The 144179-nt window shown below is 41.0% G+C and overlaps 5 protein-coding genes across 8 annotated transcripts in view; 1 reads left to right on the forward strand and 4 right to left on the reverse strand.

Moving 5' to 3' along the window:
- LOC124152831 overlaps nucleotides 1–8096 on the reverse strand; it is an 8657-nt gene extending 561 nt beyond the window's left edge. Inside the window, exons 1-2 of the mRNA XM_046525878.2 lie at nucleotides 8059–8096; nucleotides 1–1233 (exon numbers count right to left, since the gene is read on the reverse strand). The exon at nucleotides 1–1233 is cut by the window's left edge and continues 561 nt beyond it. Of these exons, the coding sequence (XP_046381834.2) occupies nucleotides 1–1212 (1212 nt within the window). The 5' untranslated portion in view covers nucleotides 1213–1233; nucleotides 8059–8096. The remainder of the gene's footprint in view (nucleotides 1234–8058) is intronic.
- A 3330-nt stretch (nucleotides 8097–11426) lies between these two features.
- On the reverse strand, nucleotides 11427–37425 carry LOC124152807 (carbohydrate sulfotransferase 15-like). The gene is made up of 7 exons (XM_046525853.2): nucleotides 37106–37425; nucleotides 25932–26205; nucleotides 16782–16886; nucleotides 15536–15692; nucleotides 14553–14724; nucleotides 12190–12337; nucleotides 11427–11614 (listed from the first exon to the last, which is right to left on the reverse strand). The coding sequence occupies exons 1-7, from the start codon at nucleotides 37409–37411 to the stop codon at nucleotides 11427–11429; spliced, it is 1350 nt and encodes a 449-aa protein (XP_046381809.2). The 5' UTR covers nucleotides 37412–37425.
- Nucleotides 37426–45315: 7890 nt separating this feature from the next.
- LOC124152815 lies at nucleotides 45316–66457 on the reverse strand. Its single transcript, XM_046525860.2, has 6 exons — nucleotides 65854–66457; nucleotides 59728–59892; nucleotides 53028–53168; nucleotides 50672–50834; nucleotides 47909–47984; nucleotides 45316–45891 (listed from the first exon to the last, which is right to left on the reverse strand). Exons 1-6 carry the CDS (start codon nucleotides 66076–66078, stop codon nucleotides 45510–45512), a joined length of 1152 nt encoding a protein of 383 aa, XP_046381816.2. The 5' UTR covers nucleotides 66079–66457; the 3' UTR covers nucleotides 45316–45509.
- Nucleotides 66458–68119: 1662 nt separating this feature from the next.
- LOC124152832 (cyclin-A1-4-like) lies at nucleotides 68120–78657 on the forward strand. 3 transcript variants are annotated; one of them, XM_046525879.2, is made up of 10 exons: nucleotides 68120–68182; nucleotides 69543–69754; nucleotides 70128–70293; nucleotides 71249–71338; nucleotides 72095–72237; nucleotides 73062–73163; nucleotides 74085–74240; nucleotides 75824–75982; nucleotides 76947–77189; nucleotides 78280–78657. In XM_046525879.2, the coding sequence occupies exons 2-10, from the start codon at nucleotides 69545–69547 to the stop codon at nucleotides 78346–78348; spliced, it is 1338 nt and encodes a 445-aa protein (XP_046381835.1). In that variant the 5' UTR covers nucleotides 68120–68182; nucleotides 69543–69544; the 3' UTR covers nucleotides 78349–78657. The 3 variants fall into 3 exon arrangements, with proteins under 3 accessions (XP_046381835.1, XP_046381836.1, XP_046381837.1); XM_046525880.2 differs by having other exon boundaries at nucleotides 69543–69745; XM_046525881.2 differs by lacking the exon at nucleotides 73062–73163.
- A 1717-nt stretch (nucleotides 78658–80374) lies between these two features.
- Nucleotides 80375–104045, reverse strand: LOC124152833 (mitochondrial amidoxime-reducing component 1-like). Of its 2 annotated transcripts, none has more exons than XM_046525883.2 (7): nucleotides 103783–104045; nucleotides 98917–99099; nucleotides 88303–88474; nucleotides 87086–87226; nucleotides 85986–86050; nucleotides 84625–84699; nucleotides 80375–81793 (listed from the first exon to the last, which is right to left on the reverse strand). In XM_046525883.2, the coding sequence occupies exons 1-7, from the start codon at nucleotides 104010–104012 to the stop codon at nucleotides 81682–81684; spliced, it is 978 nt and encodes a 325-aa protein (XP_046381839.1). In that variant the 5' UTR covers nucleotides 104013–104045; the 3' UTR covers nucleotides 80375–81681. The 2 variants fall into 2 exon arrangements, with proteins under 2 accessions (XP_046381839.1, XP_046381838.1); XM_046525882.2 differs by having other exon boundaries at nucleotides 88303–88477.
- Between the last annotated feature and the right edge of the window lie 40134 nt (nucleotides 104046–144179).

Below are 144179 nucleotides of genomic sequence, written 5' to 3' on the forward strand. Positions count from 1 at the left end.
TTCAGGCTGCCACTCATATTTATCGATGAAATACTGCGCCAACTGTTTTTGTCTGCCACTCATTCGCTTAGTGTCTTGTAAATCAGTTCTTTTATCTCTTTGTCTATTTATTTCATCTTGATGTGGGATTGTGACGTCATTAGCAATGACGCCGACAGGCAACATCTCCCATTCGGGATCGTCAAACTTCAAATCTTCCGTCACGTCAAATGGCCGTAACGTTTGAGCAAACACCCCATGAGCCTCCAAGTCATTGGTTTTATCCGACAGTTCCGTCAGTTCTCCGAGAAGGAGTTCTGCGTCTGCAGTATCAAACTGCTCCCACTCTATAATCCACATCCTTAAAACATCGGGTTTCCGCGCAACGTCTTCAGGTAACGGAAACGGAAGTCCATTGGGGTCATCAAGCCGTTGCCACTGCTCCTTTGGGTCAATATCTCTGTACGACGCCAACCATCTCTTCGCCTGTTCCAGTAACTCTTGCTCGTAAGGAGATATGTCCTCTGCTTCACTCAACCCCTGATCGAGGCCCACAATATCTTTCCTGACGTCACACCAATACTCCGACAGCTGTACCTCTTCAACCCTCCCTAGCACATAGGGTGCCAATGCATGATGTATTTCCACCTTACCGAATCCAACACTCTGCATCAGCAGAGGAGCATTTTTCCTCCACATGTCCTTGTCCCAAAAGTCCAGGTATAGAGAAGGGTAGTGCTCCATCTTCCTTTGAATAATCATATTGAGGAAGGTGGTATTGTTCCTGACCCTGCTGCAATCGTAGACCCTCTTTCCAAACACCGCCCATTCCATCCAGCCTATATCTCTATTGTGATGGCTGATCAGTCTGCGTGAATACGGCTGAAGTCTACGGAACTTTTCCAGCTCTTTCTCCTCGTCGTCTCTGACTGTCGTCTGCTCACGAGCAGCTCCATACGGCACTGGTTGAATCTGGTGTTGACCGCTGTGAAGTACATTTTGATTGTGGACGCTGTGGGTTTGCGTGTCTGGGGGTACAATCTGTTGAGGGTTGGTTGTTTGGGTATCTTGGTAAACCGTCTGTTGAAGGTTGTGAGAGTGTTGTCGCATTCCATTCTGTTGTTGATCCTTGGTCATGTGACTCGAAGCCGCGTGGTCATTGTAGCCATTGTAGTTGTTGATGTGTGTTGTCCGAGTGGCCACGGTGGCGGCTGTGCTTCCGCTACACCCCATCACGTCGGCGACCTGGACTACCTGTAAACAAACAATATTGTATCGTATCTATTATGTTCACAGAAACATCATTCACAGATTTGTATTTGTATGTCAGTAGTACTATTGTGAATTTATTTGTAATAATTGTCAGTGGCAGTCAATGATTGAAGGCAGCAATCAAACATTTACTTTTGTAAAAGGTTGTGAGTGGCGGGTGCTACCAGTAAAGAAGACCGCCTCCGTGGTCTAGTGGTAGAGCGTCCGCCCGGAGAGCAGAAGGTCCGGGGCTCGATCCCCGGCCGCGTCATACCAAAAGACGTTAAAAGATGGTACTTGTTGTTACCCTGTCTGGCGCTCGGCATAAAGGGGCTAAAACAAGGACTGGTCGGCTCGGAGTCAGTATACTGTGTCTGGGTGGGGTATTCATGTTAAACTGCGGCATGGTATCTCAGTGAGCTAGCACTATAAATAGGCATCAGTCCGAACTAGTTCAAGCACACACACGTACATGCACGTCGCTATATAAGTGCAATAATCTTTGACGCGACGTTAAACCCAATTCTACCTCACCTCACCTCACCTCACCTCACCTCACCTCACCTCACCTCACCTCACCTCACCTCACCTCAACAGTAAAGAACTGATGTCATTGAACCGACAGTCATCACTATTTTGCCTTTTACGGAATTTGTTTCTGCGTGTAATCGCGTTTACGTCGGATTTTTTGACGTTTTGAGTTATAACAACGTCTGTCAGTAGTTGCGCCTGGAGCAGGCACCCAGTGGTTGACAGCATGAACCACTATGTAGGTGCACAATGACACACAATCAACAAGGTCCTAAATCGGCCCTCAAGACAAGGTCGTCAGGAGATGGACAGGTTAGAAACAAGGAAGTGATTCAGATATCCGTGAGATGAGTTATTGATGTAACGAATCTCCACTGAAGTTGACTTGGAACTTAAATATCACTGCGGTATCACTCGTTTTGTCAAGTCAGGTGATAGGGTCCCCTTGTCTCGTAGTACCAGTCGTTCCGTTGCTCTAAGCTGCTGCGGGGGGGGGGGGGGGGGGGGGGGGGGGGGGGGCACGGGCAGCCCAGGCGTCTAAGGCGCCGCGATTCGCTGTGCAGAGTTGCGTCCCTTGGACACGCCAGATTGTGATTGTGGGTTCACCGAAGTGGTAAACATCTGAGACCTGCATCACTCTGGGCTTTCCTCCCACATTAAGCTGACACGCCGTGATATAACTGGAATACTGTTACAAGCGGCGTTAAGCCCAACTCACTCACTCACTCACTGAGCTGCTGCGTCGTGTCAGTCATATGGCTGTGCAATATAACTGGTATACCGGCATATTGCAATACGACCATCAGCAATTCACATATTGCAATACAACCCTTGCGTATCAATATTTACTTGACGCAGCCACAGAAGAACTAATATATATTTATATTAATATCTACTATCTGGAGGCATTTGGATGGACTGGTTTCCTATCTAAACCATGTTAACAGCACACGCTTCAAGCTGTTCACATTAACGTTCCATATTGATGACGTAATAGGTTGTCTCGTTTATCCATACACATCTCGCAATCTGAAGTCTTGATTATTGAAAGAAGCAGTACCCCCTGAACAGAACAAATATATATAGTTTGGGCCCCAATACGATTGGCAACATGTATCGCAATACAGTTCTCAATATTGCGACACAGTTCATTGCGATTTATGTGCCAATACCTCAACTCTAGTCAGTCATGACATTCTACTGCATACCCAAGCAGGAGGCACTGGTGGGTCAGTCGTATGAACCACCGCTATTCTCTGTCAGAGTTGTGTCCCTTAGGCTTGGTTTCAGATCCCAGGATCGTTCTGCTGATGCTCCTATGTTGTGAGCACCCAACCCGGCACGTGCTTGTGATTTTCATTAAACTTTCAATCATTAAAGTGTTAAACGTTTAAGACCGTCATCATTTTAGGCTTTTCTCCCACATCAAGCCGACAGCCGTGATACAACTGATAAACTGTTCAATACCACAGTAAACATGTATGTGTTAGTTTATTTCAAGCCCTACACTGAAAGACTGCAACATCTGTTTCGTGCGTTGGGTTCTATTGTGAATGGTTTAGCTGATCGCCCACGTATTAACCGGGGTGACTACCACACTACTTGTCGCGAGCAGTAAGAACGTTGGATCCGTTGGTTGACTGCGTGACGACGTACCCGACGACGTGGGACGTACAATGTCAACCACTTGTTATATGGCCATGGCTGGACTATTTACAGGCTGCCACAACATAGCAGTTATGCGTCCCTTGTTTATTTGTTGTTTAACGCCCAAATCAGCAATATTCCAGCTATATGACGGCAGTCTGTAAATAATCGAGTCTGGATCAGACAATCCAGTGATTGATATGATGAGCATCAATATCCGCAATTGGGATACGATGACATGCATCAACCAAGTCAGCGAGCCTGACCACCCGATCCCTTTAGTCGCCTCTTACGACATCCATCGTCGCCTTTTACGGCAAGCATGGGTTGCTGAGGACCTATTCTACCCCGAATCGTCACGAATAGCAGTTATGCACAGACAATTATACATGTAATATTGTTTGAAACATATAGTTAAGGTCTTTCTGTCCTTTCTATAGTAGACAGACGCTGGGAGACAAACAAAAACACAAAGACAAACGTACAGAGCACAGCCTATGAAAACCGGTGAGGTTGAGCTCATGGCAAATACATACACAAACTGCTTGTCACCAACGGTATTAAAATCAGATCTGCAATTACCCATTAAGTTTACATATACCTAACACTGGTGCATACATTCCTTAGTCCAGGCCGAAACGTAATTCCTTATCTTTAAGGACCAATTCAGACTCGCGCATATGTTCGATTTCTATTCAAGGCTGACATATGCCAGCTTATTTATTGATTTCCTGCCAATACTACAGTACACATTCGTCGGCTGAGAGATAATGTCTGTTAAAATGCTATGTAAATAAGCGACAAAACACAATATATAATCATAAGAAAGCACTTGGCTTTGGGTGTGTTTGGATTGTAACACCGTTGTGAACATTATTCCGGTTAAATCACGACGTTACAGCTGTATGTGGAAGGAAAGTCCGACGTAACATTAGACGTTATTAAAACACATCTGTGACGTCATTCTATTGTTTGAACGCTCCGTTATTTTTCAGGAATGGCGAGTTGTTTGTCAACTATGCCTTATCTGGAACCAACGTTTGAATTAATTTCCACTTGGAATGGACGGAACTACTTTTTCCATTTATTGACAAGTGAATAATTTCATTTTTTCGAAAACATGTGTCGCCAGTGGGGTTCGTTTTATTGGAGAACGTGTAATTGTCAACCTCGGCTACGGCAGCACATGAAGGCACTGTGTGAAATTAACTATTAAATAATTTCATAATTTTGCATAATGCATAAAAGATCAAAATAATATGTCTATATTTGTGTTGAAGCAGGTTACCTATAATAATGTTCATATTTACAGCAATTAGATAAACCTTTGACGAGAAAAAACAAATCAGGATATATAGATAGTTAGATAGTTAGATAGATAGATAGATAGATAGATAGATAGATAGATAGATGTCATGAGCATGTGTTTAAGAGTCACTATTGAAATAGTGACGATACCAGGTGTTCACGACAGGTGAGCGTGTCCTGTCCCACCGATGCCACCCGTCACAAATACATGCAGTGGCAAGTCAATTGTTCACATGTAAAAACACGGGAACATCTGGCACAAGTCGAAACATCGGACCTCTTTTCGGTCATTAGCGCGTCCATGTCCACCATTAAGCTTTCTCAAAGCTTGACTGAAGCATTGAATGTTGTTGCATGATCAACTGACACATGAACAGTTTGCTTGAGGGTTCACACAGAGACACCCGCGTAGAAGCACTGAGTTACAGTGTCAGCACAGGTGGAGCAGGATACGCCACCTGGTGTCGACTGAACAAGATACGCCACCTAGTGTCAACTGAACAAGATACGCCACCTGGTGTCGACTGAACAAGATACACCACCTAGTGTCAACTGAACAGGATACGCCACCTGGTGTCAACTGAACAGGATACGCCACCTGGTGTCAACTGAACAGGATACGCCACCTGGTGTCAACTGAACAGGATACGCCACCTGGTGTCTCTTTTTCCCGCCTTAGATTACCTAAATCAACATAAATTATTATAGTATTTTGTGATACAATAATTTACTTTACAGATGAAGTGTTAGGAAAATATATTCCAAAATGTTCATTTTTCTATATGATCATATGAGATATACTAGAATTTATTTCCTCCATGGCGGCCATATTGGATCTTTTTGGGTGGCCCCCATATCTGAAAATATTTGGAATGTCATTACCTACAACGGTGCCAAGTTTTATGCTTTTATCATAAAGTGCACAATTGACCCTATATCTGTCACGTAATGGCTCCACTTTCTCGGCGACATGCCAACGTAATAACCTGACGTTTTGCGCTGTATATCTACAACAGCAGTTATCTCCCCTTGTAACACAAGTAAAGCACTTGGCTTGATGACATTACTAACGGCTAACGATCATTACTATTCAGGTTATACAAAAGTGACTACAATCATTAAGAAAAGATAATTCTAGACAATGATAAATGCCACAGTCAATGTAGTACATTGTTTGAGTAGTTCATTGCATGTGTATTTGGTCTGTCGAGGCCGTTGGTATATTACTGACAGCCAGTTGAACGTGATAGGGCTCAAAATGGACACAGAAATGGAAAAGAACGAGTACCGAGCAGTTACGTTTAAGGCTGGAAGAACAAGCGTCAGATAGACGTATTACCATTGCTGAACTTGAGGAAGACGTAGGTCTGAGCCATGGATCCATTGAAACTATTATTCATAAACACTTTCAGATGAATAAGATATCTGCTCGTTGGTTACCAAAGTTTCCAAATTCTGAACTTCTCAACTGACATTGCCAGGGAACATTTAGGGCTAGTTCCGGAGGATTTCGTCGAACTCAAAAAGAGATTAGTAACGGGTGATGAACCATGGGTCAACCACTATGATCCCGGAATCCATGGAATGGCACCATTCCCATTTTTCGGCACCAAAGAAATTCAAGATCAGTGAAGAAAGTCATGGCCACTGTATACTGGGATACAAAGGGTGTGATCCTCGTTGATTACTTAGAAAGTCAAAAGACGAAAACCAGTGCCAACTGTGCTGATTCGCTTCATCGCCTGAGAGATTATATGGAAGAAAAGAGGCGAGGAATGCTGACCGCTGGAGTTCTACTACTTCGTGACCATGCCTCTTCTCACACTTCTCGACTTGCAAAGGCTGTTGTGCGACAATGTAGGTTCGAAGAGCTTCCTTACCCCCCATACTCGGCAGACCTGGCACCAAGTAATTTCCATGTGTTTCCTAAACTGAAAAAATACCTTCGCAGAAAGCGCTATGACGACGACAATGACCTCAAAGCTTCTTTCTGACTGGAATTGAAAAGTTTCACTATTTATATGAGAAGTGTATTGAAAAGCAGGGAGTTTGTGTACACTCTGTACACAGTGGTTGTATCGTTAGTATTAGTAGTTGTAGCATAAGTAACAGTTGTAGTAGTCGCAGTAGTAGTAGCAGTTGTAGTAGTTGTAGTAGTAGTAGTAGCTGTAGCAGTAGCTGTAGTAGGAGTAGTCGTAGAACATGTCGTAGTCGTAAAATGCGTAAAAGAAGTAGTAGTAGTAATAGTCGTAGCAGTAGTAGTAGTAGTCGCATGGTAGTAGTAGAAGTAATTGTGTTATTATCATTATGATTATAACAATGGTAGTAGTAATGGTAGGTAGTAATAGTAGTAGTGGTAGTAGTAGAAGTAGTAGTAGTAGTAGTAGTAGTAGTAGTAGTAGTAGTAGTAGTAGTAGTAGTAGTAGTAGTAGTAGTTGTAGTGGGTGAATGAGTGAGTTTGATTTTACGCCGCTTTTAGCAATATTCCAGCAATATCACGGCGGGGGGCACCAGAAATGGGCTTCACACATTGTCCCCATGTCGGGAATCGAACCCGGGTCTTCGGGTGACGAGCGACCACTTTAACCACTAGGCTTCCCGACCGCCCCAGCAGCAGCAGCAGTAGTAGTAATAGTAGTAATAATAATAGTGGTAGTCCTACTAGTAGCATCAGCAGCAGTAGTTGTATTAGTCGTTTTCATAGTAGTGGTAGTAGTAGTAGTGGTGGTGGTGGTGGTGGTGGTAGTAGTAATGGTAGTAGTAGTAGCAGTGGCAGCAGTAGTAGTATTAGTCATAGTCATAGTAGTAGTAGTTGTTTGGTAGTGGTAGTAGTGGAAGTAGTAGTAGTAGTAGTAGTAGTAGTAGTAGTAGTAGTAGTAGTAGTAGTAGTGGTGGTGGTGGTAGTAGTAGTAGTAGTAGTAGTGGTAGTAGTAGTAGTAGTAGTAGTAGTAGTAGTAGTAGTAGTAGTAGTAGTAGTGGTAGTGGTAGTAGTAGTAGTAGTGGTAGTAGTGGTAGTAGTAGTAGTAGTAGTAGTAGTAGTAGTAGTAGTAGTAGTAGTAGAGGTGACGAGAAAACACTTTGCAGCTCAATTTCAAGTTGTGGTAAGTGATATACATCACGTCGTATTCGCCACGTAAAGAGCCTGCGACTTATGATAGTTCAACTGCCATACGACCGCATATGAAATAAAGATATAAACATAAATAATGTATACCTACATGACTTGATATTGATTTGGTTTTGAAGGAATACGTCCAGAATCCACCACAGCAACATATGTCCATTTACACCTGTATGTCCAGCACGTCAGCACAGAATAAGCCGTACCTGTAATCTACTCACCTGTGTTCCGGTACAGCTGTTCGGTGCGTGTGGCCACCTTGAATGGTTATAGATCAATACACGTATCGATCTTTGTACGTAAGCTAAATAGTTGACAATTACCGTCAGTGTATTAATAGAGGGAATCTTTGTTATGGCTACTAGCATTGCCATAGCTTAGCCTGTTGATATCGTTCCTTAGCAAGAACTTATAACTTATCAAGCCGTATTTACACTACACGATTTAGCAGATTATCGGATAAAATCTTGTCATTTGATATCTTAGTATGGCTTAACTAAACATGTGTAAAATATCTGGATATACCTTAAGACAAATTTACACAAACCGATTTATCGTTTCATATTGGAGGTATGTTTCCACTGTCCAATTTGTCGCGTCTGTGGCATGTCCTTGCATGCGTGGTTTTACTCTCGCCTACGTGGTTTTACTCTAAAATGCGTGGTTTCATTCTCACATAAATTGTTTCATTCTCACTTACTTGGTTTCACGCTACCATATACGCGGTTTCACGTTACCTTAAAACTGGTTTCACTCTCATATACGTGGTTTCACTCTCATATTCGTGGTTTCACTCTCATATACGTGGTTTCACTCCCATATGCCTGGTATCACTCTCATATGCCTGGTTTCACGCTAGCATATGCCTGGTTTCACTCTCATATACGTGGTTTCACTCTCATATACCTGGTTTCACTCTCATATACCTGGTTTCACTCTCATTTACCTGGTTTCACGCTATCATATGCCTAGGTTCACTCTCATATACATGGTTTCACTCTCATATACGTGATTTCACTCCCATATGCCTGGTATCACTCTCATATACCTGGTTTCACTCTCATATACGTGGTTTCACTCTCATATACCTGGTTTCACTCTCATTTACCTGGTTTCACTCTCATATACCTGGTTTCACTCTCATATACCTGGTTTCACGCTATCATATGCCTAGGTTCACTCTCATATACATGGTTACACTCTCATATACATGGTTTCACTCTCATATATGTGGTTTCACTCTCATCATGTACATGGTTTCACGTCATCATATACATGGTTTCACTCTCATATACCTGGTTTCACACTAATATACATGGTTTCACGCTACCATATACATGGTTTCACGCTATCATATACGTGGTTTCACTCTCATATACCTGGTTTCACTCTCATTTACCTGGTTTCACGCTATCATATGCCTAGGTTCACTCTCATATACATGGTTTCACTCTCATATACGTGGTTTCACTCTCATATACGTGATTTCACTCCCATATGCCTGGTATCACTCTCATAAACCTGGTTTCACTCTCATATACGTGGTTTCACTCTCATATACCTGGTTTCACTCTCATTTACCTGGTTTCACTCTCATATACCTGGTTTCACTCTCATATACCTGGTTTCACGCTATCATATGCCTAGGTTCACTCTCATATACATGGTTACACTCTCATATACTTGGTTTCACTCTCATATATGTGGTTTCACTCTCATCATGTACATGGTTTCACGTCATCATATACATGGTTTCACTCTCATATACCTGGTTTCACACTAATATACATGGTTTCACGCTACCATATACATGGTTTCACGCTATCATATACGTGGTTTCACTCTCATATACCCGGTTTCACTCTCATATACCTGGTTTCACTCTCATATACCTGGTTTCACGCTATCATATACCTGGTTTCACTCTCATACAACTGGTTTCACGCTATCATATACCTAGGTTCACTCTCATATACATGGTTTCACTCTCATATATGTGGTTTCACTCTCATATACATGGTTTCACGTTATCACAAACCTGGTTTCACTCAGTCAAGTCCCGTTAATCCGACATCGATGGTTGCATATGATTATGTCGGATTAACGTGTATGTCGGATAAACGAAATTAAGTAGTATCAACGTTCGTGATCGAAAATCGGACAACTACACGATAGATATAAGGATTCAAACACGTAATACAAAATATAAAATAAATGTTCATAATGTTATGTTACATTGTTGGCGGAATATGTTTTCTAATCATGCAACCTCTAAGGTTTAACAAAAAAATAACTGTTAAGGACTTTATGACTTATTCAAAATACTTTAAACAGCATAGTTGGGAATGGAAGTCGCAACTTTGAAACTGGTACCCAAAGCTTAAGAAAGCTGCTTTCTAAGTGGCTAACGTTGACTTCCTGTTTGTCATTTCATTGGTAGGTCATAGTTCGCGAAAGGTTGTTCTGACGTGACCTGTAATGGGATGTCCTCATCGAGAACGAGAACTTGTATCTGATTTTAATAAGTTTAAGGTAATCTAAGCATGTGATTTATCCTGTTTTCTTTCTATTAAAAGCATTAATTGTTTATTGTTAAGCAAGTTTAATATTGTTGTTGTAATATGCAGCTACTCGCCAATTCGTCTCGCATCAAAACACGGGCTGTGTACTCACGGACAGATGACCACGGAGTACGCTGACCACTGTGTCGGATTAACGAGACTGATTAATGAGTGATTTCGGTAATTCGTTGCAAATTAGGTGTGTCGGAGTCGGAGTGCGAGACTGTCGGATTAACGGGTCTAAATAGCACTGATTTAATCGGTTCCCATCATTAGCGTCGGATAAGGCCGATTGTCGGATTAACGAGTGTCGGATTAATGGGACTTGACTGGTTTCACTCTCATATACTCGGTACCCCTTGAAATTAACGCACACACTCGATCCCTTACGTCTGGTCAGAAATAGTGTGCAGAGACCCTATATGCTTGATACACAATAAATACACCTCTGACATTGACTATTTAACCACTGACCGATATCTGTAACACTGTGTAGAAATGATATCCTAATGTGTTGTATCTGTGCGCATCATCCATAGATCCCTTCTGATTCCTTCGACCGCCTCCGTGGTCTAACGGTAGAGCGTCCGCCCGGAGAGCGGAAGGTCCGGGGTTCGATCCCCGACCGCGTCATACCAAAAGACGTTAAAAGATGGTACTTGTTGTTACCCTGTCTGGCGCTCGGCATTAAGGGGCTAAAACAAGGACTGGTCGGCTCGGAGTCAGTATACTGAGTCTGAGTGGGGTATTCATGTTAAACTGCGGCATGGTATCTCAGTGAGCTAGCACTATAAATCGGCATTAGTCCGGACTAGTACAAGCAGCCACACAAACACACACACGTACGTGCACGTCGCTATATAAGTGCAATAATCTTGGACGCGACGTTAAACCCCATTTCACCTCACCTCACCTCTGATTCCATCACAGGTGAAGGTCCATTGACGTGACCCCTGGTAGTACAAATACTGGTCTGTTGCCATGACCATGTACAAATAAATACATATACTTTATTCCAAACTTTATTTTCAAACTGTCCAGGTGAACACATCGTTGTCTAAGAGCGTAGCTAATTGTGCATTGAAGGGCTTGAAGAATTTATCCAGCAAAGTCTTTGTTTCCGGCAACATGTCACCTAGTTTTTGCCCAGAGAGTGGTCTCTGATTTTGGATTTTATGTTCAGCAATTCTTTGCATCTCTTGGTCCGATAGTAAATCTGAAAAAAACAAGACCGAATTTTGTTAAGGCTTGGTACCATATAATTATATTCTTAGAACTACCTCATTGGAATACCCTACATGGAACATAACAATAGCATTCAGCAAATGAGATGGGTTGTGTTTTAAAAGTTTATTAGGCGTGTACGTATTGGTGTAGATTGCACAAAGAGTTGGGATAGCATCGCATTAAATAGGTATTGTGTTCACGGCGAATGAAGTTAATGCATCGAGAGACAAAAGTCGTAGGTAAAATATATTACCATTTCGATGAAGTGAGTATGGTTTTAACTCAGCAACATCACGGCGGGGACGCCAGATTTGGGCTTCTGTACCCATGTGGGAAATCGAACCCGGGGCTTCGGCGTGAAGAGCGAACGCTTTCACCACTGGGCTACCCCGCCGCCAAACCACGACGGTGAAACTCTCACACTATCCGCTTTTGTGAACGGAAAAGCATACACTTGTTACTTCTGGCTTGCCACTGACCATACATGAAGCAGGAAAACATTTGCGAAATTCGCATCAATGGTGTACGAGCGTACCAAAAGCATAAACACAACTGAATACTTGCCCACTTCAAGGAAATTGTAAACGCCAGCGAGAGTGTCTGGCATATGTTTGATGTAGTGTTCAAAATGGACAACATATATCTGTTCTCGAGGGAAGACCTTCATCCAGTCTTGTAAGTGGATGTGGTAAATGCTTGAACGTAGGCCGATCTGTAATAAACATATGTCTGTCAATGTCCACTTGTTCACGTATTTTTTACGAACAATTGTATTTATAGTTGACACGATGAGGTGATAACGACGATGAAACGTAAGGCAATGTAAATAAAAGCGACAAATCTCTTTTCATAATCATAAGAAATCTCTGATAAAAGAAGAGTCCATCGTACGATTCTGACTATTTCATAAGCATGTGTCAAGGAATCATTATCAAAAAGTGATGATATCAGGTGTTCGTAAAATGATGAGCGCACTTTCTGCACTGGAGCACCTGCACAAACACATGCAAAGGCAAGTCAAGTTTTCAACTTAACAAACAATTTTCTCTGGTCGCACTGCGCGTTACCACCCTGTAGAGAGCAGACACATGATAGATCTAGTTTTATACCTTACAAATATTTCACCGAAATAAGTATTTGTAAGGTATAAAAATATACGGACATACTAAACGTTCATGAGCATCCCTCGAATTTTGGACCCATGAAGACCCGGGTTACAATAGCTCTTCAGCAACCCATGCTTGTCATAAGAGGCCACTAACGGTATCGGGTGGTCAGGCTCGCTGACTTGGTTGATGTATGTCATTGTATCCTAATTGCGTGGATCGATGCTCATGATGTCAATCACTGGATTGTCTGGTCCAGATTCGATTATTTACAGACCGCCGTCTTATAGCTGGAATATAGCTGAGTGCAGCGTCAAACAACAAACCAAACCAAACCAAAACCTCGAACTTCGGTCTCGTGGTGTGCAATACAAGCAAAAAAACACTTTCCATATTCATAAGAAATCTCTACTACATGTACAAAGCGTGTCTGTTGTAAGAACATACTCGATGGTACCTAGAATTCGTGAACTGTGGCCACCAAAGGCTGGAGCCACTGGACCACTACCCGACATAAAGTGAAAGCTGACAACTGGAAATTGTCTTGTGCATAGATTTTGTCACTCTGAAGCTAGATGCAACATCTGAACATATAATCAACAGATAAGGCGGTTTCACTGGTCTCGTTTGGTTCTAGTTAATCAAGGTGAGTAAATAAGTGAAAGGGAATTTACTATTTGACCAGTACTGAATATCAGATCATCCAAATATCTGAACCTTAAGTTAAACTAGTTGACCAAATTCCATGTTTGACTTTGTCAATCCGGGATGAAATTCCGATTCATATGCATCAAGAAACAGATCAACAAGAAGGGGAGCACAATTGGTGCCCATGGGGATGTCTACTTCTTGCCTAAATCAGTGAGGAAGTCTAGCATTTCACATATTGTTTTCTCAGTAAACATCAGATGACATTTGCTTTCCTTTAGTGTCAGGTTGCCCTGAACCTCTCAAGATAGACATGTAACTATATCTGTGGTCACTACGTTTAGTGACAATTTAGTGATCAAGGAATTACGTTTTTGTCTTGTTGGATAGCGAGACTTTACAACCCGATACTGGTCGGTGAGGTTCGGTGAGGTGAGGTGAGGTGAGGTGAGGTGAGGTGAGGTGAGGTGAAATTGGGTTTAACGTCGCGTCCAAGATTATTGCACTTATATAGCGACGTGCATGCACGTGTATGTGTGTGTGTGGCTGCTTGTACTAGTCCGGACTGATGCCGATTTATAGTGCTAGCTCACTGAGATACCATGCCGCAGTTTAACATGAATACCCCACTCAGACACAGTATACTGACTCCGAGCCGACCAGTCCTTGTTTTAGCCCCTTAATGCCGAGCGCCAGACAGGGTAACAACAAGTACAATCTTTTAACGTCTTTTTGTATGACGCGGCCCGGGATCGAACCCCGGACCTTCCGCTCTCCGGGCGGACGCTCTACCACAAGACCACGGAGGCGGTCACTGGTCGGTGAGTCTTCTTCACCAAATACCTGCCTTAAGTTTAATGCACCCGTGAAGATCTGGGTTAGAATTGATCTTCAGCAACCCATGCTTGTGGGGCGACTTACGGGATCGGGTGGTCAGGCTTGTTGACTTGGTAGATGCATGTCATCGTATCCCTATCGTTTAGATCGATGTCCATGATGTCAATCACTGGATTGTCTGGTCCAGACTTGATTATTTACATAGCGCCATCATAAAGCGGGAATATTGCTGAGTGTGTCGTTAAACAACAAACGAACCTAAAGTCAAACGTTTACAAGACAGGTTTGTGTGTGCGTGTGTGTGTGTGTGCATGTATTCAAATCGTCAAGCTTTACCGCTGTGATGAGGTAATTCTCCTCTGTTGAGTTCATCACACAGGAACGGAGAGATGAGCGAGAAATGCAGTTTTGAAACTCGGTAATTTCGTTGACCACTAGACCATGAAAATGTTCCTTGGAAACGTTGTACTTCAAAATTCGAGCCTTCATAATGTAGTAGGAAAACGACCTGCAACAAATACAATAATAATGATGATGATGAGGAGGAGGAGGAGGAGGAGGAGGAGGAGTAAGTGTGTGAGTGAGTAGGGTTTAACGTCGCTTTTAACATTATTCCCGTTATATCATGACGTGTCAGCTTAATGTGGGAGGAAAGCCCGAAGTGATGCAGGTCTCAGACGTTTACCACTTCGGTGAAACCCACGAGCACGGGTATGGTGCTGACAAACCTAGAAACGTAATAGGGGTGAACCAGGATTCGAACCCACAATCATAGGTTTCTGGCGTGTCCGGGGGACGCAACTCCTCACGGCGAATCGCAGCGCCTTAAACGACTGGGCCACCCGTGCCCCCGAAAGAGGAGGAGATGATGATGATGATGATGATGATGATGATGATGATGATGATGATATGCCACATCACCATCTTATACGACCGGGTACCCATTCATTGCTGGGTCACCTGCCTTAGGCGGTACCACAGGTATCCGGGGTAGAATAGGTCTTCAGCAACCCATACTTGCCGTAAAAGGACTATGCTTGTCGTAAGAGGCGACTAACGGGATCGGGTGGTCAGACTCGCTGACTTGGTTGATACATGTCATCGATCCTAATTGCGTGGATCGATGCTCATGATGTCAATCACTGGATTGTCTGGTCCAGACTCGATTATTTTACAGACCGCCGTCATGTAGCTGGAATATTGCTGAGTGCGGCGTTAAACAACAAACCAACCAATCTTTGCTTGGTGATGACCCTACTCACGGCTTTAGTGAATATGAAAATACAAAATTTGGTTTATGGCTGCGTCTTCACTCATACCGGGACGCAGGGTTCCTTAATGACACAAGTATCTTCGCTTTCGGGTTCATCTGATACACAATGTTGGCATTGGTGATACACGGCTCTTCACATCCCTCGTTGCCAGGCAACATATTCCACCAGGTGTTTCCGGACATGGTAGTGGTAGACCCATCCCCTACAAGAACCACGGTAAGATACATTGCAACCAACGCCTGCCAACGTACAACAAACATGTATAATGCATATGTCACTTTGTGGAATGCTGTTTCAAATAAGGAAGAAGACAGAATTAGTCTGTGTAGACAACATAGATCATTCCCCCATGGCGGCCATATTGAATTTGGCGGCCATATTGGATTTTTTAGGTGGTCCTTTATCTGAAAATATATTGAAGGTCATTACCTACAATTGTGCGAAGTTTCATTCTTTTATCACAAAACTCACAATGGACCCTCCACTAAAAAGGTGTATGTGACTGAAGGTTAAATCACGAATAACATGCTTAGTTTAGATCTAGTTTGTTTACACTGGCATGTTTAGATGTGGTGTGGCCCAATCAGAATAGCAAATTGCCATGAAACACATCCATATTACTGTTTCCTAATTGGCTGATAATAGGGTGGGCGGGGCTTGTATTGCATTATTGCGCTGAATAATGTCACTAATTTCGAATCGTTGTCAACAGTATGTTGTGCTTATGACAATTTATGAATTTTATATTGTTGACTTAGATAGTTTTAGAATGAATTCAATGTACTTTGTTCCCTTTTTGGAGTTATAAACGTAAAAATAGTGTGCACTCTGGTTTATGCGTATACACCTCCATTTTATAAGGGATGGTCGGGTAGCCTAGTGGTTAAAGCGTTCGCTCGTCACGCTGAAGGCCCGGCTTCGATTCCCGACATGGGTACAATGTGTGAATTTCTGATGTCCCCCGCCGTGATATTGCTTGAATATTGCTAAAAGCGACGTAAAACCATACTCACTCACTCCCTTTTATACCTCAACTCCTTAATACAACATATGGATTCCGCGAACTTTTAACTTAGATACCAGACGAAAAAAGATGGTTAGGCGATGTTTCTGAATAATAATGACAATATGATTAAATATTACACTATATTAATACATTTAAATATGAACTATATGTGGCTGGTTATGGAAAATGGTTTTCTACAGGAGTATGTTACCTATCTACTCGCATGGCTGATGGGGGAAGTTATCCAGACCTGACTGTGGCACCATCAGCAATGTAACTACCTACCTGTGATTAGTGCGCTGACGCTGCTTGCTAAATAGTTTTCCTTTATTCTGTTAGAGGAGGTTTGAAGAAAGTCTAGGTATGTCTCAATCGATGAACAACCTTTTTCTGAAATATGAAACTGCATGTAGGATGAAGTGTAGGGCGACCTACATCTCTGTGAGTGGTTAAGAATTTAACGTCGCATTGGCAATATTTCAGACATTTTCCAACGTACAGCAAAATACATATCAGTTAATAGCATGTAGATCAAAATGCTGAAACAAACATCACATTTGTAGAATAAAACAAACCACACAGATAAACATAAATATTACAGACAACAAGATGCACGACAATTAAAGTATTTTAATTCTACACACATTCACAATTAACAATACAGATATGATGAGTTAACCCGAAAAACGAGCTCTGATGTCAATATGTTTTTCTCGTGCCCTCAAAAAAAGCTATTGACATGATAACAAAATCTATATTTGTATATGGGGGTTACCCCAACTGACTTGTTTTTTTACAAAAAGGGGACTGGCCTATCAGACAGCTAGATCTTTTAACGAGTAATGACGAATGTGAACCAAATATTACGGTCTGTATTTAGTGTAGAAATTAGTTGACGGCTATCTCACTATTAAATAGATACAAATACCACATACTTCAGTTCCCTTCTCATCGAATCGCACCGGTGAAAGTCACAGTGTTACTTTAATCAAGGGGTAGAGTATTCAAGTGTTGGGTAATTCCGGAGAACATTCCTGTAGTTCCACGCTTTGCCATACCGATTAAATGAAAATACGATAGACACCTTATACTTCTTTGATGGTGGGTACTTTCCATTTATTTCCAATTATCTGAAGCTTGTAACTCGTATTTTCGGGGCATTCTCTGACCACCATCAGACGTTTTTTTAATTGTGGTAGTGTTTTTGGCATTTTTTTATATATAAAACAACTTTTTTAAACAACCATTTCATATCATACCAATTATAAGTGTGTTGTAATGTTTAGCTTTCATTGTTCATGTGAGAGAGTACCGGAGTGAATTGTTCATGTGGTATGAGAGAGTACCGGAGTGAATTGTTCATGTTGTGCGAGAGAGTACCGGAGTGAATTGCTCATGTGGTGTAAGAGAGTACAAAGAGTGAATTGTTCATGTGGTGTGAGAGAGTACAAAGAGTGAATTGTTCATGTGGTGTGAGAGAGTACCGGAGTGAAATGTTCATGTGGTGTGAGAGAGTACCGGAGTGAATTGCTCATGTGGTGTAAGAGAGTACAAAGAGTGAATTGTTCATGTGGTGTGAGAGAGTACAAAGAGTGAATTGTTCATGTGGTGTGAGAGCATACAAAGAGTGAATTGTTCATGTGGTGTGAGAGAGTACCGGAGTGAAATGTTCATGTGGTGTGAGAGAGTACAAAGAGTGAATTGTTCATGTGGTGTAAGAGAGTACAAAGAGTGAAATGTTCATGTGGTGTAAGAGAGTACAAAGAGTGAATTGTTCATGTTGTGTGAGAGAGTACCGGAGTGCATTGTTCATGTGGTGTAAGAGAGTACAAAGAGTGAATTGTTCATGTGGTGTGAGAGAGTACCAGAGTGCATTGTTCATGTGGTGTAAGAGAGTACAAAGAGTGAATTGTTCATGTTGTGTGAGAGAGTACCGGAGTGCATTGTTCATGTGGTGTAAGAGAGTACAAAGAGTGAATTGTTCATGTGGTGTGAGAGAGTACCGGAGTGCATTGTTCATGTGGTGTAAGAGAGTACAAAGGGTGAATTGTTCATGTTGTGTGAGAGAGTACCGGAGTGCATTGTTCATGTGGTGTAAGAGAGTACAAAGAGTGAATTGTTCATGTGGTGTGAGAGAGTACCGGAGTGCATTGTTCATGTGGTGTGAGAGAGTACAAAGAGTGAATTGTTCATGTGGTGTGAGAGCATACAAAGAGTGAATTGTTCATGTGGTGTGAGAGAGTACCGGAGTGCATTGTTCATGTGGTGTAAGAGAGTACAAAGAGTGAATTGTTCATGTTGTGTGAGAGAGTACCGGAGTGCATTGTTCATGTGGTGTGAGAGAGTACCGGAGTGAAATGTTCATGTGGTGTGAGAGAGTACCGGAGTGCATTGTTCATGTGGTGTAAGAGAGTACAAAGAGTGCATTGTTCACGTAGTGTGAGAGAGTACAAAGAGTGAATTGTTCATGTTGTGTGAGAGAGTACAAAGAGTGAATTGTTCATGTTGTGTGAGAGAGTACCGGAGTGAATTGTTCATGTTGTGTGAGAGAGTACAAAGAGTGAATTATTCATGTTGTGTGAGAGAGTACAAAGAGTGCATTGTTCACGTAGTGTGAGAGAGTACAAAGAGTGAATTGTTCATGTTGTGTGAGAGAGTACCGGAGTGAATTGTTCATGTGGTGTGAGAGAGTAAAACGAGTGAATTGTTCTTGCTGTGTGAGAGCATACAAAAAGTGAATTGTTCATGTTGTGTGAGAGAGTACCGGAGTGAATTGTTCATGTGGTGTGAGAGAGCATACAAAGAGTGCATTGTTCATGTTGTGTGAGAGAGTACAAAGAGTGAATTGTTCATGTGGTGTGAGAGAGTAAAACGAGTGAATTGTTCTTGCTGTGTGAGAGCATACAAAGAGTGAATTGTTCATGTTGTGTGAGAGAGTACCGGAGTGAATTGTGCATGTGGTGTAAGAGAGTACCGGAGTGAATTGCTCATGTGGTGTAAGAGCGAACAAGGAGTGAATTGTTCATGTTGTGTGAGAGAGTACCGGAGTGAATTGTTCATGTGGTGTAAGAGAGTACAAAGAGTGAATTGTTCATGTGGTGTAAGAGAGTACAAAGAGTGAATTGTTCATGTGGTGTAAGAGAGTACAAAGAGTGAATTGTTCATGTGGTGTGAGAGAGTACCGGAGTGAATTGTTCATGTTGTGTGAGAGAGTACAAAGAGTGAACTATTCATGTTGTATGAGAGAGAACCGGAGTGAATTGTTCATGTTGTGTGAGAGAGTACAAAGAGTGAATTATTCATGTTGTGTGAGAGAGTACAAAGAGTGCATTGTTCACGTAGTGTGAGAGAGTACAAAGAGTGAATTGTTCATGTTGTGTGAGGGAGTACCGGAGTGAATTGTTCATGTGGTGTGAGAGAGTACAAAGAGTGCATTGTTCATGTTGTGTGAGAGAGTACAAAGAGTGAATTGTTCATGTGGTGTGAGAGAGTAAAACGAGTGAATTGTTCTTGCTGTGTGAGAGCATACAAAGAGTGAATTGTTCATGTTGTGTGAGAGAGTACCGGAGTGAATTGTTCATGTGGTGTGAGAGAGTACAAAGAGTGAATTGTTCATGTTGTGTGAGAGAGTACCGGAGTGAATTGTTCATGTTGTGTGAGAGAGTACAAAGAGTGAATTATTCATGTTGTGTGAGAGAGTACAAAGAGTGCATTGTTCACGTAGTGTGAGAGAGTACAAAGAGTGAATTGTTCATGTTGTGTGAGAGAGTACCGGAGTGAATTGTTCATGTGGTGTGAGAGAGTAAAACGAGTGAATTGTTCTTGCTGTGTGAGAGCATACAAAAAGTGAATTGTTCATGTTGTGTGAGAGAGTACCGGAGTGAATTGTTCATGTGGTGTGAGAGAGCATACAAAGAGTGCATTGTTCATGTTGTGTGAGAGAGTACAAAGAGTGAATTGTTCATGTGGTGTGAGAGAGTAAAACGAGTGAATTGTTCTTGCTGTGTGAGAGCATACAAAGAGTGAATTGTTCATGTTGTGTGAGAGAGTACCGGAGTGAATTGTGCATGTGGTGTAAGAGAGTACCGGAGTGAATTGCTCATGTGGTGTAAGAGCGAACAAGGAGTGAATTGTTCATGTTGTGTGAGAGAGTACCGGAGTGAATTGTTCATGTGGTGTAAGAGAGTACAAAGAGTGAATTGTTCATGTGGTGTAAGAGAGTACAAAGAGTGAATTGTTCATGTGGTGTAAGAGAGTACAAAGAGTGAATTGTTCATGTGGTGTGAGAGAGTACCGGAGTGAATTGTTCATGTTGTGTGAGAGAGTACAAAGAGTGAACTATTCATGTTGTATGAGAGAGAACCGGAGTGAATTGTTCATGTTGTGTGAGAGAGTACAAAGAGTGAATTATTCATGTTGTGTGAGAGAGTACAAAGAGTGCATTGTTCACGTAGTGTGAGAGAGTACAAAGAGTGAATTGTTCATGTTGTGTGAGGGAGTACCGGAGTGAATTGTTCATGTGGTGTGAGAGAGTACAAAGAGTGCATTGTTCATGTTGTGTGAGAGAGTACAAAGAGTGAATTGTTCATGTGGTGTGAGAGAGTAAAACGAGTGAATTGTTCTTGCTGTGTGAGAGCATACAAAGAGTGAATTGTTCATGTTGTGTGAGAGAGTACCGGAGTGAATTGTTCATGTGGTGTAAGAGAGTACAAAGAGTGAATTGTTCATGTGGTGTAAGAGAGTACAAAGAGTGAATTGTTCATGTGGTGTGAGAGAGTACCGGAGTGAATTGTTCATGTGGTGTGAGAGAGTAAAACGAGTGAATTGTTCATGCTGTGTGAGAGCATACAAAGAGTGAATTGTTCATGTTGTGTGAGAGAGTTCAAAGAACGTATTGTTCATGTGGTAGGAGAGAATACAAAGAGTGCACTGTTCATGTGGTAGGAGAGAGTACTATTGGCCTATTGTTTATGTTGTATAAGAGAATACATTGTTCATGTGGTTTGAGAGAGAACAACGGGTATATGAGAGAGTACAAAGAGCGTATTGTACATGTGGTACGAGCGAATACAACGAGCCTATTGTTTATGTGGTATGAGAGAGTACAAAGATCCTGTTGCACAGGTGGTGTGCGAGAGACAGAGATCCTGTGGTACATGTGGAATGGAATGAGAGGATATCGAGATTATATTGTACACGCGTTGTGCGAGAGTACAAAGAGGTTGTTGTACATGTGTTGTTGTGCGTTGTGAGAGAGAACAAAGAGGTTGTTGTACATGTGTTGGTGTGCGTTGTGAGAGAGTACAAAGAGGTCGTTGTACGTGTGTTGGTGTGCGTTGTGAGAGAGTACAAAGAGGTTGTTGTACATGTGTTGGTGTGCGTTGTAATCGAGTACAAAAAGGTTGTTGTACATGTCTTGGTGTGTGCGTGTTGCTGTGCATGTGGTATTTTAAATCTCCTGGCTCCTAACCCTTACCTCACAGATGTCATTAAGAGAGAGTACAAAGAGGTTGTTGTACATGTGTTGGTGTGCGTTGTGAGAGAGAACAAAGAGGTTGTTGTACATGTGTTGGTGTGCGTTGTGAGAGAGTACAAAGAGGTTGTTGTACATGTGTTGGTGTGCGTTGTGAGAGAGTACAAAGAGGTTGTTGTACATGTGTTGGTGTGCGTTGTGAGAGAGAACAAAGAGGTTGTTGTACATGTGTTGGTGTGCGTTGTGAGAGAGAACAAAGAGGATGTTGTACATGTGTTGGTGTGCGTTGTGAGAGAGTACAAAGAGGTTGTTGTGCATGTGTTGGTGTGCGTTGTGAGAGAGTACGAAGAGGTTGTTGTGCATGTGTTGGTGTGCGTTGTGCGAGAGAACAAAGAGGATGTTGTACATGTGTTGGTGTGCGTTGTGAGAGAGAACAAAGAGGTTGTTGTACATGTGTTGGTGTGCGTTGTGAGAGAGTACAAAGAGGTTGTTGTACATGTGTTGGTGTGCGTTGTGAGAGAGTACAAAGAGGTTGTGTTACATGTGTTGGTGTGCGTTGTGAGAGAGTACAAAGAGGTCGTTGTACGTGTGTTGGTGTGCGTTGTGAGAGAGTACAAAGAGGTTGTTGTACATGTGTTGGTGTGCGTTGTAATCGAGTACAAAAAGGTTGTTGTACATGTCTTGGTGTGTGCGTGTTGCTGTGCATGTGGTATTTTAAATCTCCTGGCTCCTAACCCTTACCTCACAGAGGACATTAAGATCTCCCCACTACTGCTTGTTCTTCCTCTCGTTCACAATCTTGTTTTTCAAGCCGATCGCAAATATAACCCGGGAGTCATCGCTCAAGTAGTAACGTTTCTTGTCCCTTCACCATTCCCTTGAAGGCGGTGGGGTAGTAAGCGGTTAGAGCGTTCTCTCGTCACGCCGAAGACCCGGGTTCGATTCCCCACATGGGTACAATGTGTGAAGCCCGTTTCTGGTGTCCCTCGCCGTGAAATTGCTGGAATATTGCTAAAAGCGGCGTGAAACTATACTCACTCACTCATCATTTCCCTGAAGTAAACCATAAACGTAGTTACAATCAATAAAGAACATGTTATCCATAAAACCCATGTCCTCATGTTTTTCCAACTTTTATGAAACTTCAGTGATCCTATTGTTCTAGTTATGTACGGGAATATTATAATATCCCCGCGATTTTCGAAATATAATGTCCGGTGATACTGTAACATATGAATGTCTTTTGCTAGATATGTTTTCATATAATCCACTTATTTGCATGTAAAAAAATTCTTGGTGTAAAACCCAACACATCTAGCGCAATGGTTTATGGAGAATGTGGTAGGTTTTCTCTATTTATATATTCACAGTTGAAATTCATGAAGTACTGGCTGAAACTCCTTAAAATGAATTTATAGAGATACCCTTAGAAATGTTACAATACGATGATGTAAAACGTCACGAATGGAAAGACTAATTGGGTAACTGATGTGAAAAAAAAGTTATTCAATAGTGGTTTTGGAAATGTTTGGTATGATTAATTTATACAATCTGAAAGTGTATTTACCAATTCTTTCCTACAGAGGCTAAAAGATATTTATCTGCAATCGTTGTCATTTTCGTTGACATCGCATAAATTTGTATATTTAAGAAAGTTGAAAACTCATATATACACTAAACAATATCTGTTTTGTGCAAATATAAAGAAATACCGCAATTCACTGGCAAGATTTCGATGTTCATTCCATGATTTATGCATCGAGAGTGGGAGATACACAAATACTCCAAGGTCAGAACGATTATGTAAAATGTGTGCTAGCCAGGATATAGAGGATGAATATCACTTTGTACTTGTATGTCCATTGTACTCCACTGTGAGAAAAAATATATATATTCTACCACTTTAATGATCCAAATATTGTGAAATATCGCGATTGTTATACAGTCTAGATAAATTAATAATACAAAATGTAGCCATGTATATATTCCACGTACTGTTATACAGAACCAAATTTGTAAATAATAGTAAAAATTGTGTGACAACATCTCTGTCACATGTACTATAGTCCTGGGGCCTCTTAAGTGCTTGAATAAAGATTGATTGATTGAATTTGAACACAAAGTACGTTCGGAAATGTGCGGAATGATGCAAAATTAAATGACAAATGTTTTCTAAAGCAATCTTTGCATCTGCAGCCCAGTGTTTGAACCGATAGGCTACAGAGGCGCTGATAAAATGGCAATGCTTTAATGAATCTCTCGTTCATTTACATGTACATGATGACCGCCTCCGTGGTCTAGTGGTAGTGCGTCCGCCCGGAGAGCGGAAGGTCCCGGGTTCCATCCTCGTCTGCGTCATTCCAAAAGACGTTATAAGATGGTATTTTGTTACCCTGTCTGGCGCTCGGCATTAAGGGGCTTGAAACAAGGACTGGTCGGCTCGGAGTCAGTATACTGTGTCTGAGTGGGGTATTTATGTTAAACTGCGGCATAGTATTTCAGTGTGCTGGCACTATAAATCGGCATAAGTCCGGACTAGTACAAGCAGCCACACACACACGTGCCTGCATGTCGCTATATCAGTGCAATAATCTTTGACGCGACGTTAAATACCATTTCACCTCACATGTAAATGTACGTCAGAGGGGGATATTTTACCCTGTTTCCTAAGGCTCATGGAAAGTATGTTTGAAACGTATTTTTTTTTATAAAATTTCTTTTCGGTTTATAAGTTAAATAAAACATTTTATTCCCATTGGGTTTGGGTTTTAATATCATGAAAAAAAGTTGTTTTTTTTTATCCTACACCTAAATGCCCATCAAAGACAACTGAGCTTGCCACAAATACTTTCTGTGAATATAAAGAAAGACCTTCTTTGATAATAAACTGACGTCAAAATGAAACTTCAAAATTTAAAAACGCAATTTCAAAAAAATACAAATACAAGTTCAAATTAGTCGCCGCAAAACACATCGTCCACACACACCATGCTTAATGTAGAAAGTGATACATATCCACGTAACGGTTTTATTGCAGAAAATGCGAAAAAGTGAAACACGTTCCGCTTGGGCAGCCGAAACTACGCGTTCAATAGGAGTACATACATATATTCGATTCCCTACATGGTTACAATGCATGATGTCAACACTTAATGTTGGGATTCGATGACATGCTTCAACCAAGTAAGCGAGCCTCACCATCCGATCCTCTTACGACAGCCATAGTCATAGCATTGGTTGCCGAAGAACTATTCTACCCCGGATAAAAACGGCGTAAAACCAAACACTTTGTTGGAACGCATCCCACATAATTATCGTTGGACACTATCCACATGACGAAAAGCAATTTACTTAACATATTTTTCTTGAATGTGTTGTCTATTGAGGTCATTCTTCCCTATTTTGTTGTGTACTGCTCATGCCATTTTTATATCGATCTTATATATTCAGGGGGCAGTGGTTCACGCCGAAGACCCGGTTTCGATTCCCTACATGGGTACAATGTGTGAATCCCATTCCTGGTGCCCCTCGCCATAATATTGCTGGAAAATTGCTAAAGGCGGCGTTAAACTATATTCACTCACTCAGTATATATTCAGCAGTTGATAGAACAGATGTTTGCTCATAAAATATGTACCAAATACCTTGACTGCAAGCGGGAGCACCGGTGGCCCAGTCGTCTAAAGAGCCGCGATTCGCTGTGCAGAGTTGCGTCCCTTGGGCAATCCAGAAACCTATGATTGTGGGTTCGAATCCCGGTTCGCCACGATTATGTTTCTAGGTTTGTCAGCACCATACCCGTGCTCGTGGGTTTCACCAAAGTGGTAAACGTCTTAGACCTGCACTACTTCGGCCTTCCTCCAACATTAAGCTGACACGCCGTGATATAACTGGAATAATGTTAACAGCGGCGTTTAACCGTAGTCACACTCACTCACTCACTCAGTCGACTGAATACTCACGGAATCGTAGAGGAAAAACCCAAAATGGTTCCTTTGTCATGGGTGACAGTATACTAGGATGCTGGGTGATTCTTGTAAATAGGTCTGTGGTTCCACATTTTGCTTGACCAATGAGATAGAAATACGGCAAACACCTCAGAACTGGCCCATTCTCTTGGGTACCAGGCAGTTTCAATGCCTTGTTCATGAGTCTCAACTTGTCACAAGTAGTTTCGCCGGGGTGATTTTCCCACCAGCATGGATTCCTCATTGTTTGGAGTGTCTCTGGTATTATCTGAAATGAATTATTTTGAAAAATATCAGCATCAAAAGTGAGGAGCTTGAATGGGGACAGTGGTGCTGCAGTTTAGGGAGGATGAAGATGATGATTAAAGAAACGGGTGGTTATAGAAGACGCTGGTGTTTAAAGACAACGGCGGTGTTTGGAGATGACAGTGATGTTAACAGAGGAGGGCGTTGTTCAGAGATGACAACGATGTCATCAGAAGACGGTGGTGTTTAAAGACAACGGTGGTGTTTGTAGAGGACAGTGATGTTAACAGAAGAGGGCGGTGTTCAGAGAAGAAAATGATAACAACAGAAGACGTTGGTGTTCTTAAAAAGACAACGGTGGTGTTTGGAGATGACAGTGATGTTAACAGAAGAGGGCAGTGTTCAGAGATGACAATGATGTCAACAGAAGATGGTGGTGTTCAGAGAAGACAATGATGTCAACAGAAGATGGTGAGTGTTCAGAGATGACAATGATGTCAACAGAAGATGGTGGTGTTCAGAGAAGACAATGATGTCAACAGAAGATGGTGAGTGTTCAGAGATGACAATGATGTCAACAGAAGATGGTGGTGTTCAGAGAAGACAATGATGTCAACAGAAGATGGTGAGTGTTCAGAGATGACAGTGATGTCAACAGAAGATGGTGAGTGTTTAGAGAAGACAATGATGTCAACAGAAGATGGTGAGTGTTCAGAGAAGACAATGATGTCAACAGAAGATGGTGAGTGTTCAGAGATGACAATGATGTCAACAGAAGATGGTGAGTGTTCAGAGATGACACTGATGTCAACAGAAGATGGTCGTGTTCAGAGATGACAGTGATGCTAACTGAAGATGGTGGTGTTCAGAGAAGACAATGATGTCAACAGAAGATGGTGAGTGTTCAGAGAAGACAATGATGTAAACAGAAGATGGTGAGTGTTCAGAGATGACAGTGATGTCAACAGAAGATGGTCGTGTTCAGAGATGACAGTGATGCTAACTGAAGATGGTGGTGTTCAGAGAAGACAATGATGTCAACAGAAGATGGTGAGTGTTCAGAGAAGACAATGATGTAAACAGAAGAGGGCGGTGTTCAGAGAAGACAATGATGTCAACAGAAGATGGTGAGTGTTCAGATATGACAGTGATGCTAACTGAAGATGGTGGTGTTCAGAGAAGACAATGATGTCAACAGAAGAGGTGGTGTTCAGAGAAGACAATGATGTCAACAGAAGATGGTGAGTGTTCAGAGATGACAATGATGTCAACAGAAGAGGGCGGTGTTCAGAGAAGACAATGATGTCAACAGAAGATGGTGAGTGTTCAGAGATGACAGTGATGTCAACAGAAGATGGTGAGTGTTTAGAGAAGACAATGATGTCAACAGAAGATGGTGAGTGTTCAGAGAAGACAATGATGTCAACAGAAGATGGTGAGTGTTCAGAGATGACAATGATGTCAACAGAAGATGGTGAGTGTTCAGAGATGACACTGATGTCAACAGAAGATGGTCGTGTTCAGAGATGACAGTGATGCTAACTGAAGATGGTGGTGTTCAGAGAAGACAATGATGTCAACAGAAGATGGTGAGTGTTCAGAGAAGACAATGATGTAAACAGAAGATGGTGAGTGTTCAGAGATGACAGTGATGTCAACAGAAGATGGTCGTGTTCAGAGATGACAGTGATGCTAACTGAAGATGGTGGTGTTCAGAGAAGACAATGATGTCAACAGAAGATGGTGAGTGTTCAGAGAAGACAATGATGTAAACAGAAGAGGGCGGTGTTCAGAGAAGACAATGATGTCAACAGAAGATGGTGAGTGTTCAGATATGACAGTGATGCTAACTGAAGATGGTGGTGTTCAGAGAAGACAATGATGTCAACAGAAGAGGTGGTGTTCAGAGAAGACAATGATGTCAACAGAAGATGGTGAGTGTTCAGAGATGACAATGATGTCAACAGAAGAGGGCGGTGTTCAGAGAAGACAATGATGTCAACAGAAGATGGTGAGTGTTCAGAGATGACAGTGATGCTAACTGAAGATGGTGGTGTTCAGAGAAGACAATAATGTCAACAGAAGAGGGCGGTGTTCAGAGAAGACAATGATGTCAACAGAAGATGGTGAGTGTTCAGAGATGACAGTGATGCTAACTGAAGATGGTGGTGTTCAGAGAAGACAATGATGTCAACAGAAGATGGTGAGTGTTCAGAGAAGACAATGATGTCAACAGAAGATGGTGAGTGTTCAGAGAAGGCAGTGATGTTAACAGAAGATTGTGGCATTATAGGACGACATTAGTGTAAACAGAAATGTGTAACATTCAAGGACGACAGTGCTAATCCACTGACATTCAATGCCGCAGTTTAACATGAATAGTAAGTGAGTGAGTGAGTATGGTTTCACGGCGCTTTTAGCAATATTCCAGCAATATCACGGCGGGGGATACCATAGATGAGATTCACACTTTGTACCAATGTCGGGAATCGAACACGGGTCTTTGGCGTGACTAGCGAACCATGTTCAGCTGAGATTTGAAGTGGTAACAAGGAGAGCATTTTTTTTATATTCTGACGATTTAATGATGTCCCTGCTGATGTCTCTTTTTTAGATGTGATTTTGTTGGAAAATCTGTTGTGATCAATCTGTTCTACCTTATTTATACGACCATTGGCTTCTACGTGATCTTTTGCGATGGTGTTAAGAGAATACATGCTCCTGGAAAATGTTATTGTCTTTGAAAAGTTTGTGTGACTTGACATTAAACGTCTTTTGTACGACTTCCAGTGAGGTTTGATGGAGCATTGTTTTTTTGGACCCTAATTTCTTTATGATGCATGGGTCTCTTTGTCTCAAATCGGTAGCCGTGACGCTGAGAAAGGGCAGCATTTACTTAATGAGAGTAGGTTATATCATGGAGGATACATCTGAGGGAGAGGGTTCTACTAATTGCCTGTGAAGCCCATTTCTGGTTCCCCCGCCGTGATATCGCTGGAATATTGCTAAAGGCGGCGTAAAACCATACTCACTCACTCTACTAATTGCCTTACAGCAGGAAGAGACCTGTAGACGTGAGCGCGGGTTTGGGTATAAGATGGCAAGATGGCCGTTGGATAATGGCCGCTAGAAGAGGTAAACATTGAGCTTTGACTGTGTCAGTTGAAATGGCATATAGAGTAGTGCTGTTTCACAGGTCTGTTGCATAAACTCCACGCGCTACTGTCAATATATCTTCTACTCGATCCTTGATACATCATTGTGTCATTTACAATTTATATTCTTTTCAACGTACATCAATAGTATGTTTTCGAGTATTTGTCAATTGTGTTGGACTCACAAGCAATAATTGTAATTTGTGGTGACATGTAAACATGAAACGCCTCATGTAAAGCATGTAGTAAGTAAGATAGTAAATAATAATATTCAAATCGCGTTTTAATACACCGATACATCTGTAATCCTAAAGCTTATATTCCCAGAATAGCCAGGAGGAAAACTTATCAAATATGAGAAGACGTTCGCCATGATTACATACATGCACAGACATCATCTGAATATAACTATAGATGTGAATGTTACGATAATCTATCTATGTACACGAACTATTCAAAAATGGGCCTAATGTCATGGAGACAGAGGCTAAAGATATATAACCACCATTAACAATTAATGTGGTCAGTATTGCTTTATTTTAGCGAGAAGGACACCCTGCAAAACACCAAACGTTGAGTAACAAGCATTCACCCAGTAGAGTAGGAGGAATGCAAATAAATATATATCTACCGATATGCTCGCGCCCAAATACAAAACACTCTAGCGAATATAACTATAACAATTTGTGATATGAAAAACTACGTTTGATTTTTATAATATTACAAATTCGATTGTTTATATGCTAAAATACATTATATGATGTAATAAATTATTTTACTTTTATCTAAAAATCGATTATGCGATATCAATAAATATAACATGACATCATAAATCGAATTTGTGATATTAATTCATTCTTTTGAATCAATAAATGATTTACTGATATCATAAACTGAGAAATACATAGTTAAAAATGGCACCTTTTATAGTGTCTATTGAGTAACGCGATTGCATGACGGTTTTATTGTTAAATGCTAGTCTGTTCCTGCACCAATATTTCTTTCATCTTATGAAAAAGTGTTAAAAAAAGTCAACTTATAATTAACTATTATCTGTAACCAAGGAAATAATAGCAACCCGACCTGCGTTTATTTATCCCTGGATCGTTATCATAGTAAATATCTGTCTAAGTGTATATGCTTATACTAGAACATCGTACTAATTACGGAATGCCACATCATCTTAACGCCTTTACAAGTTAATCGCTTGAAAATCAGGAAGTCTAGCTGTTTATGGGCGTGGCTGAGTTAGCTTACATGTAAAAGAAGAATCGTTAAACGAAATTGGATTTGAAACGTCTCCAAAACTTCCAACTATCGTGATACAAATTTCCACCTGTCAGGCATAGCACTTATAACCTATAGCATGTCACTATATCTAAGTAAATATTACTTTACAATGTCACTGTTCATCGTATTTAAAGCAGACACGTTGGTTAAAGTGAATCTCATTTCTCCATATCCTCAACATAGTCTCACAAGAGATGGGTCCGACTTGGCCCGGGCAGTCAGTGTAAACGTCACATATGTATCATCAAATATGTTTACATCTATAGGATGGTATTATATCTATCTAAATGCCCCTTTTCAGTGTCACAGTACATCGCATTTAAAGAAAACTGGTCCGTTATAGTCAAGCCATTTTACTTCATTTTCTTAAGAAAACCTGTCACATGCGTTTGCTCCGTCTTGGCCCGGGCCGTCAAAATCATCTTAAACCTCAAAGATGTATCATCAAATGTGTTTATAGTATGGACTAATATTATATCTACCTAAATACCACTTTATAGTATCACAGCTCTTGCTATTTAAAGCAAGCACGTTGCCCAAAGTGAAGCCCTTTTCCTCCACATTCTCAACATAGTCTCTATCAGATGTGTTTGGTCTGTGTTCAGTCCGATTTGGCCTGAAGATACTTTATGTAATTTCATCAGAAGACGTTTTAATAAGTTATACTGTTGTGAAGAACGTGTTTATTCCTTATCCGATAATTAAAGCGTTGTTGTGATCACTAAACATGTTTGGAATTGTTTAAAACCCAAACATGTTCATAATCTAAACGTGTTTACAACCAAATTGTGTTACGAATATTAATATTCATGATATAAATGTTTGTCAGTTTTGCTGAGACGTTTGCCTGAAATATTTTGCTTTGCAATGGTTACAATAGGACAGCATCAATACCAAGGGCTCCCAAGTTAAAACTTGTCAGGTCAAATAAGTACCTCTCTACAATCAACGACTCTTGCATGCTGATGTATTTATCAAAGCAAAATGAAAACCAGAGAATCAAGTATTTAATATATTAACATGTTTGGATTTGAAGATATCAGCAATATAAGGTTGTGTGACTGATCATTTCAGACTAATTATTGATTTCATTGCCCTTAGAAATGTCACACAAAAATTTTGGTAATTTTTTTACGATAGTTGACTGCTGCTGTTGAGTCGCGAAAGAGTTGGGTATGGAAATACAACTATTCAGTAAATTCCCAATCTCATTTAAATCAAATCTTAGTGCCTGCTGCTACACAAAAATCTGAGGTCATCCCACTACAGGTCACGTCGTAGTATAAATGTAATAACCATAAGAAGATCCAATTTTGTTAATGGCATCACCATTTGCACTCTACATCGTTGTCCTAAATGATGGTGCAAAACTACTTTTCTTTCGTTTTTACATAATCATTTGCACCATTTCTTCTTTAACTCACTATTATAAGGGTTACTCAATTTTTAGGGCATTAGCATCTGCAGAAGACCGAGTTCTTCCATTAACTGCACGACGAAGGAGGGCAGTTGAAAAGAGACAGCGTTTCTGCAAACGATAATGCCCTGACCAAAAGAGTTGCCGTTATAAAAGCTAAAATGAATAGAATTTGTCATCAAATAAAAATTAGCAACAATATCGCTTTTAAAGCATTTACTGTAATCAACACACAACGAATATAACTGACCCACTTTTACAAATGTGAAAACGTCATCGAACAAACCAGATGACGTCACTATTGAAAAATCAATATGACGTCACCTAACAACGGGCGTGATAATGGGCCCTCGTCAAGCAACATTATTATGCCTCAAAGTGAGATTGACCAATCAGAGAGTAGAACTATTAATCCTATATGAGCTCGTATACCGTCAGTTAAAATCCAAGATGGTTGTTACTGACCTAATATGAGTCCGTATTCCGCAAGTAACAGCCATTTTGGATTTTCCAAAACCGCACGTAACATATTTAACATGTCAATTCTTGTACAGAAATTCGTCATTCGATTTGTATTTTAATATCATTAATTGTGATGTGCAAAGACATTAATTTTCGAAGAAACCGCGTTCGTGACTTTGTCAATAAAAATATTGAGAAAGAAAGCTTACAACGGAGGTAACTGATTTACAAATAGAAACGTCATAGAACATAATTTAGGATGACGTCACAAACAAGAAACGTGACGATAATGACGTCACATAGCAATAGAATTGATAGCAGCCCGTGGTTAGGGGAAGGCGGACTGCTATCACGTTACAGTTGCCCGCAGATTTTAGATAACATGCTGTAAAAATGCTATGCATTTTACCTATAATACTTGTTTAACGTTCACATTGAATGTATTATATTCCATTGTTAACGTTTATGTTTACATTAAAGTGTTGGATGGGAAAGATATGTTTTGAAACGGGTATTTATTTTGTGAACTATTTTAAGTGATAAGCACAATCTCATGAATGAATTTGCAGCGTTCCTAGACGCATACCTTGTCCACAGTGGTAGCAACATTAGTCAATATTAAATCGATAACTTTACCTGGTCTACTGTGTAGCAATCGTGATTGTTCGAGTATATGTTCATAGCTGGTACACACCTTATATGACCAAAGTATTAAGAAGGGGGATTATTTTTGACAAAAAAATAACCTTCATGTCCTCGTCAGCTCTCTCAGCATAGTGTCGGAAAGCGCACGTTATATCCGCACGATAAAGAATGGGCGATCTTTTTCAATTTATCTTCCCTTCACTAACCCGCTAGGTGCGCTGATCCGGACGGTCCAACCTTAAACTGACGGCGCATGTGGTATGCGCGATACGAGCACTACATGTTACTATGACGCCTATAGACAGTTAACTAGTATAACCTTCACCTCTATCGGCAACGGTCACGCTTGTGTGTGGACAGCATATCTTTTCGCCTAAACAATGATTGATCTATTGTCATGCCCGGAAATAAATGTTCCATGTTCCACGACTGATTATATAGTATAGTTAACCACTAGATAGGCGTTCGAAGCGGTGAGATCAGCTGATCGTTCATTCCAGGTTGCTTTGTTGACGTTTTGCAATCGGTACTGAAAGTGTTGGCCTTGATGTATGAATATCACACTTTTAAAAATTAAGTAGATTTTGTATACGTTCCTATATCGCCGAACAGGCTACATCATATGCATGCAATTCAGTTTGTACAGCGGTACGCGAAATGTGAAGGTCTTATGCAACGTAAAGTGTTGTGAATATTGACAGCAACACAGTATTTGTCAGTATTTGTCAGATATATAACTGAGAACAATGAGAAATGTTTTCAAGAAATTGTAAGAGAAACAGGCACTGTAAAATTATGTCATCAACTCGATATCAAAATACAATGTTCAAAATAAAAGAAATGGAAATCACTGAAATCTTTTTTAATAATTAATTGATGTATGTTGTATAAAATGATTTTATGTATGAATGGTGGCGGTTTGTTGCCAGATACTACCATGATTATATTTCAATACTACCAATGAAAGATATATATTATTTTGGCCTTTTTAAAATTTTACAAAATAGAAAAAAAAAATGTTCAGACACGAAGGACCCTATATGCACCTGTATTTGATTACACGTGCATGACTTTTTAGCAGTCATCTGTTTCTGAACTTAATATTATGCCAATAAAGATAAGCAACATAAAAAAGGCCTCTGGTATTCTTTCATGTTTGGAGAATCAATCAATTTCATTGTGAAAACATTTTTAATATCTTACATAAGTTACTTTGATCTTCACAAGATCAAATAGATTCAAATTAAATTGAGGAGATTAAATTATGCAGTCTAATTCATTTCAGTCAGTCTGTCTAAAATCCAGTCCTATTTTTCAGGCAATAATAAATGAAAAAAAATTAAGAAAAAATACACCTTGCCTGAGTGAATTAGTCAATAAACAAATTGACTGAAATTTTCAGTAAATATACATATTGGGCCTGATTATAGACACTGACTGTAACATATGTCAGTATAATCTGTTATATGCAAAAACAAATAACATAAATAAATACATTTATCTACATGGAATGATTGTGGGATTCAATTTGCATTTATTAAACCATCAGAAGATTTGATGATAAACTTTCTAAATTCATATTTGCTATATGATAATAATATCTACAACATATACTTTATACTAAAGGTGTCTTGAAGTACTGTTGAATGAAAATCAGGATACATGGCTATAGCAGGATAGTGTGTGGGTTTGTATGGGAAATAATTTGTCAATTAAAACAAATATAATGTTACTAAAACAAGAAGATGTAACTATGATTTACATCTATTTATGTATCATACACATTTTGTGGGGTAGTCAGTATGATTTGTTGTTTGTTGGGACAAATCTCTGTAATTTACTACTATTTTAAGAGCATGAGTCTCAGAATTCTGTAAGAAATGATGGATCAATGAATTAAACAACACCTATGATGACTCAGAGCACTTAATGGTGGGACACATGTTATAAGGGGCAGAATAATATGGGTAAATCTCTTATTTCAAATCATGATGACTAATGTGCATACTGCAACTGAGTAACTGAGTGCTTAATAGATGCATGGTAGTTAGTCAGTTGGCCACCAGCGGAAAAGTGGCTTAGTTTAGATTTTCGTTCTTCCATAGATCAATCTGAAGCAATGCCAAATCTGCTGTCAACACATGAAGAGGCAGATACACGAATGGTGATCAATGTCATGGATGCCACCTGCAATGGATACGACCACAGTGTCATTCACAGCCGAGACACTGATGTGTTAGTACAGTTGAAACGTCATAAACATCGGTTTTCTGCTCAGATATGAATGGGTGCATATCAGTTGATTATGTACATCAATCTCGCATTCTCTCAGATGTTGTAGCAGCTCGACCAGCATTCCATGCGGTCACAGGTTGTGGACCGGGAACATATTTATCGCACAATCAGATTTGTTGCAACCAACAGAAGAAACTGGTGCCTTCAACATGAAAGAGACAGACTCACTTGTCATCAAAGTGTACAATCCAGCATCGACTGCAACTAGCATTAATACACTTACAGCTGACATGTTTCACAGAGTTTGAGACCTAGAGGAACTCCCACCACACAACCTCTACTCAGATGTTAGCACCAGTGCATCACGTGGTGTTCTGCCCACAAAGGAGGGGCTGACATTCCACCACCAAAAGAGTATAGGTGGACGTCTACAGGCGATGTCATAGAACCCATCCGAATGACCAAGAAACGAATGCCAGCACTGTGTCTACAATTGCTCACATGTAAATGCACAACAGGTAAATGCTCCTCATTCAGGTGTAGCTGCGCCGAGAACATCATGGGATGTTTTCCTTTGGATGTAGTTGTGATATGTCATGCCTAACAGAAACAACTTACCTACCTCTCCAGATGACTCGGTGACTAGAGATGACAGTATTTCACATTTTATTTTTAATACTTCATAATACTACAAGTATTCTCATGTTTGTTTCTTCACTCAAATTATATACCAGTGAAATGCTCAGACAAAAGTGCAGTATATCTACTATTTTGAGTGAAAATATGTCCATTTTAATTTAAATCTAAATTTGGGTATGGGTTGAAGTCGCGAGAGAAATTAGCTTTCAATATTTCCTTTTTTCATTGTTGGGGATCAATTTACCACAGGTGTCAGTGAATGATGTACATCATTGAAAAGACAATGTGAAAAGCTTTCATATGATATATTACATGACCATGTTGAAGAACTATATAAGATCTTGATTTTGAAAACAGGTCAAAATGGCGGCCATCTTGAAATTCAAGATGGCCACCATAAATGCTCACAGAAAAACTTGAAACATCATTTTTCTTTATGAGTTTACTATTTTGGTGTTTTTAAGCATTGTTGCAATTATCCCACACATCGACTACAGCAGCAGCATCTACCACAATATCTCAATAAGCAATTTTCGTCAAAATTGGTCTTTGGGGGGTTGGGTAACATTGTATACAATATCTCAACCCCGATGTAATATATTTTCATTTTGTTTTTTGTATAGGATAGTACAATGGTTGAGGCAGATTTAAATACCCAGTTATAGTGGTTTTGTTGTCACAATTCAATGGAATTAGTGTTTTACCTACTCACAAGATTTGAAAATGAAGTAAAAAAACATGATTTTTACCAATGTTTCCATTGACATTTAGAATAACAGTTAAATGAAACAAAATGTTTGCCAAATTCAGATAAACGAACATATTACCTGTAATCAAAGACATAATTTGGATAGTTTAATGACTTAATAAAATGTTACAGCCAATTTTGTCAAATTATGCATTTTTCCTTCAATTTATGCAATTTTGACCCCCTGAAAATTCCTGCACACACTTGCAAGCTTACTACCCAATGGAAATTGTGTACAGATACCTCCTTTATGCAATAGAAAAGGTTTAAGGTATACAGGAAAATGTGGGAAAATCTTGTTTTTCACCCCTGGCCAACTGACTATACCTACCGTGTTCAGCACATTGAGGTCTCTCCAGTAATCTCCGTCATGTCTTCCAGCCTTGATGCTGTCCTCTAAGTCGTTTGCAAACAAAAGCCGTGAATTATTGTCTTCGTAGTAACTCTCTTCCAACACAACTTTTGTTGAAGCCAGTAATGTCTCAGATGTTTGGGACACATTCTTCAATTCTGCCAAATGCAACCTGGAAGATTTGCGCATTGAAATACAAGAATATAAAGTTCCTAGAACGGTCAAGAAAAAGGTCGTGACTTTGACTTTGTGCCTCATGCTGGCGCGACAGTTGATGCAAAGCATCAGTACAACTGTGTACGGCCGACGTGGAATGTAGTACACGCGTACGGTGAAATAGCAATATACACAGATCTGGTGACAGATGTGCCGACTGTCAAACGAATCGCAGTTAACACATCAGATATTGCCTCCACGTAGAGACACAAGGCATTGAAGCGTAGAAATAACGCTGTTAGCGTTTCATATCTCTATTTATTATCTTCATAAAATTAAGTGAATGTGTCGGAATGTACCTTGAATAGTTGCTCAAATACCCGATGGATAATCATCTTTTTAAGGATTTATTTTTATTTTACGCATTTAAGAGGATAACAGCCGTGCAGGTGCAGCCGCACCAGATACAATATTAAGGGTATAATGTGTGCGTCAGTACCGGGATCGGACAAGGATGTGTGCTCTCACCGTTTCTTTTTTCCCTTTTCATAAACGAATATACATGCAGTCCACCTAAATCATTTAACTTCAGAATCTATATCTCTTTCAGCACGCCATACAATCTGAAGAGACTACGTCATAACTGATGACGTATCAGTCATCACCTTAATACCGAATTCAGGTAGGAATTCTATATTCCGGGGAAGAAAATATATCTCACAACTGTAATACGTGTGCAACTTAGATATGACAACTGCAATAGTATGATAAACATTGCATGAGTTGGGAGTGCTCATACTCGCACGGGCCTTTTATTTCGCGTTTGATCAGTAAGGAAGACTACAAAGAGCTGAACTAGGAATATAGGAGAAATATCCGACTCATCTGTTTTAATTTTGGATCTATGCTTAAAGTGACAATACAAGTCTGTGTGACAAGGAGGTTGAATTCAGATTAACAATGCTCATCTTTTTCTTTTTGTCGAGCAATTTTCCAGCAGATTCAGCCCTTGCCGTCCGTATTTCACAACGTATTACAGCGTAAGCCATTAAGGCCTTACTAAGGCCTTCAAAAGGTTTTACGGCAGACATGTGGAGGACATTTCCAAAGTTGAATTTACCAAAATTATGTCCGTTGCATTCCCTATTTTCATTTTTACTATATATTTCCGGTTTATTCGCCTGAACACTTGACATTTCTTTGTCTTTGCGTGTGTTGATAACGGGTGCTACCCCTTGAATTGGGCAGGATACGCTCACCTTTCTGGGAATACCTGGTGCCATAGCTAATATATTCTTACACACGAGTAGATGTACGAGGATGGTTGTTCTCTGGCGTTGACCTTTTCAATAGTGGACAAAGTTGGAATTGTACAATTGGCTCTCATTTAATCAGAGATTTCTTATATGATGGAAGTCAGTAGTCCCGTGAAAGCCTGGACGATTAAAGACGATCTGCAACACTAGCTGTTGGAAGAGTTTTCAAACCGTTTGGACTTAACTCAGGAGACTGCGGTCCGAGACTGCTCTTCAATCAACACACCTCTATGATGTGTATAACGTCGTGACAGCCACATCAATTTACCCGCATTGCTCTGAACTAACTGCACATGTGACATATCACACTTTAACCTTTAATAAATTCGTATTTTAAAGTTTATAGGAATTTCGGTGATTTGATTGGTTTATTAGCTGCTCACATGACCTGTTCATTTTTCAACGAACTTCAAAACGTGACGTTTACAAAGTATAAACTTCACCTATTTACGTTTATACGATTTTTGACCCGAACTACTTTTCATGGGGAATCCCCGTGTTGAACATTTCGCTGCTGTCTCGATCCCCATGCTTAACACGATCTTGATATTGGACAATATTATTAACATTCCTATTTACACAATGTTTGATTCATACACTTATTCATATATTCGCATTAACCTGTGGATGCCAGAGGGACATATATGTCCCTCCTCTTCAACCCTCACGTTGAACTCGAATAAAATTGCTGACACATCACGAACCCGAATTCACTGCAAGTTTTCAGTTCTGTGGGAAATTCCCTGTTCTATGATATGTACTGTCATATTAAGCAAATGACCACTGAAAAGTTGGAACTTCGTAAACCTCGCCATTTTTTACACATTACTAAATTACCATTACGGTGTTTTTAGTGAATGTTTTAAAATCAAAATATCGGATATCTACTCAGAAAATTGCATTTCAAATATAGCATATTAGTGATCACTGTACTGATCACGGGTATCTGGGTATTTTTATCAATGATCATTTTGAAGCGTCGGCGATAACCATAGAATCGATTAGAATGTTTTGAAAAATAAGCGAACACGAACGCCGAAGTGAACTTGGACATTGTTTACAAAATCTCGTATGCCAGTTATAAGACGCCTTTTCCACCAAGCATATTTGAAACTCTGTGATACGTATATACCTGAATTCCTCGTACATTTAGAATCAAATGATAAATGGTATTTGTCACCAATTAGTCTATAAACTGTCTAGATGAACTCAAGTTCAATAATTAAGGTGTGAAAAAGAAACGCTGTGCTCGAAAACTGCACGTTTGAAATGTAAACAAAGCACAATTCAGATTTTACGCTGCGAAGCATTTTCTCCTAATTTGAGAGATAAATTTATCTAGACGTTGAACGCAATGGCTCGATTGTTTTAGACTATGCATGGGAAGAGTATCGTAGTTGAAATTAGGGAATTGAAATTAGATACATTACAATGATTTGGTAAAATCAACACAAATTGTCATGGCTTCCGTCCTGCGTAACGCCAAGACTGACGCAATATCACACACGGCAACGGTATTTATCGGCATTTCCGACTATTTCTCTGAGTTACAAAGAAAAACATAAAAACAAATAATACGTATATTGTCAGAATGTTTCTGATTAGTTACATGATTCATTTATGTATTTACGATCCCTGAATGAACGAAAGTCCCCATGAAAAATCTTGCATACTGATACATGCCATTTTGTAAAAGTCGATCTCCGTATGTACGTCAACATTCGTTGTACATATTTGGTCATTTCTTTGAGGTGAATGTCGGGTGAAAAAAGTAATTCATGTCTGATGTAAAATTATTATAAGTAACTCTTGTTGTTTAAAAATAATTTGTGATTTTTTTATGGAATTGGAACTACTTTGTTTTGTGTGTGAACAATATACCCGCAATAGAGTTTGTAAGTGTGCAAACAACCAACAGAACATGTTGGCGGTGTATTGTAAGGGTGTAAATAACCAACAGAACATGTTGGTGGTGTATTGTAAGTGTGCAAACAATCAACAGGACATGTTGGTGGTGTATTGTAAGTGTGCAAACAATCAACAGGACATGTTGGTGGTGTATTGTAAGTGTGCAAACAATCAACAGGACATGTTGGCAGTGTATTGTAAGTGTGCAAACAACCAACAGAACATGTTGGTGGTGTATTGTAAGTGTGCAAACAACCAACAGGACATGTTGGCAGTGTATTGTAAGTGTGCAAACAATCAACAGGACATGTTGGCAGTGTATTGTAAGTGTGCAAACAATCAACAGGACATGTTGGCAGTGTATTGTAAGTGTGCAAACAATCAACAGGACATGTTGGCAGTGTATTGTAAGTGTGCAAACAACCAACAGAACATGTTGGTGGTGTATTGTAAGTGTGCAAACAATCAACAGGACATGTTGGCAGTGTATTGTAAGTGTGCAAACAACCAACAGAACATGTTGGTGGTGTATTGTAAGTGTGCAAACAACCAACAGGACATGTTGGCAGTGTATTGTAAGTGTGCAAACAATCAACAGGACATGTTGGCAGTGTATTGTAAGTGTGCAAACAACCAACAGAACATGTTGGCAGTGTATTGTAAGTGTGCAAACAACCAACAGGACATGTTGGTGTTGTATTGTAAGTGTGCAAACAACAAACAGGACATGTTGGTGGTGTATTGTAAGTGTGCAAACAACCAACAGAACATGTTGGCGGTGTATTGTAAGGGTGTAAACAACCAACAGAACATGTTGGCGGTGTATTGTAAGGGTGTAAATAACCAACAGAACATGTTGGCAGTGTATTGTAAGTGTGCAAACAACCAAAAGGAAATATTGGTGGTGTATTGTAAGTGTGCAAACAACCAACAGGACATGTTGGTGGTGTATTGTAAGGGTGTAAACAACCAACAGGACATGTTGGTGGTGTATTGTAAGTGTGCAAACAACCAACAGAACATGTTGGCGGTGTATTGTAAGGGTGCAAACAACCAACAGGACGTGTTAGTGGTGTATTGTAAGAGTGCAAACAACGAACAGAACATGTTGGCGGTGTATTGTAAGGGTGTAAACAACCAACAGGACATGTTGCCGGTGTATTGTAAGGGTGCAGACAACCAAGAAAGACAGCAGGAATGTGTAGTCAAAACATGAACGTTTGAAATGACTTCACCAATAATGGGTCAAGCCCAACGATTGGTCAAACTTCGGTTTTTTGGAATGGCATGGTCCGAATCAATCTCTCAAGTACATTGTGAAGGAGTCTTGTCCATTCCTCTTGCAGCGCCTGGTCCAGTTCGGCTAACGTAGTGGGTGCCCTTTGACGTTGACGTACACGTCTCCCGACCATGTCCCAGATGTCCCACGTGTCCGAGCACTTTCTAGTGACCCTTCCACGGACAATCTGCAGTGCCATTCTGGCAGTCATTGGGGTCCCGCCTCATATCACTACAGACCCACCGCCAAATCTGTTATGTGGCCTTACGTTGACGTTCGCCTGACGTTGGTTAGGACGCCTACGTACACGTCCATGCTTATACAGAAAGTCCGGAGTGAATCTGGGCTCATCTGACGTTACACGAAACCAACCGTGATTCACCCAGTTTCTACGCTCTATACATCATTGGTGTCTGTTGACAGGACAGGGCGATACAACTCGTGGCTGCAGAGCATGCAAACGATTTCTAATCGTCTGGTCTATGTGGCCTGACTCAAGCGAACAGCGATTTGATTGGCTGTTTCGGTTCGATTTCGTAAAGTCTAATCTCTCACTAATCAGTTCTGGACCTGGGCGCCCTGTGTTGGGCCGATTATTAAAATGTCTGCAGATACCAGTTCCAAAGTCTGCAAATCATAGACTGAGACACATTCATATATATATAGACGATCGGACTATTAATTTGCCTTATGGACTACTATTTCCAACGTAAACGATATGGCACCATACTTCCTTCCCAACATCCATATATTCTACGTTAGCGCAAACACATGGTTTTGCTTTAAAGGTTTATTGACAAGAGCATGAACAACGTGCATAATCATACAGAAAGACAATACAAATGTGCTCAATTAAAGAGAGAAATATACATGCTGGTAAAGAAAATATATACAGTTTAAACACAGGGAATATCATATAAGTATAAGACAAGTAGTTAACATATGGCCGTACCGTAATAGATCACTACACTGGAATTGTGGCGTCACACTGCTCAGCACCACTGACGTGGAGACTTCTGACCCTATCAGTGACGTGGAGACTTTTGACCCTATCAATGACGTGGAGACTATTGGCGTTTTACAGATAAACACTGCCAACATCACATAAGTATTCACCTGACGGAGGGCCAAGGAGTAACTTTGAAACGTCGATACGAACAATAACGATTTTGTTATCCATAAAATGTTTCATGTTTTTACATATGGAAAGAAGGAAATTGTCTCCTACAAATACAAGAACAGATCTGGGCCTACCTTCAGAACGCATACAATGTCAGTTTTAATATACGGGAACTATACAACATGACGCTTCGTGGGGAATATTTCCTTTTACGCAAAGAACAGTTTTATCCGGTAAATTGTTAATCTGGGCAATTTCACAGGGAACTATGCTGTCCGCATTTTTAGGGTTTCGTTCAACTCATCAAATGTGTAACGTCCAAACGCCAGGAAATAATCAATCCAATATTCAATAACATGAAACGTCAAATATATTATTCAGTCGAATATTTGCCGAAACCGATTACATTGGGGGAACATCAGTGATGACACCGCGAAGAATCAAATTCACTTGGACTTCATCTAGTAATCGCGTTAATTTGGTCGGTACTGTTCCAATCGTATTAAAATCAGATCTTAGTTCTCGCTACCGCTAAACAAAGATCTGAGGACATCCCATTACGGGTCACGTCAGACCGACCTTACGCGAACTTTGCTAATTTCAAATTGGCGACTGCGCTTCGAAACATATTTTGACAAATTCTCGATTACAAATGTGAAACCTGAACAAAAGAACGTTCTGGAATGGCTAATAGATGATCTAGATTGTATAAATTCGGTCGTTAAACCCGTAACTATCGTTCGGAATACCCCGTGTTAAAGTTTTCGAGGTTGCATGATCAGAAATCACATTCCGACTGTCACTTTCATAATCTGGTAAGCGATGTTCTGATTAGTCGGATGAAAGGTCGTTCTGGCGTGACCCCTAATGGGATGTCTTCAGATCTTTGTTAAGCGGTAGCGAGAACTAAGGCCTAATTTTAATGAGATTGGTACTGTTCGCAATGAAATCATCCTGATGTGCTCCGGAAGTGACAGGTGTAAAACATACCTAACATTGTGTTTGTTCAAACAATCTAGTCCGCACATTCTACTCTTTGAGAAATCAGTTATAGTGCATAAATTCTAAAATTGCAAGAATCCTTTGACAAAGGTGCAAAATATGTACTATCAGAATGATAACACGCCGACCATCGTTTCATGGTAATTGGTAAAGCACTTATGAAAACAGTAAGCTTTACTTCACGTAAAGCCATATTGTGTTATGAATACACTTGGCAGATATATGTACAAATATACAGACTACGTGATACACTGCAGAAAGGCGAAAGGAACAATTATGCTAGTATTCAAAGCTGAACTGTTACTGATGTGTGATGTGACGGGACTTCGTCAAGAGATCGTGTCAGGAAAACTGTTTCAACCTCCATTATGACTCGCTAGACATCTTCCCGAGGCAAGAGAGTTAACTGACTATAAAAGTCCGTTTCCACCCTTGCCGAACTAGGCTGGTATTATGGAGTTACATTTTGGCTGGACTAACGAGTCCAATAAAATTCGCGCACCGAAATCGAACTCCGGTTCGTAAACTGTCGTGCAGATTTCGGTCGATTGCAGGATTTGCAAAGCATGTGCACCGCAAACTCGTTGTCAGCAGATATTTTCCAAATCTTTTCATGTTTTAAATCAAGGTGCTCACGTGATTTGATGCATTTCGCGATGTACGATCCGTTTTAGCACAATATAGATCTTGATTATCGATCAGATCGTTTTGACTGGGCGCCACCATTTTGTGTGAAGCAAACGCAAGTGATACGATAGGTGGAATCTGAATGGTCCATGGGAGAGGCTTAGAAGGGACAAAACTGGTAATAGCCACTGGTGGCGCTACGATCGAGCCCAATAATTCCAGCCTAGTTCGGCAAGGGTGGAAACTGGACTTTTATAGTCAGTCAACTCTCTTGCCTAGGGAAGATGCTCGCTATAAGGGCCAGCACAGATGTGACGCACACCTGAAGTGATATAGTCACCTGCTGATATTATGAAGTTATGCCTTAATAAATACACACCTATAACCTACACCGTTGAGGATTAATATTTATTAAATCAATAATATAATTTATTAATATTTAATAACCTTCGTAACACATATTGATATTATCTTTTAAAAGTCAAATCCACAATTATTGCTGTTGATAACATTGGTTAAGAACTTAAACATCTCTAAAAGAAAATTCACTCATCAAAATTAAGTTATAATTTATTGCCTAACCTAACTGTCAATGGAGTGAGTGCGTTGGGTTTTACGCCGCTTTTAACAGTATTCCAGTTATATCACGGCGTGTCAGCTTAATGTGGGAGGAAAGCCCCAAGTGATGCAGGTCTTAGACGTTTACCACTTCGGTGAAACCCACGAGCACGGGTATGGTGCTGACAAACCTAGAAACATAATCGGGGCGAACCGAGATTCGAACCCACAACCATACGTTCCTGGCGTGCCCAAGGGACGCAACTATGCATAGCGAATCGCGGCGTCTTAGATGACTTGGCCACCCGTGCCCTCAACCGTCAATGAAGGCAAAGGGAAATAGACTTCAGTTCGTAATGGCATTACTGTCCTCACAAGCCACAGCATTGATACCCACGTTGAGGATTACATTATTCCCTATACCGAACAAGGGCAGTGCTCTATTCTGGGTGCGGGCCCCGTGACACTAAGGGTATCCAGCTGCCACCCTGAATCACGGGACCTTCTTAGAAATGGATGTATTCTTCTAATCCTGTACTGACACAAACACGGGCTTTGGTTGGACATGTCTTCGGCCCTTCTCCTCGGGGATTCGCACTCCGCCTGGTCAATGCTGGCTTTAGGGCACATGACCGTCGATGCGTCCTCCGCCAGCAGTCGGCGACAGTTGCAATAAGGTTGTCCGTTGTAGGGGTTCTGCCTTGTCCACACTCTGTCACACTTGCCCATAATTGAGTTGCAGCTTCTGAACTTTTTACACGCTTGTTTCGTCGTCAGAGGTTGAGATTGGTCGTATTTCCTGAAACACGAACGAAGTGACAGTGAACCGAAGATCACGGAATTAATGATTGAGTTGTGTGAAACGCATTTTGACAGTATTTCAGTCCTACCTGCCTGCTTGTCATGTGAGAAAAGCCAAACACTGTTAGCAGATGACTTTAGTGCTGAATGTAAAATCCTCTTGGTGTTTTAAGGTAAACGTGTTTCCAAAAACCTTACAAAATTTCAACAAAATCAACATTCAAAATGGCGGATACTGTCATGGTAGCTTTGTTGTCGTGGTTGCCTCTTGATAAAATCAGAATATACAGAATACATAAATAATAAGATACAGAAGACATCAATTAATCGTTCCAGTTTCCCATTTTGTGAAAAGCATGTTTGCTGTGTATTCAGAGATGGACTGAAGCTTAGTAAAGTTTAATTAGAGGATAAAACACAATACGAGGTTTTGGTTGAAAAGGTAAAACCGTGAGAGAGGGAAGTTCGAAGGATTTTACATTTTCAAACAAAATCACGGACGACCGTTTCATCTGTCATATAAACCGTCTTTATCCAAGATATTCCAAAAGAAAGCAACAAAAAACAGCAGAATGCCTTTTACTGAAACAATAGCGTAGGGGTATAAAACGAATTTGACGACAGCTAGCGTGCCAGTGAAAGGCCACGCGCAGCATGCAGACAACTGAACGCTCCTTTTATCACCAACCTGAGTTTACATTTGTAACAGAATCCGATGGACAGATATGTCTGTCTTATAAGACAAAGGAAAAATCTTGACAACATATATCAACAATTTCATGTTTCCTTAATTTCCTAAGGATATAAGATATATCTTGTTGACGTTTGTGTACTTTAAAAATAGACTCTTGAAAGTTGTGAAGATCATCAGCGCCATAGTAGCTCTGTGGTTCAATCGCGAAGCTAGAGATACGAAGGTCTCAGGTTCCTCAAGTTAGCGATGTAATGTGAGTTATATGTATTGTGTTCGAATGCAAAATAATTCTCTGGTACTAAGGGACTTTCTAAAGAATATCACTTGGACCGGGGAACTTCTATAGAACGTTTCTGGGATGAGGGACGATCTATAGAAAGTCCCTGGATTATTCTATAGAATCTAATTCGGCAGCCTGGAGATCACGCTATCCTGAGAAAGACACAACCTCTAACACCAATAGGATGACGTCATTTGAGGTTTATATGAGAGTATCAGACCTTGTGTTGTGTTAATGCTTGTATGAGTGTGCGCCGCCGACACATGAATGTTTATGTTGGGAATTAGGGGCGTCACTCCTGCTCTCAGCGAATGGCTCACGACCATGCGAGTGCCAGAGTAATGTCTTTGACTTACCATGCCGACACAGAACGGCAATACACACAGGTTACGGCTGTAGGGTACCCCACAACACAGTAACGACAGGGCGAGTTTGTGTTTCGCGCCCACAACCATCGGATCCTTGCGCTCCTAAGAGACGCAACTCTGCACAGACGAAGTTTTGCGCCCTTTTCACCTGCTCTGCGAGGACTGACTCAATAGTGTTTTCATCATATATTCTATTCAAAATCATCCACTACTGACTCCGAGCCGACCAGTCCTTTTTTTAGCCCCTTAATGCCGCGCGCCAGACATGGTGTCAACAAGTACCGTCTTTTAACGTCTTGTGGTATGACACGGCCGGGGATCAAACCCCGGACTTTCCGCTCTCCAGGCGGACGCTCTACATCCAGACCACGGAGGCGGTCTACCGAGTCATAAAAGAATTGGTTGATTGAATAACGCTAAAATCGAAAGTGATTACTTAATCTTTGCAATTTCAGCAGAAACATCGTCCAAGATAATATATTTAAATCTCATTGTCATCTATAAAAATTAATGCTGTCTTTTCCGGGTAAAACATAAACTCATACTTTATGTTGCTTTTTTGTTTCAGTTCAAGTTAAATGTTGAAGTGAATTGACATGTCCGGATAGGTGAGGATTTGGTCTACCCAGGTCTTACTGTGTGGAATACATACTTGCTCTTTAAAATAACTTACGGGCATCGTGAAGTTTGACACGGCGGTTCATCAGTTGGATCGAGTTGGACTGTTTGGTTTCCTTCACACGCCGTCTCTGTCGATATATGAGGAAATTAATTAACAGAAGATGACAAATACCCCCAGCCCCCGCAATAACGAAAGTCAATAAGACATTCAACTGCCACCATTAAGGAAAATGATGATAAAATACATATGATGATGGATGATCGAGTACTCATCGCATGTCACACAGCCAAGACAGTAGGCATCTCTCATACATGTGAGTGAGTGAGTGAGTTGAGTTTAATTCCGCTTTTAACATTATTCCAGTTATGTCGAGGCGTGTCAGCTTAATGTTGGAGGAAAGCCCGAAGTGATTCACGTCTCAGACGTTTGCCACTTCGGTGAAACCAACGAGCACGGGTATGGTGCTGACAAACCTAGACACATAATTGGGGCGAACCGGGATTCGAACCCACAATCATAGGTATCCGGCGTCCCGAAGGGACGCAACTCTGCACAGCGAATCGTGTTGCCTTAGACGACTGGACCATGCGTGCCTCTTCTCAATACGAGAATTGAGAACATTCTGAGGAATGAACTGACAGCTGGTAAGGTGATAGCTTCGGTTTTCAGGGATTCCAAAGGAATGTTGTCGTCAACATCAACATCAACATCATTGAACATCATCTGTAGTCACCACATTTGACACCGTCAGATTTCAACCTCTTCCCAAACTTGAAGAAAAAACTGTCTGGCAAGCATTACAGTCCGTTTGCCTCTAACTGAGAACGGCGAATTGCAAAATAACTCAAAATCGGAGATATCGCCCGTTACAATTCTGGAAGGATGACCATCTCTTAAAACTGTCAAATCTTTCAAACATTAAATGATTTTGTAATCATAATAATTATAAGGGTTAAACGTCGACGCATGAAAATAATACGATACATATTCATATAAAATATGTATGTAAGTTATATTTCTCCTGGTCCTTCGTTTTGAGAACACATCAGAGATATATTATATTTGAACAATGCAAGCTCTTCACATAATAAATATACATGTAAAACATGACTTCTGTTGTGCTCACTCTCTACCTCGTACCATCTGTACTTTCGATCTTCAGCCGATCTCTGTTGGATTTATTTTAACGAAGTCTTACAGTTACATCATCTGTCAAAATATTCACGTTTCAAAGACAATAATCCCAAAACAAACAAATACATATACAATACCTGGTGCCATCACTGATATTTAGTGGTCAGTCCATATAATTTTCCAAACTATTTTGGCCTTGTTTCGGCGGATAATCTGGATAGGGTTCTATCTTGCATTGGCAAATTATATTGATGAAATGATTCTCTTGTTGTGTCTGTTTATTGGATATTTAAAGATAAAATAACATTAAACATAATATTTCTGATATAGTTAAAGGTGCGTTCGACTGTAAAAAGTATATTTTGTAGTCATACAAAGAAGTTTTTCAACACCTGATTTGTATATATAATTGCATTTTGTTTTGTAATGTCTCGCCTAATGAACACGTTCATTATTTTAACATCGTAATCAATTCCACACAGTACTGTACTCAACATTTATTTATTTTACATGTATACGACCGCTTCATGGGATAATAAAAAAAATACGCGTCTGGTTTGAAGTCAGGTACAACGGTTAACAACAACTTCTGTTTTTTAAAGATTTGTGTGTAGTAAAATACATGGGAGATACAAATATTCAGTAACTGTTGTCTTGTCAGGCAACTAAGTTTAGCTATTGATTCCTGAATAAAATGTTTTAAAAACACATTAGCTTCCTCTTGCTGAAATGTAAGGCACGGTCAATGTCAAATATCAAGTCAAACAAAACCTAGGCATTGCATATATCATTTTACTCCAGATGTTATCAATCAATACTCATGTAAAAAAACCTCTGTTGCAAATACAAAACGTCAAGGTAGCCTCGGCTTTCGAATGCAAAAACCGTAAGCTCTTAGAACTCTTGTCTGCAAGCTGGTGCATTATCTATATCCCATGTGTAAACTGTATGCACTTGTAGAACGCACTAACATAGTGTTGCTATCGGGAACGGTTTCTGCACACGAAGTACACATTTGAGATTCTAATCATGTACACATTTCATTTCTAAAATTTTGCCTGTGTATGTTTGAAGGGAACATGCACTTTTACCGCATGTTAGGCCCATGTACCTCTAGAGTGATCTCAAATCTAAGATGATTACTGCGTAATAAGCAATTTACTCTGGTCTGGGGTTAGATATCAGGTTACAGTGTACATTAACACTACCGTTGATACAAATGTATTTCAAACTTCTGGATTTGGTTTGGTTTGTTCTTTAACGCCGCACTCAGCAATATTCCAGCTATATGACGGCGGTCAGTAAATAATCGAGTCTGGACCAGACAATCCAGTGATTAATATCATGAGCATCGATCCACGCAATTGGGAAACGATTACATGCATCAACCAAGTCAGCGAGCCTGACCACCCGATCCCGTTAGTCGCTTTTAACGACAAGCATGGTCGCCTTTTACGGCAAGCATGGGTTGCTGAAGACCTATTCTACCCTGGATCTTCATGGGTCGACATAAATGTAAAGTACTATTTCTTGCAGTATAAACAAATCATTTATTTAGCCAACAATAATTATTTTACTTATTTGTGCCAAGCAAACTTCTTGAGGAAATACGGTACTTGAGATATGTGTTATCTACCACAATTCCAGGCATCATACATCCCCTGTAATACCGACACTGACCCTTCTCTCCCCACTGAAATACGTCCTGAGGGCGCAGATCGTCACACGATGAGTTGAACACACGGGCCACTGGGCCGGTCAGTTTCAATGGACCGTCAACTGGTGACACAGTGATGGTGACGTTGGTGCCGCTCACGCTGCCGTATTGTGTCTGCCCATTCCGCTGAAGCAAGAAGCAACAAGCTAGTTGTAACAGGCTTATGTCGATTTACAAGCACACGAACGACCTCAGGGAAACTAAATGTATCTCTGAAACCTAAACAAGAGCAGAAATTCATGATAAAAAAACATACACTGACAAATCAGGGGCAACATGTTAAATATTTTTTAGATTAAGTAAATTCAAAGAAACATCGGACGAAGAAAATATTTCCGCCTTTTATTCATTTCGACATTATCAATAACCTGATAACATATGTAACTGAAGAACCAATGGAAATATCTAGAAGACTCACTAAAGCTAGCAATGTGTTTCACAAATTTTATTTATCGTGTTTGTACATAAAACTACTTGCTATGGACGATCAAACACTCGGAAAAACGGCATCGATTCCTTTCAGGTTTTCTGAATGCTTGGCAAATGTTTTTCGAAAAACGCATTAATCATTTTACAACCAGATGTATTAATCGAGCTGTGAAATATATTTGAAAAGGCTTAACCGATATTTAATATACCACTTAACACGCCTGTCTAGTTGATATCGTTTTTTTGTTGTTTTTTGTTGTTGTTGTTTTTTCGCGGTACGCTTCTTTATTCCACTCATCACTGTGGGAGTACAATATGTCTGCACTTTTAATGATTTATAAAACACATACTTATGATATAGTCGGAATAATACGTCCGTGTACGGCATCGCAATTTGCTGTGTAGAGTTTCGTCCCTTGGGTCCCTTGGGTACGCCAGAAACCTTTGATTATGGGTTCGAATCCCGGTCCGATTATGTTTCTGGGTTTGTAAGCACCATACCCGTGTTCGTTAGTTTCACCAGAGGTAAACGTCTAAGACCTGCATCACTTCGGACTTTCTTCCCACATCAAGCTGACACGCCATGATATACCAAAATACTGTTCAAAGTGGCGTTAACGCAAACAAACACTTTCACCCCATTTATTACCATAGGTCACGTGTGAAATTCGAGGATATGGCCTTTAGGTAAGAAGTAGACATTCCCCTTAGAATATGTAAGGATAGGGTTTGGTCGCTTTTATTTATTAATATTTTATGACCGTTTCAGTTACTTGTGTCACTCTTGTTTGTTTGTTTGTTAGTTGTTTAACGCCGCACTCAGCAATATTCCAGCTATATGACGATGGTCTGTAAAAAATCCACCCTGGATCACACAATCCAGTGATTGACATCATGAGCATCTATCCACCCAATTGGGATACGATGACATGCATCAACCAAGTCAGTGAGCCTGACCACCCGATCCCGTTAGTCGCCTCTTACGACAAGCATAGTCGCCTTTTACGGCAGGAATGGGTTGCGGAAGACTTATCCTACCCCGGATCTTCACGGGTTAACTTTTGTCAACATCACAATCAATGGAAAAACATCCAAATCAATGAAAATGGTTTAATGAATGTTTACTCGTCATGCTAATACTTTCTTCCATCTACGTAACCGTTAAATATTATCTTCCCGAGGCACTCCTATTGACCAATCAGATTCAACCTCTGACATCACTAAATCTTTACATTTGCTTCAAACAAAATGGCGGCGCCCAGTGAAGACGATCTGATCGATAATCAAGATCTATATTGTAATACAACGTGTATTACTTCGCGAAGTGCATCAAATCGCATGAAAAAGATTTGGAAAAAATATGTTGACACTAAGATGACGGTCCACATGTTTTGCAAATCTTGCAATCGACTGAAATCTGCACGGCAGTTTACGAACCGGATGTTGAATACGTTACGCGATTTTGATTTGACTATGCATAGAATCGTTAGTCCTGCCAAAATATAACTCCATAACTGCAGCCTAGTTCAGCAAGGGTGGAAACTGGATTTTTATAGTCAGTTAACTCCCTTGCCTCGGGAAGATGTCTCAAGGTACATAGTTCTCTATATGTTTCTATGGTTCGCGTTTCTTTTGGCGGTGAGTATATTTATATTCACGCTCTAACTAATATAATAATATAATACCTTGTACATATGTTGAGAAACACGACTATTTTTTGCACAGTATTCTGTATGCATTCTGTCCTACTGCATCTCAGTCACGTACACATCCTGGAGATGCATGTGAATACAACTATGACTAACAAGAGGAAATGTAACATATGGAAATAAAAAAAATAATTTATAGTCAAGAAGAGGGAGGGACAGCAGTCTTGACATTCCTTCCTACCTTGAAGCTTTCTGAATCCAGATACTGGCCGTCGAAGTTGGAGTCAAATCCCCTCGAGAAGCAGAATAACACTGTGTTTTCTTGAACATCCGTCCTGGCTCGGTTGGCCTCCTTCTGAATACCGATGTAGATCTGCGAGCGCTGAAAAAATAAGACAATCAGATTATCTGCTTCACGAACATGTTGCTCTTGAGATTTATGATGGATGATATTGACCACAAAGTGATTGAATGAGGTTTTACGCCGCTTTTAGCAATATTCCAGCAATATCACGGCGGAGGACACCACATATGGGTTTCACACATTCTATCCGTCACAAAGTACACATGATATCTCGCCGCGTGATACCAAAATATCTTATAGGGCGGTATTGGTGGTTACCCTGCCTAGCGTGGCATTAAGGGGTTAAAACAAGGACTGGTCGCCTCGGAGACGGTATGCATGTCTGAGTGGGATATATCCGTTTTAAACTGCGCCATGTATCACTGTGAGCTAGCACCGTGAGTTCGGACCAGTACAAGCACACATACACACATATACGCACACACACATGCACATGCACACACACGCACGCACACGCACACACACATGCACATGCACACACACGCGCATGTGGCTATATGAGTGCAACAGTCTTGAATGCGACGTTAAACCCTATTTCACCTCACTTCACATCATCTTACCTCGAGCGAACGAACGAAAGAGGTGAGGTGAAACGGGGTTTAACGTCGCGGCCAAGATTATTGCAATTATATAGCGATGTGCTTTCACGTGTCTTGGGGTGCTTGTACTAGTCCGGACTGATGCCGATTTATAGTGCTAGCTCACTAGGATACCATGCCGCATTTAACATGAATACCCCACTCAGACACAGTATACTGACTCCGAGCCGACCAGTCTTTGTTTTAGCCCCTTATGCCGAGCGCCAGACAGGGTAAGAACAAGTACCATCTTTTAACGTCTTTTGGTATGACGCGGTCGGGGATCGAACCCCAGAAGGTCCGGGCGGACGCTCTACCCACTTAACCACGGAGGCGGTCAACGAACGAAACATCAAATGACACCAGTTGCCAAGCAACCGCTATATCCAATACATTTCCGTTATCCTGTGAAAATAAACCATGCACTTGGGCGCAACTCAACGTGTAGTAGTTATGACGTATATTTGTATAGGACGAGTTATCGGCCCTGCATTCGAAGAAGTGTACAACTATCTCATACAGCATTTTAAAAAATATAATACTGACATTAAAAAAACACTCTTTCTCACAAAAATAAGTAAAGAGTAATTAAATGTGCTTCGGTCTACATACATTGGTCCATCTATATTATCTGATAGCACGTGACGTATAATTCATACTCATGTAAGATTCAATATCATTTAAACTCGAGTATTCTAGCACCCCAGGACAAAACTTGACTCATCACAGCACTTCAAACGCCCATGCACTTTAAAAGACTCCACATCCCTGTGAAGATCAGGGTTAGAATAAGCCTTAAGCAAACCAAACGCCGCACTCAGCAATAGTCCAGCTATATGACGGAGGTCAGTAAATAATCGTGTCTGGACCAGACAATGTCATGAATAGCATCGATCCACCCAATTGGGATACGATGACATGCATCAACCAAGTCAGCGAGTCTGACCACCCGATCCCGTTAGTCGCCTTTCACGACAAGCATTGTCGCCTTTTATTGCAAGCATAGTCGCCTTTTATGGCAAGCATGGGTTGCTGAAGACCTATTCTTCCCCTGATCGTCACGGGTCTCTTTCATTAGTGTAGGAGAGTGATATACATTAGTAATCATGTTAGGTGTTATTGGTAGTGTTCCTAGGTTCACAAGTGCAAACACTGGTCTAGTTGGTATATTGTATACAATAAACATATTCCACAGTCTATGTGGTACAAGTTTACTGTGGATTTTTACTGTTATTTCAGTCACTTAGCGACATTCAGCAGAGCTGGCAAAGTACTCTTTATACGCTTCTAAACACTAACTTAGACACCGCCCGTTGTTACTTGCATTGTATATGTCACGTTAACGAATGTACGTCACGTACTTAAACTAAAACTGTGAACAAGGTTTTTGCGAATCAGGGGTCAGACGGATTTTTATGTGGCCCTGAACGGAGAGTTACTCAACACTTTAACATTTCGAACATACACTACCGGGTGTTTTTTTCTTTCTTGACACAAACACTGCATCGTGATTAAGAGACGTAAGTACAATAAAAACAGAAGAAAAAAGGTTTCAGAATGAAGAAAGCGTCACGTTAGGTTCTTCGTAGAAGGAAAGGTGACATTTTGGACGTTAGGAGTTGTTGGTGAAGGCGTGAATGGTTTTACACTTCTGAGTCACTGTATGTGTCTCCTTGATCAGTGTTGACGTTGACAGTCGGGAGGAAACGCCGAGGACACTGGAGCCCCGACATCATCAACCTTCTACGTCTGCCTCCGAGATGTAGTGTTTTAATTTGTGATATATCATGGAATCTATTTCGTTAAAAAAAAAAAAAATTAAAGTGAAGTTTACACGATATACGGTTTCATTGGACGAGAAGTCGGTCACATGACCTCGAAACTGACTTTGATAAGCGAATGAACGAAACAATTTGACGTTCATACGTTTTTAACGAGTCTGTATTCTTTAATGACTTAAACACTAACGGACTACTTTCAAATTCCTGGGGAAACCCCTGGGAATTCCCTATCACGAATACATACAGAAGCATATTTCTTATCGTTTGGACCCTTCAATCTTGAAAGTGTCGTTTTAGCATACATTGACAAACGTCAGAGAGTTGACAACAATATCCTCGCTACCCCCCATCCTAGTGAACAAAACGAAGAAATCCACATCCAAACTACCGTAGAATTGACTCGATCTGTGCCTAGGCTTACAGTGACAGTCTACAGCATTCTATTAGTCTACCATATCAATTTGACTCATCTTTCCAAACACATTTCAATGATCGGCCAGTTGAACAATGATGACTGACACTTGTAATCGCCGCAGGTTCATTTACAACTTCGAAAATCTCTCCCGTCACGGTTATCGTGTCGGCCATTTTGACGTCTTTTACATGATGTCAATGTATTACTACGCGGTGTCATTGTGACTGACTTACTGACGTAGTTCTTAACAGACCTTTCTCACATAATGATTATATTATTTGAAAACATTTATTGTAAACAAACTATAAAAGCTATACCAGTAGAACAATATGAGCATACATGCGCTCATGCCACCTTTGCTTTGGGGGAACTACTTCATTCCGCGATACAGCTGGTTGTTGTATGGCTGTCAGTGTAAACATGAAGTCACACGTACTTAAGAAATGTGTACAGATTTACATTATCGAGGTAATAAAAATAGTGATATAAAAAATTATAGGAATTCAATTTGTTAATTAATAAAAGAATTATGAATGTCATTATGGAATACTTGTATCATGAAAACTGTAAGTGGAAAAGACACGAACTGTGCATTAATATAATCTGGAGACTGATGTCAAACGTTTCGTTAATAAATGTTTAACCGAATTGAGTATATAGAAGTTAGTTGATAGCTTTATAATATGGCAATTCTAGTGGGATAGCAGAACACAGTGCTAAGTATTTGCCCGTATGAGGATCAGCATACAAGAACATAGAGCTGTTATCACAACTTAAATATCTATCGATATGATCATTTGCTCTCAACTTGCAGTTTTGCTTGCGATAGTGTAAAGCCATAAATGCATTCACTTGTCTACTTAATTACAAGCCAAGTGTTAAAACTCTTATAATAATCTGCTCTTTTCATCATCATCATCATCATCATCATCATCATCATCATCATCATCGTCGTCGTCGTCGTCGTCGTCGTCGTCACTATCACTATCATTATCATAGTCACTATCACCATCATCGCCGCCGTCGTCGTCACTATCATCATCGTCGTTGTCGTCATCATCATCACCCTCATCATCATCACTATCATCATCATCATCATATTGTCACAGCACCGGTAAATGGCGATGCCCAGATGTTCCAGTAAAACAAACCTGATGAAGTATTGGTTTGGCTAACAGTGCGCCCTCTTTTAAAACATTCCGTTCTGGGTATTTTTGACAACTGAAGACAGCTAAAGACGACACAAACCTTCAAGTTTTTAAAGAACTCAATGTACACGACAAACTACTGAGATCCAAACATGCGTACGTTTAAGCACGTCACGGAGGGTTTGGTGAAGGAATACCTTACAGAGCAATAGAGCAAAAGGCACAATTATGAATGAGCAACGAAGCTAGACACCTCATTAATCACGTAAAGGAACCATATTTATTTGACATTCATTTTTTAAGATACACACCCTAAATCTAATCTGAGAAGTATCAGACAAACAGCTAAATTCCTTCACGCACTCGACACTGTGAACTTTTACCCGTGATTCACCTTTCAAAATGGCGGTCAAACCCGTGACGTCACCACGGGTTCGGCAGGATAAACACTGCTCTTTCAGATAGAAACCCTTTAGACTGCCGTTGAGAATGTAACACTCTCCAGTCATGTTTAAAGAGTTCTGTTTGTCGCTGACCTGGAGAGTTCAAAGCAACCCGAGAGATACTATTAAGAGGCCTAGGCGACATTTTGTATTTGTTGAATTACATCATGGCGGCCATTTGCAAGCCTCTAACGAAGCCTCGGCACAGTGGATTTACATTGCGTTACATTTTCCGGCGAGCTTCAGATCAATAATTGACGTCCGGGAAAACTTTCCTGTGTGATATATTACCGATAATATAAATTCAAAAAAGTAAAAAATATTTTATTTGGAAATTGGTAATTATTAAATATTTTCCATGTCCATTTATGCGAATAGATTGTCGACGAAGAATATAAATCCGATTGTAACTCTTAGAATAAAACTGTCATTTTTCAAATTGCGGTGGAATGAAAGGCTTAGCAGTGATCATGCTTCCATGTCAATTTGCACATAAGGATCTTTGGTGAAAAACAAACATCCTTTTGTATCTGTGTGACTAATAAACCTTTCATCCCTGGACATGTAGATACCGTGGAGAATTTTTATACTGTCAGTTTATGATAGACCCATAGTCAGTTTAAACAGGATAACATCAAGGCGCACCCGGGAAGATCCGGGATAGAATAGGTCTTCAACAACCCATGCTTGTCGTAACGGCAACTATGGTTGTCCTAAGAGGCGACTAACAGGATCTGGTGGGGATGTATGATGCCTGGAATTGTTTTAGATAACACCTATCTCAAGTACCGTATTTCCTCAAGAAGTTTGTTAGGCACAAATAAGTAAAATAATTATTGTTGGCGAAATAAATGATTTGTTTATACTGCAAGAAATAGTACGTTTACATTTATGTCGACCCATGAAGATCCCAGGTTGAATAGATCTCCAGCAACCAGTGCTTGCCGTAAAAGGCGACTATGCTTGTCGTAAGAGGCGACTAACGTGATCGGGTCGTCAGTCTCGCTGACTTCTTTGATGTATGTCATCGATCCCTATTGCGTGGATCGATGCTCATGATGTCAATCACTGGATTGTCTGGTCCAGACTCGATTATTTACAGACAGTCGTTATATAGCTGGACTATTGATGACTGCGGCGTTGAACAACAAACAAATAAACAAACAAAATATCAGGGTGTGGCAGTTAAATGATGGAGGTGAGCCGAATGTGACACAGCTTTACCACTATGAAACCCACAAGCATGTGTATGAAGCTGCCAAACCTAGGATCGTACATTGCAACTTTTCTGGATTCGAACATTCGCCCAACGTATCTAAGCTGCAAGGTGAAGCAACTGTATATAGTGTTATCTTGTTGTTAGAAAGTGCTAGAATGATTCCTGTTTAGAAATAAGAGGATATATAACCCAATGAATTTTGATTCAATGAATGCGGGAGTTTTGTTTTACGCCGCTTTTAGCATTTACATTGTGTAACCATGTGGGGTATCGAACCCGGACCTTTGCTATGACGAGTCAAGGGATTAACAACAAGGTAACCCCACCGCCACAATCCGAAACAAATGTTAGCACAGTAGGTGAGCACTTGCCAGATAACACGATATTTGATTTGATTTTCAACAAATATAATTCGCAATTAATGACATCAAATACAGAGAATAAGACAATGTTTCACATGTGGCAAACTTAGAAGTTTCAGTGAATTGTTTCCGGAACATTTTGACATTAGCTGGTCGTTCATGTTCTGAGAAGTATGTGTAGACAGTGGTAAAACATGTCAATATTACTTCATGGGTTACGAGCCCGCTCTAATTGTTGTGAATGTTGACACACGTATTTCAACCACACAGATATTCAGAGTACAAAATAGTTAAAAACGTGTTTTAAGCTCGTTTCGATAACTTCCACCATAGTTGGGTTTTTAACCTCCTTTTTTAAATGATCCAAAATGATTTGAATCAAACCTCATCTAAACACCTGACAACAATGATGTCCGATGCAATTCTCCATTTTGACTTGTGCCATATGTTCCCGTGTTTTTGTTTGTTTTTTTCCGGTGAACAATTGATTTGCCTTTGCATGTGTTTGTGACGGTCACTTTTTCGCGAACCCCTGGTGCCATCACTATACTTCTATAATTACTGAAAGAGTTTTGTCCGTTCATTTTTCTTGACATAATACAATCTGATTTCTACTGCTTCAAATACATACCTCTTTAAACTTGACGAGGACGTAAATAGTCCGGAACACCTCGTCGACCTGGATGATGTAACTCTGTGTGACGTCATCAACCGCTAACATTGACGTCATAGACGTTCCCAGTTGCACCATGTAATAGGCAGGAATAACGAACTCCAGATTTATGCGTTCTGGGGCCTGGAAACATGAACAAAAATACTATTAGAAACATGGCGAAATGTCTTCAGAATTCGGAATATATTTTGTCAAAAACATGTACCGGAAATCAGAATTTCGTTCTCAATGATAAATAAAGATATTGTTTCTTCCAAATACGAATGCTCTTGGGTTTAAATGGACCTGTGTAGGTTGTAGTGAGTGAGTGAGTGAGTTGGGTTTAACGCCGCTTTTAACAGTATTCCAGTTATATCACGGCGTGTCAGCTTCATGTGGGAGGAAAGCCCGAAGTGATGCAGGCGTTTACCACTTCGGTGAAACCCACGAGCACGGGTATAGTGCTGACAAACCTAGAAACCGTGATTCGAACCCACAATCATAGGATCCTGGTGTGCCTAGGAGACGCAAATCTGCAGAGCGAATTGCGATGCTTTAGACGTCTCGGCCACCCGTGCCCCCATATGTTTTATGCTATTGTTCTCAACTGCAGAAGAATTTTAAAAACCCAATAATCGGCATACAGAAATGTCGAAATTTTGGAATAAAAGCATTTATCTAATTATTTCAATTTTTGTTCATTCAACAATTCTTCTATTCCTTATCATACATCAAATTTAGTTCCTTATATTTAAGTCGCTTGTTTCACAAAGGAGACGGTCATTCCTGAAAACCTGAATATTTCCTAATGATTTACAATTTTACTGATAACCGTCAATAAGTGAATGTTGTTTTACGGAATAGTTTGCAAAAAAATCTGTCTTGATCCTGCAAAACAGTGGTTGATAGCAACTATCCACGAGGACGAGGAGACACATGCGATCCTCACTTTTGTCATTCCAAAAGGGGTTAGACATCGCAGGCAGACATAAATTACAGCTCTCATCGCCAAACAGATATAAATAACTGCATCCACTATTCTGCAAATTTTACAAATGCAACAAGTGACCATCGAACGGAGAAGAGTAGAATAAATTGGAATTTATCGCAATCTTAGCACCGTTACGTCATATCCGGGTTATTTCCTGGCAACACGTGATCTAATTATCCCGGAACTTGAAGAATTCATGTCACTCTTGCCGGATAATCGTCGTTAAATCCACGCGACTTTTACCACCAGAGTTACCAAGAGAGCGCTAAAGCCGGAGATTGTTGTTATCTTAGATACGCCATCATAAACAAACAGATGATCGCTAATGCTTCACTGGCAACGATTTGCCACTGACCTCTGTCATTGTGACCTCGACCATTCTTGGTCGACGTTTATGCTTGTATTTTCACGTACAATTGATACTTGGATGTACTCGCGGGTTCGAATCCCGGTTCTTCCTGATCATGTTGCTAGGTACGCAAGTACTCCTGGTTTTCACCAAAGGGTTAACATCTAAGACCTGCATCACTTCAGGCTCCACCCTACCCCCCTACCCCTACCTACCCCCCTCGCCGCTGTAATTGGGTGGCTTCAATGTGTAACAAGGCTGTTCGTGTCTGATCTTGCCCCGACGGCCAGGGTCGATGCTCATAGTATCAAACACTTATTTGCCTGACCAAGACGCTCTGTGGCTCAAAATCAAAATGTCAAGCGCAAGGTAATAATAATTTGAGAATGAACCGCATATAGTCAAACCCCGCTGGTCTCCTTGGGAGAAACAGTTCGACACATCCGGGGTTCGACACATCCGTCTCGACATTATCACTGTCTGGCCGAGCCATCAGAAAGTAAACGTTCCACACCGTGCATGTTACATCAATAATGTCTATATTATAAATACAAACAGAAGTATTTGTCATGTAAGTATTTGTCATGTAAGTATTTGTCATGTAAGTATTTGTGCATCCATTGCCAAACGAAATAACAGCTTCACGCTTGGTCTTCTTTGCCTTCACAGATAATTTCATCTATTTAGGAGCAGAAGCATTAGTGTTTGTACCCATACTGATAAACACCAGGTCCATTACTAGATTGCTCGTCCATGTTTCTATCCGTACTGATAAACACCGGGTCCTCAGCTAGATTGCTCGTCCATGTTTCTACCCGTACTGATAAACACCGGGTCCATTACTAGATTGCTCGTCCATGTTTCTACCCGTACTGATAAACACCGGGTCCTCAGCTAGATTGCTCGTCCATGTTTCTACCCATACTGATAAACACCGCGTCCTCAGCTAGATTGCTCGTCCATGTTTCTACCCGTACTGATAAACACCGGGTCCTCAGCTAGATTGCTCGTCCATGTTTCTACCCGTACTGATAAACACCAGGTCCTCAGCTAGATTGCTCGTCCATGTTTCTACCCATACTGATAAACACCGGGTCCGCAGCTAGATTGCTCGTCCATGTTTCTACCCGTACTGATAAACACCAGGTCCTCAGCTAGATTGCTCGTCCATGTTTCTACCCGTACTGATAAACACCGCGTCCTCAGCTAGATTGCTCGTCCATGTTTCTACCCATACTGATAAACACCGGGTCCTCAGCTAGATTGCTCGTCCATGTTTCTACCCGTACTGATAAACACCGGGTCCTCAGCTAGATTGCTCGTCCATATTTCTACCCGTACTGATAAACACCAGGTCCTTTACAAGATCGATCATCCATGTTTCTACCCGTACTGATAAACACCGGGTCCTTTACTAGATCGATCATCCATGTTTCTACCCGTACTGATAAACACCAGGTCCTTTACTAGATCGATCATTCATGTTTCTACCCGTACTGATAAACACCGGGTCCTTTACTAGATCGATCATCCATGTTTCTACCCGTACTGATAAACACCAGGTCCTTTACTAGATCGATCATCCATGTTTCTACCCGTACTGATAACAACCAGGTCCTTTACTAGATCGATCATCCATGTTTCTACCCGTACTGATAAACACCAGGTCCTCAGCTAGATTGCTCATCCATGTTTCTACCCGTACTGATAAACATCGGGTCCTTTACAAGATCGATTATCTATGTTTCTACCCGTACTGATAAACACCGGGTCCTCAGCTAGATTGCTCGTCCATGTTTCTACCCGTACTGATAAACACCAGGTCCTCAGCTAGATTGCTCGTCCATGTTCCTACCCATACTGATAAACACCGGGTCCTCAGCTAGATTGCTCGTCCATGTTTCTACCCGTACTGATAAACACCAGGTCCTCAGCTAGATTGCTCGTCCATGTTTCTACCCATACTGACAAACACCGGGTCCTCAGCTAGATTGCTCGTCCATGTTTCTACCCGTACTGATAAACACCGGGTCCTCAGCTAGATTGCTCGTCCATGTTTCTACCCGTACTGATAAACACCAGGTCCTCAGCTAGATTGCTCGTCCATGTTTCTACCCATACTGACAAACACCGGGTCCTCAGCTAGATTGCTCGTCCATGTTTCTACCCGTACTGATAAACACCGGGTCCTCAGCTAGATTGCTCGTCCATATTTCTACCCATACTGATAAACACCAGGTCCTCAGCTAGATTGCTCGTCCATGTTTCTACCCGTACTGATAAACACCGGGTCCTCAGCTAGATTGCTCGTCCATGTTTCTACCCATACTGATAAACACCAGGTCCTCAGCTAGATTGCTCGTCCATGTTTCTACCCGTACTGATAAACACCGGGTCCTCAGCTACATTGCTCGTCCATGTTTCTACCCATACTGATAAACACTACGTCCTCTTCTAGATTGCTCGTCCATGTTTCTACCCGTTTTGATAAAACTGACGACACCATGAATTTCCATAGTCGTATGTTTCAAACATTTTGAGTTCGCCAATCAGGCCAAAGTTTAAACGGAGTTCGAGACAACCGGGAATTCGACACATCAAAGTATAATTAGTGATGTGTACAGCAAGAGTTCGCTGTGACTGTGAGTTAGTCACAGTCGGGAATTCCATACATCCGAGTTAAGACTACCGGGTTCGACTTATGTCAATACAAGTGTCCTGCAGAATATTTAGAAATATGGATATAAAATAACATAATATCGCGTATTTGAATTGTTTCATTTACGATTTATCTTGCACATAAGCTCTATCAGTCAAAACGCAGAGAACGTCTTGTAATACGAAATTATATACCACACAAAATACTGGGTAATAATATGTTTCATGAAGCGTTTTTCAAAGGTCTTCACATTATAACGTGACGAATAATTTGCGATTGCAAAGTTTGTATAACTGGGTTCCATTCCGAGCACGTAACGGCAAATTGTTCAATGATTACTTCTTATTCAAACGCCAGCACTGTTTAATCGTTTGTTTTACGGATCAAAAGATTTTACATTGGACAAGAATATTCAAACAAAGCCCAGTCTAACTGCCTTAGGGTTTTGTTTGTCATAGCAAGCAGTTTTGTGTTTGTGAAACTGTTGCCAGAGAAGTCAGCTGCAGATCGCTGGACGCTAGACGGCGTCGTGTCGTTGTCATATGAACATAACACACCGTCATGATGTTGGCGTTGCTGATTACCTTTTTGTGTACTTGACCCTGTGCCAAAGGGCAAAGGTGTGAAACTGAATCACGTGACCTCATTCTACTTCTATGGCGGGATAGTATCCAGTGACGAAACAGCCCATAATATTAACATATAAGAATATTTTTGTTCGTGGTTGGTGCATTATTAAAGTCAATGGTGTACTCTTTTTCCCTTTTTTGTCATTTTGTGTTTTTAGCCAGTACATTACATTTGGCCTTTGGTAATTAACTTTGACCTTTCGAATTAATTGCTCTTCTCAACCGATTAAGCGGGATTTGTCATCCCCCAAATATTCGTTTGAATTACAGTTCGAGGTTTGCCATGAGATGCGTTGTACGGGGGTATTCAGTCAATATTAAAATATCTCTAGTTAGTGGCATAGTGACAGTCCATTCGAATCCACTAAACGTTACCATACCCCAGAATACGTCCATGGGATATATTTCAAACAAAACAGCTATAATAAGCTTATATAACCGACTCCCCATACTTTACACAGTTACTGTTATGTAGATCATCGTGTCCCATGTGTGACATATACTCATCAACCGACAACAATCAATGACATGTACTCTCCAATCATCTGTGATATATACTCGCCAATCATCCATGATATATACTCGTTTATAACACTGATATATACTCGCCCATCATCTATGATATATACTCGGCCACCACACTGATAAATACTCGCCCATCATCTATGATTTATACTCGCCCACCACACTGATATATGCTCGCCCACCATCCTGATATATACTCGCCCATCATCTATGATATATACTTGCCCACCACCCTGGTATATACTCGCCAATCATCTATGATATATGCTCGCCCACCATCCTGATATATACTCGCCCATCATCTATGATATATACTTGCCCACCACACTGATATATACTCGCCAATCATCTATGATATATACTCGCCCACCACACTGATATATACTCGCCCACAACCCTGATATATACTCGCCCATCTTCTATGATATGTACTCGCCCACCACCCTGGTATATACTCGCCCATTATCTATGATATATTCTCGCCCACCACACTGATATATACTCGCCCATCACACTGATATAAACTCGCCCACCACCCTGATATATACTCGCCCATTATCTATGATATATACTTGCCCACCACACTGATATATACTCGCCCACCACACTTATATACTCGCCAATCATCTATGATATATACTCGCCAACCACCCTGATATATACTCGGCCACCACCTTGATATATACTCGCCCATCATCTATGATATATACTCGCCCACCACACTGATATATACTCTCCAATCATCTGTGATATATACTCGCCCACCACACAGATATATACTTGCCCATCATCTATGATATATACTCGCAAATCACCTTTGATTATAAACGTGTCAACAATATATGATATTTGCTATGTATTTACTATTTCTTCACCAAAGCAGAACATCAAACGCCGAAGAAGTGGAAAATCGCCATAGCTGTTTCCAATGTGAAAACTGCACGCTGCTCACCTTTGTGGTACTGGTCTGGACATTGTTCTGGACAGCTCCACTTTCCCCGCCGTCGTCACCGCCCTTGGGGACGACAGCGGCTACGACGATAATCACAACAATCAGCAACAACACTACTCCCACTGCTATGCCAACTTTGAGGAAAAACTTCTTATCGTCTTTCTTCTTCTTGAAGAAATCACCGATGCCCTTAAGGCGTTCCCCATTTTGAGCTTTCTCTGGCATCGAAATGTTTAAATCCAAGACTCTTTCAGTAAACAGATTGTCTCCTTGATCACACCGAGATAAAACAAGTTACATTACTAGGGTAACACCTTGCAACCAGATCCTACGTTGTGTCTTGTATCACATCCGGTCCAAACACTAAAACACGGAAGAAATATCGAAATATCCGGAACAACTTCCCGCCGAGGATCAAAACTTGAAAAATGCAAATGGCGGCAGGTGTCGTCTGCTATGCAACCTGTAACAGACCATACGTAGGGACACAGTTTCAGGTGCCTTTGCGGTCTAAACACTCCTAGCTACCGTCTCTAACTGCAGAAGCAAGTCATCACATTTACGGAATACGCTCACGTGCCCCTCCTCGGTGCGTTTGGTTTCGATCAACTCTAAACCCCAAGCAAACACTCCGCCGTGCCACGTCCCCGTGAATAAACCTGAGTCAACGCGCTGTACCGCCGCTGAGTGACAGACATCGCGCATAGCTGCCTCAACATTTAGGATGGGACAAGTTGTCGGATTTGCAAAATCGAGCTTTCCTTTAAAGCAGTGACATTTACTAGTGTCTTTAACCAGATCCAGAAAAGGTGTTATTTACGAACCGTAAATGCCCTCAACGATGCACTCGAACGTAGCGGTGCCGATATCTAATTATCAAGTTCTGTTCTCAGTAAAGCGGATCTGTCAGGTATCCCATGGGTACCCGTCATGGACCACGTCCTGCTCTGTTCCGTGACTGATCTGGGGCTGTATATGCGCTGCGTCACCTTTATAATTAAAAACGACGGATTGATTTCGCGATTGATGCTGATGAACTTCTCTTTATACGATCTCTTATATACAGGCAGGGATATCAATTAAACACGTAGTGAGGTCGTAGTAGTGTAGTAGTGGTAGTAGTGGCAGTAGCAGCAATAGCAGTTGCAGTAGTAGAAGTAGTAGTAGTAGTAGTAGTAGTAGTAGTAGTAGTAGTAGTAGTAGTAGCAGGAGTATAAGTAGTAGTAGTAGTTTGTTTGTTTGTTGTTTAACGACGCACTCAGCATTTTACCAGCTATAGGACGGAGGTGTGTAAATAATCGAGTCTCGACCAGACAATCCAGTGACTGATCAATCTCATTAAAATCAGAACTAGGTTCTCGCTGCCGCTAAACACTTTGTTTAGACATAAGGAGAACTAACATCTGATTTTATTGAGATTGGTGATTGATATCATGAGCATCGATCTACGAAAGTGGGATAAGATGACATGCATGAACCAAGTCAGCGAGCCTGACACACGATCCCGTTAGTCGCCTCTTAGTGATAGTAGTAGTAGTAGAAGTAGTAGTAGTAGTAGCAGTAGTAGCAGTAGTAGTAGTAGTTGTAGTGGTAGTAGCAGCAGCAGCAGCAGTAGTAGTAGTAGTAGTAGTAGTAGTAGTAGCAGTAGTAGCAGTAGTAGTGGTAGTAGCAGTTGTAGTAGCAGTAGTAGCAGCAGTAGTAGCAGCAGTAGGAGTAGCAGCAGTAGTAAGGGTAGTAGCAGCAGCAGCAGCAGCAGTAGTAGTAGTAGTAGTAGCAGTAGTAGTTGTAGTAGCAGTAGTAGTAGCAGTAGTAGCAGCAGTAGTAGTAGCAGTAGCAGCAGTAGTAGCAGCAGCAGCAGCAGCAGTAGTAGTAGTAGCAGTAGTAGCAGTAGCAGCAGTATTAGTGGTAGTAGCAGCAGCAGTAGTAGTAGTAGTAGTAGTAGTAGTAGTAGTAATCGGAATTTTTGTTTGTTAGTAAAATGGATTTCAGGTAAATTTAATGAATATGTTTGAAGTCGCCCGTTCCTTTAAAAACAGACCATTACGTTTCAGTTTTGATGATAAACTGAACACGCATTAGTATATGGATTTGATCCAGTATCAACTTTTATATATACGAAATATAAGCAACGATATCCACAAAGAAAATGACTGCAGTTCAATGTGTCACTTTGATTGACGCCTTCGACGAAAGAAACAAAAGCACGGACTTCACGTGCACAGAGTCGGTCGGTGCACGTGACACCTGAAATCTATAAAAGTCAGGCGCTAAAAATGGCGGATGTCCACTCTCAAAAACCTGAGGAGTTGAGCAGACGGCTACCTGTCGGGTAAGTCATTATTTATTCGTTTGACGTTAACTGGGACCGTATTGTGGGTTTGTTATAGTATTTGATTGAAAGTAAACACTATTTAGATATTATATTATGAAAAGAGGCACTCTCGTAGAAGTTTTACTCTGGTGATTGTAATTGTGTGATATTAACTCGAATAAACAGCTGGTTCTTTAAGCAAAACTATAGCATTTTAATAGGATTTCCCCTTCAAAAGTTGATGTTTGGAAACGCTATAACATAAGTCGATCAAACAGTGGTTTGGGTTTTTAATCAATCGACTGGGGCGGTAGGGTAGCCCAGTGGTTAAAGCGTTCGCTCGTCACGCCGAAGACCCGGGTTCGATTCCCGAGATGGGTACAATGTGTTAAGCCCATTTCTGGTGTCCCCCCACCTTGATATTGCTGGAATATTGCTTAAAGCGGCGTAAAACCATACTCACTCACTCACTCATTTATCAATCGACTTCATAACTTCTTGATACACTAAGCTCGTACCCTTATGCACGAAATATACACCCGAATAAGCAGTCAAAAACGATCATACGTCCAAGAAGTAACCAAACTTCCGGACAGAAATTAACCAATAAATTTGTTAAGGATGAACGCTTCCCCCTCGGTCTTGAGTCTCTTGACTGAGAATGTAAGCCCGGAGAATTGGGATATTGGGGAGGGCAAAATATACCTGAAAAAATATGCAATCGGGAAGTAGTACAGTGCATCGCTGTAGATGAGTAATTCGATGAAAGCGTGCGAGAGACCACGCGCAGCATGCACACAACTGAAGTCATTACAGTTAACTACGGTTATAACGAACACAAGGGGACTACTAATTTTAGTTCGTTATAAGCATATATACAGCATAACTACAGCATAACTACAGTAAATAGTTGGGACCAAAAATGTATGTTCGTTATAAGCGTGTTCGTTATAACCGTAGTTTACTGTATATGTAAAGATCCGGGGTAAAATATGTCTTCAGCAACCCATTCTTGCCGTAAAAGGCGACAATGCTTGTCGTGAGAATCTACTAACGGGATCGGGAGGTCAGGCTTGGTTGGTTGATGGATGTCGTCGTATCCCGATTGCGTGGATCAATGCTCATGATGTCAATCACTTGATTGTCTGGTTCAGACCGACTTTGCAGACGCCGTCATATATCTGGAACATTGCTGAGTGAGGCGTTAAACAACAAACAAACCCTCGCCATACAGTTGAATTACGTTGATCATTGCAGAAACCATATCATTTTAAGACCATCAAAGTACACATAAATATTTTTTAGGTTACAATTCTAGGTGTATTAGCTTCCAAACATGATGTATATTTTAAGTAATGAACAATTATTTTCTCCTCAGGAATGTCCGCTTTCGGGGTAGTAAATCTCGACTTTGATATTCACCGGTCGGTGCCCAAACACAAGACCGGAAGAAACGTTTTTGGCGAGAATCTCAACTTTCAGCAACACACCATGAACAACGTAAAGCGCAAGAAGACAATATTCTTCCCTACCTCGGGGGTCTGCTCAGCTCAACACGTCCCCACGGCAATCAGGAAACATGTAACCGAAGTTCGTTTCCTCTTCAAGTTTGTTTTTACTGCTACCCATTCCGACCCACAGACGTCAACGTGTTCGGTAATCGTAAATGGAGGGGACGAATCTCATCATACCGCATCCCAATTGCGTGGATCAATGCTCATGATGTCAATCACTGGATTGTCTGGTCGAGTCTCGATTATTTACAGATCGCCGTCATATAGCTGAAATATTGCTGAGTGCGGCGTTTAAAACAAACGAGGCATTTTGACTTATCACTGAATATATTTATCAACTATAGAAATGTATTTGTCAAATTCAAAAATGTCTCCAAACATCAATCTCTTGCATATGTAACTATTGGAAAAAACAAACTAAAGCAATGATGTCATTGACATGTTCACAGGAACGTCGTGTGCTCAGCGACAACAGTAACATCTCGCACGGCAACAACAGCAACATCTCGCACGGCATCATCTCGCACAGCACAGCAACCTCCAAGAAACAGACGGTGCTGTGTGCAGAATACACCAAAGTTTCCAAGGCAAAGCCGGCATTTCGTGCAACTCCAGGTGTGTCAGTCATAAAAACATCACTATTCCACTCGACCCGTGAAGATCCGGAGTAGAATAAGTCTTCAGCAACCCATGCTTGCCCATAAAAGGCGACTATGCTTGTCGTAAGAGACGACGAACGGGATCGGGTGGTCAGGCTCGCTGACTTGTCATCGTGTCCCAAATGCGTGGATCGATGCTCATGATGTCAATCACTGGATTGTCTGGTCCAGACTCGATTATTTTTCAGATCGCCCTCATACAGCTGAAATATGGCTAAGTGCGGCGTTAAGCAACAAACACTATTCGACTTGCATACCCGTGGTCTCTAGAATCTGGATCGGAAAAACATTTATTTAAAGCATAGAAACACTAAACGCCGTCCGAGTTGTTACGCTCGCAACATGCATTAGGTACTTGTGACCCTAATTCACCTAAGGTCTCGTTGTCATGTTGGGTCTTTGTCCAGAGCAATCATGCCAAAAGCTCGTGAACTGTATAGTGCAAGTCGATATGGCACTAGCTGATAAAATATGTTTCTAAAGCGCTTACATTGAATAACTTCCATTATATTAGGAATCACATGTGATAGATTATTAACCTCATATTTCCTTAAATATATTTAGGAATATTAAATCTATATTCCTCATTTGTATTCCTCGTGATATTTACGGTAAGGAAACAACTCCTGCGGTTGAATAGGCCTTTAACCAACCCACGATTGCCTGTAAAGACAATATGGTTGTAACTGGCCACCTACGAATCGGGTTTTCAGGCTCGTTGTCTTGATTGATTCATGTCAACATATCCCAACTGCGTGGATCAATGCTCATGATATCAATCACTGGATTGTCAGGACTATACTCGATTTATTTACGTCATACAGCTGGAATATTGCTGAGTGCGGCGTTAAAAAACAAACGAATCACAAATGCTCATACATGGTTCAAGTCGCTTCGCTCTTGGTTGCTAGGAAACCAAGGCTGTCGGAAAGTCAAGAAACACAAGTTGAGTGTTAAGAAGAAACTCTGCATCAATGGACCGGAGCGCGTTATTCCGTTTGGTACGTAGCTCACCTTACTGTTTGGTACGTAGCTCACCTTACTGTTTGCTACGTTGCTCACCTTACTGTGTTGGTTCGTAGCTCACCTTACTGTGTTGGTACGTAGCTCACCTTACTGTTTGGTACGTAGCTCACCTTACTGTTTGGTACGTAGCTTACCTTGTTGTTTGGTACGTAGCTCACCTTACCGTTCTGGTACGTAGCTTACCTTGTTGTTTGGTACGTAGCTCACCTTACTGTTTTGGTACGTAGCTCACCTGACTGTTTTGGTACGTAGCTAACCTTACTGTTTTAGTACGTAGCTCACCTTACTGTTTTGGTACGTAGATCACCTTACTGTTTTGGTACGTAGATCCCTTACTGTTTTTTCCCACCAAAAATTCCGTTTCGTATTAATTTGACACTGTAAGAAATTTCAGTAGTGTACGTCTCCATGCTATTAGAACTATACCCTGGACCCATTCGCTGATTTCTTAACTTTATTTGGGGTATGGGGTTGAGTAGTTAGAGCGCTCGTCTCGTGTGAAGCCCGTTTCTGGTGTCCCCTGTCGTGATCGTGCTGGAATATTGCTATCATCGGAGTAAAACCATACTCAATTTCGTTCAGTAAATCGCCATCTTATCTGTCTTTCGCTAACTAAAGATTTTCTCTGGCTTCTCAGTGTCATTGGAGTTTGGCGTCCAAGCGAAACTCCACAGGAGACTGATCACTAGCATTTATCGTAATAGAATGAAGGTATTTTGTGCACTACCCAGATGAGCCTATGGACCTTGATGATCCGGCTCTACGACTGCGCCACCTGCTGAAGACTGTTCCAGTCGGCATAAAGGATATAGACGCCGACAAGGGGGAGTTCTACACGCCTGACTATGCCCAGGACATTATTGACTACCTGCAGGTTGGTCGTGATTACATCCTTGACCGCCTCCAGGTCGCATCCTTGATCGCATCCTGGTCGCATCCTGGTCTCATCCTGGTCTCATCCTTGGTCGCATCATTGACTGCCTCCTGGTCGCGTCCTTGACTGCCTCCTGGTCGCGTCCTTGACTGCCTCCTGGTCGCGTCCTTGACCGCCTCCTGGTCTCATCCTGGTCGCATCCTTGACCGCCTCCTGGTCGCATCCTGGTCTCATCCTTGGTCGCATCCTTGGTCGCATCCTTGACTGCCTCCTGGTCGCATCCTTGACTGCCTCCTGGTCGCGTCCTTGACTGCCTCCTGGTCGCGTCCTTGACTGCCTCCAGGTCGCATCCTTGACCGCCTCCTGGTCGCATCCTGGGTCGCATCCTTGACTGCCTCCTGGTCGCGTCCTTGACTGCCTCCTGGTCGCGTCCTTGACTGCCTCCTGGTCGCGTCCTTGACTGCCTCCTTAACCGCCTTCTGGTTGCATCCTTGAGCGCCTCCTGGTTGCATCCTTGAGCGCCTCCTGGTCGCATTCTTCATTGCCTCCTGGCCGCGTCCTGGTTAAAAGATGGTATTTGTTGTAACCCTGCCTACTATTGTCGTCAAGGGAACAAAGCAAGGACTACAGTTGTCGTTGGTCATGTGGGAGATCAATGCATGACTTCAAAAGGTGTTTGCGATTGATTACTTTAGGTTATGATTCATTACAGAGTTGATGACAAACGGTGGACCACCAGACTAAATCCAATGGGTCAACATGTTAGTATCCTGTATAGTGTGAAGTTTACCTGTGTTACAGTATATGTTGTTCTGTCTGTGCAGGCGGTGGAGACTCGGTGGTCCTTCCCGGAGGACTTCTTGGAGGATCAGGCAGTGACGTCCAGCATGCGAGCTGTCCTGGTGGACTGGCTCATGCAGGTCCAGGTAATGTCCGTCTTCGGATCCGGGTAATGTCCGTCTTCGGATCCGGGTAATGTCCGTCTGTGGATCCGGGTAATGTCCGTCCTCGGATCCGGGTAATGTCCGTCTGTGGATCCGGGTAATTTCCGTCCTCGGATCCGGGTAATTGTCCGTCCTCGGATCCGGGTAATTGTCCGTCCATGGATCCGGATAATGTCCTCATGCGAATGTTAGTCTCAGATCTTCATTAGCGAATCGTCGTCACGGGTCCAGTCGCCTATGGCGCTGCAATTTGCATTTCAAAAAACTATTATGTGGGTTTCAAATCCCGGTTCGCCGATTATGTTTCTAGGTGTTTCATCGCCTCGAGGATTTCACCAAAGTGGTAAACGTCTCGGATCTGCATCGCTTCGGGCTTTCCTCTCCAATTTAGCTGACACGCCGTGATATAACTGGAATACTCTTTAAAGTGGCGTTTAACCCAACCAACCCATTAGGCAACCCCGATTTAATATAAATTCGCTGCCTTCGAGATACAATATCTTTTATCTGCAAGAGAAAAACTAGCTCTGGATGTTTCAAGTCATTGATGTTTGGGTGGGTTTTAAAGAAAGGGGCCAAAGGACTTTTTTACAATACTGTCAGGAGCATCACCAAAAATTGGACCCGTCAAGATCCGGGGTTGAATACGTCTTCATCAACCCATGCTTGCCGTAAAAGGCGACTAACGGGATCGGGTGGTCAGGCTCACTGACTTGGTTGTCATCGTATCCCAATTGCCCGGATCGATGCTCATGATTTCAATCACTGGGTTGTCTGGTCCGGACTCGATTATTTACAGACCGCCGTCATATAGCTGGAATATTGCCGAGTGCGGCGTTAAACAACAAATAAAAAAATTGACGTAAAACCTGTCACTCACTGAAGAAATTCCAACTCCTCTAGTGCCATGAACGCCTCAATGACGACACGCTGCACCTGACAGTGGCCCTCATCGACCGCTACATCTGCCACAAAGCGCCCGCCATACACGAGGTCCAGCTTCTAGGCATCACCTGTGTCCTGATAGCTGCCAAGTTCGTGGAGAGATTTCCGCCAGAGGTAACTTCCATCAACAGATGGGAAACGATTATTACCAAACGAAAAAGTAACAATGCCCATCAATGTATTAGCTCACCTGACTAACAGTCAATGGAGCGTATGTCTTGATCATTTTGTCCCGATGTGCGTGGTCCGTCTCAGATTTCTTCTCAGAAACCACAGGACCAATGAAGCTGAAACCTCACTTGCTTGTTCTCAGCAATGATAGCACTTTATTTTTTTTCAAGAGGTTCGAATCCAAATCTCATGTCACGATGCTAAACAAAAATTAATATTTAATCACTCGGTAAGTTTTGTTGAAGGTGTTATTAAAGTTGGTATATGTAGTTCCATTTTTCGCGATGTGTAAAGTTTTTACCATGCTCTTATAATGCATTTCCTAGCACTATAAACATCTCAGATACCAATTTACCAAATAAACTGAAACTTTATATTATTGTTCATAACAATGAAGATAAGTAAATTACTTCATGACTATTGAATCCGATTAATGTGGCCACCATGGGATCTACTGAAAAAGCTATGCTTAGCCACTGTTCAGTCATTTCTGTGAAGATCCGGGGCAGAAACAGGTCTTCAGCCACCTTTGCATGTTGTAAAGGTCGGGTAGTCTACTGGTTACAGCGTTCGCTCGTCACGTCGAAGACCCGTGTTCGATTCCCGACATGGGTACAATGTGTGAAGCCCATTTCTGGTGTCCCCCGCCGTGATATTGCTGGAATATTGCTAAAAGCGGCGTAGAACCAAACTCACTCACTCACTGAGACTGAGATTGAGGAATTTCAACTTTGTACGTTCTTGTGATGACGTACTTCCTTCACATTAGATGTAAGTGCTAGCATTGAGCCCAAAGTATATAAAATAGTTGAACTTCAAACAGCACCATTTTTGTAAAGTGTCTTTTGTTGACTTTTGAAAGTGAGTACATATTCAGGTGAGCTACATTATCAAATTGTACCGATCGTCATCACATCAATCTGTAATCTGCCAATTGAGTCAGGTGACCTGGTCGAGTGCATGACGTCATACCCCCTTAATTTCCTGGCCCAGTGACATCGACTGGTCGACTCAGAGTCAGTATTCTGTGGGGTATTTATGTTAGACTGCGGCAGGGTATCTCAGTGGGCAAGCACTGTAAAATCGGCATCAGTCCATACTAGTACAAGCAGCCACACACACCTGATGCACGTTGCTTTTTAAATGCAATAATCTTGGACGCGACCTTAAACACAATTTGGGGGCACGGGTGGCCCAGTCGTCTAAGGCGCCGTGATTCGCTGTGCAGAGTTGCGTCCCTTGTGCACGCCAGAAACCTATGATTGTGGGTTCGAATCACGGTTCGCCCCGATTATGTTTCTAGATTTGTCAGCACCATACCCGTGCTCGTGGGTTTCACCGAAGTGGTAAACATCTGAGACCTGCAACACTTCGGGCTTTCCTCTCACATTAAGCTGACACGCCGTGATATGACTGGACTACTGTTAAAAGCGGCGTTAACCCCAACTCACTCACTCACTCACTTAAACCCCATTTCACCTCACCTACACATTTCGACCCATGTTGACAATGTTTGTCTGTTTGAGATCGCAACCCTGTGTCACCTGACTGACAACACCTACACCGAGGATGAGGTCATCACCATGGAGATCATGATCCTCAAGACGCTCAAGTTCGACCTCAATATTCCTGGACCGATTGTCTTCCTGGACCGATTCCTGCAAGCTGAAGAAAGCGATTCAAAGGTTTTCTCTCGAGATGTTTCGTGCATGTTCGATTCCACTTACTATTTCGCCATTGTATAATAAATACACTGGGCCCATTCGTTTCGAAACCGATTCGAATGACACGAAGCTAAAAAAAAGATGGCCAATCAAATTGCATTATGCGAGAGACACTTACTTGATAAGTACCTAAAATCCTTCTTTATCTGATCGTCCCAATTTCGATGTGGATCACATTATCACGTGTTTGTCCGGGTGAGCACTTAACTTGCCTTTGCATGTGTTTGTGACGCTGGTATCATCATCATTGATAGTGATTCATAAACACCTGCTTATGAGTCGAAATTGTACAAAGGGCTCTGCTCAGAATGGACACGATTTAGCTTTTTTTAGTACGGTTAACGTAACAAACTACAAAATAGACTACTTCCACGTGTCAAAATAACCCTTCGGTTTTTATCCATAGTTTACCTCGTGAAGATCCGGGTTAAAATTGGTTTTCAGCCACCCATACTGTTGCACAACTGTTTGTTTCACGCCACACTCAGCAATATTCCAGCTATATGACGGCGGTCTGTAAATAATCGAATCTGGACCAGATAATCCAGTGATTGACATCATGAGCATCGATCTACGAAATTGGGATACGATGACATGCATCAACCAAGTCAGCGAGCCTGACCACTCGATACCGTTAGTCGCCTGTTACAAGCATAGTCGCCAAGCATGGGTTGCTGAAGACCTATTCAACCCCGCATCTTTACGGGTCCGTTAAACAACAAACAAAACACAATGCCAGTGCCAATTGGCCCAAAAGCTCAGATAAACAGGGTTCAAGTCACTTTGCTCGTGTGGTGAACTTCACTGACTTGGTTTATGCATGTCACCAATGGCTGGATTTTGGGCCAGTTGGGGGTTTACCTACCCCGTCATATAGCTGGAATTTTAAACATTAAGTTTCCTGATCTGTCATTGCTTTTGCCAGGTTTCCCATCTCTGCAAGTACCTTCTGGACCTGTCCCTGGTCAGTGCCGATACTGTCAGGTTCGTGCCGTCCATGGTGGCCGCTGGCGCCCTCTATCTCTCTAGGCGCATCTTCCGGTCCCTGATGGGAATGGTGTGGACCCCGAACCTCTCGTTTTACAGCAAGTATTCGGAACATGACCTCATTCCGTGTGTCCGGCATCTTGAGAAGCTGCTGAACAAGGCTCCAACAGGGAACCACAAGGTGAGCTAAATCTGAACGCTCAATGCTTTATCGTTGTTAAACCCTACACTCAGCAAGACTCCGGCTATATGACGGCGGTATGTAAATAAATCTGAACCAGACAATCCACTGAGTGACATGAGCATCAATCAACGCAATTGGGATACAATGACATGCATGAACCAAGTCAGCGAGCCTGACCAACCGATCCCATTAGCCGCCTCTTACTAATCTTCACGGGTCGCTCGGTGTTTTAGGTGCATGCATACTTGTGTCTAAGTCCAAGATAATAGAAGCGACACAATATTAATCAACCGCTAGACTGCCTGGTTCAGTCTCCTATTCATAATCCGACATGAAGGTTGTTTTTCTAAACTTCAATGTCAATGGTGAAAACGAAAGTAAAAGTACAATTGCAAAACAGTTTGGTTTTTAATTGATCACTTAATAGTATAAGTGGTTGGGTGAACAAAAAGAAAATATTCTGGCGCCAGTAAGCAACGGTTTTAATGTTTACACACGTACTTTTGATATAAGCTTACATGCCTGTGATTTAGGAGCTAAAAGTATTGTTTTAAATATTACCTGTTGATTTGACGATACCGAGTCTGACTTAGAGTTCATATTACATTAGCATCGGTAAAATGGTATGACATTCAGGTAAAAGTGTGTATTAATGTATTGATAACTGAATAATATGGGCTTCAGATTTAACGATATTGCAATATTCTAACCAGGTAGTTTAACGCCTGCACTATACCTATTATTAGTCACAATTTTAAATTCAATTCTAAACCGTGCATTTGGTGGAGAATGAAAATAACTTCACATTTTAAAATTACTAATGCAAAGAATGCTAGGTCCAATCAAACTCAGAATTTGTCCAAATTTACAGATACAAAAGATTTAGAAAACCCGGGTTCGATTCCCCACATGGGTACTATGTGTGAAGCCCCGTTTCTGGTGTCCCCTGCCGTGATATTGCTGGAATATTGCCAAAAGAGGCGTAAAACCATACTCACCTTCTAGAAAAAGGGAGGTTTGCGTTTACCTTTTTAGAAAACAAATAAAAACATCAGTTTTGCCTTAGTACAATTTCGTTTTTTTCCAGGCTGCAAAGAACAAGCACGCGAAATCGGACTACGGCTGCATCTCCTCTAACCCCCTGATTTGCCAGTGACGTGGACACGACGACGAATGTTGGACTCAGCTGCGGAGACCATGCAAGACTAGTGCTATGTATTCAATTGTACAGACATTCCAATTATTTATTCCATGTCGGGATGCGACATTCCGGCGACGCACGTTTAATGCATGCAGTGAGCACACTTACCTTGACATAAACAAAAGAAACAAGCAAAAAAAACCAGACGGAACAACGACGAAAAAGTATATCAAGAAACATGAAAAAAACAATTTGAGAGTTAGGACCATTTGTACAGTTTCGTGCAAATTAAAAGCATTTGTACATAATTGCGCATGAATCAAACTACACTTGTTGAGTATTTTTTCATAAAATCCAATTTAGTCCCGAATAATGTTACATAAATATTCACGTTGACAAAGGGGACAGTTGAACGTTTGAAGATATACTAAAACACACCGAAAACGCATCACCTTTAACTCGAAATTAGAAAAGATGTTTTAGTGCTCAAGTCAATCTCCAAACAGATCGAATAAGATTCGAACCCGTACGTTAACATTGTTGATTTCATTCCTAAATAACATAACATAAAAGGATTTTTGTGGCCATTTTGCCAGATATCACGGAAAAAACGAATATGCGTTTTCATAGTGTTCCAGTGTATATAATTCTTTTGACTACAGGGGCGGTCGGGTAGCCTCGTGGTTAAAGCTTTCGCTCGTCACGCCGAAGACCAGGGTTCGATTCCCGACATGGGAACAATGGTTGAACCCCATTTCTGGTGTCCCCCGCCGTGATATTGCTGGAATATTGCTAAAGGCGGCATAAAACCTCACTCGCTCTTTTGGCAACAGAATACCCCAGTGAAGATTATGGTTGGAATGGGTCTTCAGCAACCCATGCTTGTAAAAGGAACAGGATCGGGTGTTCAGACTCGCCGACTTAGTTGATGCACGTCATCGTATCCCAATTGCTTATGACAGTCACTGGACTCGATTGTTTACAGACCGCTCTCATATATCTGGGTAATTGTAGAGTGCAAACAAACAATAGAATATTCACAAAGTTGATCTCGGAAATACATCATCCGAAGGGGGTGGCCCAGTCGTCTAAGGAATCGCAGTGTTCTGTGCTGGTTGTTCCCCTTAGGGGTGACAGATTTCGATTTTCGTGGGTTCGAATCCCATATTCGGCCTGATTATGATCCTTGGGTTTGTCTGCACCATACCAGTGCTCATGGGTTTCACCTTCAGGCCGACCAAAGAAAACCAGCAGCGAACAACCAAGCTATGGAATATGTACACACCTTCGATAGAAAGAGCCATACAAATTACAAACAAGACAACCCCCGTAAGTTTTGTATCGTAATGATTAAACTTTATGGGGATTGCCATCTTTGTAAATTGTGTAAATCCAACGTTGAAGGTGAATTTCATTGTTTCGACAGTGACAAATTATACACAAAAGAAGTTAAAGAACACACGATGTTTTCATACGACTATAGTTAATCTGTCGTGGCTTGGTGTTTTTTATTCCTCCCCGAACAAATCCCCCCCGCCCCCATATTCCAAACTCTGCATCTGAGTTGGCGACTTATGTTATAAATAGTATATTTACGGTTGAAAAGCCGACAGTCGAGACAAGCGTTAGCACAACTGGATCTTATGATAAATTAGTTAATGAAGACTTGATGACACTTTACTGCATCATTGTAGTTTGATACAACCGGGTCCATGGCATTGCTCAAGACCACCGCCCCACATATACCCATCGCACAAAACAATCCCACCCCTGCCCCGCGCTCAGAGATAACCCAGTGATACCAACCGTTGACGAGTTGGACGAGAGCTTATTAAAATACTTAGGGTGAGTCATACTGGTTTGGGTCTTTATTTACGATGGTCTCAGTTAAAAGGGGGCTTTTGGAAAGCAGTCGGTGCCCTTAGTGTAGGGCTGAGGGCGAAGTAACTATCACCTTAAATATTCCCTTTAGGTTTAGGTTAAGGGCCTCTGTGAAAGCGGCTCCGGTGCCTAGTGGGTTCTAAGAAAAACATTACGGTTATTTGAAGCTTGAATCATTGGGTTTTTTATTTTTTAAAAAGGCCATGAACACATCGGTTTCAGGTACATTCCTTCAGCTGGTTTGGAGAAGACGAAAGTTAACGGACACACACATGTACACGAGGTCACACAGGCAGACTGCCGAAAATGGCGACTAGGCTTGTCGTAAGAGGCGACAAACGGGATCTGGTGGTCAGGCTCGCCGACTTGGTTGATGCATGTCATCGTATCTCATTTGTGAAGTTCGATGCTCATGTCAATCACTTGATTGTCTGGTCCAGACTCGATTATTTAAATCACTAATTCAACATAATTCAACCTGACGAATTTGTATAGTCCATATCAAACAGTGCGTCACACAGCAGTAAACACATACGACAATTTACACCATGAAAACCCGTAAAAAGGATATTTGTACGGAAGATGGCCATATCTTGGGTAACGCCAAGCAAAAGCCTGGCTGGACAATACTTAACAAGCAGGATCCGAATACGGGGAGCACTACAGACAGGGTTACCTGTCATTCTGCATTCTTGTAATTCACGGAATCGGTGTAATACCATCTTCCCGAGGCAAGGGAGTAATTGACTTTAAAAGTCCAGTTACCACCCTTGCCGAACTAAGCTGGAATTTCCAAGCTCGATTGTAGCGCCACCAGTTGCTATTACGAGTTATGTCCCTTCAATGTGCCCCATACAGACCAATCAGATTCCATCTCTCATATCACTTGCATTTGCTTCCAAGAAAATAATCAATAATCTGGAGATCTATCAATAAAGAAGATCTTTATTGTAATAAAACAGGTCTGACCTCGCAAAGTGCATCATATCACTTGAGCATTTGAACATTTGAAACATTTTGGAAAATATCTGCCGACGCCTATCTGACGTACACATGCTCTGGAAATCTTGCAATCGAACGAATTCGGCATGGCAGTAGCCCTGTCGTTGAACCGGCTGTCGATATCGTTACGGAATTTTTATTGGACTATGTATAGAATCGTTAGTCCAGCCAAACTATAACTCCATGATATATTCCAGTCCAGTTCGGCAAGGGTGGAAACTGAACTTTTTAACTATCTCGTAATTATTATCGTAAGTATTCGTAATCCTCTCATGTTGAAAATAAGCGCACAGCCGTCCATAAAATTTTACAATTCTTTTCAATTTCAGGGCACAGACCTTGAAACATTCCGTAAAGAAAAGCACAAGATGAATCTAGAATATATTCTCAGCGCCCCACAATAAAGGGAAAGCTAGGAAACGGACTCTGTTCGTGCGTCATCCGGATAATGTCCATTCCACATTTTTACGCCCTCATAGCGTAGACTGGGTCGCCTACTCGGACACTCCCGCCCTGGTCGAGCGCCGAGCTGATCCCGAGAATGGGGGACTTCCCGAACCGTGGAACACATCGGATCCTGCAACACAGAACGTTATTACGTTTTTTTTTGTTTTATATCACAATCTTATATTAGTCTTGATAATGGAGGATGGACAATGCAAATCAGTTTGTGAGAGAAACATTAACATCGCACGTCGTCAGGGTGTCATGATGGATAATAAGCCAGTTAAAGAGCCAGACTTCCTGACCTCCATTGTAGTCGACTGTACGACAACCTCCAGGAACTGAGGCTGTTCCTGTACACAGCCTGACTTCCTGATGTCCACTGTAGTCGACTGTACGACAACCTCCAGGAACTGAGGCTGTTCCTGTACACAGCCTGACCTCCTAATGTCCACTGTGTCGACTGTACGACAACCTCTAGGAACTGAGGCTGTTCCTGTACACAGCCTGACTTCCTGATGTCCACTGTAGTCGACTGTACGACAACCTCTAGGTACTGAGGCTGTTCCTGTACACAGCCTGACTTCCTGATGTCCACTGTAGTCGACTGTACGACAACCTCTAGGAACTGAGACTGTTCCTGTACACAGCCTGACTTCCTGATGTCCACTGTAGTCGACTGTACGACAACCTCCAGGAACTGAGGCTGTTCCTGTACACAGCCTGACCTCCTAATGTCCACTGTAGACGACTGTACGACAACCTCTAGGAACTGAGGCTGTTCCTGTACACAGCCTGACTTCCTGATGTCCACTGTAGTCGACTGTACGACAACCTCTAGGAACCGAGGCTGTCCCTGTACATAGCCTAACTTCCTGATGTCCACTGTAGTCGACTGTACGACAACCTCTAGTAACTGAGGCTGTCCCTGTACACAGCCTGACCTCCTGATGTCCACTGTAGTCGACTGTACGACAACCTCTAGGTACTGAGGCTGTCCCTGTACACAGCCTGACCTGATGTCCACTGTAGTCGACTGTACGACAACCTCTAGTAACTGAGACTGTCCCTGTACACAGCCTGACCTCCTGATGTCCACTGTAGACGACTGTACGACAACCTCTAGGAACTGAGGCTGTCCCTGTACACGGCCTGACCTCCTGATGTCCACTGTAGACGACTGTACGACAACCTCTAGTAACTGAGGCTGTCCCTGTACACAGCCTGACCTCCTGATGTCCACTGTAGACGACTGTACGACAACCTCTAGGAACTGAGGCTGTCCCTGTACACGGCCTGACCTCCTGATGTCCACTGTAGACGACTGTACGACAACCTCTAGTAACTGAGGCTGTCCCTATACACAGCCTGACCTCCTGATGTCCACTGTAGACGACTGTACGACAACCTCTAGGTACTGAGGCTGTCCCAAACATAGCCTAACTTCCTGATGTCCACTGTAGTCGACTGTACGACAACCTCTAGGAACTGAGGCTGTCCCTATACATAGCCTAACTTCCTGATGTCCACTGTAGTCGACTGTACGGCAACCTCCAGGAACTGAGGCTGTCCCTGTACACAGCCTGACCTTCTGATGTCCACTGTAGACGACTGCACGACAACCTCTAGGTACTGAGGCTGTCCCTATACATAGCCTAACTTCCTGATGTCCACTGTAGTCGACTGTACGACAACCTCTAGGAATTGAGGCTGTCCCTGTACACAGCCTGACCTCCTGATGTCAACTGTAGTCGACTGTACGACAACCTCTAGGAACTGAGGCTGTCCCTGTACACAGCCTGACCTCCTGACCTCCATTGTAGTCGACTGTACGACAACCTCTAGTAACTGAGGCTGTCCCTGTACACAGCCTGACCTCCTGACCTCCATTGTAGTCGACTGTACGACAACCTCTAGGAACTGAGACTGTCCCTGTACACAGCCTGACCTCCTGACCTCCATTGTAGTCGACTGTACGACAACCTCTAGGAACTGAGCCCAAGGAATCCCAATGTGTGTACTGTGTGTACTGGGTGTACTGTGTGTACTGTGGAACATGAAGACTATTGGCCACTATTCAAACCGACTGCAGCCATGTGTGATTTTCGTCATATTTTTCTGTTGTTTTCTGAACTTGAACAGCATAGTTTCATATTCGTTGGTGTCTGAAGGCAAGGCTCTGCTTAATGGGAACGTGTTCAAGGGGGACGTTAAGTCTCCGTTCGGACGATGGTTGAAGTTGCCACATGGTAAAGAAAGAAGTGAAGTCTCCACACGTTCGATGGTTGCAGTTGGCACATGGTAAAGAAAGAAGTGAAGTCTCCACACGTTCAAAGGTTACAGTTGGCACATGGTAAAGAAAGAAGTGAAGTCTCCACACGTTCGATGGTTACAGTTGGCACACGTCTCCGCGCCGCCAGTTGTTGGACAGGAAATAGTCACCATGGAGCCATGTCGGAAACTGTATCATTATATGCAGTCATCGGGTGCTTTCAAACGGTATCTGAAGCTATCACGATATGACCAAACTTGCTGGTACGATCTCCCGTCAATGGCGTGTTCATGTGCAGGTCCAGCCGTTTCATGACAGCTGTAGGGTCAATTGTTCACTTTGTGATAAAAGCACGATACTTGGCACAGTTGTAGATAATGACATATTTTCATATATGGGGCCACCAAAACAAATTCAATATGGTTGCCAAATCCAACATGGCCGCCATGGAGGAATGAAATTCTAATATATCTCATGACCCACAACCTAAATATATAAGGAAAAATTTGAAAAGTATTTACCCAACATTACATCTGTAAAGTAAACAATTTTATCACAATAGACTATCTGTGTTGATTTAGGTAATCTAAAGTGTGAAACAAATATAAAAATATGTATTTCTTACTTTTTCGTATACTTTATTTTTAATCTGATGGAAATGATATCATCTATTAACAGTGGTGAAAACTTACGTCCTCAGAAAGTCCAGTGGCTTGTTTTCCTTAATCCGTTGGCCGGTTTTGAAATCAATGTTAACTTTTATACATCTGAAACATGTCAATAGTGAGATGCATGGTAAATCCTTGTAATAGATAGGGTCGCACAACACTAAAACCATCACTTAGATCATTTTACTCATAATTTAATACCAGAAAACACAGAACTAGGTATAGTGAGTGAGTGGGTGAGTTGGTTTCACGCCGCTTTTAACAGTATTCAAGTTATATCACGGCGTGTCAGCTTAATGTGGGAGGAAAGCCCGAAGTGATGCAGGTCTCAGACGTTTACCTCTTCGGTGAAACCCGCGAGCACGGGTATGGTGCTGACTAACCTAGAAAAATAATCGGGGCGAACCGGGATTCGAACCCACAATCATAGGTTTCTGGCGTGGCCAAGGGACGCAAGTCTGCACATGGAATCGCGGTGCCTTAGACGACTGGGCCACCCGTGCCCCCAGAACTAGGTATACTTCGTTTAAGGTTATCATAGCCTCACAATGTGACCAGCAACTTGAGTGAGTGAGTGGTTTCAGCCCTGCTTTAAACAGTATTTTAGTTACAACTCGCTGAAGTAACCAGATGGTATCGGTAAGAGTGGAACCGTTATACTCCAAATGTGGTTACCCAGGCAACAATCGCTTCGTCTAGGAGGCATACAAAATGGTACCATTCCAAATAGGTTTCAACCGGATATATCGTTGGTTAATACTGTTTTAAACCGAAAAAAAACGGAAAAAATGATTTTCGATGACAAACATAATCTCACCCTTGTCTGTTGAAATCAAATGTATTAATATTTGTCATTAACAGTTATCCTCTGGGTTTTGAACCTTTATCGACCTGTGTTAATATATTTCTTTTTAAAAAAACACTCGGGGGTAATTATCTTACCACAATCCTATACTACATTCTACATTCTATTCTACAATCCCCATGTTTCCTGTAACCTGAACAGCCGCCAGGAGCGCCCATAATCAGTTGTCCAAATCCCACATTCGTTCCGGGGTTTTATCCTCTCCGTCATCGTACCTGTGATCTTGGGTTTCACGGGGGCACGGGTGACCCAGTCGTTTAAGGCGCCGCGATTCGCTGTGCAGAGTTGCGTCCCTTTGGCACGCCCGAAACCTATGATTGTGGGTTCGAATCCCGGTTCGCCCCGATTATGTTTCTAGGTTTGTGAGCACCATACCCGTGCTCGTAGGTTTCACCGAGGTAGTAAACGTCTGAGACCTGCATAACTTAGGCTTTCTTCCGACATTAAGCAGACACGCGGCTTTAAAATCATGTTCGTTGAACAGGCTGAGTTTGTTTTAGGTTCGCCCACTTATACACACCTCGGGGTACAATACAATGTCCGGAGCACGGCGTTGTCCCCGATCTTTACCGACTGCCACTCGTCCTGAAACACGACATGGCGCATTCGTCACCACTCGCCTCTTTCCGTAACATGCAAGAAGGTTCGTCCCCTTATCGATGAATGTAATGTGGGAAAATACGACAAACCAATCAGAATGCGCGTATGACTCGTAAAGAATCCCTCAGAAATCATTCGTCACCACTAGCCCCTTTCCGTAACCTGCAAGATGGTCGGCTTGTCACGGAATAACACGAGTTAGTCACGAATGCTCAGAAATATGTTTTGATTTAACACATGTCCTGCATCTAAAAATATACCCTAGATACAGTAAAAAAAATCCAATCATACTGTAAAAATGTAGTAAGTCCAGATGTGTTTTAAATAGCAGCTGGAATATATATGACATGAGGGACATATATGTGAATCATTAGGCAACGAGTTGACAATTCTTTTAATTATGCCCGTTTGCGCTCAGACGGAACCCAGTCGCAAAAATGGGGCACGAGTCGCTGTTCAGCTTGTCCCGGAATAACACGAGTTGGTCACAATAGACATGGCGGTTAAATCACACAGCACACTGAAGCATGTCTGTATTAAAGGTATCCAGCTCGTTCTTAGAAGTCATCCGGTCTCTAATAAATGTATTCAACTCTTTCTAAGATGTCCGCCGGTCAGAATTAAAAGTATTCAACTCATTCTAAAATGTCTACCGGTCTACATTAAAAGTATTCACATCGTTCAAAAATGTCCGCCAGTCTACATTAAAAGTATTCACATCGTTCAAAAATGTCCGCCGGTCTACATTAAAAGTATTCAACTCATTCAAAAATGTCCGCCACTAAAAGTATTCAACTCTTTCTAGGGTAGGACGTTTTCAACCTATATGACTTCCTGTGACTGTCAAGAAGAAGAAGGGGTTCTTTCTGTCGCCCTTGCTGAGCGAACGTCAGTCGTCAAATGCGACGCAATACAGAGTTGCGTTTCTCAACATGCCAGGATCCTATATTTGTGGTTTCCATGTGTTCACCCACTACAAAATCCAGGGATAGATACGACACACTGAGATACTGAGCTTACCTCGTCGTATGGTCGGCTTCCCTTGACCACGATGGTCGGTCTGAAGCTCTGGAGGGAGAGAGGCTCCTGCAGCTGCTCGTTGACCGCCGCCTGGGACGTCTCCGACATCAACAGGTAGGCACAGAAGTCGCTGTACGCGGCCTGACAACATGGAACTCGAGTGTTACAGGGCAGTCTGACAGACAATCAACCACTGATCTGACATCACCTTGTCGTGTGTCATTAGCCACTAAAGTGTTATCCAACACCCACCTGACATCACCCACTTACCTGTTATCCGCCATCTAACATCACCCAGTTACCTGGTATCCGCCATCTAACATCACCCAGTCACCTGTTATCCCCACCTGTAATCACCCAGTCACCTGTTATCCCCACCTGACATCACCCAGTCACCTGTTATCCCCACCTGTAATCACCCAGTCACCTGTTATCCCCATCTGACATCACCCAGTCACCTGTTATCCACCACCAACCTGACATCACCCAGTCACCTGTTATCCGCCACCTGACATCACCCAGTCACCTGTTATCCCCACCTGTAATCACCCAGTCACCTGTTATCCCCACCTGACAACACCCAGTCACCTGTTATCCCCACCTGTAATCACCCAGTCACCTGTTATCCCCACCTGGCATCACCCAGTCACCTGTTATCCCCACCTGTAATCACCCAGTCACCTGTTATCCCCACCTGACATCACCCGGTCACCTGTTATCCCCACCTGTAATCACCCGGTCACCTGTTATCCCCACCTGGCATCACCCAGTCACCTGTTATCCACCACCCACCTGACATCACCCAGTCACCTGTTATCCACCACCTGACATCACCCAGTCACCTGTTATCCCCACCTGTAATCACCCAGTCACCTGTTATCCCCACCTGGCATCACCCAGTCACCTGTTATCCACCACCAACCTGACATCACCCAGTCACCTGTTATCCGCCACCTGACATCACCCAGTCACCTGTTATCCCCACCTGACATCACCCAGTCACCTGTTATCCCCACCTGTAATCACCCAGTCACCTGTTATCCCCACCTGTAATCACCCAGTCACCTGTTATCCCCACCTGTAATCACCCAGTCACCTGTTATACCCACCTGACATCACCCAGTCACCTGTTTTTCACCGCCCACCTGACATTACCCAGTCACCTGTTATCCATCGCCCACCTGACATCACCCAGTAACCTGTTATTCACCACCCACCTGGTCGCCAGCAATAGCCGGACTCCCCCAGGCCTTCTTCTCCTGTGTGATGTCCCTCTTCTGTAGCCCGGGGGCTGAGTGGAGCAGCCTGACCCCCTCCCGCCCCAGGTACTTGCTGAACCAGCTGGCTGGTTCCTCCCCACAGTCCAGACCCTCGAGCTGGGTCTTGCCGCTGCTGAAAGAATAGGGTGGGTTACACAAGGGATATATACAGACAAATAACACCAAGGGTGGCCGCATAGAGATGCGTGTCCTAACTGGTCTGGGGTTCGAATCCGAGGTTTGACGATATTGTCGTCATTTCACCCATGAAAAAGTCTACCTTCTGCGCCCTGTTGGGTTTGCCTCCCATACCCAGCTCAAAGGCGGATCCAGCAATTTTAGCAATCCAATAAGGGTCCAAAATATCAAAATCATCTCTCAGATAATTTTAATCATCATACATTTGTTTTTCATAAAGGGGGATGGGGCTACTCACTGATAAACCTCTCGTGTAATATTGTAGGAATAACACTGAAATATAATACACAATACTAACACAACATTAGTGAGTTGGGTTTAACACCGCTTTTAACAGTATTACAGTTATGTCTAGGCGTGTCAGCTTAATGTGGGCAGAAAGCCCGAAGTGATGCAGGTCTCAGACGTTTACCTCTTCGGTTAAACCCAAGAGCACGGGTATGGTGCTGACAAATCTAGAAACATAATCGTGGCGACCCGGGATTCGAACCAACAATCATAGGTTTCTGGCGTGCCCAAGGGACGCAACTCTGCACAGCGAATCGCGGCGCCTTAGACGACTGGGCCACCCGTGCCCCCCAATACAACATTATCAGCATTATCTCCTGCACTCTACCCTCAAAATCCAACACAAGCTCTCCGAGAAGCGTAACGACCATAAAGTACATTGATTTCTGACAGAAAGAAACAAATATATTCCATACAAAATATTATTGGGAAAGATTCTGTTCTTCATTGAAGAATACAAAAATGTATAACTGTGAGAATATAATTCTAAAACCAACCTGAGAATAACTGTCAATCATCCCCATACCACACAAGACCAAGGAGCGTCCATTCCAATTTGGAATGAACGTTGGATTGCTTTGGAAAGATCGCCCATTCCAACCTTTCCAAAGCTTGGAAGGATCGATCTTTACGGAAAATCCAAAATTAGATTGGCAACATTTCCAAACATATTTCCAACACAGGAAATGTTTGGAATTGTTTGGAAGTATGTTTAAAAGGAACAAGTTAAAATATGTTTTATTAGTAATTTGAACAATAAAAAGACTATGAATTATCTATTGAGTTTAAACTATATATAATAAATAAAAAACTTATCTCAAACATTCACTACTTGTCTGTCTAGCGAGGAGCTTTTACAGTCGCATTCTCCCTAAGGTGAAAGAGAGACCCGCACTTGACTCGACAAGACAATAATAGATTAAGTTTTCGGCTGGATGGCGGCTGCCATTTAATTACAAAACAGACAGTCGTCTAGACGGCTCACATGTAAGTGCGCCGACATGTGCCTAAGATCATAAAATGGACAATCTTTGGTAACATCTAATTTATTGTTGTCTCACGCCAGAGCTTTGAATAATTCTGTTCACACAACAATTGGAATTCAGGAAGTTATCAATAATTGTTTAACTTAACATAAGATAAGATAAGTTGTTCACAATATAATATTATCATGTCAGGACGTGCTACAGTCAAAACCATATATTTTAAAATCAATTTAATGACAGACTATGATTTCCAAGTCCCGATTATCAAATCAATGAGTTATCAGTTTCACCACATGTGCACAGACAGCCTATACTTATATATATATTCTCCAGTTAAAGTCCTATCCTCTTATCAAAAAATAATCTGTGAGAGTGATCATCATTAACGAAACGAATACAGAACAAATGAAGAATCAGATGCATACATTTATTGCCATGCTTCATTCATCACGAAGCAGATTTACATACATTTTCGAATAGCACTTAAACTTTTACCATTGTCCATATTGACATAATAATATATACATATATACAAAACAGGATATGCATTGAATAAATATTTACCATAATATGGATTTCCGAATATATAAACGACTTCAACGTTGATATTTCAGACAAAAACAAAGTCTCCTGTCTTTTAACGTTCAGGGGGAAAGGGTTTGCTTTCACAAATGAACATTTGTTTTCACCAATTGACAATCAAATCAAGCCCAAAACACGAAAAATACATATATATGGTTAGCGACCGTCATTATACAGCGAGGGGGGAAATTCGTCTGCTCTAACTGCCTTCACAAAAACATTCAAGCCCTTAATTACCGCGGCAGCTGGGCATTGCCTCAAAGTCGGGCCGGGCCGGGCCAAGACGGGCCAAAGTGTTATTGGCTAATTACTTCATTATCGGCGATCATACCTACATATTATTGATGCAACATACACACATGACATTACTGAACAATCACCAACCAAAAACGTGCAACATAATTAGGTATTTCGGAGTAAATCGCTTGAAAACCAGACAGTGGAGCTGTGTGTAAGCGTCGCTGATCTAGGTAACATGTAAAAGAGCAATCGTTAAGCGAAATAAGATTTGAAACGTATCAAATACTTCTAGCTTTCGCGATACAAATTTCCATCTGTCGGCATAGCGTTTATATTTATAGGATAGTACTATATATCTATGTAAATACCATTTATTAATGTCACTGCTGATCGTGTATAAAGCAGACACGTTGGTTAAAGTAGACCTCTTCTCCCCATACTCTCAACAGTCTCACAAGTGTTCGGTCCGACTTGGCCAGGGCTGTCAAAATCAACTTAAAACACACAGATTTATCATCAAATGTATTTACATCTATAGATCAGTGTTATATCTACCTATATACCACTTTATAATGCCATAGTGTACCGCATTTAAAGAAAACCGAACCGTTAAAGTCAAACACTTTTACTGTATTTTCATAAGAAAATCTCTGTTAGAAGTGTTGGGTCCGACTTGGCCCGAGCTATCAAAATCAACTTAAACCTCACAGATGTAACATGAAATGGGTTCACATCTATCGATTAGTATTTTATCTACCTATATACCACTTTATAATGTCACAGTACATCGTATTTAAAGAAAACAAGGTGCTCAAAGTGAAGCCCTTTCCCATCTACATTCTCAACATAGTCTCTATCAAAAGTGTTTGGCTTGTGGTGGGTCCGACTTGGCCCGGGCTGTCAAAATCAACTTTAAACACACAGATGTATCATCAATGTAGAGGGAAAAGGGCACGCTTTCTTTACATACCGCGATCTGAGACACTATAAAGTGGTATATAGGTAGATATTATATTATTTTCTCTTGGAACATCTATAAGATGTACAGCTACATGTATTTACCAAAAGAAAGAATCTAGGTTTTTACTTCATTAAATAAACATTCACTCATTGAACATCTCCAACAGTTTTGTCCATGTTGAGATCCACTGAAATGGTTAGTTCACTTGTTACATTTATATAGAACAGAACGATATTTGTGATTAAATATGATTGTGGATACATTTACCTTGGCTATATTTTAAAATTCAACAATGGCTTGCGTGTGGTTTGTTTGGAAGCATAAAATCAAGTATTGTTTGTAAAAACCATTTGTGTGTGTTAATATATAAGTTTTTTAAAGGAAGAGGTGTTTGAATAAATAATTATTTGTGTGTTCACAAACCCCTATCATGTAATTATATTTTCCTGAATAACATGTTGTTTGCATGTAAAATAAATGTCCCTGTTTACCTATGTAGAGAGTCAATTAGCGAAATAAATCTGAGTAACAGACTGTGTATTATAGATCCATAGAAATACGATTGCATAGACGATCAATTCAGAATACAACAGGTGTAAGGTGTAGCTAATTGAATTGTATCTCGATGACTATTTGAAATGTATTTCGCAGGTAATAATCAATAAACATTGTGACAGAAAAACAAGTGAAGGATTGAGTTGAATTTTATTTTTGCGAAAAAGGTCCGTGGTTTCTGTGGGTGAAACTAAGTTTGACAATGTTGCAAATGATCACTTTCTTTGACTTCATTACAGATTCCTCAACCTGTATCGAGGAGAATTGTTTACAGTTAAGTAAAATTCTAATTAAGATTTCTTAAAGCTGTCACGGTGGCAAATTCAAACTTCGATATCATGGTACACAGTTCTATTGTAAAGTCATATTGGGAGTTCGAGATGGCGCTATGTATTTTTATCTCGAATTTGAAATAAGGGGTTAAATTTATATGCTCTTTTGTTTAACGCCACACTCAGCAATATGCCAGCTATATGACGGAGGTCGTGCAAATAATCAAGTCTGGACCTGACAATGCAGTGATTGACATCACGAGCATCAATCCACACAATTGGGATAAGATGACATGCATCCAATCAACCAAGTCAGCGAGCCTGACAACCGACCCGATCCCGTAAGTCGCCTCTAACGACAACCGCAGTCACCTTTTAATACAAGCATTGGTTGCTGAAGATCTGTTCTAACCCTGATCTTCACAGGTCCAAATCTATATGTATTTTTATGGTGAGGCGGTCGTGATCGGAGAATAGGTTCGAGAGTTCGGTACACACATTCTTGGTCAATATCTCTCATGTTGTGGATGATAGGGATTTTGTCATGTTTTGAGGAAATGTCATCACTGTCATGCTTTTGATGGTACACAAAACGTAAGCTTTACCTCGAACATGCTAGTTCCGGTCACAAAATATATGCTTTACCTTTTACTGATTTTTGTATTAATAACATTACAAGGTTTCTCAAGGTTACAGACTCCAAGGATTCATTAAATTGCATTTTGGTTTAAACATATTTTGTTCATTGAAATGAGTTGGGATTGGTGAACAAGCTTTACAGCTTATGTTAACACCGCTCCCATACAACATAATTACATATTGAAATGAAGGATGTGACGTCATCGATATAGACATTATTTAAATAATATGTTTGTACATATTACATCAAATACAAATACAAAGTGAACATAAATAGAAAGTTACAGCTTGTGTGTGTCTAACAAGTCGTTTGTAACAAAAGTAATAGTCAATCATGAGGTTATTGTCCGGTTAATTTAATTATTAATTTTAAAAAGTGCATTTTAAGCACCTAAAATTGACAACTAACACCCTGATCGCAAAACTCTTAACGGTTTTTACTAAAAATAGAAACGAAAACTTTTGCTGAACCCGAGATTTGAATGACTGACAAATACGTACTTTCTTGTGTTCTCATACATAAAACAGCAGTGTAAACATGATATAACATGGCTTAATGTGGAATGTGTCTAGATTGAAACTGTCCATATTATTCCAAATTGTATGCATACACATGTGTCATGTCTTTATTTGGTTTTGTGTCTCTACCCGCTAACATATGTGGCAAGATACACCTTCCAGGATAGTGAACGATGTGGACACTGACGTAAATTTCTACAACATGTCCAAACATTCCCAAACAGACAGAATCATATGCTTTCTGAAAGTCAATCCAGCACATCGTTGGTGTCGTTGTTGTCGTTGTCGTTTTTGTCGTCTACGTCATCATTATCCTTCAAGAATAGTGGACGGAATGGACACTGGAATATTTCGAATATGGTTTAAACATATTTTTATTTCAAAAGAAATCTGGATCGGTAAACAAGCAAAACTTGCTTATGTAAATACCTCTCCAGGTAATATCAGATTATATGTAAGGTAGTGCTAAACATAAACATAAACAAATGAAATATATGAAGCCAATAAAAGTGGTGTCTGTGAAATAAGATATAGCAGTTTTCCATTACTACATGCATAAAATTAAGCTACTCGAATCTTTTGCTTTTGACATTGAAATCGTGAACTGATTTAGGAATAGTCATGTTTGTAGAACTGCTAACTGAACTATTGCCATGTAATATCGTTTTTAAATCATACCCATGTGTGTAGAAGTACATAGTGTTTCTGATATTATGGTATTTTTGACAGGTATAGAAAAAGTGAATTGCGTCTTCAAAGTGATACCCACAAGTGCAGTCTGATATGTCTGATACATGTCGTCTAAACTTATCAGCGTTTAAGTCACTGCAGTGCATTTTAATTAATATAAACACTATTTTAAGGGTCAGGAAACGGGATTTTTCTTGTCATGAATGGCGAGTATAACAACTTGGGAAGCTAGCTTGACATTTCGTTAGTACGGTCCTCATACTGTCTTTGCCTTGTTTCTCCTGAATCTCCTTAGTTTCAAAAGAAACAGATAAATCGGTCATACAATGGTTTCATTGGATTTATCAAAAAGGACTATATCAGGTTTGCTCGCTTCGATACGTCTGACTCTGTACGTTGGCGTATTCCAAAGAATTTTATATGTAATTATCATTTCCCACGACGCCCTCTGCATATTCTGGGTCGTACCATTGATGGTCTCGGAGTCAAAACCACACATTACGGTAACAAGAGGATCGAACCATGCCAAAGATACTGTGTTTGTGTCAAGCTGGACATCAACTTTGACACAAAATCACACATTGACGTTTTCGAGTGGCAAGTGACCGGTTCTGGGTCGATTTGAGATGGCACTTCGCTTGATTGACACTCATTTCTGTACCGTCCAGCATCATAAACAAAATAAACATTAACATTGATATTCAGTACTGCATCAATAGGTCGTTTAGGAAAATCCATTGAATGACTTGTTTTCAGTCTAGACATGCTTCACAAGAGGATCTTCAGATAAATAAATATGTGCAATAGTGCACGATTAAATTCAATCATGAAAGACCTCCTTGTTAATTACACCATAGACGTTAAAATATGGTGATCATCCTCGTCATAAACAACTATCATCATCATTATCATTATAATGTTTATGTTCCCGTCACATTACATCGTATTTAAAGAAATCAAGGTATAGATATAATCACATTTGATGATACATCTGTGAGTTTAAAGTTGATTTTGACAGCCCGGGCCAAGTCGGACCCAACACAAGCCAAACACTTCAGATAGAGAGTATGTTGAGAATGTAGATGGGAAAGGGCTTCACTTTGAGCACCTTGTTTTCTTTAAATACAGCGAACGGAGACACTTTAAAGTGGTATATAGGTAGATATTATACTCGTTTATAGATGTGAATACATTTGAATATACATCTGTGAGGTTTAAGTTGATTTTGACAGCCCGGGCCAAGTTGGACCCAGCACTTCTAACAGAGATTTTCTTAAGAAAATACAGTAAAAGTGTTTGACTTTAATTGAATCCAATTGCAAGCGGGGACAAGATTTACTTCCCTTACCTAAACATGATCGTTGCTCAGAAATGTTCAAATCCATCTTCAGTAAATCATGAAATTAATGCGAGCATGACATTTATGCGAAAAATGCGATCATCAGTCCCTCTGATTATCTTAATATGTTTCATTTCATCATGATAAAAAAGTTAGTCACTTATAAGGTTACCACGTTGAAAGTGGAAACGATCGTTAACAAAAACAACAAAATGTATTCTCTCATCACTCAGCCTAACAGTGATATAACTGCAAATAAAACAATCAAGTGCGCTAAAGTATTACACATGGTGGGTGGAGGACCAGGGGCACTTTGAGTTTGACAGGTGTCATCAACTGGTCAAGCAACATCACGGTTTGTATATTCACGTTGATTGGACAGTCAAGACCGGCGCCAACTAATCATGACGGCGTCTTCAGAACAGAACAGAACTTTATTTCTCCCAGGTTTAGGCTTACGTGGATAACGGAAAATTTTGTTTTAGCGATAGCACATTTTTAATTCAATCTAATATACTTTCCTTGATTGATTATATGACTGCGGTCGTAGATCCGGATGTATCTAAATATGCTCAGTAAATACACAGGATTTATTGTTATACTATTAGGATTAATAGATACAATTGAGTATTTATACCCTTGATCGTGAGTGAGTGAGTATGGTTTTACGCCGCTTTTAGCAATATTCCAGCAATATCACGGCGGGGGACCACAGAAATGGGCTTCACACATTGTACCCATGTCGGGAATCGAACCCGGGTCTTCGGCGTGACGAGCGAACGCTTTAACCACTAGGCTACCCGACCGCCCCCCCCCCCCCCCCCCCCCCCCCTCTTGATCATAAAGTAAGTCAGAGTAATCACGAAACTCCAAACAGGACACTACAATCTAAATAACCACCTAAAAAAATTAAGAAACACACTACAGGTAACTGCCCACACTGCAAACAACCAGAAACCCCAGAACACGCACTCATCCACTGCACACACTACCTAACGCACCGAACCCCTTTACAAACCACCCTCAATCTAAACAAGGCTCTCACTCTAGAAGCAATACTAAACCCACAAAATAAACTAGAAAACTTCAAGGCCTTAGGCGTATTCTTAATAAAAACGGAACTAATAAAACGCATCTAAAAACACAATAACCTACCAAATCAAAATCACATAAACAAACAAACATCCACCATACCCAGCTCCCTTAGTTCTCCTCCCCAACCCCATCGGCATCTATTCCAAATCTCAAAATTCCCAAATTCTATATAAGCAATCCCTAAACCCCCCTCTTGGGTTGCACAGACCACTTTCGCCACTTTCGGAAACACATTAAATGGCCTGGCCGGGCCCGTGTGCGAAATACGCATCAGTCGGAAAGCGCACGTTAAATCTCCAAAGTAAGTAAGTAAGTTAGTCACTACTTTTATTTTCACATGTTCGATTTGTATGATTTGGGTTATGATTAAATTGACAAAATAAGAAATCATTCCGTGTATATGTGTATTATATATTGTACCCAAATACGTAATTAAATTGTGTATAAATAAGGACACTAGGTTAATTACTGTAATAGATTATTTGATAAATGTATTCACCTTTAGTTGCGTAATATGTCACAGAGGTAAAGCTAATTCATAACAACTAATTGTCCAATTTATTTGGCTTCTATCTTTTATATGAAACAAATGCTATACTATTGGGTGATAAACTTCATTGGCAATAGACGTAGCATATAATTGTCCGCATGAACAGTCTACTCTGTTCCAGATATGTTTATTCATTTTGTCAGCATTTAAATCGTTGCATTCCTGGCTCAATGATTCATTTGACGAAATCTTGTTCCCTGTTTTGAATTACCGTCAGATAGTTCCAGACCAATTATAAAATTTCCAGTCCTATGTGTTGCGCATAAATCCGAGATAATTCGAAGTTTATATTCTTGTACGAACACTTATCAAAATTCATTTATACCTAGTACTATTATGTACATATGTATATTAGTTCAAATTATAATAATGAGGCCCTCTATTCTCGAAACGGCCTTTGTACTACGACAACCGTAAGTCGGTATGGGAAAACAAAATATTTGTTTAATTGTTCAAAGTTCATAGTCAATGTCATATGATTATAGACAAGGAAGATAAGAAATTAAATATAAAGAGTAGCCACTTCAAATGACAGAAATTCTTTTGGTTAAATTTGCTCATGATTTGGTCTTTTCGTGGTAAATAGTGCCAAAATACTCTTAATTATTTACTTTCATGTCATTACTAATCTCACATAAGGTCAAAAGTTGTACAACGTTTAAGAGATATGATTATGACATGTTGTATCCAAACGTATCCAAACATATCCAAACATATCCAAACAAATCCAAACAAATCCAAGCTTGGAAATATGACCTTGACAAATTTTGGAATGGTCATATTTCCATTTGGAATGGTGGTATTTCCAAGTTTTGGATTGTTTGGAATGGATGATATTTTGTCCAGTGCCATTCGCTCTTCTTTGGTAAGGGGGCGGTCGGGTAGTGGTTAAAGCGTTCGCTCGTCACGCCGAAGACCCGGGTTCGATTTCCGACATGGGTACAATGTGTGAAGCCCATTTCTGGTGTACCCTGCTTAAAACCTTACTCACTCACTCTATGGTACGGCTGAGAAGTGTTAAGCCTTCCCTTGTCAATAAGGGATTCCTGCAACGTCATCACATTATTTTGGTTGTGTCTTATTTTCCTTGAATACATGCTGCTCGAGTCATTTCTATGTAAATCCCGGGCCTTTGGTGTTATTTTGAAGAACCTCTCACAGCAGTATGTATCTAAAGTATATTTTTGACTGGTTAAATTTCACGATTTTTCTCACACGAAAATTTCCATCACATATGTTCTCTATACAGTCCCAGGTGGTGTTCCGACCCTGCCTAATGTACCGGGCCCCACGTGGTGTACCGACCCCGCCTAACGTACCTCACCCCCACGTGGTGTACCGACCCTGCCTAACGTACAGGGCCCCACGTGGTGTACCGACCCTGCACTAGTCTGTCTCATAGACCCGAGAGAGAAAAAAATTAAATCTAGAATGATTTCGAAAGTTTAGATTGCCTCAGCCCTCTGAAATTAAGGATTCATCTGTGCTTCATTTGGATTTCATTCTTTTTATTTTGTAGATACATATTTTTTAAAAAGATAACTTTATTTCTGGGACTAAATGTCAGTCTGACCCTGCAAGACAAGCCTGACGTACCGGACCCCACGCGGTGTCCCGACCCTGCACGACAAGCCTAACATAACGAGAGCCCGACATACCTGCTGACAACGTTCACAACTTTGCTTCTTAAAACGACGGGGGACGCCGGCAACGTGAGAGTCGGCATGTCCGGAGCGTCGAGGATCAACTGTCCATGGCTACACTTGGTTCTGACCAGGGCCAGAGTAGGCATCTGATTGGAGGACAGCATGTTGTAGCTGCCGTCACTGACCACCCAGTGTCTGAAATGAGACGCAGTGTCCACTGAAACACAGGTACACCAACCTACCACTGCTTAGACTAACATCTAGTCTCTGAAATGAACATATCGTACAGAAAAAAACAGTTGTTCAGTTATCTTAATAAAAATATGATAAAAGGGAGCCAAGTAAATCTCTTAGATACTGCAGTAATCTAGACTTGCCAAACATTATAGACTTGCATGGGCTGTATTTGATATATATTTGTATCAGGGTCTGTAAGACAGACTAACCACTGCTGTGACGCTGATATGCCACTGGTGTTCATCTCTGTCAGTAGTATGGACTTACACATCTTCCCAACGCAAGGGAGTTACCAGACTATAAGTTTCCACCCTTGCCGAAATAGGCTGGAATTCCCGAGTTACATTTTGGCGGGACTAACGAGTCTATGTATAGTCCAATCAAAATCGCGTAACGAACTAGACATCCGGTTCATAAACAACATGGATTTCAACCTCCAGATTTCGATCCACTGAAGGATTTGCAAAGTATGTGTATCGCCAACTGTGTGTCGACAGATATTTCCCAAATCTTTTCATGTTTTTAATCAAGGTGTTCAGGTGATTTGATGCACTTCGCGGGGTAAGACCCGTTTTATTACTTAATGATGAGATCGTCTTGACTGGGCGCCGCTATTATATTTGAAGCAAATGCAAGTGATATGCGAGATGGAATCTGATCGGTCAATATGAGGGACATAGAAGGGACATAACTCGTAATAGCCACTGGTGGCACGACGCTCGAAGCCTGGAAATTCCAGTTTAGTTCGGCAAGGGTGGAAACTGGACTTTTACAGCCAGTTAACGCCCTTGCCTCGGGAAGATGGTAATTACACTTACACAGCACATGGAAACAGATCCAGTAGGAGAACAGTACTTTTTTCACCTACGCCATGCACACATACAAAATACCAGGCACAGCTCCCTTGTGGTATATTTCCCCTGCCAATTCAGACCGGTCGCTACACAGATCCAAATACTCCTATTGTTTATAGTGCATGATTATTTGTCCGTTCAGGATTCTTGCACTAATATATAGCGACGTTCATGCACGGGTGTATGGCTGCTTGTACTAGTCCGGACTGATGCTGATTTTATAGTGTTAGCCCACTGAGATACCATGCCGCAGCTTGACATACCCCACTCAGACACCAGTTTTTGTTTATACCCTAAATGCCGAGCCCCAGACAGGGTAACAACAAGTACCATGTTTTAACGTCTTTTGGAATGACACGGACGAGGATCGAACCCCGACATTCCGTTCTCCGGGCAGACGCTCCATCACCTGACCACACAGGTGGTCCCTGTTTGGGATGAAGAAAACATGGCCATAAGCTGCCTTTTTAATAATGATCAACGCCATAGCATTATTAATTTCATCAATGGAATGTGCAGCAATCTTAATAACTGTACAAATTTAAGAACATATGCGTTTTTGTTATGAAATATGTGTCATGTGTTTATCATCTAAATTTGTAATTTAAAAAATTATACATTTCTGTAATATCGTGTCTTATTACATTATAATTCAAACTATGTTCATACCTTAAATGGTTTGTCAAGGTAATATAGGACATACTTCTTCGCCTGCCTTTAAACACGGACATGGCTGATTAACACTGGCAGGAAAGTGATTTAGATAGATTGATAGATTGGTTTGTTGTTTAACGCCGCACTCAGCAATATTCCAGCTATATGACGGCGGTCTGTAAATAATTGAGTCTGGACCAAGCAATCCAGTGATTGATATCATGAGTATCGATCAACCCAATTGGGATCGATGACATGCATCAACCAAGTCAGCGAGCCTGACCACCCGATCCCTTTAGTCGCCTTTTACGACAAGCATAGTCACCTTTTACGGCAAGCATGGGTTGCTGAAGACCTATTCTGTGAGTGAGGTGGGACCATGTGGTTTCCTGGAAATGTAAGACCAGATTGGATCATTCCTGAACACCTAAAGGCTTCCGTTATACGTCAGTACATTTTGTTGTAAGTATCGAACCATTCCAAAACATGTTGGGGTCATCGCGAGTCTGTCAATATGCGTCATATCAAAGGCATTACGGAGGAATTTTACGAACGCTTCATCAAATAAATCCAACACTGAAAGGTGTATGCCTTTTCCTTTATTCTTTTACATATTACAATGTCCAATATCAGCTTACTCTTTCAGTAGTAAAGCCTGCTTATAGCAGGGGGATCCCGCCTCGTTCTGGTTCTACAGCGCCTATGGAGAATGTAATTTGATACCAGGTTGAAACACCACTGATCAACAAGAAAGTGGTGTCATTAGAAATATCTTATTTACTTAGAAGTTAAAATAAAAGAAGCCCTTACTTTTTCACATATGAATTCATCATAGGTTCACCTCCAATTACAAGTAATTATCATGATATAATGATACAGCCTGGCTCCAGTAAACGGTCCAAAAGTAATATGTTCACACTTCCGGTTGTACAGTTTTTCCCTGTAGTTCAACTTCAATATCAGGATCTTTTTATCTCAAGCCATATAAGGCATTATTCTACATTTTGTATTGGTTGTTGGTGAATTTGGAAAAGAGTCAATCACAGAAAAAGGTGGCGCTTTAGTATAGTGTAGCAATCTGGTTGGTTAAAGAGCATCACCCTTTCTGAAACATTTCATTCAGAAATAGCTGGTTCTGGAATTCACTTTGTGTCAACAGTTTACACTTTATCGCTGATATCTGTGATCGTTGTGAAAGATCTGTCACCCGAGGTCAAATATATCGTCTTTGTTTTGTGTAAATATAATGATATCATCTATTCAAATGGACAGTTCTTCATTAGGGGTAAACGATGTGACTGGAGGGTCACATACTTCTTGTCCAGGATCTTTCTATCTCACAAGTGCTAAAAACAAACTGTCATTACTACAGTCTTGTGGGAAAACTAAGTAAACAATTTATTAAATTGTATTGGCACTTGTATCCTGTGCAAATGAAGAAAAACATTCAGAAGCCTCTAGTTGATGTGTTTAGGTCACGTGACCAAACCAAGACGCCGGATTTGTGGAAATGGAAAACTGTCGTCTGCTCCAAATTGCCATACATTTTTAGACTTTTATTGCAAGGTAATACCAGGGGAGATACTTCTTTTTATTGTTTCTTGATTGGATTAAGAAAGTGATATATTTTTAAACATACAGATATGAAATAATCATCTATATATACAGTTTGCATTGTACTCCTCGTCTTCCAAATGTGGCATAATATCTATACATGTGCAGATACAGAAAGTATAGTTTCACGACATTAGACATTAGACTATGAATGGAATGATTTTAACACATATTTTGATGGAGACTACTTAAATATTCCTAATGAAGAGTACCAACCATTGTCCAGCGATAGTGGAGAGGAATTTTGATAACAATAATGGAAATTTTGCCCTGGTGGAGGTTCGTGCATGGTTGGACTATCTTGTTGACACAACTAAATATATTACATGTATTCTTTTAACAGATACACATGTCAATGGAATTTTCTGACTTAAATTAAATATGGGGCTCAACACTATCATGATTTTTTAATCATGATATGGCAAACTCATCAACATGATAATGATCCTCAGTTAATAACCTATATTTCCCCTTTAATCACAGAATTCATGCCTGTTGAAATTAATGGAACTGTAACATAATAACATCTTTGTAAATGCATGAAAACAATATCTGTGATGTTGACAGTTTGTAAAAGTTGTATCATATTGTTGTTAATACATAGTATCCTTGTGTATTTTTGAGCATAATTAACAAATGTAACATAAACATTATGATTTTCCTGACAATCAGTCACTTACATAACAGTTTGATTCTATCTGTGATAATAACATTTAAAAGATACTGAAGTATATTGTTTTGTGTTATTCTTTGACGAATGTACTAACACAAATATTACTGCAGACATAGCAGGACACCATGTTTGTGTGTTACTCTCTGCCTTCCTGGGGCGGTTGAACTAGATGTCATCGAAGAGAGTGCTTATCTCTCTTAGGGGCCAGTTTTAGATATCACATTTCGCATTCTCAAAGCGAGGCCATTAATACGCTGGAAAATGAAGAAAATGGGGAATACCCTGCTGAAAGTATAGACTGTATGGGGCGAACACAATAAGTGTACAGCAAACATACACGCTTACATCACTCAGAGAAAAGCCAGGTCTTCTTTTCAAACATATACATTTTCAAGACCATTTTTTTTTTTTATGGTCTCTGTATAAAAGGTCTGGGGAAAATAAAATATGTAATTAAGACCGACCAATCTGATTATTTAATTGAAAATGGCATTTTACTGAAAATGGACCCGTGACGATCCGGAGTAGAATAGGTCTTCAGCAATCCATTCTCGTAAAAGGCGATTCTGCTATTCGTAAGAGGCGAGTAAAAGGATCGGGTGGTCAGGTTCGCTGACTTGGCCGATGCATGTCAATTGCATCCCAACTGCGTAGATCGATGCTCATGGTGTCAGGCACTGGATTGTCTGGTCGAGAATCAGTTATTTGCAGACCGCCATCATATAGCTGGAATATTGCTGAGTGCGGCGTTAAACAACACACAAACAAACAAATAAAAATTGATTAGAACCAAAATCTCAACTATCTTCCACAATCGTTTTGCCTCATCTATAACGCTGTCCTCACCTGTCTATAACGCCGTTTTCAACTTGGAGACCTAGATTCGTACAATTTCCGCTCTCGACGTTGAAACCCCCGCACGACTTGATCGGGTAGCATGTTAAACTCGCCACCTCTCCCACCAACTCATATTCTCTCTTTCTGGAGCCCACGATCGCTGACAATATGTACTTAATCACGACACCTGCAGCTAACGTAAAGAACACAGCGACTGGTTCGATATCCGCGCCCGCCATGTTGGGAGTTGGGTCTATTTGATTGGCGTGGCCCGCATGCTGCAGTCGTGTAACTTCGCCCTTGGAAGTCGGTTAGTAGGTTACCCATGCCACAGCCCATGTGGCTGTGTAGAATTATTGTTTGTAGTGATTTATGAAATCATAACAGAGATATGTAAAGGATACATCGGACCTGTGACATCAGAACACATTTGATGTGTGTTGCTATGCAATGTGATCCGTTGCTATGAAGTCTAGAGTCACATTGGTATTAAAATGAAATTTAAAATCGTGTAACTGCATCATTAACGATCACACGTGAACTGCCTGTCACGTTTCTAAATAAAATCGTGAGTGAGTGAGTGAGTTTGGTTTTACGCCGCTTTTAGCAATATTCCAGCAATATCACGGCGGGGGACACCAGAAATGGGCTTCACACATTGTACCCATGTCGGGATTCGAACCCGGATCTTCAGCGTGACGAGCGAACGCTTTAACCACTAGGCTACCCGACCGCCCCCTAAATAAAATCGATGATCATTAGTCATGTTAATTGAAATCGTAGTTCATAACAATTCTCAAATGGTCTCAAATCAAAATCGTAAAAATAAAACCCTCCGATCAATGCTTTTCAGGATCCCAACATGCCCTAGATAGAGGCGGCATGACAGAAGTATATTGCGACATACAACAGCCGTTCTCGAACTCATTCCTTCTAATCATAGCAAATATACAGATGTTGTTTGTTTGTTGTTTAACGCCGCACTCAGGAATGTTCCAGCTGTACGACGGCGGTCGGTATAATCTAGTCTGGACCAGACAATCCAGTGATTGACATCATGAGCATCGAACCTGACCACCCGATCCCGTTTGTCGCCTCTTACGACAAGCATAGTCGCCTTTTACGGCAAGAATGGGTTGCAGATGTAGGGCAATCCCTGTTTATTTCTGATTCCTTAAAAAATAATTATTTTGAAAGCCTTAACATCACAGAAATATTTAGTCTACATTTTTTCAAATAATGAACCAGGTAACTTAGAAATAATCTTCTATCATGTATACAACTTAAAATAAATCTGAAGTACTTACTATAGATAACCCAAGATCATACCGTAATATTTTATATTGATACTTTGTGTTGTTATCCTGACTTCTTATGTATCTGTTTATATAGTTTATAAAATATTAACACTGTTTCTACATCTTCAATCTTGTATCTTGCATCATGTATCATTCACATGTCCTCTTACTGTTTTAGCGGTGTGGGGGTAGCCTGGTTGGTTGATGCATGACATCGTATCCCAACTACTACTACTAGTAGTAGTACAACAACTACTACTACTACTGCTACTACTGGGGGCGGTGGGGTAGCCTAATGGCTAAAGCATTCCCTCGTCATGTTGAAGACACGGGTTCGATTCTCGACATGGGTACAGTGTGTGAAACCTATTTCTGGTGTCCCCCGCCGTGATATTGCTGGAATATTGCTAAAAGCGGCGTAAAACCATACTCACTCACTCCAACTGTCTTGGCCACAGCAAAGTACTTGATTCCCCTGAATAGTACATAGAGTCAGTTAGTGAGTTATGTTTTCACGTCTCTATTAATGGGACTTCAAGAATGGGTCTTCCGCAACCCATGCTTGCCGTAAAGGGCGAATATGCTTGCGGGATCAGGCTCAGGCTCACTGACTTGGTTCATGCATGTCATCGGATTGTCAATCACTGGATTGTCTGGTCCAGACTGGATTATTTACAGACCGCCGTCATGTAGCTGGAATATTGCTGAGTGCGGTCTCAAACAACAAACAAACCAAACCAAAGCTCATGTACAGGGTTGAGCAAAGGAAAGTATACACTTAGAAATTTGAATTGGTATCACCGGTATTAAAGCTTTACTAAGCTGGAAACAGTCTTCGAAACACGGTAAACACATCTATATGATGCCCGTTTCAAATACATCACTGTCGAATAACCATTTTTATCATATAATGGGTAGGTTTCTCGGCAGGATAAAGCCAGCGGATAAAAACGATATCCGTTGGGGTCATATGCGGATAGAGATGCAAATATCAAAGGTCAAGTAGGGACTACTTTCACTGTTTATAAACAAACATGGCGTCGCCCTCGTCATTCGGCGATCGAGTCAGAATTAACCATCGGGAATCTGGATAAACTACAGGGATAATTGCTATCATTATCAAAAGAACAGTCTAATATACTGAAAATCAGTGTCTAACTGTGACGTAGCTAAGGCATTTTATAAGTTTTGGCAATTTGGATATATAAATTTCGAAACAATTTTGCGAGGGCACGAGGCCTAGCCAAGCGGGATCAGTAGCCATATCTGTGCTTGTAGACCTCTTCGGCTTGAAACCTTCTCCACAAATTAAAATAGTTGGATTTGGCCGAAATATGTTTGAATTGTTACCTTGTTTCGTTTTGTCGCTGTGTGTACATCTGACTGCACTTCTTAACGTTATGACAGGACAGACCGACTGTCAACACCGTCTGACCGTGGCTGCGACGTCTCATAGACTAGGGTAAGAGTAGCTTCCCTTTGACAAAGGGCAGTTACTCTAGCGGACAGACCAATGGATTGCCGCGAAAGGCAATTAAAAACAATTGTTGTTTTGCGTATATGTTGCTTCGCCACTGTATAAGAAACAGATTTCAGTTGGAACTATATTGGCTACTGTCACTGTCCAACTGACACAACACTTACCCTGTGACGTAATAAATATTAATGCGCGCATTCTAGGAAAACTCACAATGTTTCGGTAATGTTTGTGAGAGAGGGAAAGCGATTTTCAAGCACAGAATTAAAGAATGACATTATATGATAAAGAGGTTATCACGCTTGTGTGTTTGGGGATGGTAAATATCCTGTATTAGGAATAAACACTATGTATTTAGCTCGCCAAGGCTCGCTAAATACAATGTTTATTCCTAATGCAGGATATTTACCATCCCCAAACACACTCGCGTGATAACCTCTATGTATTTTATGCTTTGTCACCATCAAGCATGGGTGTATACATTATTTTGCCCAGCAGTGTATATTATGTTGGGTGAGTGAGTGAGTATGGTTTTACGCCGCTTTAAGCAATATTCCAGCAATATCACGGCGGGGGACACCAGAAATGGGCTTCACACATTGTACCCATGTCGGGAATCGAACCCGGGTCTTCGGCGTGACGAGCGAACGCTTTAACCACGAGGCTACCCGACCGCCCCTATTATGTTGGGAAACATCCAAATTACTGCAGCTCGTATAGGTTTCAGTCGGTGAAGGTTAGGTGAGGTGAGGTGAGGTGAGGTGAAATGGGGTTTAATGTCGCATTCAAGATTATTGCACTAATATAGCGACGTGCATTACACAACATTCACTCAAATAATATAGTGAAATATGAATCGAACCAGGCCGGAATCGAACCACAGACCTTCTGCTCTCAGGACAGACACTCTACCGCTGGACTACGGAGGCGGTGAGAGAGCCTAGTGGTTGAAGTGTTTTCTCGCCACCCCAAAGTCCAATGGTTCGATTTCCAATATGGTAAAATGTTTGCAATCCATTCTTGGTGCCCACAACCCTGGTATGTCTCGAAGGATGGGAAAATCTGGGATTCGAATCAACGACCATCGGCGGAGTGCACCAACATCTCCAAACCCATGATCATACGTACCACAACACAACAACGCCACGAGACGTCACGTTGCACAACCCTTCGTCACACAACACAGTGTCACATGCCACAACACAACAGAGTATCATCACATCATCACATCATCACATTCGAAAAGAGCAATACGTTTAAGATAAACTAGTATAATGATACTTGGATGTCACAAAAGAATCCAAACTGTGTACTAGATGTGAAGTTTGGACAAAACATATTGTCCTCACCGGAGAGATTTGAACACGCAAAGTCATACAATGTATCCAACGTCAATTTACCTAACAGTATTATTAGGAGTTACCTCCCTTCCACCAACTCAGCAGCTCTTCATTGACCGAGTCAGCCCGAGCCCTGTTCACAAAGCGATCGTAGCGCTAGGGTGATCCCATACTTTAACACTGTCGTAGCGTTACGATCGCTTTGTGGAACGGGGCTCTGGTTTATGTTGTTATTTACGCATGTGAATGACACTATTTTCACATAAATCACCTCGAGATTATCATACTTCGTCCTGTATTTTATTCTGACCATTAATCAAGTAAACGTGATTGGGAAAACATTTTACAAAGAAAATCACAAGATGCTGGCCAAACTACGCATGTTCACAAATTACTAGATAGTATGGAATACTGTAAGGGACATTCTCGCGATCTCGCATTCTCGCGATCTCGACCTTAGGAAACGAGGTAAATATGCCCAAAACACGAGAATGCGAGATCGCGAGAACGCGAGATTTGGCCAAAATCTCGCGTTCTCGCGATCTCGCATTCTCGTGTTTTTCGTACATAGCACTTTTGTCAAAAGTCGACAACGCGAGAATGCGACATTTGGACATGATGCAAAATCTCGCAATCTCGCAATCTCGACCTGTCAAATTAGGCCACAAAAACACGAAATCGCGAGAACGCGAGAATGCGACATTTCATTTTCTCGCGATCTCGCGTTCTCGTGTTCTCGCGTTTTAGACGCTGTCCGTGCGCATGCGTAATATCACAAGGTCAAGGCCCATGCGCACATTAGTAGTCCTTTGGTCATGCTCCTTTCATGCTCTTCATTCTCCAAGTAGCATTTAGCAAACTTATGACTTAAGCTTGAAAATGCTATGTAATTTACATACACAAAGTCTGAGTCATCTCCCGTTGTTACAGTTTCTATGTACTTTATAATAAAACCCTAAACATGCTCAATATAATTTAACAAAAGAAATTGTGTCTATGAATGTCCAATGATGGTGAAAACATAAATGTGTCCGAAAGCTGGAAACAAAACTATTACCGTCAGTGAGTGAGTGAGTAATATTGCTTAAAGCCGCACCAGCAGTACTACAGTTACAAAAATAATCACAGGCCAGTGAGTTTCTCCATGAGGCAATGTTATACACGGCTAGCATATTCAGGAAAGGCAAAATTCTCATAGACCAATTTCAAATACAAAATTAATTATCATATTTTCATCCGCTCCAACCTGACTACAAAACATCCCGCTTTACATTATTTTATAGTTAATATGGATAAAATTATCATTAAACCGCCCGCATGTTATCATAAATGAGCGGGCCACTAGTAAAGAAATAAACGACGAGTGGGAGTACAATAAAACACTGCAGGGAGAATAAACCATGAGGGACGAGTGTTTTATTGTACAATAAACAACAACCACGAGTCGTTTAATGATTATATGAGATATCAACATTATGTACACCCTCTTTAAGGATGTTGATAAAATGTACAAGGTTTAAAAATATTTACCCCTATTTAAGGTTGGTATTTCCCGCATATGCTCACACAATCCTCGGGTCGATTACACGTACCTTTTCTCCCAAAACCGATTGTCATATTGTAACCGGGGATTGTGAAGGAAAATACAATTTCAAACATAGGCTACGGGTGTGAGTGTTTATTGCCAGAGTAAATAATGACATCCTTTAATGTACAAAAAAATAACATTATAAAAACAATACTGCATAGGTTTCATACACATACATATTCACACATTCATTCAGTTCATATAAACATACGTCTATATTCTGTACATGAACATGAACTTAATAATCAATGATATACAAAATCATTATCTTAACCCTATAATAAACAAACAATTCATCAAGGGCGATAACTCGATCCCGACATCACTCATAAGATACAATATAAACCTGGTCCATGTTGTAAAATACACTTAACATTATAAATACAATTACCACTTTCTTGAAACTGCTGTATTTATTCAGTAACTCACCATATATTTGGCATGATACACTATTTACAATTCATATTTCGAGACACGACAAACATGTAAATTACCCGTACCCTGTGGGTGACACTGGGATGTTTATCGTCTTCATGCAGCCGCCATTGCGATGGAAAATGCCTCAACATCTATGGAGAGCAACCTGACGGTCACTTCCCTCTCACAATTAACGTCGTCACTCACTGCGTTATAATGTTACAAGATCACAATCGAATCATCAGAAATGAGGTCATGATTAATCGTATCATACATCCCGCTTCGTTCTTCGATGTTCTTAGCGATTAAACGCGTAGTCATCTATAGAGTAAGTGCGAGAGTTGGGTTTAACACTGCTTTTATCAGTATTCCAGTTATATCACAGCGTGTCAGCTTAATATGAGAGGAAAGCCCGAAGTGATGCAGGTCTCAGACGTTTACCTCTTCGATGAAGCCCACGAGAACGGGTATAGTGAAACAAGAAACATAATCAGGACGAACCGGGATTCGAACCCACAATCATAGGTTTCGGGCGTGCCCAACTGACGCAACTCTGCACAGAGAATCGCGGCGCCTTAGACGACTGGGCCACCCTAACGAGTGTTGATATATTTGATGTCAGACCGCCGTCATATAGCTGGAATATTGCTGAGTGCGGCGTCAACAACAAACAAACAAAATCTTTCTGAAAAATACCATTAGGCATCCAAGTTGGTTATTTGACTGTTAGTTGTCAGACAATATTTGTCAAATTCAGTCAGTTCACAGGCAAGAAAGGGAGCGTGTTCTTGACTTTATTATGTTACCAGTCTACATATATATTTCTGTATAATCAAAAGACTTGGAAAATGTGCATTCTGACATTGTCAAAAGTCACGTGATTTTGAGCAGCCATTTTGAAATAAACTGCATTAATTTGCAAAGCAGAAATTTCTATGAACGTTGTGGTTTATTTCGTCGTTTTGATGTCAAAAGACACGAGCGTGAGATTTTATTCATCATCCAACATCATTCTTCCAACTTTTTGAGTTTGTAGACAGTAATAAGCAGTGTCTTAAAGATGTTGGATACAATGGTTCGTGCGCACCTCAGTTCACGCCGTTGCACGCGAGTTTACCGTGACGATTTACCTTACATAATAGTTACATATAACTGTATATGCAATTAGCACAAAAACACGAGAACGCGAGATCGCGAGAATTGACCAATATCGCAATCTCGCGTTCTCGCGTTCTCGTGTTTTTGAAAATAGTTACATACAACTGTATAGGCTATTAGCACAAAAACACGAGAACGCGAGATCGCAAGATCGCAACACTTGACCAATCTCGCGTTCTCGCGTTCTCGTGTTTTTGAAAATAGTTACATATAACTGTATACTAGGCAATTACCACAAATACACGAGAACGCGAGATCGCGACAATTGACCAATCTCGCAATCTCGCGTTCTCACGTTCTCGTGTTTTTGAAGATAGTTACATATAAGTGTATAGGCTATTAGCACAAAAACACGAGAACGCGAGATCGCGAGATCGCGACACTTGACCAATCTCGCGTTCTCGCGTTCTCGTGTTTTTGAAAATAGTTACATATTACTGTATAGGCTATTAGCACAAAAACACGAGAACGCGAGATCGCGACAATTGACCAATCTCGCAATCTCGCGTTCTCGTGTTTTTGAAAATAGTTACATATAAGTGTATAGGCTATTAGCACAAAAACACGAGAACGCGAGAACGCGAGATTGCGACATTGGACAAGTGTCGCGATCTCGCGTTCTCGTGTTTTGGTGCTGATTGCCTATACAGTCATCTTGTGGCTCAGTCGTCTGAGTTGTCGCAATTCGTTGTGTAGAGTTGCGTCCCTTGGATGTGCCAGAAACCTACAATGGAAGGTTTCCTCTCATTTTAAAGTGACACTGATCTAGAGAAATGCCCCGAGACTGGTTGTTGCCTAAAAGGGGAGTAAAAACAAACACACTCACTCACTCTAATACTAGGATAAATAGTCTATTTTTAAGCCCTTTTGAACCTCTTAAAAATTGTTAGTCAATCTGGACTTGGATTCAGTCAATTTCTATATTACTGAAATATTTAGACATTTTATAAATTGCCTGAGTGAATCACTTTGTACACATTGAGTGTAATGTACATGTATACACGCCTACAGGTACAAAAGGAACAAAACTGATTCTATCCAATGCAACAGCAAATGAATGAAAACAAAATGCAAATATCGTAATTACGACCCACCGCAGTTTTATGTATACATTTGGGCAGCTTCCTTGTTCGAGGAATGTATCCGTGAATATTCACATACAGGAACAATATCCCATACGTCTGCAGCTGTACAAATAAACTAATTCGACGTCACATGGCTCTGTTACATTCAAATGTTAAAATATATACATAGAGCGTTTCTGGATATTATAACCCGTGTTCGAAGACGACTCCCCAGCTGGTCCCAGAGAGGCTCTGTTGGTGACAGATCTGGTGATCGAGCTGGCCACGGCAGGACGGTCACGTTGTTGGCGTTGAGGAAGTCTCTAGTAATACGGGCTTTATGGGGTGTGGCGTTATCTTGTTGGAACACCGTCCGTTGTTGACGCTGGGTGAAAGGAAGAACCACTGGCCGTAAGATATTGTCAATGTAGCTTTGTGCTGTCAGATTGCTTTCGATGATGACAAGTTCCGTCTTCTCGTCTCCGCAAATGTCGCCCCAGACCATAACACTTCCGCCCCCTAAAGGTTCCACCTCCTGGACACAACAAGGAGCCGTACGTTCACCACGTCGTCGATACACTCGCGTCCGCCCATCAGGTTTGAATAGTTGGAACCTGCTCTCGTCACTAAACAGCACTCGCCGCCATTCCCTTTGTTGCCATCGCTGAGTTGTCTGCACCACGTCAATCTGGCACGTCGATGTTGACGGGTCAAGGTCATGCCCTTGAAAGGGCGATAAGCCCGGAGACCATAATGTCGTAGTCGTCTGGTCACTGTTTGTCTGCTGACCGGATGTCCTAAGCTGTTGGCATCTGATGACGTCCAATAGAAATCTGTTCCTCAGATGACGTACCCGTAAAAAGCGGTCATCCTGCGGGGTCGTGACCTATGGTCTGCCACTCCGTGGTCTGTCTGCGGTTCTGCCAGTCTGTCGGAGACGTGAGACCAGTCTGGTAATGGTCATCTTGGAGCAGTTCATGTTAATGGCAACCGCTCTCTGTGTCGCTCCCATCTGCAGCATACCTATGGCTCTCTCCTTCTGGACAGCGGTCAGTCTTGGCATGTTCGTTGGTGTTAATCATCGCAACCATTGATAGGGAACAGATCCCTGCGTAATTTATACCCGGAAATTGCACGATAATTTGGGGAAGATTGTTTTTAAAAATTGCTGAAAAACACAGATATTTCCCCAAATCCGTAAAGCACGTGCAAAGAACGACAGAGAACATGAAGGCTGTATTCGTGAAATGTGTTCTTTACTGTTTTTGAACAGGTTGGCATCTTTGTTTCAAAGTGGCAAATCAGTTAATGTTGGTAACGTTTCTTTTGGCCCTCAGTTTATAACCATCTGGGGTATTTCCAAATAACGACATCCGATGAGCTTCCATCGTTCTTTTTGTCCGTTTGTTTAGGTTAAAGAAATTAATTAACATGCGCCCTTTGTCTGAGATTCAGAGATTACAGGTAACCAATCAGTGTTCTTGAACACGGTAGTCCAGTCTCTTGTCACGCTCAGTTGCGTCAGTGAGCAAATCGGCAGATGGTGAGCCCCAGCTGGCAGTGTTAGACAGCCGAGAAGAAGATTAGTGCCCCTTTAAACCGACAAACCGGGATATAACTAAAATATACACACTGTTCAAAGCAGTGTTAAGCCAAACTCACTCACTTATTCAGAGTCATGCTGGTCCCCCAGGCTGGATATTGGGGGTACTTTTCCAGTATAAGCATGCCTGTCATTTGAATGTTAAGGCCGCAATAAAATTAATAGTTACAGTTTGACTGATTTTTTAAAAACATGGGAGACAGGAGGCATTTTATTTTTAACGTTTTTATTTTGTTCTTATCGACCTACTTTAGGCATATGTGTACAACTGCTGTCGGCAGATGCGATTTGCATGCATCATGTGTGCTCAGTAGGGCTACGTGTACGGAGTATTTTATCAGGTAAAGAAAGTAGGAACACTCATATTAACGATACTTCTATTTCTAGGAATTTGAGGGCATTAGAATAATGTAAGGCAGGATGTTTTGTTGTCAGGCGGGAGCGGATGAAAATCTATTAATTAAAGTAGCGAATATGGTATCGTATACAAAAAAAAAAAAAAAAAACATCGGACAATATCATTTTATCCGAATGCTACAAATTGGTCCGTGAGAATTTTATTTTAATGAATATTCTAGCCGTGTATAAAATTGCCTCATTGAGAAACTCACTGGCTTGTGATTATTTCTGTAACTGACAGTGTAGCCGCGAATAACTGCAATGCTGCTGATGCGGCTTTAAGCAATATTACTCACTCACTAACTGACGGTAATAGTTTTGTTTCCAGCTTTCGGACACATTTATGTTTTCACCATCATTGGACATTCATAGACACAATTTCTTTTGTTAAATTATATTGAGCATGTTTAGGGTTTTATTATAAAGTACATAGGAAACTGTAACAACGGGAGATGACTCAGACTTTGTGTATGTAAATTACATAGCATTTTCAAGCTTAAGTCATAAGTTTGCTAAATGCTACTTGGAGAATGAAGAGCATGAAAGGAGCATGACCAAAGGACTACTAATGTGCGCATGCGCTTGACCTTATGATATTACGCATGCGCACGGATAGCGTCTAAAACGCGAGAACACGAGAACGCGAGATCGCGAGAAAATGAAATGTCGCATTCTCGCGTTCTCGCGATTTCGTGTTTTTGTGGCCTAATTTGACAAGTCGAGATTGCGAGATTGCGAGATTTTGCATCATGTCCAAATGTCGCATTCTCGCGTTGTCGACTTTTGACAAAAAGTGCTATGTACCAAAAACACGAGAATGCGAGATCGCGAGAACGCGAGATTTTGGCCAAATCTCGCGTTCTCGCTATCTCGCATTCTCGTGTTTTGGGCATATTTACCTCGTTTCGAAAGGTCGAGATCGCGAGAATGCGAGATCGCGAGAATGTCCCTTACAGTATTCCATAAGATACACGAATTATGGTGACCAGATGATGTTGGATACAAAGACACTGTGGCAGTCTGCCTGATTTCACCTGTAATAAGGTATCAATGTGACAACGTGTCTATGTAACGATGTGTTAATGTAATAGTTATGTTTGTTTGTTTGTTTGTTGTTTCACGCCACGGTCGGCAATATTCCAGCTATATGACGGCGGTCTGTAAATAATCGAGTCTGGACCAGACAATCCAGTGATTGACATCATGAGCATCGATCTACGCTCAGTGTGTGAAACCTATTTCTGGTGTCCCCCGCCGTGATATTGCTGGAATATTGCTAAAAGCGGCGTAAAACCATACTCACTCACTCCAACTGTCTTGGCCACAGCAAAGTACTTGATTCCCCTGAATAGTACATAGAGTCAGTTAGTGAGTTATGTTTTCACGTCTCTATGAATGGGACTTCAAGAATGGGTCTTCCGCAACCCATGCTTGCCGTAAAGGGCGAATATGCTTGCGGGATCAGGCTCAGGCTCACTGACTTGGTTCATGCATGTCATCGGATTGTCAATCACTGGATTGTCTGGTCCAGACTGGATTATTTACAGACCGCCGTCATGTAGCTGGAATATTGCTGAGTGAAGTCTCAAACAACAAACAAACCAAACCAAAGCTCATGTACAGGGTTGAGCAAAGGAAAGTATACACTTAGAAATTTGAATTGGTATCACCGGTATTAAAGCTTTACTAAGCTGGAAACAGTCTTCGAAACACGGTAAACACATCTATATGATGCCCGTTTCAAATACATCACTGTCGAATAACCATTTGTATTTTATGCTTTGTCACCATCAAGCATGGGTGTATACATTATTTTGCCCAGCAGTGTATATTATGTTGGGTGAGTGAGTGAGTATGGTTTTACGCCGCTTTTAGCAATATTCCAGCAATATCACGGCGGGGGACACCAGAAATGGGCTTCACACATTGTACCCATGTCGGGAATCGAACCCGGGTCTTCGGCGTGACGAGCGAACGCTTTAACCACTAGGCTACCCGACCGCCCCTATTATGTTGGGAAACATCCAAATTACTGCAGCTCGTATAGGTTTCAGTCGGTGAAGGTGAGGTGAGGTGAGGTGAGGTGAAATGGGGTTTAATGTCGCATTCAAGATTATTGCACTAATATAGCGACGTGCATTACACAACATTCACTCAAATAATATAGTGAAATATGAATCGAACCACAGACCTTCTGCTCTCAGGACAGACACTCTACCGCTAGACTACGGAGGCGGTGTGAGAGCCTAGTGGTTGAAGTGTTTTCTCGCCACCCCAAAGTCCAATGGTTCGATTTCCAATATGGTAAAATGTTTGCAATCCATTCTTGGTGCCCACAACCCTGGTATGTCTCGAAGAATGGGAAAATCTGGGATTCGAATCAACGACCATCGGCGGAGTGCACCAACATCTCCAAACCCATGATCATACGTACCACAACACAACAACGCCACGAGACGTCACGTTGCACAACCCTTCGTCACACAACACAGTGTCACATGCCACAACACAACAGAGTATCATCACATCATCACATCATCACATTCGGAAAGAGCAATACGTTTAAGATAAACTAGTATAATGATACTTGGATGTCACAAAAGAATCCAAACTGGGTGCTAGATGTGAAGTTTGGATAAAAAAAATAGTGTCCTCACCGGAGAGATTTGAACACGCAAAGTCATACAATGTATCCAACGTCAATTTACCTAACAGTATTATTAGGAGTTACCTCCCTTCCACCAACTCAGCAGCTCTTCATTGACCGAGTCAGCCCGAGCCCTGTTCACAAAGCGATCGTAGCGCTAGGGTGATCCCATACTTTAACACTGTCGTAGCGTTACGATCGCTTTGTGGAACGGGGCCCTGGTTTATGTTGTTATTTACGCATGTGAAAGACATTATTTTCACATAAATCACCTCGAGATTATCATACTTCGTCCTGTATTTTATTCTGACCATTAATCAAGTAAACGTGATTGGGAAAACATTTTACAAAGAAAATCACAAGATGCTGGCCAAACTACGCATGTTCACAAATTACTAGATACACGAATAATGGTGATCAGAGGATGTTAGATACAAAGACACTGTAGCAGTCTGGCTGATTTCACCTGTAATAGGGGCGGTCGCGTAGCCTAGTGGTTAAAGCGTTCGCTCGTCACGCCGAAGACCCGGGTTCGATTCCCGACATGGGTACAATGTGTGAAGCCCATTTCTGGTGTCCCCTGTCGTGATATTGCTGGAATTTGCTAAAACGGCGTAAAACCATACTCACTCACTCACTCAATCAGCTGTAATAAGGCATCAATGTGACAACGTGTCTATGTAACGATGTTTTAATGTAATAGTTATGTTTGTTTGTTTGTTTGTTTGTTGTTTAACGCCACGGTCGGCAATATTCCAGCTATATGACGGCGGTCTGTAAATAATCGAGTCTGGACCAGACAATCCAGTGATTGACATCATGAGCATCGATCTACGCTGTTGGGATACGATGACAAGCATCAAGCAAATCAGAGAACCTGACCACCCCATCCCGTTAGTCGCCTCTTACGACAAGCATAGTCGCCTTTTACGGCAAGCATGGGTTGCTGAAGGCCTATTCTACGTGTCCACGTGTCCATGTAACCACGTGTCCATAATAACATCGTGTTTATGTAACAGGGCGATGACGTCGTCTCTTGCTCTTACGTCTGTCTTATATACATTTATACACAATAATCAATAGATATTATGATCATTATGATACAACGGCCAGTAACATATATCTAGACATCGTTGACGGAGGACTTAAATGCGTTCATGATATTCTGGCAAAATTTGGAAAGTTTTCGTAATAATTTGTAACATCTGGTTTTCTAAAGTAATATATGTCTAAATAAGTACGTCTTAACTCTTTAAAGTAATGACATGAGAATACATCACCAATATATTTAGACTGACAAAGATTACATTTTCTGAATGAAAACGGAGACTCACGGTACTAAACTATGTTTATTTTAACTACTGTTGTTTAAAGTCTTTAACTCTTTTTGTTTTAAAGATTCTATCATTTTTAGCTTTTGAGGAATTATAAATTTCGGAATGCCATTTTTGTGTAAATTGATCGTCAAGTATCCTCTTTACGTTATTGTTAACATACTCTGTGAGTACCACATGTAAATTAACCAACATTTTGTAAGAATAAGACTAAAATATTTTTATTTAAAATGAACATTCCACAGTCATGTAAACATAGGTAAGAAAATGATTAACAAGACACCAGAGCGCTGTAACTGACTGAAGCGGTCGTAATATACCCCCTGTCGTCTCATTCTACAGTCAAAATAATTGTCAATGATAAGTTTATATTTATAGTTTAGAATATTGTCACTGTTTCTACTTGGAATGTTTGCGCAATAAAACCTTGTATCTTGTCTGCTTGTCTGTCTGTCTTTCTAGAGATCTATCTATCTATCTATCTATCTATCTATCTATCTATCTATCTATCCATCCATCATCCATCTATCTATCTATCTATCTATCTATCTATCTATCTATCTATCTATCTATCCATCTATTTTACCATCTATCTATCTATATGGAGACCTGCCTGTATGTCTGTCTATCTATCTATCTATCTATCTATGTATCTATGTATCTATCTATCTATCTTAGCATCTATCTATCTATCTATCTATCTATCTATCTATCTATCTATCTATCTATCTATCTATCTATCTATCTATCCATCCATCTATCTAACATCTATCTATCTATCTGAAGACCTGCCTGTCTATCTATCTATCTATCTATCTATCTATCTATCTATCTATCTAAATATCTATCTATCTAAATATCTATCTGAAGACCTGCTTGTCTGTCTGTCTGTCTGTCTAGAGATCTGCATGTCTATCTATCTATCTATCTATCTATCTATCTATCTATCTATCTTACCATCTATCTATCTATATGGAGACCTGCCTGTATGTCTGTCTGTCTGTCTGTCTAGAGATCTGCATGTCTGTCTGTCTGTCTATCTATCTATCTATCTACCTATCTATCTTACCATCTATCTATCTATATGGAGACCTGCCTGTATGTCTGTCTGTCTGTCTAGAGATCTGCATGTCTGTCTGTCTGTCTATCTATCTTACCATCTATCTATCTAACCATCTATCTATCTATATGGAGACCTGACTGTCTTTCTGTCTGTCTGTCTACCTATTGTTTTGCCCCTCAGTTTATTCGTGAATATTCGTTTGAATATATCTCACAGTTGTGGGTATATCATTTAAATATAATATGATTTTTCGGTGGATATACCGACTTTCTATGAACTACAACCGTCCATCTGGCACACCCGTAGCCATACAAACTCAGTAAACTCCAGCGTGCTATATAATAATACACAATGTATCAGGCAAATTATAGTTCATACGTAATCGGTAATGAAAACGTCCCTTGTTTAAACATTCTGAGATAAGATAAGATAATATTTATTGCAGAAACGTTCCATTACGGGACAGAGGCAATTTTAAAAGACAAGACATGGACAGTCGAAGTAAGCGCGATCTTGTACAGCACGTCTTGGAGGTGGTGACAGAGGTATCTATACCCGTGGGGGACCTTCAGAGGTAATCGTATAGACGATATCCTGTGACGATCTAGATCAGCGATGTTTATATCAAAATACCGCCAGCTGACCCTTGACAAGTGACCTTCGACCTGGACCGGTTAGCACATGTTCCGTTAAGTCTAACCTTGCAAATACGCGAGAGAATTTTAGCTTTCAAGGGTATCCGGTTCCACAATACACAGAGGAGGGCTTGCGGTAGAAAAACAATAGTTCGAGAACTAATGTCAAACAAGGGATTGGATCCCGGCAGCATTGTAAGGGGAGATAACTGCTGCAAATTGTCTTCAGTTTCTACTGTGTGTTGGCAGTGTGACGCGAAGCACATTTTGGGTCTGTATGAATCAGTTTTATTTGAAGTTTTACAAGGGCGGAAGTTAATATTAGTTTATTCTTTTTTTAGTTATTTCGTTGGTTTTTATTCTGTATGAGGAAACATAACACTCGAAAAAAGACCGAATAAACGACCATACATTTTAATTTGTAAAACATAGCCAGAAGAGAATTATTGGTGTAACAGTTGTAGAAGTAGTAGACGTTTGTTGTTTTACGCCGCACTCAGCATTATTCAAGATATATGACATGACGGTGGTCTGTAAATAATCGAATCTAGACCAGACAATCCAGTGACTGACATCATGAGCATCGAGCCACGCAATTGGGATACAATGGCATGCACCAAGTCAGCGAGCCTGACCACCCGATCCCGTTAGTCGCCTCTTCCGACAAGCATAGTCACCTTTTACGGCAAGCATGGGTCGCTGAAGACCTATTCTACCCCGGATCGTCACGGGTCAATTTTCAGCAGTTTTCCTTTTCAATTAAATAATCAGATTGGTCAATCTTAATTCGATATTTAATTTACTCCAGATGTTTTTAAGCAGTGACCATGATATTAATACTGGACCAGACAATTCAGTGATTGATATTATTAGCATGAGCAAAATAATAACATTACAACAAGAGGCGTATTAATCATTGCCGTGTGTGTCTGAATCACGACACGTCAACCGCCCCAAACACCCAGGGAATGGCCCCTTCACATACTATATCCATGCTGCTTGAGCCTTTCCTCAACGAGTTTCAGACCTGGAAACGTTTGCAAACATATTATACATGCATATACACAGTCATGCAATACTTCAAAGAACAGAATTAAATGGCATTGCATGTTTTTATTATTTCAGTGTTTTCCAGTATTATATATCAGATGACTTGTCTATAGACATGTAGCAGGATGTTTCAAATATATGTCGCCGCCCTCGTGTTCATTCTATAAGCTCCAATTGTTGTTATAAATTCAGAAATTCATGATCCATGCATAGATCTGCTTTCTAGACTATTATCGTTTGTTGGCGGATTGTGTCTCGCCGACAACAACGTACTTCTGAAATACCAGGAAGTTTTCATAAATACAAGTTCAAATATAATATTTATGATATAACACATTTGAATTTTATTTGGTTTTAATGAATTCTTTACAGCGTCAAGATTCCGAGCATGGGATGTGTGCCGGATAACACACTCGTGTCAATCATCTACAAAAACATATCGTTACTTTTTGGCAGCGAGATGTTTGGCGACATATTCGTTTTTCCCTCGTATATATTCCCTTGGAACAGGAACACGGCGTGGGAGAAGATGGTGATGCTTTGTCTTTTTATCCAGCTAATATATTTGAACCTTTCAACGACGGCATGACGAATGAATGACAGCAACGTGGCGACACACTTACTACACACCCCCCCCCCCCCCCCCCCCCACCCCCCACCCCCCCCCACCCACCCCACTTGCTAGAATGCCCACCGAAATGCTATGATTGAATCACTTACGAACAGACACACCCAACATCGACCAAAATATTGACTCACCAAGCACCCGCCAACCATTCAACCAAAGACACACCCATCCTCCTCACACCAACCAACTAACTCATCCATTCACCATCTAGCTCAACCATCCACCCACTAACCCATCCATCCACAAACTCACCTATCCATCAGCTAACACGCCCGTCATTCCACAAACTCACTTATCAATTAACAAATACACCCATCCATCCTAACTCACCAAGTCACTCTTCCACGTACTTACACAACCACCCAACAAGCAACTTACTATCCATCTAGAAACACACCCATCCATTCTCTAACATACCAATCCAACCACTGACTCACCCACCCATCCACAGACTCACCTATTCATATACTAATACACCTTGCACCCATTAACTCACAACCCATCTTCTTACTCATCCATCCATCCACTAACTCACACATACACCCACTAACCCATCCATCTTCATTTAACTCACCCTTCCACCCACTAACTCACCTTTCCACTCACTAACTCAACCATTCAGCCACTAACTCACCCATCCACCTACTAACTCACCCATCCACCTACTCACTCACCAATTCAGCCACTTACTCACCCATTCAACCACTATCTCACCCTTCCACCCACTAACTCACTCTTCCATCCACTAACTCACTCATCCACCCGCTAACTCACCCATCCATCTACTGACTCACCCATTCAACCACTAACTCATCCATTCAACCACGAACTCACCCATTCAACCACTTACTCATCCATTCAACCACCAACTCACACATCCATCCACTAACTCACCCATTCAACCACTTACTCAACCATTCAACCACATTCTCATCCATTCAACCACTAACTCACTCATCCATCCACTAACTCACTCATCCATCCACTAACTCAACCATTCAAACCACTAACTCAACCATCCATCTACTAACTCACCCATTCGACCACTAACTCGCCCATTCAACCACTAACTCACTCATCCATCCACTAACTCACCCATTCCACCACTAACTCATCCATTCAACCACTAACTCACCCATTCAACCACTAACTCAACCATTCAACCACTAACTCACCCATTCAACCACTCACAACCCATAACCAAGGGGACATATGTCCTGTCAGCGAGAGCGGTATCTGTTTATTTCTCTAACACCCTATCTCTAAAAGCTAAAACTCATCTATGAGTTTTTCTGCCTTGTTTATTTATGATATGTATATCTTATCAACGGCTGCAGTTGTGGCATAACTTCTTTCATTGAGCATAAATACACCGAAACAAGAATCAAAGCTTCTAAATCTGAAAACGTTCTTACCACAAAAGCCAAATATTTACATCTGCTCCTATTTATTTCCCCGACCGAATAGCCTGTGTTTGTTTAGCGGGTTTTTTTCAATTAGATTGAAACGTTTTTGAGTTAAAGACAAGCCACGGTGATGTTGCTGACGCTGCCGTGATGCTGAATGCCGCCTCGATGACGTATCGTCCGTCACGACGGGGGAGGGGTCGGTGGGCAGCCTTCATTTGATGAGCCACTAGACCAGAACCTCATCAGATAGATTTCACGGGAAAAAGGTTACCAGTGGAAAAACTCTGCCCAACCGCAGCTCTAATGAGACGCCTTGCTCACTGGATCTGAGCAACTGACAAAAAACATAAAAAAACATTGGAAGAAGATTCTTAACTTTCAGGGTTTCCATCTGAGAAGGAATGTCTTTGGGGAAACATATGTGACTTATTGGCTAACATTCAAAGGTGTAGGATTTGTTTTTCCACGAAATGTATTTTGTATATTGCCACAGTAAAGTGTACTGTCAGACTTATTCAAATATTGCTATAGAGCACGCTTATAACGAACTGACGGATATAACTAACTGTTCGTATGTCAAGGCCATTTGCTGTATATATACCGTATAAGCGGTTAAACGAACTACCGTTATAACGAACTAGAATTAGTGCTCCAACCGAGTTCGTTATAACCGTAGTTTACTGTAGTTTAACCTAGTGTCAATTTCACAAGTAATTCCATGGCAGTGATAACGTATCTGTAATGAACCCGAAAATAGGAAAGATGACAGAAAATCAACAAACTGTATAGTCAGATTTGGGTTTGGCCCAGATTTGTAAAACATGTAGTGCAACTGGGGAATATATTACCTTCCTACATTAAATCTGACAAGCCCTGAAACGATGACAAAACACGGTTCTGATTCAGGGCGTAACGAGTGCAATCAGCTGTTTATCGCTGGTTAACCAGGTTCTTGTAAATTAGTTTCAAACCTTAAAAAACAAAGTTTCTCAGCACGCATGAACTCATCCAAATTTGTCAACATAGTATTGGCAATCATCGTTGTCAAGCCCCAGACATAAGTCGGCACATTGGAGTGTTATTAGGTGTAGACGTCGTGGATGTGATACTTAATGACACTGTAACATTGTCGACGACATCTTCGATTAGCCAGTCCATTACATCTCATTCTGTTGTTATCAATCCCCATGGTGCCATCCTAACACAGTTTCGACATACACGACACGACACTAACAGTGGCTGCCCAATCAAATTACTCCTATGAGCGAGAGAAATCCTGTGCTAAGTTAATTTTGGATGTGGTGACGTCACCGAAACGAAGACTTGGTAGCGATGGGTTGGATAGCCTTGCTCTAAGTCTGTTCTGAATTATAAGATAATGATATATAGTAATTATATCCTTATAATAGGCAAGTCTAAATAAGGACGCCAGTCTTTTATAGGGACTTGTTATTATTCATATTATCTTGGAATTATGATGTAACTACCGGTAATAATCATTGCCTTAGAGACTTGTGCAAGTCTCGGATCCGAGGTATTATATCGGATTAGAGATACAATCCACAAGAATTAATGCGTGTGACGGGATCTATTTCACAGTCCGTGCAGACTCGGGTTATAACTGGGTCTTTTGTTGTTTTTTACCGTTGATCAGTCACTGGTTTCCTTGACTGGTCCATAGGCAGTGTGATATAGCCGGGATATTGCAGACTGCGGTGTAAAACAATATGGACTCACTCCTGGTTACCCGGATGTCACACTACGGCTTATCACAGAGGGACATAACAGTGAAGGCCCCAAGCAATGAGATCAGCACAGCCGAACGATGGCGCCCGGTACAATCTCACACTAAAACAGCCGGGGCCGGATAACCGAGTCTCTTCCTTGCCTCCGATACAGTATTGACCACTCTCAGACTTTGTGACGGTGCGTCCTTATTTCAGCTGCCTCTAGCCTTGCTTCAAGGCTGTACTGAGAGAAAGTTCCTGGATGTGATTAATTCTATCCTCCTAATAGGCAAGTCTAGATATGTGGACTCCAGTCACTTATAGGGACAACATGTTCTTTTTATTTACATAATCTAGAACTTGTGATTTAAACTAATAATTATTGCCTTAGAGACGTGTGCAAGTCTAACAACGACACGGATCCATCAGCTGATTTATACAACTTATATTTACTGTAATAATTGTCATGTATAACCCCTATCTTCATGATCTTGGAACCTGTGAAGATCCGGGTTAGAATAGGCCTTCTGCAACCTATGCTGATATGTCATAAAAGGCGATTGTTCGTGTCGTAAGAAGCAAATAACGGGATCGGGGGGGTCAGGCTCGTTGACTTGGTTCATGCATGTCATCGTATCCCAAATGCGTGGATCGTTGCTCATGATGCCAATCACAGGATTGTCTGGTCTGAACTCGATTATTCACAGACGGCCGTCATATAGTTGGAATATTGAGTTCGGCGTTAAACAAACAAACAAACAAAATCAAGATCTTGGGTTCCTCACCCGTTTCCAAGCCAACTGACACGCTACCCCCGCGCCCATTTCCTTCCGTGTCCCTCAACTCCCACGCCCCAGAGGCTCCATGGTCTCATCTCTACCCCCTGCTGTTATTACGAATGGGGACAAGTGTACACCCCCCACCCCCATTCCGACCCCCTCTTTGAACTCCGATAACGCCGGTTAACCATCTCAGACCTGACAAAATCCCTGATTAACGAGATACGGCATCGAACCCGACCCCAGTCCTGCCCATGCATCCTTAATCAATGTTAACAAGTAGAACTACTGAGAAAACAAGATCTGAGATGGGAGCTACACCTGTTTAAATCCTCACCGCGCCTCACAAACAACGTCAAACTTTCAAAATACCGTGAAGGTCTTAATTAGACCCAGATTACCTCACTCGCCATCTTGACACATTCTGTCGTAAAGAAAGACGGATGCACCTTACAGAACAAATCAAATTCGAAAATTCAAAATCCCTCGAGGCCCCCTCCGGTGCCCTAATTAAGTTTGATTGAGGCTAATTAAACCTTGAAGAATGTTTGCCGTGGTCCGACAGCGAATGAAGATCGTTGTTATTTGATGTTGGCAACGCGCTACTTACACTAACAAACCGGTGGAGTTGGACGCGAGATAGATATCTCATTTCCGTGTTTTTATCGCCGACCTCCCTACGGTGCCCCTTATCATATCTAGCAAACTGTACATCATCCGGCATTGCAAGAAAATTACATAGAAAACTAGCAGGTTAGAGATTAACTAGAAGAGCGTGTGGAATATCGTTGATGAGGCACAAACATTAGCTCACTTCAAAACCTGTCAGCGAATGTGTCTAGATTCTAGACTGAGGCGACTTTGATCACTACCTAACGTCTTTGTCTGTGGAAGCGATTTTCAAAAATATTATTTATTTTTATTTATTTGTGCATTAATTTTGCAACACTGATTTATGATATAATTTAATGCATATTTACGGAACTGATTTCCTGTCATCGTGGGTTCGAATCCCGGTTTGAACGTATCATGTTTCCAGGTTTACCAGAACCATATCGTGATCTGAGACCTGCATCACTTCGGGTTTTCCTTCCATATCAAGCTGACACGCCGTGTTATAACTGAAATTCTGCTCTGACGTTAAACCCAACTCACTCACTCACTCACTCACTACAGAGGGCATGTGTCCTGATTACGCTAGTTTCGCAACTAAGTACTCATGAAATATAACAAAAATACAAATTATAAAGTGATCGTGAAGTAATTCTATAACCGTATCACGGCAGCGTTGTTAACTACAAAACCGCCTCCGTGGTCTAATGGTAGAGCGTCCGCCCGGAGAGCGGAAGGTCTGGGGTTCGATCCCCGACCGCGTCATACCAAAAGACGTTAAAAGATGGTACTTGTTGTTACCTTGTCTGGCGCTCGGCATTAAGGGGCTGAAACAGGGACTGGTCGGCTTGGAGTCAGTATGCTGTGTCTGAGTTGGGTATTCATGTAAAACTGCGGCATTTCAGTGAGCTAGCACTATAAATTGGCATCAGTCCGGACTAGTACAAGCAGCCACACACACGCGCATACACGTGCATGCATGTCGCTATGTAAGTGCAATAAACCCCATTTCACCTCACCTCGCCTGTTAACTACAGCTACGTGCGGCGATAATAGAAACTATTCGGAAGCTGCCAACGCTACCAGTAAAGCTGTTGCGATAGATCGTTTTAACACAACCAAATCAATCGTAAAACATATTATGTTAATGTCATCTTCAAATTTAAAAAAATGTTTATCAGACCAATTTATAGTTGCAGCTTTGTGCTTGTTTTTGCTTAACGTCATCACGAAGGCCTGTATGTAGACAGTCGAGTCTGAACCAGAGAAACCAGTGATTGATGGTATGAGCAACGTCCCCGGGTATGTCCATCCGATCCACTTAATAGACAAGTGGCTGATGTTATGTTACTCTAAGAGTGTGGTTTCGAATCAAACCCAAGAACCTACTAGAATTTGTACTAAGGAAGTATTATCCCAAATATAACAAATGTTATAACTTAGTTGTGGTAGTGAGGTTCTCGGGTATTATTTGTCTTGGAGGAATGTCTGACTCCCGCTCCAGGCGGTGTAAATAGTAAATAGTTCTTTATACAACATTATACGTTTGTTTGTTTCTTTGTTTGTTGTTTAACGCCGCACTCAGCAATATTCCAGCTATATGACGGCGGTCTGTAAATAATCGAGTCTGGACCAGACAATCCAGTGAGTGACAGCATGAGCATCGATTCGCGCAATTGGGATCGATGACATGCATCAATCAAGTCAGCGAGCCTGACCACCCGATCCCGTTAGTCGCCTTTTACGACAAGCATAGTCGTCTTTTACGGGTTGCTGAAGATCTATTCTACCCCGGAATCTTCACGGGTCACAACATTATACGAGGGGGTACTAGTATATCCAAGTGAATTTGAAACCTTTAAACAGTTATTGTGAAAGTGGTTCTGACCTAGGATTTAACGTAGCAGTTATTGGTGTATATTCTATTGTATACATGTACTTTAGGCATATGGCCTCAATATTGAGAAATGAAAATGGATTGATTCGTTTCCTCACATGGGTACACCCACTCACTCACTCACTCACTCACCCACTCAGCGGCCATATTGGACTTAATGGAACCATGTTGCTAATGTCAACTTTCAACTTTACCGCCGTCGTGTGTTGCAATTCATTAGAGACAGCATAAGTGTCGTGTGACAAAATCAAACAGAGCAAACATGCGTAAAGGTCGAAGAATCAGGATTTAAAACACTTTGCGGAGATCGGGACGGTAAACACGTGTTCCGGTGTTACGTTTATTTGTTCCCTGTGGTATTGGGTTCCCGGAAACATGTTGCCAATACGTGATGCAAGTATTGGGAAAACACAGAGATGAGACGCTCGCCTCGTTGTGACAAGCGCGAGGCCAAATTGGGCGTCTTTTTTGGCCCCAGGGGATTTTTATCCGGTAATTTAATCATCTCCCGAATGATTGAGACAATGCTTACATTCCAAGTGCGGGAGTAAGGCATTCCGTGGGCCATGTGTCAAGAACCTACAATGTTTGATAACACGGAAACAATTTGCCCTGAGCATGGGGTTGTGAGAGACAAGGTGTTTGGAAAGAAGTGGTGGATGTATCCAATCGAGTTGTGTCATTTTTCATGCACCTGCATCGTGTTGTCTGTACCTACAGCAAAACCTGGCTAATCCGGACAGGCGATTCCGTAAATGCCATCCAGATGATCGTGCCTTCAGACAAACAACACAGGAATGCTTCCGACTAAACCATGATTCTGGTTGTGTTATGGGTGCCTTGGGTAATAGTCCTAGGACACCGTGTTAGCACTAACGGAAAACGTAAACCGGATTAACGCCGTTTGTGGGGCAGTGGGGACTAGACTATCATTGTTTGGGGGGTAATCACCTCCAGACTAACAGCTGCAGTGTGTGAGCGTTTTTGTCTATTTGTGGGGCAATGGAGACTAGACTAGCATTGTTTGTGGGGCAATGGGGACTAGACTAGCATTGTTTTAGGGGACATCACCTCCAGACTAACAGTGTGTAAGGGTTTTTTTCTGTTTGTGGGGCAATGGGGACTAGACTAGCATTGTTTTAGGGGACATCACCTCCAGACTAACAGTGTGTGAGGGTTTTTTCTGTTTGTGGGGTAATGGGGACTAGACTAGCATTGTTTTAGGGGAAATCGCCTCCAGACTTACAGTGTGTGAGGTTTTTTTTCTGTTTGTGGGGCAATGGGGACTAGACTAGCATTGTTTTAGGGGAAATCGCCTCCAGCATACAGTGTGTGAGGGGTTTTTTCTGTTTGTGGGGTAATGGGGACTAGACTAGCATTGTTTGTGGGGTAATGGGGACAAGACTATCATTGTTTGAGGGGAAATCAGATCCAGACTAACAGTGTGTGAGGGCTTTTTCTGTTTGTGGGGCAATGGGGACTAGACTATCATTGTTTGAGGAGGAATCACCTCCAGACTAACAGTGTGTGAGGTTTTTTTCTGTTTGTGGGGCAATGGGGACTAGACTATCATTGTTTGGGGGGAAATCACTTCCATGCCAGCAGTGTTTGTGGGATTTGGCTGTTTGTTGTTTAACGCCGCACCCGGCAATATTCCAGCAGTATCATGGCGGCCTTTAGAGAGTCGAGTCTTGACTAGTGATCGATAAAATGAATGTCACATTGTCATACGGCGACTGGGTTCGATGACCCGTTATTAATTACCCGACCTGACCACCCTATCCATGTTTCCTTTGTTTGTTTGTTTGTTGTTTAACGCTGTACTCTGCAATATTCCAGCTATATGACGGTGGTCTGTAAATAATCAAGTCCAGACAATCCAGTGATTGATATCATGAGCATCGACCGACGCAATTGGGATATGATGACATGCATCAACGAAGTCAGCCTAAACACCCGATCCCGTCACTCGCCCTTACGGCAAGAGTGGGTTGCTGAAGACCAAATTCTAACCCGGATCTTCACGGGTACCTATCCATGTAGTAGTAGTAGTAGTAGTAGTAGTAGTAGAAGTAGTCATCCACGGGGACTACTGGACCTGAAAAGATCCCAATTATCCCGAGCTTGTCGTAAGAGACGAATAAAATGGCGTGATAAGATAACATAAGATACGATAATATATTTATTGAAAAAACCATTCATTAGGAACAGGGGCAATTGTGTAGACATGCGTACAATCATACACACATGTAACACTTTAGCATATTTACAAAAGACGTAAAAGAAAGAAACAGAAAAAAAGATATGTACAGACATATAAACACATACTGTTATGTTAGGCAGATGATTTTGTACATTGTTGTCTGAAATTGTAAACATGGTGACAGATATTATTTATTGTTTTGACGTCATAATTTGCCAAAATGTATAAGAATAAATATTGTCTAAAATTGTTACAATCTTTGTCTAGCACTTTATATAGAAGACTTCTGTGATGATTATGTTTGGTACAGTGTAATGTATGGTGTTTTCCATCTTCAACAAAGTCTTTGATTTTAGGTAATGGAGGTCTGAAGCCTCTTCCTAAGTCTGTGTTTAGTTGGTGGTCACGTAAACGAGGTTTGGCAAAATTAACACGAGTTGAAAGTGGCTGAGGAAGAGTTCAAATTATATTTCATTTTTCGCTGACCTGTATGTCCTAAGTTTATTTCCCGTATCTTTGAGAAGTTGATGTATCCTGTGAGTTAAGGAATAGGGTATTGAATTTTGAGTGAGTGAGTGAGTTGGGTTTAACGCCGCTTTTAACAGTATTCCAGTTACATCACATCGTGTCAGCTTAATGTGGGAGGAAAGCCCAAAGCGATGCAGGTCTCAGACGTTTACCACTTCGGTGAAACCCACAAGCACGGGTATGGTGCTGACAAACCTAGAAACATAATCAGGGCGAACCGAACCGAATTGTATTGATTATTAATTTTGAAGTCAATGAGGATTGGCTAATGTTATCCAGGAAAGTGTGGAGTCGGTACTTCTGACCTACCCCTTGGACAGGGGTCAGTCTGGTCACCTTAGGGGCGTAGACCGTTGCTCATATCAATGCCTGGTTTATTCGATTATGACAACATGATATAGGTGGAATATTGTTGAAAGCAACTCAAATCGACCTTCACTCACTCACTCTTCATCGTCGTCCGCTCTCCGCCCCTTCCGTATACCGTTTATCTCTTTGGAAAATATACAAGTTCGTAAGGTTGTGATTACATGCTATCAACCTCATACGATATCAGTGGGAACCCCAGCCATGCTGAATAAATGCTTCCTCGCGACGAGCATATATCCCAATTCATAACAATAATTAAATTTCGCACATGTTCAAAAAAGCTTTAATCATAATATTTTCTCATTAAAGAAAACATGAAATATACACTCGTTTCTGAGTTTATTTTTTGCGAAGGGTGTGTCACATTTGAAACACAAATAGCAGGATCAGGGCGCACTGCTTGTGGGGCAATGTACCATCACAAAAACACTCAATTTCAGTCAGTCTGCGTGACGGCGTGTACAAACGTATCAACTCATGCAACTGTTTAAATTTGACGAATCTCATGGCGATTGCTGTCTTAACACCACCATAACATTTTAAATGTACAACGCTTTGCCAAAAGTAATCATAGTCAAAGATTTTTTAATTTTCTTGAAAGCTTTTTTTTCTTTCATGGGGTCGCTGAGTAAACACTATGCGAATCTGATACGAAGTTTACAAATGAGAAAAGTCTAACACGTCATGTAAATTTCACAAGGGAGGTGATCGGCACCTGTTGGTGCGCATTTCACGAGATGCTATCTGTATCAATAAATAACCCATCTCCGCGCAGATCGACTATTCCTCGGGGGAAAGTTTAAACATATGTCTATGTCATATTTCATACGGTTATTCCCCCGTGTGTTGGCACGAGCATAAAAAGGGAATCTTTTACCGCTAAATTAACAAATTAACCACCGGAGAACTGAAAACGAGGCTCTGGGAATATCATCACAAGGTTCATTTCTTCACTCAATTTGTGGATCGGCGACGGGAGACGAAACGAAACATTCCGCTTCGTCGGGAGTGCGTGTGCGCTGGGTCTGAAGTCTTTGTCCGTGGTAACATTTCACGTCGTTGTTCTGAAGAAGCGACAGCGGATACGCTGCGATGCTGATGTTATCGCCTCCAGGAAGGAAAAGAAAAATGGCTAGTTGTTGTATTGCTGTTTTTACAGTAATGAATTTCTCTTTCTGTCGTTGATGCGGAACGTTGACGGACAGTCTTGTTAGTGTGTCGGGTGATATGATCTTCTATTGTCAAACATGTTGTTATTATTATCGTTCATGATACCTGATAGCATTAAACCGTTTCATACAACGATTACAGAGGAATTATCCTATTGGTTTCTGGTGAATTTGAAATCCTACACGGTAATAAACTCGTGAACGAGAACAATATACTGTCACCCACATGGCCAAATACATTACGATGGTGTGTTAAACCAGTCCATTAACTGTGATTCAATACATATGTCAAATATACATACACAATAGCGTTTAAAGTCAGACGATTCGATGATGTTGAAAATAATGATATTGTCAAATGAAAATAAGTAACTGTGATGTCTGATTATTACCGTCACTTATGGCATTGTTACTGTTATATTTGTTGCTACTACTAGTACAACGACTAATGTTATTAAGTCTATACTTTTTGTTACAAATAGCAAAACAAGTACTGCTATTAAGTCTGTATTTGTTGATACTAACAACAACTACTGTTATTAAGCTTTTATTTGTTGATGCTTATAACAAAACAACTACTGTCATTTAGTCTATATTTGTTGATGCTAATAACAAAACAACTACTGTTATTAACTCTATATTTGTTGATGCTAATAGCAAAACAACTACTGTTATTAAGTCTATATTTGTTGATACTTATAACAAAACAACTACTGTTATTAAGTCTATATTTGTTGATACTTATAACAAAACAACTACTGTTATTAAATTTTATATTTGTTGATACTTATAACAAAACAACTACTGTTATTAAGTCTATATTTGTTGATACTAATAACAAAACAAATACTGTTATTAAGTCTATATTTGATGATACGAATATAAATCAATTACTGACAACACTGGTACAGCAACTGTTGATACTACTTCTATAAATACTACAACTACTTTTACAACTACTGTTATTTATTTTATATGTGCAGCTACTATGAGGACAACTACGTTTATCACATCTACGGTGTCATTACTGTTACCGCATATGGCATACGTTCCTATGAGTGATGCTCATTGAAGTGCAATGATTCCGTTACTTCATTTGAAATAACTGTTTTATTGGTAAAATGACTACATTTAGCAAGAAATGCTATTTTTTCAAAGTAAATGACGGAAAACTTTTGTAAACTGGGTAAATATCTGCTTGATTGTACAAATATAAAATTACAACGTACTAAGTCTCATTTTCAAATTAAGAAATTGGTTTGTTCCCACCCGGACATCTGATTGTGAATCCTGTGATGAAGAGACATGGTTGGTTGGTTGGTTTGTTGTTTAACGCCGCACTCAGCAATAGTCCAGCTTTAAGACGGCGGTCTGTAAATAATCGAGTCTGGACCAGACAATCCAGTGATTGATATCATGAGCATCGATCCACGTAAATGGGATCGATGACATGCATCAACCAAGACAGCGAGCCTGACCACCCGATCCCGTTAGTCGCCTTTTACGACAAGCATAGTCACCTTTTACGGCAAGCATGGGTTGCTGAAGACCTATTCTACCCCGGAATCTTCACGGGGCTGAAGAGACATGGAATGGTCCTAGTCAAAGAAAGATGTCGTCATGTCTGTTCTACGTGTTTTGCCGTTACAACGCCTACTGTTGATGGTCATTCTACGTCTTCACGATGTAATGCCGTGTTTATAATACACTGCCGGACAAAAGAAAGTATACACCCATGTTTGATGGTGGCTAAAAACGAAACAAGCAAAAATCGTTTTTCGATTTGGTGTATTTGATACGGCTATCATAGCTGTGTTTTCGACCATAAGTGTTTCGGCGACTGTTTTCGGGTTTCAACGTCATGATTGTTCTGTCAAATACAGTTTTCAAATGTGTCCAGGCACTTTTATAGTTTCCACAAGTGTCGATATTCGACATATGTGATATATTCGCAATAGCGCCAATGTTCTCTGCCCCTGACAATGCGTATATGTGTCTGCTCGATCAGATAGGCATCGCTGGTTATCTTAGCCGTGAGATAACGTAGGCTCATCCACTGAAAAAAAGCAATCACACCCATAGTATTCAAGTATCTACATCTGCTCAACTCATTTTCCGCTTTAAAACTTTCAGTTTTTAACCTAACCGCAAGATAAATAAACATATAAATCACGCTAATCCCTAATCCCCTGGAGACGCGTTTCGTCTTTTAGATAACGGGTCCAGTTTCCAAACAAAATCCATTTGCTTGCAAAGTTTGACACGTGCTGGGAATAGAATTTAATTACTGTTAAAGGTTTCACGAAATCTTAGTATATCGCACTCAACTTCACTCATCTTGAAAAACTTGAGCACGAAATGTTCTCGAATCCTATTCCGCACGCGAGTTGAAGTTTTGTTTCGTTACGGTTCAGTGTTGTCACCTGCGCATGACTGTAACCTCCGTGGCAAGAAGTGCTGCTGTCAGAGCAAGTTAATGGATTGATTGTGTTGTATTACACAAGTATTTTCACAACTCGGCCACAAATGACACCTCCACCATTTTCAAGCTTATTCCACGTGTAGATGCTCCGAGTTAGTTTTGCGTGGTGTTTGTCAGGGAAGACAACTCGGGGGGGTGCTTGTTTCTTTGTCTGGCTTGTTGCTTTTTCGACTGAGATCAGAAAACTGTTATTCATTATTGGAAAGGATATTTCTTTCTGTTACAACTTTCTGCATACCGTGATATAACTGAACAACTTTCTGCATACCGTCCTATAACTGAACAACTTTCTGCATACCCTGATATAACTCAACAACTTTCTGCATACCGTGATATAACTGAACAACTTTCTGCATACCATCCTATAACTGAACAACTTTCTGCATACCGTGATATAACTCAACAACTTTCTGCATACTGTGATATAACTCAACAACTTTCTGCATACCGTGATATAACTAAACAACTTTCTGCATACCGTCCTATAACTGAACAACTTTCTGCATACCGTGATATAACTCAACAACTTTCTGCATACCGTCCTATAACTGAACAACTTTCTGCATACCGTGATATAACTCAACAACTTTCTGCATACCGTGATATAACTCAACAACTTTCTGCATACTGTGATATAAATGAACAACTTTCTGCATACCGTGATATAACTCAACAACTTTCTGCATACCGTCCTATAACTGAACAACTTTCTGCATACCGTGATATAACTCAACAACTTTCTGCATACCGTGATATAACTCAACAACTTTCTGCATACTGTGATATAAATGAACAACTTTCGGCATACAATTATATAACTGAACAACTTTCGGCATACGGTGATATAACTGAGCAACTTTCGGCATACGGTGATATAACTGAACAACTTTCTGCATTCCGTGATATTACTGAAATACTGTTCAAAGCGGCGTTAATCTCAACTCACTGACTAAAACTTTCTGATTATTTGAAGTTATTAAATATTAGTCCTAGATTTCAGTTTTCTATATTTCGCGTACAACTCCTGTTCTACTTTTGCAAGGAGTGTTCCTATTATTGCATGCTACACCGAACTAGTGACCTACTGACCTGCGGGGATTCCTGGTAAGAATATAGAACATGACCAATGCTGGTCGTAACCGGCGACTAAATGGATGGTGGTTAGGCTCGCTGACTTGGTTCGAATTAAACTGCGTCGATCGGTGTTCATGGTGCCAATCACTGGGCTAACTTGTACAGACTAGATTATTTACTGGCCGTCGTCATATCGGAGCTATTGCGGAGTGTGGCGTTAAACACAAACACAAAATTACTTATTAGAAGAAGGAGATTATGTTGTATTATGTGCATATGTAAACACATAAAGTGTCTCAAGGCCCATAGCCTTTATCGCCCTTCTGCACCATGACTGTGGAATATATGCGTGTGTGCATGTCCCCTAGTCCGGACTTACAGACCGGCTTTATAGTGCTACCCCACTGACATACCCCACACAGACACAGTATACTGACTCCGAGCCGTCCAGTCTTTGTTTTATTCCTTAATGCCGAGGTGCGGTCGGGTAGCCCAGTGGTTAAAGCGTTCGCTCGTCACGCTGAAGACCCGGGTTTGATTCCCGACATGGGTACAATGTGTGAAGCCCATTTCTTGTGTCCACCCGCCGTGATATTGCTGGAATATTGCTAAAATATTGCGTAAAATCCAACTCACTCACTAACTCACCTTAATGCCGAACGCCAGGCTGGGTAACAACAAGGTCCATCGTTTAACCATCTTTTGGTATGACACGTCCGGGGATCGAACCCCCGATATCCGCTCTTAGGGCATCACTAGGCCACGTGGGCGGTCAACCATATATTTCATGGTGGTTGAGCCCTCGTTCGTCACACCTAAGATCCGGGTTCGATTCCCCACATGGGTACAATGTGTGAAGATCATTTCTGGTGTCCCCCGCCGTGATGATTCTGGCACATTGCTTAAAGCGGGGTAAAACCATACTCACTCAAACGCTATGTGAATAAACACACTGAAAAAATCATGTTACCCCAGATTTTAAAAAAAGTAATTATTCGCTGGATATGTTGGATGTTTTGAAACAAATTAAATTGTTAGGCCCTTTCTTTCAAAGAATAAGAATTCTTGTGTACTGCAATATTATATGGTCGTTCCCGGAGAGAAAGGTCTCGGTTTCACAGTCACAGTGTGTCTCCCTACAGAATATTATTGTATTGTATGCCCCGACTCGCGACAAATATTACTCTCTCTCTCTCTCTCTCTCTCTCTCTCTCTCTCTCTCTCTCTCATTCTCTCTCTCTCTCTCTCTCTCTCTCTCACACACACAGTGTCTCTGTCTCCCTCTCTCTTCTGTCTCTCTGTGTGTGTCTCTCTCTGTGTGTAGCTTTCTGTCGCCCACTCTGTCTCTCTCTCTCTCTTAGCTACTCTACTACTACTACTACTACTACTACTGCTACTACTACTACTACTACTACTACTAAAGAACTAAATTCATTTTTCATGAACGTCATTAAACTTTCTAATTTCGCGTGTGCAATTCAAATGGCGTTTTAATTTCAATTTTGATTGTTTAACTTTATATTAAAAACATGACACCTATAACAAAAGCCTTGCAGCTATAGCACGTGTCACAACCAGCAGGTTGGGCTGTAAGATAATGCTAAATGTGTCCCATAGCCGAGCGATTTACGAAATAAATATGTTTTGATATTACTCATATTTGAAATAACAGGTTTTACAGTTTCAATTCATGACAAAAACACGATTTGGGGATTAAAGCAACACTACATCAACCCGCATTAATCTGTTTGCTTCAGGGGGACGCTGTTCTCAAACGCTGAAAAAAAATGAACAAAATAAGTTCTTTATACGGAGCAACATTTGAGGCTCTCTCTCTCTCTCTCTCTCTCTCTCTCTCTCTCTCTCTCTCTCTCTCTCTCTCTCTCTCTCTCTCCTGTTTTCCTGATTGTTTTTAATGGCCACCTTGCAACAATGTAATTTCAACAGTCAGAAGCATAATTAATTTTGTAAAATCACAGCCCAATCCAACTCACAAAGTCACCAAATAATCTTTCCCGGGTCAAACTCGTTCAGCAAACCAATCAGTGTAAGCCACAACGCATCACAATAAATTTAGAAAGTTCCCAAATTGCTTTTATTTGTTGCCCCGTGAAACCTTCAGAATACGATCTTCAAAGTGTTAATTTGATCAATTTTAAACTTATGACTACCTAAACGCTTCATAAACGTGTCGTAATATAAGTCAGTGTTATTTTAAAGTCGTTCATCCGCTTAATTAGCGTAGCGGCTTTCGCATCAGGGGCGGTGTCGCTTACAAATGTTGACGGACCAGATCACAACTATCTCCCCCTAGTTCTCTCAGCTAACGCTCCGGGCCATTTGGGTGGGGTGGAAATAGATAGAATTGTCATGTTTTGGAAAATGAACTTTAAATTCTAAGTTGAAAGAGTTGAAAGAGTGCGATTTCGTATTCAAAAACCCTGTATTTCAATTATATGAGTTTTTTGTTTCGTTTTTGTTTTGGTATTTCGTGGATTTTTCCAGTTTTGGAAATGTTGAGATCGCATGGTGAGAACATGAGAATTATTGGATTGTTCAAGTTACCTGGTTTGTTTTATCACAGCGTTAAATGTTGTTGTTTTTTACAGTAAACAAGTTTTTTTTAAAGAAATATATCCGACTTTAACACTCAGAGTAAATGATTCGTACACTTTGTCTTCTTGAACCAACACAAAGGTAAACGTTTTCCATGGTGTTGACTTGAAGTTAAATGACATTTAAAAACTAATTTACCAAAATAATATTACTCTTAGACATTAAGGGTTTGGAATAAAAACACTCAAATAGAACCAAACGTTTAAGTGTTTATCTCGCTATTTTCATCCGAGGAACACTGAAAACATAGATACACTTAAAGTTATTTTCAAAAACGTTTAACTATTTAAAAATATATCAGATATATTATTAAGTACGACACTGCTAAACACATAAGATCAATCTCAATCAAGATACTAGTTCACACGCGACAAAACAATGAGATCCCATTGCATGGCCACAGGACACGTCTCGGTAACATTGTTCCGGATTTTAACGATGTTTTTTTGCAACCGGATCACCAGGGGGCCGGGCAAATGTCGTGGAAAACAATTTAACATCCTAAAGACCCTGCCCAAAGATCAGAAACCTGGTTGTGCGATTGTTTAAACAAATGTCAACAATGCTCCCCTTTGCCTGCTTACGTGATTGTCAAAAGAGAAACATGTTGCACTGTCTATGGAGTCTGTTTTGAATGATAACAAAAAATGCGGCTTTTTTTGTTTTCGGATCGTCCATTTTAGGTTGGGAATGCGAGGGAAATTTATGAATGTCAGTTGTCCCTTTGTATGTGCTGTGTGGGATTCATTAAACATCTACCGCACTGTTGAAATGACAACTGAATTGCTGCGGTTGTGTGCTCGATTCATTTGTTTTGTGAACAAATTGTTTTTCAACAGGCATTTTAGTTTGATTTACCTCTCCGATAACCTATAGCTTAATGGATGGGTTAATCATTTCGTCATATCTTTAAAGAAATTGTAATCACAAAAAAATATTTTTAAATGTCACTTGGGTTTTAAGGAAAGAATACTTCAAATCACGCGGTCCAAAATCCCGCCCAACTTGATTTAAGTACCCGGATGGTAACTAGTTTTAGTCATGTGGTAATTTGAAAACATTTTTAAATCGCTCAAGATCGGGGAACAGCGGGCTTGCACGTGAAGGACGTTCTGATAATCTCATTTGTGAACGTTATGTCTCCGCGTCATATCCACACCTGCAAGGGTTAACTTATCGGTGAAATGGTCGTCCATTTACCCCCGTCAGTGATCGTATACTACACATCTGTCAGAGGACTCTAATGGATAATAAAACTACACAAATCATGTCATTTATTCACTGATGAAATCTGTTTGGCTTTAACATACTTACATATTCTGTTTAGAAGGAAAACGGAAACACAGTCGTCAAAGTGATGAGTTTTAGTGGCATTCTAGACGTAAGTTTGTGGACGCTAAACCAAAACGTAAGTTTGTGGTAAATAAAGCAGTTGCTCTATATACAATTGTTATCTCTACAGTGTCACGAATGTAAGGCACTTTCAATTAGCATAAGTTAATTCCATCCTTGTGATAATAATAATTATTCATTTTGATGTAATGAAAATTATCCATATATTAGCAATGATAATACCCTGGAAGAAGTACACGTTTGATGTGAAGCCGTATTACTAAAAAATATGTTATTCATTATTCTATTTTCAATTAAAAAACACCAAGGAAATTTTAAAACAGTTTGTCCAATTATAGGCTACAGATATTCCAAGGGTTTCAAATGTCACAGTATTTCAGTTTTTAAAGGGTAAATTTAAACTCGTGCACTTCCTTAAATGGTTCACTGTTCGCTCATCTATTTCAAAGAAAGGATCCAGTCAGGACCATTCTAAACATTTAACCTTTAACCCTTAACCCCCAACAAATCAAAATCACGAGGAAACAGAACTCAAATTAGTGATTAAACTATCAAAATAATTATTTATATTTGTTTTTAAAACCCTAACCTAAACACAACCCACATTCCGCTTCCTACACCTGTGAAACGTTCGCGGACATTAAACCACGATGTTCAATGCACGAAATAACCGCTTGGCCAGTCCGTGACAGCGTTTCCGAAAAACCTAAATCTAACGTATCAATGATTTTCACAGAAAGTGACAGACGTCAGTCAGCTGATTTGTTTTCAAAACAAACATTATTCTAGTCAGTTAGAGTGCTAATTGACACCACTGTCAATTTCACAAGACCCCCACGGGGTGGTCGAACAATGTTGTCACTCACTGGAATTTGATTGACAGTTCTTCGCAATGCTCATTGACATATGTGTATTTCAGATATGGCGCTGAAAGTGTGCGTTGTACACGGGTAAGTCAAAACAGGTGCGTGGAGGCAGACTGACACCCTTGAGGCCTAAAGGTGATACGATCATGGAGATGGACCTTATTAACTTGGATTTTAAATACATATTTTACTGCAGTTCGTACTATTTAACAGATTTGTCATGTGACATTTCACTGGTTGAACCTTGAAGTGAGAGCGCGAAATGTCTGCGTTCACACTTTCTTCATATTTGCACATTTCCTTTGTGAAATGCATACCTGCAACTAAAAATGCTCTATTTTTGTACCAGGTCCTTGGGAGTTTGCGTTTCTGTACAATAAAAATTCGCGATGATACTTGATGATATATCAAATATTTCTCGCTTTACAAATATTATTACTATGATGACAGTACGAAAAGCAACAGCTCAGTGAGGACATTCAAATAAAAAACTAGATAAATAAATCTGTTTTATTATGAAGAAGATCAGTTGTTTGATAGCCATTTCTTAGAAGTTGACGGATGACAAAGTAGACACAATTTATTGGATAACAAGTTCTTTATTTGACTGTAATAGCGACGTTTTGGTACAGACAACTATCGTTGTTTAAGATCGATTTGTAAGTATCGTTGAAAATTGCACACATTGAGACAGACGGTGTTCGTCATGATGAATAATGTATGTTTGCCAAATAATTTAGTCTTATTTTGTTTCCACAACTTTTGAAATACAATATAGCATGTTCCTTCTCCGAAGCGTGCAAAGAACGCCAAAGTTGTTTGATCAGGGTGACAACATTCACGGCCTTAGTAAAGTTTTCAAACGTTTTATGGCAGACATGTGGAGGATATTTCAAAATAGGAAGCATGATGTCTGATGCAGTTCCCGATTTTGACTTGTGCCATATGTTTCTGTGGGTTTTGTTCAGGTGAACAGTTGATTTGCCTTTGCATGTGTTTGTGACGGATGCCACAGATGAGGCAGAAAACCATCACTTTTTTCACGAACACCTGGTATCATTACTATTTTAAAGTGATTCATAAACACATGATTATGATAAAGTCCGAATCGTACAAAGGACTGTGCTTTTAGCATAGTATTAATCACTGGATTGTCTGGTCCAGATTCGATTATTTACTGACCGTCGTCATATAGCTGGAATATTGCTGAGTGCGGCGTTAAACAAAAAACTAATCAACATTTAGCATAGACTAACATCAACTCACTGAAATGAACATATTTTGCAGAAAAAAACAGTTGTTAAATTATAGCTATCAAATATAATAAAAAGGAGCCCAAGGATTTTCTTCATTTTCAGATACTGCAGTAATTTAGACTTGCCAAACATTATAGACTTGCATGGGCTGTTTTGGATATATTTGTTTCAGGGTCTGTATGACAGACCACTTTTAGCAGAGAGTGTGTGATTATGAAAGGGGTTTTGTTGATTTTAGTTCATCATTTAAGTTAATTCCCATAAACCACGGTCACGTCAGGACCTGGGTTAGAATAGGTCCCCAGGCCATGCTCTCTATTGCTTAGCACAACAGGCGACTATATTGGATCGGTGGGTCATGCTAGAGATTTGGTAGATTGCTTGTACCCGACGGCGTGGGACGTTGCCCACAGCATCAGACACCAGCTGGTCACGTCCAGATTTTATATATGGTTTGAATATTGCTGATTGCGGCGTAAAACCACAGACAAATGATGAATCACGAGAAAAGGTTTGAATATTGCTGATTGCGGCGTAAACCACAGACAAATGATGAGTCACGAGAAAGGGTTTGAATCTGGATTAGATTGGATATGTTCTTGAGAGAATGGACAATGACCGATGTTATATATGTCCAAGGAATAGATAGGATGAGCCCATGCTAACGTTTAGTTCACAAATAATGTACTTTCCGTGAACGTGGTGAGTATTTTCCTTCTTGATGTGATCATTGTCTGGTAGAAGTGTAATGTTTATATGATTACTAAATACAACAGAGGATGGACTCCTATGATATATATTATATTATAAATTATATATATATATATATACTGAGAAGCAAATGAAACTATACCTCTCAGTTGATTTTATCATATGTTTGATTTTAAGTTGAAAATATCTTAAGTCAACGATAATATATACAAATTGAACTGTACTGGCGCTTAGTCAGCATTCAAAGATTAAATCTACATAGTTTTATTTTTTTAAAGTTATATTTTTATTTATACCTTGTAAAAATGTAAAAGACAATTCTACGCGTTACATCTATGGTTATGTAATTGATTATAGGTATGTCTACAAAATTGCTTCTGTTCCGTAATGGAATGTTTCTTGATATATCTTATGTTACATCTTATATAACAACCACCTGCTGATGGGTATCTAAGATATATTTTCTTTGAAAATAAATCAATCTGCGTTTTTCGGCACAAATCTACAACATGTCATGGTAGGGGGCAAGTAGCTGCAAAACATTTTCTTATCCCAGTCTTCATTGAAGAAGTTTATTTTCACACAAAATTACACTAGACCCGTGACGATCCGGGGTAGAATAGGTCATCAGCAACCCATGCTTGCCGTAAAACGCGACTTGGCTTATCGTAAGAGGCGACTAACGGGATCGGGTGGTCAGACTCGCTGACTTGGTTGATGCATGTCATCGTATCCCAATGGCGTGGATCGATGCTCATGATGTCATATAGATGGAATTTTGCTGAGTGCGGTGTTAAACAACAAACAAACAAACACAAAATTACCCAGCAACAGAATACTTTTTTACAAACTGTTGCAGGAATGGGTGATGGTCAAATGGACATAATCATCTTTAGCAACAGTTCTTTCAATTTTCAACTGCATAAAAAACATAGGTGCGTCGGGTTTACGACGCGGATGTGTTCATGGATGTGTAGTAATTCTATTCTCCAAATAGGCAAGTCTAGCTATGTGGACAGTAAGAACTCCAGTCTCTCATAAGAACAACTTGTTCTTATTATTTACATGATCTAGAAACTATGATTTAAACTAATAATTATTTCCTTAAAGACTTGGCAAGTCTAGCCTATGGTAAACTATTAAAATAACACAATATGTCCCGTGGTGGTAAGTATCCATGTGCACCCCCATCCCACCCCACCCCATCACACCCAAACCCCACTCCCCGCCGCGGCAATGCCTCAGCACCCCACCATCCCTTGCTGTGTCGATCTCATCACCCACCATTCCACCTCCTACCACCCCCGAACCAGTCTACCTGACATACAGTACCCCCACCGCGCGATCCGTCGAAGATGGCAGTCTCGGGGGTGATTGACTGCTAAAACAGTCGCTGAAAGATCCTAACGAGAAATCTACTTGCAAATGACCGTGTTAAACCAATCATTGACTACACATCGTGCACGAGCCTCACGTGCAGCGGCGGGTGAAGTTGACACTGACAAGAGTGATATATACAAGATATACGCCAGGTGTTATGATATGTGTCATACTGTCCCTGCAGACACGGGTGATGAGCTGGCACGATCTGCACGAGATTCTATTACGAAGCGTGCAAATTGGTTACGGTGCCTGAATCACTAGCAGCCAGTTC

This window comes from Haliotis rufescens, unplaced genomic scaffold (assembly GCF_023055435.1).
Source record: "Haliotis rufescens isolate VD_foot unplaced genomic scaffold, xgHalRufe1.0.p SCAF_3, whole genome shotgun sequence".
NCBI lineage: Eukaryota > Metazoa > Mollusca > Gastropoda > Lepetellida > Haliotidae > Haliotis > Haliotis rufescens.

Bases quoted from the DNA above. Each gene is read 5' to 3' on its own strand.
- LOC124152807 (XM_046525853.2), bottom strand. From the start codon at position 37,411: ATGCTTTGCATCAACTGTCGCGCCAGCATGAGGCACAAAGTCAAAGTC. The intron at 15,693-16,781 runs GTAGGTAGTTAC...TGGTTCTTGTAG, and splicing joins CGTCAGCGCACTAATCACAG to GGGATGGGTCTACCACTACC. The intron at 12,338-14,552 runs GTAAAGCTTGAC...TGTTTATTACAG, and splicing joins AGAATTACCTCATCACAGCG to ATCGGCCTACGTTCAAGCAT.
- LOC124152832 (XM_046525879.2), top strand. From the start codon at position 69,545: ATGTCCGCTTTCGGGGTAGTAAATCTCGACTTTGATATTCACCGGTCG. The intron at 71,339-72,094 runs GTACGTAGCTCA...TGCACTACCCAG, and splicing joins GGAGCGCGTTATTCCGTTTG to ATGAGCCTATGGACCTTGAT. The intron at 77,190-78,279 runs GTGAGCTAAATC...GTTTTTTTCCAG, and splicing joins CTCCAACAGGGAACCACAAG to GCTGCAAAGAACAAGCACGC.
- LOC124152833 (XM_046525882.2), bottom strand. From the start codon at position 104,012: ATGGCGGGCGCGGATATCGAACCAGTCGCTGTGTTCTTTACGTTAGCT. The intron at 86,051-87,085 runs GTAAGCTCAGTA...GTCGTGTTTCAG, and splicing joins GAAGCCGACCATACGACGAG to GACGAGTGGCAGTCGGTAAA. The intron at 84,700-85,985 runs GTGTGTATAAGT...GACATGTTTCAG, and splicing joins ACATTGTATTGTACCCCGAG to ATGTATAAAAGTTAACATTG.
- LOC124152815 (XM_046525860.2), bottom strand. From the start codon at position 66,078: ATGCCAGAGAAAGCTCAAAATGGGGAACGCCTTAAGGGCATCGGTGAT. The intron at 50,835-53,027 runs GTAGGAAGGAAT...TTCTTGCTTCAG, and splicing joins TGGATTCAGAAAGCTTCAAG to CGGAATGGGCAGACACAATA. The intron at 47,985-50,671 runs GTCAGTGTCGGT...ATATATCGACAG, and splicing joins ATTTCAGTGGGGAGAGAAGG to AGACGGCGTGTGAAGGAAAC.